Genomic DNA, 144,179 nt, shown 5'->3' with positions numbered 1-144,179 from the left:
TTCACTAAGTTCTTCAAGGGAAGTATGTGTTCAAGGGGAGCTACTCATTGTTTTATCTTTTGAGCTTGAAAAGACTTTTCCATTGATGTCAAAGGGGGAGTAGAGTAAGAGGGAGCATTTTAGGTAGGGGGAGATGTATGCTCCTATTGCATTGACAAATTATTTTTTTGCAAAGTTGTCATCAGTGACAATGGGGGAGATTGTTGGATTATTTTCATTCATGTTAGAGGGTAAGCCCAAAGATGTTTGAAGATTGAGTTATGCCAAATTTATGGCACCATGGTTGAGATACAATTGAACAAGGAGAGAGATAATTTAATTATTAAATTGGACAAGCAATTAATAATTGACATCCATGCTTGAAGGGGAGTTAAAAAATGTAAAAATAATATTTTATTTTGGGACAACCTCCTCGTAAGAGTTGCTCCTTATCAAGGGGAATTAAATTAATTTTTAATTAATTTATTTTTTGGGTCCTCAAGAGGGACAAATCACTTGGAGCTAGTACACACATTGGGCAAGACAATAAAAACAATAAAAAAAAATGTTATGCTCACTATGTTGGTCAACCTTGTTGGAGATGTTGGCAATTGACACTCATCTGGTGGATATCGATGCTTGATTAATGGTTTAGGGTTTTCATTGATGGAAAATCTCCTTGGAAATCCTATTTGGTAATTACAGATTTTGATATTCAGAAGTTATTGTGGTTCAGTAACTGGTAATCTGGCTCCAGTATTTCAAGATAAGCAGTGCAATTTTGGTCCAGAAGATTTCCGGTGATTGTGGTGGTGAGATTCGTGTATGGGGTGATAAGGTTGACTTGTGGAAGTCATTTTGACATCATTTGATGGATCTACATATGTTTTGATGATCCAGTTCAAGCCAACTCATGTCTACACATTACACTACAGGGCGACTTGATAATTGTTTATTTTATGATTGTGGATATATAAGGTCGATGTAGAAGATCTTTTTGGTGTATGATATGAAGTGATACGAGTGAGTTGTGTTCAAGAAATCCTTTTGGTGAAGTTTCACATGCACATTCTTGATACGGTAGTTGACTGAGACAAAAATCAGAGCAGAGTAGCAGAGGTGGTACATTTAGACTTTATGCACTTAACCGAACCTCATCCAAGCATTGTTTGATGCTATTTTGGAGTTCAATAATTGTAATTCATCATTGTAAAAGATTTGTAAGGTAGTGAGCCTTCTGGGGTTTCAGCCCTTATTGCAATTGTGATGTAAGCTCTAGGTAGTGTGTCTAAATGCTAGTGCATTCCCCTTTTATAATATTGTTTTGCTATTGGCCATAGTATAATAATATTGTGGGTTCAAATCCCACTGTGGTTTTTCCCATTTGGGTTTCCACATAAAAATCATGGTGTTATGATTTTGTGGTTGATTACCTTGTGTTTCTACATTTTACTTTATTGCATATGCTTCTGGTGGTTTGAGACTAAGTCAAAAAATTTGTTTGCTAGTAGATCATTGATTCACCCCCGCCCCCCTCAATGATCCTTGATTCCAATAGGAGAGGTGTAACTTTTGATAAGGGATGCATTTTGAAAGGTATAAATAGAAGACCTTTGGAAGTTTAAATTCAAGACATTCATTGAATATTATTTGGGCATTCAAAGAATATTTTGAGTAGGCCTTAGAGAAGATCTAAGGAGCATGTGCGAGCGGATATTATTGAAGATTGTTGCAGATCTATGGGCATATATTATTGAAGATTATTGTAGACCTATTGATAGGGAGATTGAGTGATAAGTTGCTCAATAGGCCTAAATTGGTTTAATCTATCAAGTGGACCCAAAGGATATGCCTTTTCTTTGTTTTCAATTAGCGTTTTCAATAACAAACTTCAACACCCACACCTCTTCTCAAACAACCACCCCATTGTGTGTTATACAACTTTGTTCTAGCTTGCTTCCTTAATGTTACTCAAGTCCTCCACCATAGGTCCACACCCCAAGTTGATGCCTTAACTGTCATTTTTTATTGAATTAGTCCATTTTGTGTATTTCAACTATCCATCAAGAGTTTGCAAAGGTTCTAACATCATATAGGCAATCGGATTCACTTTTTGTCAAAACAGGGCTAAAAGGCTACTAGCCCGTGGAGACCTACTTGGAGTGATTTCTACTTGTGTAGTGAAAGGATGGCTAAAAAAACCTTGGAACCTGATTTGGAAGGTGTCTAAAAGGTCCAAAATCAAATATTTTTGAGGTCTTAGCTCCTAAGAAGGTGGTTTAATGACTATCCACAATTTTAGACAAGAAAGGAGGGTTTTGATAGGGTTTTGAGAGGGTTTTGTTCATGCAACATAGGAAGTCTCTCTTACACCTTAAACCAAGCTTCCAAAATCTTGAATAAACTCCACCACATCATTTTGAACACTTCCCCAACTCTTCCCTGCATGACATTACATCAAACACTTGCTATGCAAACTGAAAAAATGACTGTTAAATGCATTGTCACTGTCAAATTCACTATTTTGCTGCACTTTGAAAGGGTTAGAACTTCAAGGAAAAATTCACCAAGGTTTTTTAAAAACTCAAAACACTTTTTCAACACTTTCCACAAGATTTCAAAGCATGAATATGTTCATTAATCAACTTTGGATGCAAAAGACATTAAATTCCCCAAAACTAGGTACTTGTTGCTAGCTATAACTCAACACACTTGCAAGGTGAAATAAACATTGTTTGGAGCTCCAAATACATCTAAAACTCCAAGGAAACTAGTGCAAACCTTTTCCTTAATTTTGTTCGCTCAATTGACCTTTGAGCACAAACTTGTTTGAGTCTTTGTTCACATTGCTAGCCAAATCCATCTCCAACTTGCCTAGCATGAACTCGAAAGCACTTCTTTTGCACAACCCTAGCCAAAACATGAATTATTTACATTGTACATGAGAAATAAAATTTTTCTAAGTCCATCCATGGGAGGCCAAACCTGGAATTAGACAAGTTGATGCATTTTGGAGGCCAAAACCTTGACAGGGCAGCCAAAGAGCAAAAATGAAACAATTTTACAAAACCAACTTCCAAATGCACAACCTGAAAATAAATTACATAAAGTGCATTTAATATACACCAATATCATTTTCCAAAAGGTATAGTACATAAATGATAAGCCTAGTATGGACTGCTGTACAAAATGAAGCTCAAAACATGAGAAAAAAATAGAAAATTGATGCCCTTTTGATTAATTATGATAGAAAGCACAAAATCCAACCCTATACCAAGAAGAGGGAGGCATATAAATAGAATATTTAGGTGGTTATCAATTCCTATACGGACATAAGGCATTTTTGTCTTCTTTTTACAAAAAAGTGTCCAAAATGACAACTTTTACAAGCAAAATGACAACTTTTGTTGCTCCAAGTGGCAATTTGAGCAACCCAACACAACCAACCTTCCAAAATAACCTAGGACTGATTAAAAACACTTTATAAACATGTTTCAATTTTTTTCAAAGCATGGCTAAGCCCATAAGGCAATTTTCCACTTTTTAGCCCTTTTGGCCTAGAAACACAAAATTGACAATTCAAGACCTAAGAAGCAAAACTTGATCTCTCAAGCACAAAATGAGATCAAACACTTATGAAATTACTAAACACAACCTATGACAACATTTTAAAACTAACAAGACACTTAATCATGAAAAATACAAAAAATGGAGAGTATAAGCAAAACTAGGTGCTCATGCACCACCTATGAGTACATATTATTGAAGATTATAAATTAGATTTAAAAGAAGCATTTAGAGAAAAAATTTGGAGGAGGGTAAGGTATTGTTTAAGAATAAGATCAAGTACTTACCAAAATATTATTTTAGAGGTTAGTGTCTTGTAATCAAGGAGATTGGTGTCTCTTGTGGGTTGTGCATATGTATCATCTAAAGGAGATTATTGTCTCCCATGGGTTAGTGCCTACAAATATTGGAAGGAATTTATAATTCAAAAGTAATATTCTGTTGTGGTTTTCTCTCATAAAGATTCCAACGTAAATCATGTGTTCTTAATTGCTTGATCTTGAATTTATTTTACTACCGTGGATGATTAAGTTTTGAAGTATTGCAATTGTGATTCATTGAATTTTGAAAAGTAAAGGGTTTTTGCTATGTTGATTCAATCCCCCTCTCAATATAAATAAGTGTTCTTCAATAGATGTACCACTTAAGTTGTACAAAGCACATTTGATGGAAAAAAAGTACTCCCAAGTAGAAGGAATTAAATTTGGTGATAATTTTTTTTTGATAACTAAGTTAACACCATTAAAATATTAATGTCCATAGTTGTTGCATGTGATATTGAATTAGAGAATATGGATGTATACAACATCTATGTATGGTGAGTCAAAGAAAGAGGTCTACACGAGATAACCTAAAGACTTTGAGGTAAGTGGTAAAAAGAATTTGGTTTGTAAGTTGAATACATATTTGCATGGGTTAAGATAGTCATCACGCATGTGGAATCATATATTTGATTCATATGCATTATAATTGGGTGCTTTGTTAGGAGTAATGTCGATCATTGTGTGTGTTACGAACATGTTAGCGATCAAATTTTAATTATTATTTTATATGCCAGCGATAAAATTTTTGTAATTCAATAATTAATTTTTTTTAGTAAGTTTGAGATGAAAATATTTAATACTGGTAGATTGTATACTAGATATGAAAATTTAGAAGGACAATATTAATAGAAAACTATGACTAAATCAAAGGAAATATCTTCAGACTATTTTATAATAATTTATAATACATCACAATAAACTAATAAGTACCCTTTACTAGTTAGTACAATGCCAGATTGAAACAATATCCTAAATACGTGGAGACTATGAAAGATATGGGCAATGTCCAAGGGGTTGAGCTTAAGTCATTAGAAACATTAGGTTCTCATTGTTGAGACCCAAATTTAATTTGCATAGGGGCATCTAAAGTGGAGTTCTAAGTTGTGACTCTTGGTCTTCCATAAGAGATGGTTTTTAAATAAAAGTGAAATTCTATGTAGTGACTGATGAGACCATAACTTATCTCATATTTAACCCATTAAAATCTTCTATTTCTTCTTAGTGTATTATTGTAAAAGTGGATTTGAGTAATAATTGAAAGTTCTTTAGCTTGTTTAAGGTAGAATATAAAGGAAATTACTGGTTTATTTTAGTTAAATAAATGTGATCTAAAATGCTTCTAATATGTCTCCATGAGTGTGCAAGATATTACAATGCAAGTGAATGAGTTATTAAATAACTCATAAGAAAAAAAAGCTTTAGAAATACTTGTTGCAGAATGCCAAAGGGAGAGATTGTTGGCAATTGACACTCATCTGGTGGATATCGATGCTTGATTGATGGTTTAGGGTTGTCATTGATGGCAACTCTCCTTGGAAATCCTATCCGGTAATCATGGATTTTGATATCTGAAAGTTATTGTGGTCTGGTAATCTGGCTCCAGTATTTCAGGATAAGCAGTACAATTTTGGTCTTGAAGCTTTCTGGTGATTGTGGTGGTGAGATTAATGTATGTGGTGATAGGGATGACTTGTGGAAGTCATTTTGACATCATTTTATGGATCTGCATATGTTTTGTTGATCCAGTTCAAGCCGACTCATGTCTAAACGTTATACTATAGGCCGACTTGATAATTGTTTATTTTGTGATTGCGAATATATAAGACTAGTGTAGAAGATCTTTTTGGTGTATGATATGAAGTGATATGAGCGAGTTGTGATCAAGAAATCCTTTTGGCGTAGTTTCATGTGCACATTCTTGATCTAGTAGTTTACTGAGATAGAAGCAGAGTAGCAGAGGTGGTACAATCAGACTTTATGCACTTAACCGAAACACATCCAGGCATTGTTTGATTCTATTTTAGAGTTCAATAATTGTAATTCATCATTGTAAAATATTTGTAAGGCAGTGAGCCTTCTAGGGTTGCAACCCTTATTGTAATTGAGATGTATGCTCTAGGTAGTGTGCCTGAATGCTAGTGCATTCCCTTTTTGTAATATTTTTTTGCTACTGGCCATAATAGAATAATATTGTGGGTTCAAATCCCACTGTGGTTTTTCCCATTTGGGTTTCCATGTAAAAATCATGGTGTTATGATTTTGTGGTTGATTATCTTGTGTTTCTGCATTTTACTTTCTTGCATATGCTTACGGTGGTTTGAGACTAAGTCAAAAAAATTGTTTACCATTAGATCATTGATTCACCCCCTCCCCTCTTAATGATCCTTGATTCCAACAATTGGTATCAGACCCTAGTTCCTCCAAGGAAGCCTAACTGCTTGAGGAAGGTCTAGGAGATTGAATCAATGGACTTCGATTTTCATAAACATCTTTGTGTGGCACTTGAGGATCTTGATGCAACAAGAAATGAGATAAGCTCCTTAAAGAGAAACTTGAATGTAGTTGAATACTTCATTAATGATTTGAAAGATCAAGTCAACACTTCAAGAGACAAGAGGAAAGAGTTGATGGACAAGATGAAGGAGAAAGAAGATCAAACCATGGAAAATCAAGACAAGGCTGATGAATGTGACAAGCTTGCTAGAGAGAATGTTGTATTGAAGAATGAAATGCAATCCATTCTGATGAAGCTGACTAAGGAGATTGAAAACCGGAAGAAGAATGAAGACAATTTGACTCAATCATTGAAGGATGAAGTAGATGAATGCTTCAAACTTAACTATGAGAATGACCAGTTGAAGCTTGAGCTGACACAATCAAGGAATAATGGTCAAGAACTTGAGAGAAATATTGTTTCCCTAAGAGATGAAATTTCTACTAAAAATGAATACAAAGACATTCAATGCTATCTCAGCAAGGCTTGATGAGATGCTGGAAAGTTAGAGACATGGAAAGGACATGCGAGGACTTAGATTTGAGAAAGGTGAATCCTCCGGATCTGGACAAGGCAATGCAAAACCTAATCATAAGAAGAGAAATAATCCTCCGGTAAGAAAACCTAATGCTCATAAATTCAATGGTAGATGCCTTACTTGCAATAAATTTGGTCATATGGTGAATCCATGCAGAAGTAGGATGAATAATATGAACAATGGTCCTACCTTTACCGGTCAGTGTTTCATATGCAATAATTTTGGTCACAAGTCAAACATGTGCAGAGCAGTAATGAATAATTTTCAAAATAAGAGATGTTATGCTTGTGGGATGTTTGGAAATATCTCTAACCAATGCAAGATGAGACCAAATCAGATTAATTTCAGACCTATGCAGAGAAATGTTGTTTGTCGTGCATGCAACAAAACCGGTCACATTACAAATTATTGCAGAAGCAAGAATAATGATCCACTAAACAAAGGAAAATTGGATGAGAAAGACGAAGAGAAAGTAGAAGAGATCAGAGACAAGCATGAGAAGTCATGGGTTAGAAAAGATGAATCCAAGACAGACAGTGGATTTGCACCTGAATCTGGTGTACGATCTTCATCTGGTAACTAAGACATTTGGCCTTAGGGGGTGGCATTTTCATGCAAAATCTTGAAGAACCCCCTGGAGAGATTTGTGATTGATCAAGGTTGATTGCAGATGATTGAAGATGATAATCCAAAATTCTTCATTTCAATCTTAGAATCTGGTTGAATGGATTATGCTGAATAGGGCATCCGATTGAACCTTATTAGAGCATTTATGTCAACTTAAAATTAGGGTTTGTGAGGTTGAAAAGGGATAATGTGAATCATTTCTCACATTGCAATAGAATATTTGAAGCAGAAGTGTGAGGCGAACCAGTTTTCTAGGCAACCAAAAGCTTTGAGGCAATCCGACAAAGGCTATTGTGCATTCGTCAGGAACAAAAGTGGTGAAGGAGCACCTAGTTTTGAGTAAATTTTCTAGTTTTTGGTGTGTTAGTATTTAGTTTGGTTTAGGTTTGTGAATAATGGAATAATAATAGGTCCACTTGTGTGTTTAATATGCATTTGGAGGATGAATGTCTATTAGCTCATGTATTTCCTCAATTTTGGCTTATGAGCCCTTGTAAGCCTAAAATGGCATAAACTTGCATTTTGGTGTCAAACGTCTTGAAAAGCCCCATTTGGCAGTGATACATGTCATGTTAGTGGTTGTAATTCATCCTAGATAATTTAGGATGAGTGACAAGGCATAAAAGGCAAAAATGCACTTTTTGGCAAAAGTTGTCATTGTTGCTCGACAACATTTTACAACTTTTGAGCAACTTTTTGAAAGTTTGAGCATATAGGTGGTTAGGAAACCAATGGAGAGTTTGTTAGAACTTTGATGGCATAGAAATTCTCTAAGAATGAATGTAAAGAGGTTGGTGAACGCCTTGAGCAAAATTGGAATACATTGCGAAGACCTTTTTCCAGATTTATCTTGTATTTTCTCAAATTTTGAGCAGCAGCTCGTACTTCATGGATTGATTTCATTGTTGTTCTTTTAAATTTGATTTGTACATGTTCTTTTAGTGCTCAAGAGGCATTTGAGTTAGTCTTTGTTGCAGGTTTGAATTGAGTTTTTTTATTTTATATTGCTATCGGCCCGAGCAAGGGTTTTAGAGCCCAAACATGGTTCCAACTTGAAGCCCTTTGAGTTTTCTCAATAACCCTTGGGACTCAAGCCATGGAACCTTTGTACAATGTATTTAAGATTTTTTTTTGGTTTGGAAGGCATTATAAGGCCATTGGACATCATTTCCTAGGCGAGCTCAATCATAGCCCAGTTAGGAAATGATTGAAAATTTGGAAGTGCTTGAAGGGATGATCGGTTTTGATGATGCCAAGTGTTTGGAATGAGTAAGTGGGGTGTGGTAGAGCCTATTTGGAAGTTTGGAGGTGTGGCAGACTGGGAAAAACATTAAACCCTTGGAAGAAGACCCAAAAACCCTTCAAAAATGCCATTTTCGGGTTCCGTACCTATACTGACAGACTCGGTTTCCTCACCTATTCAATCTAAAATTTCATCCAAAAGGGTACTCAAATCATAAATGAGTTTTCCTGGTTCTTTGAGACAATTTTGAGTAATTCCACAAAAACTGGTTAGGTAGGGCTAATTGGGGTTCTAGGGCTACTAGGCCTAGAAAATAGGTGAAAGAAGGAGCGACAGAGAAAGGAATGAAACCCAATCACAAAACCAGTTGATTGGCTTGGAAAAACCTTAAGGACAACTGCTACAATCCCTGCAAGCATATGTTAGTAGTTTGAGAGATTGAGGTTGGATTTACCCTTGTGAATCTCAATCGTGCCTGAGCAGTCAGTGAGCACATTTTGATTGGGAGTACTCTTAGAGAGTTTCAATGTTTTGATTGGTAGAAAGTCCAGTTTAGAGTGAAGGGAGCCCACTAAGACATCACTCAACTTCCTATTGGAAAAGGATTGACTCTCTTTGAGTACCCCTCCCATTCATAGTGGCATCAGAGCCACCAAGATTTGGGAAGAAGCCAGTACATGATAGACACTAATCAGTAGGAGAAAATAGTCTAAGGATGGTGACCAATGCAGAGTTAGCTAAGAAGGTAGAGGATCAAGAGGAAGATAATAGACTCCTTAGGGAAAGATTACTACAATCGGAGAGCAAACTAGACACATTTGAAGACAAGACTGAGAAAGTGACAATTAAGGTCAATGAAGGGAAGAGTAAAGAAATTGTAGAAGAGGATAGCACACCTGAAACAAATCCTATTCTACCTGAAGAACCTTTCCTTAGAGCCATCAAAGCCTTAGGAGGAAAATCCTTGGAAAGAGTGCCACTTTTTTGTGGAAAAATGGAACCAGACGTAGTCATGTAATGGATTGAAGGATTGGAGAATCATTTTGAATGTGATGGGATCAGTGAGGCACAAAAGGTGAAGGTAAACAAATCTAGATTAAGAGGAGCAACCTTGACTTCGTGGAAATTCATCCAAGAAGAGAGGCAAAAGGAGGGTGAGAACCCAATAGCCACTTGGAAAGGAATGTTAGCCAAGGTAAAAGAAGCATATATCCCTGAACATTATGAGGTCCAATTGCACAAAAGGAGAGAAAACTTGAGACAAAGAGACTTAGATGTGAGCAGCTACACTGAGGAATTTCAGAAGTTGTGTCTGAGATCCAAGGTAGTGGAAGATGAAAGCATCAAGGTAGCTAGACACTTGAATGGCTTGAGATGGAATATTCAAGAAGAATTGAGTTTGTTATGTCCTAGTACTGTTCATAAGTGCTATCAATTGGCACTGAAGGTGGAAGAAAAGAGCAAAAAGAAACAAGAGAAAAACAACAGAGGTAGTGGTAGGGGAAGAGATGGCATAGGTCAGAGAGGTAGCTTTGGTTGAAGAAGTGTAGACCAAAGATCCCAAGGGGAATCCAAGTTGGTTGAGAAAAGTGGGCATTCCAATAGCAAGAGCAGCTATAGAGGAAGGGGATCTAGCAACTCTAGTAGATGAAGGTCTAGTGGATCAGGAAGAGGGTTCTATTTCACCACAATGAAGTGCTATAATTGCCATCAACTTGGACACCCGACCTATAGATGTCCTGAGAAGTCTTCTTCATCCCAAGGAGGTGAGAGGAGAGTAAAGTATGCTCAAGAGGATGCAGCAAACATGAGGGCATCATAAGTGAGTTTGGATTTAGAGGTTGGAGAGAATCTTATGATAAGAAGAGTTTTGATTAAAGAACCAGTTAAGGAGGAACCTAGACAAAGGAGATCCTTGTTTAGGATAAAATGCAAGATCATGGGAAAGGTATGTAGAGTGGTGGTGGATTCAGGTTCCACAGATAACATAGTGTTAGAGGAAGCAGTGAGTAAGCTCAATTTACAAAGAATACCACATAGTGATCCTTATAGGGTTACATGGCTCAACAAGGGGCAACATGTTCTTGTGAATGAACAAACTTGGGTGGAGTTCACTATAGGAGGCTACAAGGACAAAATATTATGTGACATCTTGCCCATGGATGCTTGCCACCTACTCCTAGGCAGGCCATGGTAGTTTGACATAAAAGAAATACACCATGGAGAGAAGAATGCTTATACTTTTCAAAAGGATGGAATCACCTACAAAATTTAGTCCATAGGAGACCAAGAAGAGGGCAAATCAAAGGGTTCTAATGTGTTGCTAGTTGGTGAGAAAGAGTTCATCAACACACTCAAGGAAGGAGAAGGAGTGGGGTTTACCATTGTTGTAAAACCAAAAGAAGACAACAAACAGAAGAAAGTATGCATTCCCAAAGAAGTGCAGCAGGTCCTAAATCAGTTTAAGGAAATTATCAGTGATGGAACACCAACAACCTTGCCTCCTCAATGTGCCATAAGTCACCAAATTGACCTCATACCCAGAGCTTCATTGCCTAATAAGGCAACTTATAAAATGACACCAGATCAGAACAAGGAGGTAGCTAAGAAAATACAAGAACTCTTAGACAATGTACTAATAAGAAAGAGCATTAGCCCATGTACAGTACCCACCATTTTGGCCCATAAGAAGGGAGGTAATTTGAGACTTTGCACTGATTCTAGAGCCATAAATTGGATTACCATTAGGTATAGATTTCCAATTCCAAGAATTGAAGATTTGATGGATTGTTTAGGAGGTGTTGAATACTTCACCAAGATAGACCTCAAGAGTGGTTACCACCAAATCAGAATCAAGGAGGGTGATGAATGGAATACAACCTTCAAGACCACAGAAGGACTCTATGAATGGCTTGTTATGCCATTTGGACTCACAAATGCTCCTAGCACATCCATGAGACTCATGAATGAAGTACTCAAGGACTATATTGGTAAATTTGTTGTTGTTTACTTAGATGACATCTTAAGTTTTAGCAAGTTTAAATATGAACATCTCAAGCATATAGAGATTGTATTGAGGAAACTATGTGATGAGCAACTAACCATCAATTTGGAGAAATGTGAGTTTATGAAACATGAATTGATATATCTTGGGTTTGTCATCTCAAGAGGTGATTTGAAGATGGATACCTCTAAGGTGGAAGCCATAATCAGTTGGCCTACACCTAAGACAACAAGTGAAGTAAGAAGTTTTCATGGCTTGGCACAATTCTATAGAAAGTTCATCAAAGGATTTAGTGAGATATGTGCACCCATGCTTGATACAATCAAGGGAGGTATGAAAACCAAGTTTCCATGGACAAAGGAAGCACAAAGAGGATTTGATCTCTTGAAGACAAAGGTGGATATCACCCGGTACTCATTATTCCAAGCTTTGACAAGCTCGTCACCATTGAATGTGATGCAAGCAACATAGCGGTTGGAGCAGTTTTAAGCCAAGACAATAGACCAGTTGCATTTTTTAGTGAGAAGCTCAATGATGCAAAGAAAAGGTATTCCTCTTATGATTTGGAGTTGTATGCACTTGTTCAATCTCTTAGGAAATGGAGGCATTATTTCCTGCCTAAGGAATTTGTGGTTTATACTAATAATCAAGCTCTTAGCTTTCTCAATTCTCAAGAAAAGTTGAACCATAAGCATATTAAATGGGTAGAGTATTTGTGGTCATATACCTTTACCATTAAACACAAGAAAGGACAATGTAATAAAGTAGCTGATGCATTAAGTAGAAGGTTGCTAACAGTGCAAGAAGTGCAGCTAAAAGCATTGGAGTGGATAGTTTCAAGGATTTGTATCAAGATGATGAAGACTTTGCTACAGCCTATAAGGTTTGCCAAGAGTTTGGAAACCATTTTCATAGTGAATATGCAGATTACACCTTACAAGATGGACTTTTGTTTAAAGGAGGGTAGCTATGTGTACCTAAAGGGTCTATGAGAGAAAATTTGATGCAAGAAAAGAACAATGGATTCCTAAGTGGACATTTTGGTTTGAACAGGACTTTGGAACTTGTCCAAAGATTCTACTATTGGCCTAAGATGCAAAGAGATATCAGGAAATATATGGAACAATGTGTGGTTTTTCAAAGAGCTAAAGGTACCTCTTTTAATGCTAGTCTTTATCAGCCTTTACCTATCCCAAACCGATGATGGGAGTGTATAAGTATGGATTTTGTTATTAGTTTGCCTAAAACCAAATCAGGTTTTGATAGTATCTATGTTGTGGTAGATAGGTTTAGCAAGATAGCCAATTTTATTCCATGTAAGGTCACTCATGATGCTACTCACATTGCTCACTTATTTTTCAAGGAGGTTATTAGAATTCATGGTTTACCTATCAACATTGTATTAGATAGAGATGCAAAGTTTATTAGTCATTTTTGGAAGACTTTGTGGTAGAGATTGGGTACTAACTTGTCTCTCAGTTCAACCTATCATCCCCAAATGAATGGCCAAATAGAGGTGGTCAATAGAACACTTGGAAACCTTCTTAGATGCCTGACAAAGGAGTATGGACAAGCTTGGGATTAGATCATCCATCAAGCTGAGTTTGCCTACAATGACAGTGTGAATAGGTCAACCGGTAAAAGACCTTTTGAGATTGTGTATGGCCTTCATCCTAGAGGTGTATTGGAGCTCAGAGATGTTGGAAAGATGGGACCAGAGTGGACATGCTTTGGACATGGCTCAATCCACGCAAGAGGTTCATGAGCAGGTTAGGACATCCCTACTAGACACCACTCAAAGAATCAAAGAAAAAGTGGATGAGAAAAGAAAGGATATACAATTTGTAGTTGGGGACATGGTCATGGTTCACTTGAAGAAAGCAAGGCTTCAGAAAGGTGTCCCTAGTAAGCTTCAGATGAGGAGGATTGGTCCTTGCAAAATCTTGGCCAAGTATGGCAACGATGCTTACAAACTAGACCTACCCAGAGATATGGTTTTATCTCCCATCTTCAATGTTGCATATTTGGTGCAGTATAAGGGCACACTTCTAGAGGAAGGTAGTAGAGTCTCAGAGGTCTCTCAAGCACTTTCAAACCTTCCCTTACCACCTGCACCCATGCCACAAGCCGAGAAGGTGTTAGATTCTAGAGTTCTCAAGAAAACAAGGCATACCGTCTATATGGAGCACTTGATCGAATGGAAGCACCTTCCATAATCTGAGGCTACTTGGGTACCTGAGATAGACTTTTCTAAGCTTGGAGTTCCCCTTTCTTTTTTGCCTAAAGGAGTCACTTGACTTCTTTCTCATTGGGGGAGTATGGTGCAGGAGCACCTAGTTTTGAGTACATTTTCTAGTTTTTGGTGTGTTAGTCTTTAGTGTGGATTAGTTTTATGAATAATGGCCTACTCCTAGGTCCACTTGTGTGTTTAATATGCATTTGGAGGATAAATGTCTATTAGCTCATGTATTTCCTCAATTTTGGCTTATGAGCCCTTGTAAGCCTAAAATGGCATAAACTTGCATTTTGGTGTCGAATATCATGAAAAGCCTCATTTGGCATTAATACATGTCATGTTAGTGGTTGTAAGTCATCCTAGGTGGTTTAGGATGAGTGACAAGGCATAAAAGGCAAAAATGCACTTTTTGGCAAAAGTTGTCAATGTTGCTCGAAAACATTTTACAACTTTTGAGCAACTTTTTAAAAGTTTGAGCATATCGGTGGTTAGGAAACTGGTGGAGAGTTGGTTAGAACTTATATGGCATATAAATTCTCTAAGAATGAATGTAAATAGGCTGGTGAACGCCTTGAGCAAAATTGGAATACATTGTGAAGACCTTTTTTCAGATTTACCTTGTATTTTCTCAAATTTTGAGCAGCAGTCCATACTTCATGGATTGATTTCATTGCCATTATTTGATATTTTATTTGTACATGTTCTTGTAGTTCTCAATAGGCATTTGAGTTAGTCTTTGTTGCAGGTTTGAATTGAGTTTTTTATTTTATATTGCTGTCGGCCTGAGCAAGGGTTTTAGAGCGCAAACATGGTTCCAGCTTGAAGTCCTTTGATTTTGCTCAATAACCCTTGGGACTCAATCCATGGAACCTTTGTATAGTTTATATAAGCTTTGTTTTGGTTTGGAAGGCATTATAAGACCATTGAAAATCATTTCCTAGGCGAGCTTAGTCATAGCCCAGTTAGGAAATGATTGAAAATTTGCAAGTGCTTGCAAGGATGATCAGGTTTGAAGATGCCAAGTGTTTGGAATGAGTAAGTGGGGTGTGGTAGAGCCTATGTGAAAGTTTGGAGGTGTGGTAGACCAAGGAAAACATTAAACCCTTGGAAGAAGACCCAAAAGACCAAAAAACCCTTCAAAAATGCCATTTTTGGGTTTTGTACCTGTACGGACAGACCTGGTTTCCTCACCTACTGAATCTAAAAGTTCATCCAAAAGGGTACTCAGATCATAAATGAGTTTTCCTGGTTCTTTGAGACAATTTTGAGTAATTCCACAAAAACCTGTTAGGTAGGGCTAATTGGGGCTCTAGGGCTACTAGGCCTAGAAAATAGGTGAAAGAAGGAGAGATGGAGAAAGGAATGAAACCCAATCACAAAACCAGTTGATTGGCTTGGAAAAACCTTAAGGATACCTACTACAACCCCTACAAGCATATGTTAGTAATTTGAGAGATTGAGGTTGGATTTACCCTTGTGAATCTCAACCATGCCTGAGCAGTCAGTGAGCACATTTTGATTGGGAGCACTCTTAGAGAGTTTGAATGTTTTGATTGGTAGAAAGTCCAATGTAGAGTGAAGGGAGCCCACTAAGACAATAGTCAACTTCCTATTGGAAAAGGATTGTCTCTCTTTGAGTACCCCTCCCCATCAAAAAGTTATTTACAAAAGCATATTTTGAACCCTAAATTTCTCGAAATGACATCTTCTTCTATTAATACACCCTTGGTAGTTGAGGTTTCTGAAAGAGCAAGGCCACAATTCAAGAAACATCCATTTAAGTCAGTTGAGGATGATCCAAATGGTGCTTTCTCATCCGTACCATATGGAGTTCTTCATGTTGATGATGTAAGAGCTTATATTCACTGCAACATTGAGTAGACCATAAATGAGGTGATACTAGCACTTTATAATAGACACCTTCAGGATAGAGATGGAAATCTCAAACCAGAAGATGCTTTGTTGCAGAGGAAGGGTTTCACGCAATTTGTTCAATTTCTCATTGTTTGATGAAGATGACTGGGTGAGATACATTATGAGTCGTGCACGATGACTTTATCTAGCTAGACAACCCATAAAAAATAATCAAGAAAGCCATCCATGCAGTCACTTGCCTAAATCAAACTGGTGACAAACCTAATTTGAGGAAGGTAATGAACCCTATTGTCACTAAACTAACTGATGTGCAATTTGATAACAAATCTATGATAATTGATGATATTTTAGAACATGATGTGAGATTTGCATCCATGATCATCATATATTAAGTTTACCAGTCTAGTAGACTAAATTATGTCTTTAGGTACAACAATTTATGCAGCATATCAAATGGTGAAGGAGGACGTGCAATATGATCTATGCTCATTTCTTCTTGAAGAGCTTCTCAACAATTTAAAGAAGATTAAATCAGATAAGAAGATTTTTTTAAATTTGGTTCTCTAGTCATTTGTCTTGCACTTTAGTTCATGAATGAGATTTCTGGAATAGGCAAAGTCCAATGGGATTTTGACTTATCGGTGGCCACCCAAATCAAGCAAGGCATGCAAAGATTGGGAAATAGGGAGAATCAGTCTGCTGACCTGTGGAGCTTTTTTAAAATCTTCCAAGGCAAAATGAAGGATAGGGAAAGGATTCCTAAAGTGGTGGAGAAGTATGAAAACTCTATTTGTTTCATGGTTGACAATGACCAATGCCATATAGAGGTAGTGGAGCCCAGGTCTGTATGGATTTTGCCAATGGGATATGAGGTTGATGCGCAAACACTTGATGTTTGGATCCAAATGAACTAAGATTTGGTACCTTCAAAGAGAAAGATATGGAGCTTCATAAGAAGTTCACCCAACTGACAAGAAAAATAAAAGTATCCAAAATTACTAAAGAAGTGGCTGTGCATATGAGATTCACTAGAGAGGTAGCCAAGCAAGCAAGGGAAAAGGTGACACAAATAGAAGAATCAAAGAAGCCTAAGGTTGAATCGGTCCCTTCCAAGGCAAAGCCTAAGGAGACCAAGTCTGCCCCTACTCTGGTAAAGCCTTCTACAACACAAAGCTCATCTGAAAAAGGAGTTTTGAAGCAAAAGGAGAAACCAAAGAGGACCTATATAGTTTTATGTCCTGTTGCTTTTGAGATCGAATCAGATGAGGAAGCAAAGAAAGCAAAGAAGAAAGGTGAGTTTGTCAGAGTAATCAGGAAACTCCAGTCTGGTGGTGAGCAGAGCAAGAAGACTAAATCTGAATCTATTCTAACCAACAGGCCTAAGAGAGGAAGAAGGCTAAGAATAGAATTTGATCTGGCAAGGTAGAGGGTAAATATACCTTTATTCCTCCGTTGACTGTAAAAGAACTAATTGATGAAATTGTCAAGAATGGCAATCTTAAGAATATCAGTGTATAATATGATTATTTTGATGAAAATGAGCAAAGGGAAGTTGAGGAAGTTGTTGTGTTGCATCTGCATAACTTCAACAAGTCATTAATTGAGCTACAACGCAATATTCCCAAAGCTTTCTATAATATTCTTGATGCTAGGAGGCTAACAACAAGCAGATTAGATAAATAAATGAAAGAGCGAGAATTGATAAACATAAGTGCTTGCATATCTCAAGAAGAGGTTGATAGACTTATGGAGTTGGCCAATCAGAAGGAATTTAGAAGCAAAAATAGAGTGAACAGGCTTATGGTTAGCAGGGTTGAAGAAGTGAGAAAAGAAACAAAAGAACTATGGAGAAAGTTCCTAAAGAATAATCAAGTGCCAACCAATGAAGATGAATCTCAGAAGAATGAGACCTCTCATCCGACAGACCAGACCCATTCAACCCTTGATGCTACAGATAGTCAAAATCCTCCATACACAATGGAGATGAAAAGGTGAAGAGGCTCAAGAGACCCCTAAGGATGTTGTTGCACCATGTGGTGACACCAGTGCACAAGTAAAGGATAAAGAAGAAGTTCTCACTGAGCAGCAACCGGTTGCAGGAAAAGAAAAGGCAGAGAAGGATAAGGCGTAGGAGAAGGTAGAGTAGATAACTGTCAATGTCCTGATAGTCATGACAATTGACACTCCTAAGGACAAAGGGAAAATAATTCTTCTGCAAATCTCTATTAATTTTGATAAACCTATTGATATCAGATAGATGTCCTCGACAAAAAGGCTAATGGTAGCTACAATGGTCCAGGCTCAAGCTAGTCAGGACTTAGTAAATTCAGAGAATGAGAACAAGAAGTTAATTGAGATGTATGTAGGTATTCTGCAGAAGGTGGTACCAGAAGTACAACTAGATCCAAACTCCAACCCCTCTGATAAGCTTTCATAGTTGATCAACAACATCAGTACCAATCTTGAATTACTAGAGAAGTCTACAACCAAGTGGGTACTATATAGATTTAAGGAGGTTCGTATGTAGACATTCCAGAAGATGATAGAGGATGACAGTGTGAGATTAAACAAGGGTCTGCGAAAAATTTCGAAGGCACTGACTGAAGGTGGTAAGATACATAAGTCTTGTCTTATTTTTCCCAAATTCACAGGTTATATAGACAAGCATATTGGCATTTGTCAGGGTAAGCTAATTGGAATTTCATAGTCAGTTGACTCAAATGTAGCCCTAACCAGCAACATAGAAGGGCAAGTAATGGCTCTAAATGATCAAATCTAGAGCCTTAATGCAAACAAAGACAAAATTTTGAGGAGAGTTGGTGAACTCCGGAACCTAATTGCCTCCTGATTGGACACCATGTTAAGTAATAAAGTAGATTGTATGAAGGCTATGGCACAAGCTGTTCCGACTTAATTGAAGGATGTGGAGATTCATGCCTATGTTTTTAGTGCATTCATCATAGTTTTGGACAGCTTGAAGAATGGGTGGGATACTCACAAAGGATTTTTGAAGACCATTTTTGCTGACATCTTCAAGTATGTGTAAAGTATCTGGATATCTCTGTATATAAGTTTTGGTTAGCACCCCTACTTTTGCATTGCTATCAAAGGGGGAGAGTAAAGTGAAAAATGTACAAAAGGATGCAAGTTTTTGGGTTGATAGGTTGCTACAGGCTTTTGAGTTTTTGATCTAAGAGGGAGCCTTAGAAATTTTTATCTGGTGTACAGGTTTCAACACTTAGTCATTTTCATGAGTATTACCATCAATGTCAAAGGGGGAGATTGTTGGCAATTGACACTCATTCGGTGGATATCAATGCTTGATTAATGGTTTAGGGTTGTCATTGACTCTCTTTAGAAATCCTATCTGGTATTCACAAATTTTGATATATGGAAGTTATTGTGGTCCGGTAACTGGTAATCTAGCTCTGGTATTTCAGGATAAGTAGTGCAATTTTGGTCTGGAAGCTTTCTGGTGATTGTGGTGGTGAGATTTGTGTATGGGGTGATAGGGCTGACTTGTGGAAGTCATTTTGACATCATTTGATGGATCCGCATATGTTTTGATGATCCAGTTCAAGTCAACTCATGTCTACACGTTACACTACAGGCCGACTTGATAATTGTTTATTTTGTGATTGTGGATATATAAGACCGGTGTAGAAGATCTTTTTGGTGTATGATATGAAGTAATATGAGCAAGTTGTGATTGAGAAATCCTACTGGCATGGTTTCACGTGTGCATTCTTGAGCTAGTAGCTGACTGAGACATAAAACATAGCAGAGTAGTAGAGGTGGTACAGTCAGACTTTATGCACTTAACCGTAACTCATCCAGGAATTGTTTGATTCTATTTTGGAGTTTAATAATTGTAATTCATCATTGTAAAATATTTGTAAGGCAGTGAGCCTTTTGGGGTTGGAACCCTTATTGTAATTGAGTTGTAATCTCTGAGTAGTGTGCCTAAATGCTAGTGCATTCTCCTTTTGTAATATTGTTTTGCTACTGGCCATAGTAGAATAATATTGTGGGTTCAAATCCCACCGTGGTTTTTTCCATTTTCCACATAAAAATCATGGTGGTATGATTTTGTGGTTGATTATCTCATGTTTCTGCATTTTACTTTCTTGCATATGCTTCTGGTGGTTTGAGACTAAGTTAGAATTTTTTTTTGCCAGTAGATAACTAATTCACCCCCCCCACCTCTCAGTGATCCTTGATTCCAATAGGAGAGGTGTAACTTTTGATAAGGGGTGCATTTTGAAAGGTATAAATAGAAGACCTTTGGAAGTTAAAAGACAAGAAATTCATTGAATATTATTCGGGCATTCAAAGCATATTTTGAGTAGACCTTAGAGAAGATCTAATGATCTTATGTGAGCAGATATTATTGAAGATTGTTGTAGATCCATGGGCAAATATTATTGAAGACTATTGTAGACCTATGAGTAGATATTATTGAAGATCATAAATTAGACTTAAAAGAAGCATTTTGAGAAATTTTTTGGAGGAGGGTGTTGGGACTCATTAAATTTGAGTAATTTGAGAGGCCCATTTCAAAATTTTGCTATTTCATTTTCAGAAAGGCACCTAATCTCATTCAGGTGGCCTAGTTAGAGAGAGGGTAAAATGGAGCCAGTTGATTTTCAAAGGGTAAGGTTTGGGACATGTGTCCTACACCTTTCATTTGGCCTATGCAATGTGTTGCAACTTTCAGATTTCAATTTGGATCAGTTTATCAGGCACCCATTTCAAGGGGCGAGTTGAAAGTGCATGTTAGGTGCAAATGTAGATTTTATTAAAAAGCCTACTTTGAGCGCCTATAACTTTAGCCCAATTGGTCTTCATGATGAAATTCAAAGTGCATTGAATTCTATGCATAAATGTGAGTCAACATGCCAAGTTTCAAGTCTTTATAAATCCATTTGTTTGGTTTGGTAAGCTCAATCCATTTGTAGTTTGTATGGTTTGCACAAGTCCTTGTTTCAGCAGCTAGTCGGAGCCCTGCTTTGCACATGTGTAAAAGTTGCCCCGGTGAGTGTCATTTTTAGAATGTTTATTCCGGGCTATTTTTGATATAAAAGACAAGCTATGTTTCAAACTTCAAGCTCCTGCCAATCCATTTGATCAATTTTCAAAAGGGTTTCTTGAGCCACCTTGTTCAGTGTTTCGTACTTTCATTGCTACATCAGTTAATATGGCCATTTTCATGAGCTCACTATTCGCACCCAGTCAGCTTCTCGGTCAAACTGAGCATTCTAAGTTTTGATATGCACTTCAAGGTACCTATACCTCAGATTTGAGGGTCTACGAAGATCGTTTGATATTTTTAAGAAAGGCATCTTGAGTTGCCTGCGCATTGACTTTATCAGGTCCACAGTGCTGACAAAGCCAGTTGGTCATCTTTGACCATTAATATTTCTTCACTCGAGATTCGTCCTAAGAAACGACTTGGCAGAGTTTATGTTTGTATATCAGATTACACGCCTGTTAGTTTGCAAAGTCCAAAAAGGTGTTTTGACTAGTTTGAAAATTACATCTTTGCGATTAAATGCGAAAATGTGGCGTAGGCGCCTGAAAGTCGCAAAACTCAGTTTAATGATTCGAAAATGGTGTCGATTGATTCCAGAGGTATGTTTAAGGTTCGTGAGGCATTTCAAAGGTTAGTTGCATGAAAATGATTTTTTTTTAAGTCGGACCCACTTTGGGGCCCGACCTGGCTCATGCTCGTGCATTAATTTTATGGCAAAATGGTCTTAAATTCATGGTAATGTATATCAATGTCAGCTCGACTGCAATTCGCCAGTACGATGGTGAGAGGCGACTTCAGTTTACTTGTCATCTATGGATTGATGGATGTATATCTTGCATACTAGTTGTAAACCTCAAATAATTCACAGAGTTATCAAATTGACCAATATATTATTAAGTAAAAAATGGAAGCGAAAGTAGCACATTTTGGGCTTTCAAGGGAGGGGTCATCTAGTGAAGTAACTCATGTCGATGGATACATTTGGTTACCTTGATCCTTAAATATACCATAGCAAACAACTTGACAGAGAAAAGTGGTGTGGAATGGGTAAGGCCCATTGAAGTTTTCAGTGAATCCCATTGGGCAGGTGTATGAAAAATTCCCCTATTTTGGTGTGGCGTGGTGGAGGTTCAGAAAATCAAGCAAAGGCCATTGGTAGGTGAATTCCATACCTCCTCCCATGCAGCATGTTAGAAGACCATAGAATTTCAAACTAATGAAGTTGGCAGATGTAAATGCCAATCCACCGACTTCTGCTAGTCCCACTAGCGTGAGATGGAAAGAAATGGAAAATTTTGAAGCAAATGCACATGGGCAGGCTCCCAGCCAAATCCTCCCTCCACATGAAGTCTCCAAGGAAATTGTAATAGATATTTGGCCAAGCATTTCTCCCCTACATGGCATGTCAAAGGCATAGAGTCTTCAAAGCAAATGACATTGGCAGGTGCTACACCAAAGTCCTCGACCTTTGCCAATCTTTCTCCCCTGTTGTGCGTTGAGCTTGCATGGAGTTTGGAGAGCTAATGAAACTTTCTACAAATGTATATGGTAGGTTTGAATGCCAAGCACCCTCTCTTGCGCAATGGCCAAAAGGCATTCAGAAACTTTCAAGCATAATGCATTGGTAGGTGAAATCCAGCATCCTCTTTCCTGTGCGTGGTGGTTGGGTAAGAGGATTTTAAATGATTTCATGCCAATCCCTGCCGTGGTGGCTAGAAGGCTATTGAAATTGCAGTTTGTTAGCAGCGTGGTGTTTTTAGAGGAGGCCATTAAGACTTTAGGCCAATGAAAATGACAGGCATTAAACCAAATCTCCCCTATGTGGTGTGAGTTTGGCATGGTTGAGAGGGGTTTTATAACTTAAGCAAATGGAAAGCTCTCAGAAAACACTCAGGTAAAACCTTCAGAAAATGCATTTCTGGGCAAAACCATTTATCCCACATTGGTGATGAGAGGGAAATATTTGATATTTAAAAGTAAGGCTCCACACAAGTATAGTGTCAAAGCCTCAAGGGCTTTTGACGCATGGTGTCGGTTGGGCGCCCAGTGGACCCCACGCGCGCGAGCGCGAATCTTGAGGTGACCGAAGAGACAATTGGTGACTAGGTGGACCCCACATGTGCACAGTTCCTGAGGTAGGCAAATTTTGCAGAGGAAGGACGAATTAACAAGTGAGCAGGTTCACATCAGATCGACGACTAGCATTGTTTCACAAGCCAAAGATGCTCGAAAGATAGCTTTCGCGAAATGGTGAAATGGTAAAGATCGCGCAGGTTGAAGAAGATCGGATGGTCATCGTAGTTTCACAAGCTAAAGAAGCATGCCAGTTACCCTTCACAAAATGGCGAAAGATGAGGTGGCAGGTGAGTTGGTGGATCCTGTAGAGGTGGCGATGACGTGGCCGACAAATGGCAGTCCAATGGCAGTGACGAGGCGGACAAGTGGCAGATGAGTGAGGTGGCAAAAAGTGGACCCCATTTGTGAATCGCAGGTCACCACATGGCAAGGCTTAAGGAGTAAAAAAGGTGAAAAATCAAAGTTAATGACATAGTCCAGACTATTGAGAAAAATAAAAAAAATTAAATGATGGCCTACATTGAGTGATTAATTGGCACAGGGGTTATTTTTTGCCCAAAATATAATGTATTATATATCGCCGGAAAGCTCTCGGAACAAGGAATCTAGTCATGAAGTTTGTTTCAACAAATATGTGATATTTTGAGAGCAGTTTCCATGGAAAGGAGAAAGGAAAATATTCAGTTAGAGAAAGGGGACACTTGGCAATGTGTTATGCAGACCTAATATTTTTCCCTCCTCTTTTTATTCTCGTTTCTTCTCAATTGTAAGGGTTCAAGAAATTTGGAGAAATGCTCTAGATTTTCATGGTTTCCAGTTTTGAATCTCTTTTCAAAACCTTGTAAAATTCTATGGGTCTTTTCAGGGTATAGAGGTTACATTGCAGTATTGTAGATTGTTTTCTAGTTGCAGGTCTTACTTGTGTCAGGAATGAGTAAATTTCACACAATATTGTCTCTAGGTATGTATTTCATTGTTATAAATTGAATCCTCAAGGAGGATGGAATTTTTCAATTTCTAGGAGATTGTTGTGACTGTTTGTAGGTATCCTTCAATGAAGGTTTTAAATTCTGTAATCAGTCATAAATAATGGAATATGTATCTAAGATCTGATGATTTTGTGAAGGAATTGAGTAATGCATTAGTATAAGGTATTGATGCAGGAATATTTTGTAAGGAAAACAAATTTGTAGCTATGATTTGCATTTTGCAGTTTTGTGTGTGACTCCATGCCAAATGAACAAGGCACTGGTCTTTGAAATATTTGGGGATATTTTTAGATTCACAAATTTAAAGAAAATCCATTTCCCTTTGTGTTTAGGGGTTGTGTTCTTTTCATTCCAAGCCTTGTTTCATCTATTGTTTATACAGATTTAGCCAATCTGTAGTGTGTTTCTAATTGGTTGGGTTTGTGGAATGATATATCTGCTTATTGTTTGATGCTGCCATATGTCTATAACTATTGTATTTAATGCATCAAAAGGGTGTTCCCCCTAGGTCTAGCAGAACCTGAAGTGTAGGAGGATCAATTAGGGTTGTCCAAGCCCTAATGTGTTTCATAGACTAAAATTGGCCATTTTATAGAAGGATTTCAAGTGAACTTGGGTTAACCAGATTTGGTGAACAACAAAGGGTAAGGTCTTGTTTAAGAAGAAGATCAAGTACTTACCACATCATTCTTTTAGAGGTTGGTGCCTTGTAATCAAGGAGATTGGTGTCTCTTGTGGGTTGTGCATATGAACCATCTAAAGGAGATTAGTTTCTCCCATGGGTTAGTGCCTACAAATATTGGAAGGAGTTTCTAATGCAAAAGTAATATTTTGTTGTGGTTTTCTCTCACAAAGATTCTAACGTAAATCATGTGTTCTTCTTGTGTTCTTAATTGCTCGATCTTGCATTTATTTTCTATGGTGGATGATTAAGTTTTGAAGTATTGCAATTGTAATTCATTGAGTTTTGAAAAGTAAAGGGTTTTTGTTATGTTGATTCAATCCCCCTCTCAATATAAATAAGTGTTCTTCAATAGATGGACCACTTAAGTTGTACAAAGAACATTTGATGGAAAAAAAAGTACTTCCAAGTAGAAGGAATTGAATTTGGTGATAATTTTTTTTGATAACTAAGTTAACACCATTAAAATGTTGATGTCCGTAATTGTTGCATGTGATCTTGAATTAGAGAAGATGGATGTATACAACATTTATGTATGGCGAGTCAAAGAAAGAGGTCTACACAAGATGACCTAAAGACTTTGAGGTAAGTGGTAAAGATAATTTGGTTTGTAAGTCGAATAGGTATTTTCATGGGGTTAAGATAGTCATCACACGTGGAATCATATATTTGATTCATATGCATTAGAATTGGGTGCTTTGTTAGGAGTAACGTCGATCATTGTGTGTGTTACAAACATGTTAGTGATCAAATTTTAATTAATATTTTATATGTCAGTGATAAACATTGTAATTCAATAATTAAATATTTTTAGTAAGTTTGAGATGAAAATCTTTAATATTGGTAGATACATACTAGATATGAAAATTTAGAAATACAATATTAATAGAAAATTATGACCAAATCAAAGAAAATATCTTTAGACTATTTTATAATAATTTATAATACATCACAATAAACTAATAAGTACCCTCTACTGGTTAGTACAATGTTAGATTGAAACAATATCCTAAATATGTGGAGACTATGAAAGATATGGGCAATGTCCAAGGGATCGAGCTCAAGTCATTAGAAACATTAGGTTCTCATTGTTGAGACTCAAGTTCAATTTGCATAGGGACATCTAAAGTGGAGTTCTAAGTTGTGACTCTTGGTCTTCCATAAGAGACGGTTTCTAAATAAAAATGAAATTCTATGTAGTGACTGATGAGACCATTGAAGAGGGGAAAAAGATGGAAGAAGAATGAAGGGACAAAAGGAGGTTGAAATGCAAATAAATCCAACAATGACAAAACATAAGTGCAAACAACCAACTTTATACCTTGTCTTTCACCTCTCCCTCAGATTGAGCTTGATGAAGTGGAAGATGCGCCCTTGTGATGCTCCACTTGATGTGCTCCTTGCTTGATGTGGATGTGGATTGCTCTCCTTTGCTCAATAAGATTGAGATATGTATTTGAGTTTGGGATTATGATGGATTGAATAGATTTGAATTGATGGATTGAAGGATTATGAGGACATGATAAGCATATGATAGAAGAGAATAGAAGAGAGAATTGATAGCATCAGAATGCTATAGAGGAAGTGGATCCCTTTGTGATGAAATGATCCTCCAATTTATATATTGGAGGAGGCCAATGAAGTGACAAGATTGATTTGGTTATAGAAGGTTGAGATTGATTTGAAATGGTGGGCATGGGTCAAGGATGCCTTGGGAGAATAAACAAGAATATAAAATTCCTTGGGGAAAGGGAAGAGGAATTAAAAATTCCAAAATAAAGGATGCATGGAAGGATTCAAAGAAATTTGAATTTCTTTGAGAGACTCAATGTTGATGTGACATGAGTGGGAATTTAAAATTGGAGAAATAATGATAAGTGAGATTGAGAGAGATTCTAGAAGAATTAATTAGGTTGAGTGGGATTAGGAAAAGTGATTTGTAGGAATCACATGACTAGGTTAATTAATTAAAATTAATTAACTGAGTGGGTTTAGAGGAAATAATTATCGGAGGGACTTTAGAAGAATAGAGGAACAATTAATTTATTTGATAAATTAATTATTGGATAATAGTGACAGGATTAATTAAATTGAATTTAATTAACATTGAGAAGAATAAGGATAACACAATCAATTAATTATGTTGACAAGCTGAAATTAATTAAATATTAATTTTAGGTGTCTACAACCATAACTTGTCTCATATTTAACCCATTAAAATCATCTATTTCTTCTTAGTGTATTATTGTAAAAGTGGATTTGAGTAATATCGAAAGTTCTTTAGCTTGTTTAAGGTAGAATATAAAGTAGATATTTGGTTTATTTTAGTTAAATAAATGTGATCCAAAATTCTTCTAATATGTCTCTATGAGTGTGCAAGATATTACAATGCAGGTGAATGAGTTATTAAATAACTCATAAGAAGAAGAAGCTTTAGAAATACTTGTTGCAGAGAGCTCCAAACATCAACTCTAGACAACTCCAGACATTGTAGAAGGCTTTGAAGACATTAAGAGAAGACTCCCAACATAGTCCATCAATCATGCAAAATCATAGAGCATCATTCATTCCTAAATCAATGGGCAAAGTATTTGTTTCCTACAAGTTGCAGTTGCACATTACATTGTGTTATCTTTCTCCAACAAAGATAACTCATGTTACCAAAGCACTCCAATGTAATTGCATTATTGTAGAATATTCTTCATGATGATCTAAAATGATTTGGTCAACTAAATTGAAGAATAATTCCTTCATTCATGTTGAGAACTTGAGGCTTCCTAAAAATTAGGTGCCCAGAAAGTGTGAAAAACGCAATATTAGTAAAACGACCATATCTCCTTGATTTCTCAATGAAATTCAAAAATTTAAAATGATCTAGAAAGTAGACTTGAAGGGTTAAAACCCCTTTTGAGGGTTTGGTAAGATTCACAATAGTGAAGGAGCAGTTCACATCAAAAAATGATTGGGACAGATTGGCAGGATGGAGGACAACACTGTTAGTTTTCTCAAAGTTTTGTAAACGATCCCCCAAAAATAGGATCTTGGATCCACATTCTTAGTATATTGGTTGGGTAGATGTGAAATGATAATTATATAAATATATTGTAATCAATCAAGCAAAAGGGGGATTAGAAAGGCTTGTTTTAGCCTGAGGAAATAGGATAGACTAGTTTCATTTCCAGCAATGTATTTTCTAGATTTTCCTAGAGTAAATTCAATTTCAAGCAAGTTTTTCATTTCCAGCAAGTGTGAATTAGTTTAGCCTTTTCAATTCATGCAAGTGTGCCTTGGATTAGCTTTTCCTTTCATGCAAGTGTGCCTTAGATTAGCTTTCCTTTCCTGCAATTTAGAATAGACTGTCAAATGAGTTTTCTCAATTCTTTATTGCATACAACCATGGACATCGCCCTGGATTGATAAATTAAATAATGAGGATTACAACGACCTCATCAATGACTCTTGGTCTTTCATAAAAGATGGTTTCTAAATAAAAGTAGATTTCTAAGTAGTGTCTCGTGATCTTTCATAGATAATTTTAAATATTTTTTCTTACAAGAAACTTATATTAGTCTATTGTTGATACTCATATAAACAAAACATTTATAATTAATATTCAATTCAAAAAATATACATCTATGATAAAATGTCTCATGTATAAATAGATAAAAAGTATATATATGTTAATCGATGAGATGGGTTTTCTATATGAGGATGGAGAGAGAGAAAAATGCTCATTTGTATCCCTTTATATACTCTCTTGCTTTGTACCTATGGCTTTATGCCTCATTAAAAAGGCTATTGATACGATCCCCCAAATATTTACGCAATTTTAAAAATACACCATTCTCTATATATTGTCGAGAGGGCTCTCAATGGCATTGGGAACAATAAAATAATTTCCTCGCAGAGCGCAGTGCAGCTACAGCTGTAAATTTTTCAGTGCACACATTAAATCAGGTCATAAATTTCAAATTTAGTTTCACTAATGATAAATATGCGTCCGTAGAGTCCTTTTGTTTATCATGTGGCTGAATTTTTTCTTATTTAATCAGAGCAATGGAGGAGGAAATACTGCAAGAAATCGAGGCCGTAAAATCAGTTTATGGTCCAGATTGCAGCGTTTTAGAGGAATTCCCCCCTCACGTGAGAGTCAATTTGAAGCCTCGAACTGCAGAAGATTTATCACAGCAGGTCAGTTATGTAATTTAATTTGAAAAATTAATTAATTTTGTAATTTTGACCTTGGGGTCACTGAAATCAGAATTGCCAATGCCAATGTTTTAAATTTGTATCATAGACATGGTTTATCAAATGATTTAGATATACTAGTTTTGGCGAACCTGTTTATAGAGTCCAATCAAAATTTTTAACTTATAATTTAAAACTCATCGGACTATACATGTTATACATTCTTCCATTTTTTAAAATCGTTGGGCTATCTGCCACCACTTAGGGTTATCCCTTCCGTGGGGTGCATGGCACCAAATTAGTCGGATGCCGTATTTTCTCTAATTTCAAGACTATATCATGTATCCTGGGATTAGAAGCTGGGGTACCTCTATCAAACTCCTAATACTTTTATTACTTGAGCTCATCCGATCCTTTATCATGTATCCTGGATTGAAAAGATATGGGACATCCAAGGTTATGATGCCTTTTGTTGCTTCCTGGACTTCAAAAGCCTTTGACATGGTGCTTCAGGACAAACTTTGGAATAGGATTGAGAAACTCGGAGTTCTAGATGAGCTTAGAGCAATAGTTCGTAGGCTTTATGAACGGTCAATGCTAAAATTAGAACAAGCAATGGAATGTCTGAGTGCTTTGTTAGTGATATTGGTATCAAGCGGGGCTGGCAGCTCTCCCCAACTTTATTTGGATTATACATTGATAAGTTAGAGGAGTCGATAAATAAAACCGGGGATGAAGGAGTTTAACTTGCCAGATACATAATAAAGTTACTCTTATATGTGGATGATCTCATCCTAATTGCAAAAAAAATCATAGTTTGAAAGAGTGCTTGAGGGCTCTAGAACTCTTTTATTAGGAGGCCAAGATGCAAGCAAACACTAGCAAAATTAAAGTCACGATCTTTTCATTATGGAGAAAAAAGAAACAAACATTCACAACAAGCTTAGCTGTAAAAAATGTAGAGCAAAAATAATTCAAGGGGGTTGAGGAGCATTATCTTCGTTACAAATTAGATGTAAGATTGTAGAACTATGGGATTCGAAAACCAAGAAAATCATATTTAGTTTGCTTGTCACTCTAGTGGCATGGGTGTGAAATTTGGGGCAGCAGTATGTTAGATCGTAAATGGAGGCAGGTGGAAAGAATTTAAAAATAAACAAAATAATTATAAGCAGCCTCAAACTAAGACTTTAGTTCCCTACGATATTTTAATAGTTAAAATTGATACTTTTCCATTAGAAGCATTGGCAATTGTTTGCTTGTTAAGCTACCTAAAAAATGCTCAAAATATGGAGAATCGCCAGTGGTGTAGTCTGGTCATTGGGGAAGAGCTAGATAAAAGAAAGAACACATGAATGAAATAGAATGACAAGTGAATAAATAAATGGAACGCTAATTTGTAGGAATGTCAAAATACTAATGAATAAGTTAAAAAGTATGTCAAAGAAATATTCAGGATTGCCATGTTGACAAAGCAAATTGGTTGGGAAAAAAGCTTATTATATCAAAGAATTTAACCTTAAATGGCACCATGATGAAAAAGCTTACATAGGAGCTGATATTAAGTGGAAGGAAAAGTGTTGATAGCCCAATTAAGGACTAGCCTGCATCATCTTAGGTGTGAAACTGATGGATGGTTGATACCTAAGGAGGAGTGGGAAACAAGAACATGCCTACTTTGCATCAAAGGTTGGTGGAGATAGAATGACACTAATCATGGAGTGCTTAGCCAACAATGACATCTGTATCAACTACAAAGACTTACTGAGAGTAGACAATCTAAACACTTTCTTTGAGGAGGCAAGGTTCAATAAAGTTATGAAGTTTTTGATCTGAGAATCATCGGACTTGTGGTTTTTTCAATTTGGTAAAGTTTGTTCTCATTTTCTCCAACCGTTGACCTGATTGCAATAACCAAATTCATCCAATATTTGTAGCAGGCCTTGTGCGTTATAGTTTGGCACACCTAGAAAGTTGGATACTATGTATTTCAACACTTTCTCATGTTTTTGGATTTGAACGTAGGGCTCTAATAAGAAGGCTTCAATACTTCATTGCTTGAATTCATCATTTTTAAGGAATCATTGGGCTCAATTTTCTTTTGAAAAACATCAAGAACTTACAGGTTCAATTTCTATTTTTTTTTGGAAAAACCAGCAAAAATTACATCTAGTTAACAAAAAAATAAATTATAGCAACTCTCAAATTACCAACTAGTTCCATGTAATCTCCCAAAATAAATTTGAAATTTTCACAAGTATTTGATAAAATGCATTAATTCTACACTTTATGATCACCTAGATCTCTATGTGGGCAAGGTGCGAGTATATGGTGATTGGATTTTTACATTGTAGATGCAAACCTGAACACTTTTGGATCACCCAGATCTTGATGTGGGCAAGGTGAGAGCATACAGTGGTTAGGACGCTAATGTACTTCATGCAAAGCTAGAAATGAAATAGACTTTTGTTTAGTGGTTATGCCATCCAAACTTACAGTATGCCTGATCTAATTGGCGGTGAACCTTCCAGACTCCTACATATTATCAATAAACAAGAGTATGCGGCAGCAACAAAATCTTCCAAATATATAAGAGCAGAAATATTATATTGAAATCTGTAATGGCAGTTAAGGAGCAGATTAAATACTAGAATGGTGAATACACCGCATACCTCAAATTGTAAAGCTATAATAGGAAATGTATAGCAGCGGGTGATTATTGATTTCCTTTGAAACTGAACGGCTATCTCAAATAACAATAGATTTCAGACCTGAACAGGTGTGTCAGCAGTCACAAACATGAATATATTATTGTTGGAATGGTGTGATTGGTACGTAGTATGGTGTGACTTCCACAACATGGGATGTAGCAAGCAAAGATGATTGTGCAGCCATAAAAATCCAGTTAGAGACTTAAGTAAGAGCCCCCTTGAACAGTACAGCCTAATATTGGAACTGGTTCAGTTTCTTTTACATGGCACGAGCTTACAAAGGTTCCCACACAGATTGGCGCAGAAGTTGTTTTCTTGCTCCTAGAGAGTTATTCAAGTTGATTTTGCACTTTGTCCCGATAGATTCCCTTGTGTTACACTCCAATTTTTGATAAATTTTGCCTAAGTCCAGTTGAGTTTTATTAAGTTTCGAAGTTTCTAAGTGATTTTGAGTGGAAAAATCATCATTTTCCGGATGAAAATCCATATTCTAAGGGTTAAAAGGTCAAAATTCCATACTAGAGGTGCTTTTCCCCTCATATTCCTGACTACCCATGGTTTTCCCCTCTTAGAATCCAGAGTGGACATGGATTTCCCTTGAAATCCATACTTGCTCCGTTTTTCCACCACTGTGAATCCATAGTAGGGTCGTTTTTCCCCTGGAAGCATTAAATTTTGACTAAGTGTCAGGATTTGTCCTGACTAACCACGTTTTTCCACCAGGGAAGTATGGATAGGATTGTGGATGACATTCCACACCTGGGTCGATTTTCCACCAGGTCTTTCGTGACAAGTTTTGAGGATTTTTGTGCAGACTCTCAGTCCAGACTAAAGACGTTTTTCCACTGGGAGTATTTTTGATGATTTTAAGTCCGGATTTTCATCCAGACTGAGGTCGATTTTCCACCAAGGGGCAGTTTGATTAAATAAAGTGATTTTTAAGTCCGGATTTTCATTTTCATCCAGACTAAGGTCGATTTTCCCCTAGCCCCATTTTGTGTGCATTTTGATGGATTTTGTTGGGAAATTTTGTCCATACTAAGATCGATTTTCCCTCATGGGGAATATTTTGACATTTTAAATAATTTTGATGGGATTTTTTAATCCCTACCTGGATCGATTTTCCCAAGTGGCTCAAATTTTGATTTAAATTGCAATATTTTAATAAAGTGAGCCTTGTTTTAATTTTTTTCAATAAAGCAACGATTATTTAATAAATTTAAAAAACAATTAAATGATTTGCAATAAGTATTTAATGTTTTCAACCTTCTAGAAGCAAATCAGTTTTACCCAAGCAAGTATAAGTGCAAGTGTTTTATCCCACATTGCTTGTGTGGTGAGATTTGATGATGAAAGCAAGTTTAAAGAGAGGAGTCCAGCATTATTTTATTATTGAATTTGCCAGGTGTCTCCATGCAAGGGCGATTTTCCCTCTTATTGGCGATTTTTGATGAAGTGTTTTGAAAAGGTGTTTGATTGAAGACTTATATTTTTCCTCCATTTTTCCATCTTGGCAATCCACTTGATTGCTGCCATTGGAGTTTATTGACTCCATTGTTTGTAGATTTTCAATTTTGGAGACAGCGATTTTTTCCTAAGTGGCGACTTTCTACTATGGCGACTTTTGGTGATTTTAGAGGATTCTTATTGCAAGTTTCCCTCAAGTCCGCCATTCAACTTGCTGTTATCAGACCTGATTCAGATTGATTGGAGTGCATATTGAAGATCATTTGCCACGATTTTGGTGAAGTTTGCCATTTTTTTTGGTGAAGGGCGATTTGTGTAGAATTTGTACACTTCAAACTTTGAAGATTTTCCTTGATATCGCCTTGGTTATTTGCTGTTCTCAGACCTTCATTGTTGGCAGATTGCATACATATTGAAGACATGTTTCAGATTTGAAGGTGGCGCCATAGCTGGGAAAATACGATTTCTATTTGGCAAGTGTTCTGTGACATATTTTGGTGAATTCCATGCATGCTTGATATTCCCATTGCCCCTTACTTGCTGTCATTCCTCAGATCTGAACTTTGACGCCATTGTTGCAGCAGGGGTGGCCTCCATTGTTAGCTGCCCATCTATTTTTAGACTTAAACTTTCATTGTCAGCCAACTCTAAACTTAATGATTTGCCTTTGGGAGAGTTTTCAAGTCATTTTCAGTCAATCACTTGACCATTTGAGGCCTGTTACAGGTCTGCAACTTCACCATGGCTGCTTGTCCTCAGAAAATTTACCTTTTATCAGCCATACCATTTTTCCTGGATTTGATTTGCTTTCATTATCTAAGTTGTTTTCCATCAAATTTATGCACATTTAAGTGATTGCAACTTGTTTTGAAAGGTTAGTTTGTATAGTTGCAGGTTGTCTTCAGACTTTGTTGACCTCCATTGTTGACTTCGGAAGGTGTCCTCAGACATATTTTTGTGTGAAAACACAATCTTTCACGCCTTTCCTTAGTCACTCTTGATCCGGTATACTCCTTTGCACTATAATTTGCACAAAATTTCTAAGTATAAGGAGGTGTTGATTTCATGAGGGTTTCATACCCTAATCTTGTCACATTTTGTATTTAAATTGTTAAGATCTACGTAGAGTGTGGACTATTTTCTTGATTTCATACGTGTTGTGACCTTTCCACACATCGCCCCATTGCTAACGGGGACCCCCTCTCTTTTCCTGCTTTCCTGTGTTGTTAGGTTAGGGTTTTGGCTGCTTAGTGGGCAATTTTGCGTTTCCTGTGTTCGAGTCTTGGAGTTTTGATCATGCCTAGTGCCGTTTAGGGTTTTTGAGGTTATAGGATCAAGCGCATAAAATTGAGATTTTAATGATTCTAGTTTTGTCTAAGTGTTTACCCTTTTGGAGCGTTAACGTGTTTTTAAATGTCCTCATCGGTGATTTTAAGTGCTAAGGTGTTTTTAGACCTTTTGGAGTTGTTTTCTTGCTCCTAGAGAATTATTCAAGTTGATTTCACACTTTGTTCCGATGGATTTTCTTGTGTTACGCTCCAATTTTGATGAATTTGTCTAAGTCCAGTTGAGTTTTATTAAGTTTCGAAGTTTCTAAGTGATTATGAGTGGAAAAATCATCATTTCTAGAGTAAAATCCATATTCTAAGGGTTAAAAGGTCAAAATTCCATACTAGAGGTGCTTTTCCCCTCATATTCCTGACTATCCATGGTTTTCTCCTCTCAGAATCTAGACTGGACATGGATTTCCCGTGAAATCCATACTTGCCTCATTTTTCCACCACTGTGAATTCATACTAGGGTCGTTTTTCCCCTGGAAGCATTGAAATTTGACTAAGTGTTAGGATTTATCCTGACTACCCATGATTTTCCACCAGGGAGGTATGGATAAGGTTGCGGATGACGTTTGCATTCATTCCACACTTGGGTTGATTTTCCACCAGGTCTTTGTGACAAGTTTTTGAGGATTTTTGTTCAGATTTTCATCCACTCATATCGATTTTCCACTGAGAATGCATTTTGATGATTTTGAGTCCGGATTTTCATCCAGACTGAGGTCGATTTTCCACCAGAGGGGTATTTTTGGGTGATGACTTAATTTTAAGTGGAGTTTTTTCACTCCACACTCATCTCAATTTTCCCCTAACCCCATTTTGTGCACATTTGATGATTTTTGAGTCCGGATTTTCATCCAGACTGGGATCGATTTTCCCCTAAGGGGATATTTGATGATTTTTAAAGTGATTTTGTGAGGATTTTTTAATCCTTACTAGGATCAATTTTCCCCGATTGGCCCGTTTTGATTTAAATTGAAATATTTTAATAAATGAGCCTCATTTTAATTGTTTTTTAATAAAAGGCAATGATTATTTAAAAGATGAAAGCAATTAATAAATGATTTGCAATGAGCAATTAATGTTTTCAACCTTCTAGAAGCAAATTAGTTTCACCCAAGCAAGTATAAGAACAAGTGTTTTATCCCACATTGCTTTTGTGGTGAAAATTGGTGATGAAAGTAAGTTTAAAGGGAAGAGTCCAACATTATTTTATTATTAAGTATGCCAAGTGGATTCCATGCAAGGGTGATTTTCTCCATAGTTGGTGATTTTGGAGCAAGTGTTCAAGTGAAGTGTTAGATTGAAGACTTATTTCTTCCTCCATTCCAGCTAGCTGGACAATCCACTCCATTGCTACCATTGAAGCTTATTGACTCCATTGCTTCAGATTTTCTATTTTTTGGGAGTTAGTGATTTTTTTCTTTTTGGCAACTTTGATCATTTTAGAGGGCTCCTACCTCTAAGTTGGCGATTTTCTCTGGGGCTGCCATTTTTACTGCTGTTATCAGACTGGTTTGCTGCCATTGAGACCCCCCCATGCCACGATTTTGGTGAAGTTCGCCATTTTTGGTGAAAATTGCGATTTTGGTGTAAGGCGATTTTTTGTGTTTGGGGTCAAACAAAGGTAATTTTCCTTGATATCGCCTGGTTGGTTTTTGTTCTCAGACCAATTTTAGACCATTGTTGGCAGATTGATGTACATTGAAGATCATTTTCAGATTTGTGGAGGATGGCGCCATAGCTGGGAAAGTTCGATTTTTATTTGGCAAGTGTTTGGAGCATATTTTGGTGGATTCCATGCATGTTCGATGCCGCCATTGTTCCTTCCCTACTTGCTGTCATTTGCCTCAGATCTGAGTTTTAACTCCATTGCTTCAGGTTTTGACCTCCATTGTTGGTTGTACATTCATTTTTCAGACTTAAAACTTTTATTGCCCAGCCAGCTGCCACTTTAGCGATTTGCATTTGGAGGCATTTTGGGATCATTTTCAGACCATTGGAGGGCTGTCTCAGGTCTGCAACTGTGTTATTGGCTGCTTGTCCTTAGAAATTTATGTCCTTAGAAATTTATCTTTTACCAGCCATACCTATATTCCCAAGATTGATTATTTTCACCATCAAGACTGATTTTTATCAAGTTTGTGCATATTTTTGAATGATTGCAACATGTTTTGAGAGGTTAATTCATATAGTTGCAGGTTGTTTTCAGATTTGTGACCTCCATTGTTGATTGCGGAAGGTGTCTTCAGACATAAATTCTGTGAAAACACAACCTTTCACACCTTTCCCTAGTCACTCTTGATCCGGTATATTCCTTTGCACTATGATTTACACGAAATTTCTAAGTATAAGGAGGTGTTGATTTCATGAGTGTTTCATACCCTAGTCCTGTCACATTTTATGTTTAACTTGTTAAGATCTACCTAGAGTGTGGACTATTTTCCTGACTTCATGCTCTAATTAGCCTAAATCATTAGGAAGTCAGGAATTCTATTAGAATATTATATTTTTCCTAAAGTTCTAACTTCAAGCTTCGTACAGGAGCGATGTCAAAGTCCGGATTTAAGGAAAGAAGAGAACAACGGAAGATATTGGAGATTGGATTTTATCTAGACTCTAAGATGTCATCCAGATGGAAGGAGATTATGGATACAAACATGCATTTCCTGAGCTTGAACTTGTTGCGACAACAGATGTTTGGAGTCGGAAATCAGATTCCTTCCCTAGCGTATGTAAACATTATGAAGAGTGGTATTTTTCAAGCCGCTGGATTTCCACAGTCCATACAATGCAGTGAACTTATCCTGGAGTGTGCACAATGTTATGATCCTTGCTCGCGAATGATCAAAACTCCTAAGGGCGTTGTCATTGCCTACCTTGTTGAGGATGCGATTGCTGAGGTGTTTGGAATCCCACGTGGAGCAGATATGAAGAATGCAACTAAGGATGAATATGAAGATCAATACACGAAGATGGATGCGTGTAAGAGTATAATAAACAAAGAGTGGATGATCGAGCCTAGGCTTCATCATTCCAACGCTCCCAAGACTCTTATGTGCACAAACTTCAAAGAGGAATATAGAGACTTAGTATTCCTGCTTAACAGAGTAATGGGGACGCCGCAGGGTGCAATATTTGATGGATGGATGTTCTACTTCATCCAGGATTGTCTTAGAGGGACATTGATAAATTGGTCTAGAATCATAAGTGACAATCTGGACTTTCAGCTGAGGAATGTAGAGCAGTCCAAGTCATTCGCCATGACTTCTTACTTGGTATACCTGCTTGCACAGTTTGTTTCATACAAAGGACTGATATGCAGAGGTGAAGTCGGGAATGGGCAAGGACAATTCAAGAGTCATGAGTGCTATCCCCAACTAAACATGTATAGAATTGAAGACTATAAGAGAGTGAATGATGTATTCACAATGTACATCATGCAGATGCTGCAAGGTGGAATCCACAGGAGGTTGTCCAAGGAGGCAACAATGCTAATAGAGAAATATGGATCGTGGTATATTCAGTTTCCCACTTTCACGTACCTTAGGATTCATGGGTTTCAATCTGTACCCTACAGGCTTCCTAGGTATCCTTCCAACATAATGATCTTGTTGGAAGTGGTGAGACAATTTTTAGAGTTTGATTCCATTTAGAGAGAGAAACATAGGGTAGGCATGACATTCCCTATTTCAGTTGGGAAGACGTTGGAGGTTTGCCAGTTTGCCTTAGCCGCCAGCACTGCGAGTGAGGAGCTTGCATTCTATCGATTTGTAACCTTCAAGAAAATAGAAAGATTTGATCCAGATAAGAAAGTTGGAAGGATCAGGGGAGAGAAGTTCATCCACAAGACAGACATAGAAGATTATTGGGCCAACCTGATGGACGAGCAGGCAGTGAAGAGACGAATGTGGTCTAGAATGTCAGTGGATTTCATGAGGAAGTGTGGACTTTTCCTCATTCCTGATAAGGTGTTAGATGACAGGGATCATACGCATCCACAATATGAAAATGAAATGAAGAAGGCAATCTTATTGCCTAATTGGTCAGAATTAGAAGAGATAGATATAAAGATATTGATGAGAGAGGTCTTTAGTTTCTCACGTACGTGGGTGGATATTCAGATGAATAAGTTAGTTCACATGGGCGTTTCCTTCACTTATGAAAAGATGAAACCAGAAGAATCTACTTCCGAAGATGATCAGAGGACTATCAGTGATGTCAGGATTCATGCAGACGAAGAGAGTCAAGCTCCCAAGAGAAGGAAAAACATGCTAGGAGGAGTCAAGGCCAGAGGGAAGAAGATTGAGCAGGTCAAGAAGAAGAAACAAAAGACTATCATTCCTTCACCACCTCTCAGTGTTTCATCAATCAAGGAAATTGAAATAACATAACAGAATAAGGAGACCCAACAATGTTCTAACACAGTGATACTACCAGAGAATATTCAGGATTTACATGCCACAGTGACATCTGCTCCACCAAATGAGAATGATGATCTGTCGGGATCCCCTCCTGTCCTTTTGGAGGTAAGTTTGGGAAATGAGATTTATGATTTGATCAGGAGTAAACCTGATGATGATGATGATGATGATGATGATGATGTTATCTCGGCATTGAGAGGGCTTGATTGAGATATGTGTCTCGATGATGGTATGGAGATGGCCGCTATTCCTGATTGGCTAATGAAAAGTATGGAAAAGAGTAAGAAGATGATAGAGGTACAGTCTATTGATAACATTGACGACTACTTAGCTAGGAGCAATAAGGAGAAAGAACCCAAGAGAGTTGAGATTTTGTTGCACATAGCTAGAGATGAGACAAGAATGCGGATTGCTGTTCCTATTGGAGGTGTGATGGTAGACATTGCTCTCCTATGGATTTCCAGATTACTTTAGTTGCCCTTAGCTATACTACAAGAGAGCAAGAGTTTCAGGAGGTTGGTGATAACCTTAGGGCGATCAACTCAAGGTTGGATAGAGAAATTGAAGAGAAGGAGAAGTACAGAGAAGAGAATATCAGACTTAGAGAGTATATTGCAGGGATAAGGCGTGAGAATCCCACCCTTATTTCCCCTATTGCGGTTGATCATGGACTACATTCACACTATGAGGCAGCGAGAGATACACTCTTGGAGGTGGAGAAGTGGATTGAGAGTGCAAGAAAACAGGCGGATGATTTCCTTACTCAGTTTGTCCAGGCATATGATAGGACAACAGGGATCATATTTAGAATCCAGTATTTGGAGGGAGTTTGGGAAGAATTCCGGCCTATTTAGGAGAAGACTATTCCACACCTCAGAGCTTTGAAGAAGATTCCTAAGTGCACGTTGATCAGCGAGAGCATTGTGCACAGTGAAGACAAGTACGATTTCCATGGTTGGTATTGTTCATTGGCCATGAAGAAATCAACTTATGAGAATGCCTAGTTGAGTTGTACAAAGATGGAAGGGTTGATTAAGAATATTTAGATGAAGATCCTTGCCTCAATTGAGAAATTATTGGGTGTTGATGTTAATGATGTTAGTGGTTTACACTTAGCTGAATTAAGAGACAAGATGAAACTTATGTATTTTTATTAGTTGGACTCTTTGAAGAAGCGTCAGATGGATGATTTGGTCTCTTTGTTGATTCATGTTCATAGTTCGCAGAAGCTCATGCCAGATTGGGAGAACACTTTGGACGCTTGCTCGGATTCATTGGTCATGATTGATTTGCAGCAATATACCCTACCTAGCATTTCCATTGAGTTAGATTCTGTATTGGCTAGATTCTTGGAGAATGCTAGGAGAGAGAGAGATGCAGTGAGGAATCTTCTAGAAGATTCTCTATTTGATGACTAGGTATCTTTTTATTGGGCCATATGTTGGTGGCACCATTTTTGATGTAAACCCTAATTAGGGCAATTCTAGGGTTTTGTTGGCATGATCTTGGCCCTTGATTTAGTTTTAATCTTGGCCATCCATTTTGTATGAGACTCTATATATACCTCCTTGTCTCTCATTTGTAAGAGAGAGTTGTTGTAGAATTGTTGGTATATGCTGCAGCTATTTGAATCTAAATCATTGTTCAATTAGTTGGTGATTTTGCTCTTCAAATGTTGTCTTTGCATTCATGGTTCTCAATTCCTCCAAGTTAGATTGGAATTTGTTTTCATGTTTATTAGATTGAGTGAAAGATTTGTTGAATATATTTGTGTGTAATCCTTGATCCATACCACTAGCCTCTTGCCGCTGGTAAGTGCACCTTGTGTGGTCGAATGGAAATTTGAGTAAGCTTAACTTCAACTATTACGCGTCCCTTGACAAGCATCAACTTGGATGGTGTCAACGTTTGATGGTGATAGTTTGAAAATCCTTGAGTATACCTTAGATGATTGCACTAAGCTTGTGTCAATACTTGTTTGTGAGGCCTTGCCTAGTTTGATTCCACTAAACTTGTTCATCATTTCCTACATTCCTAGGCCTAGAATAGATTTCCTGAACTCTATTCCTTTTGCCCATTTTTTAGTAAGAATTAAGTCCAGAACCACATTGCTAAATCCTAAGTTGTCAGCATACGTATTCCGCATATTTCATGATCAAAGAAGATAATCCTAACATTTGTGTAAGTCCCCAAGTGAACACAACAATTCACATCGACCATTGTGTTACCCACTCGTCAAGACATGACATGTAGAAACCTTGGAATCATTTTAGTTGATCTTACCCTTAGCATCCGAGGTGATTTTGTTCAAGAGAGGGTAAATTACTTTGGTATTTTATTCTGAAATGTTATGTGCATAAAACCCACATCAATAGGTCCCAAAAGCCCAATCCTTTTATGCTCCAGTTGATGCCACCCAAGAAGCTCGATCATTTTTGGTCAATACCCATTCAAAAGTCTGATCTACCTTATGCTATAGTTGTTGCCCTTGCAAAAACCTGAACTTCTTGTACTGGCCAAAATCTACGGTGGAAGAAAGACATATTTGATTGCTGGTGATTGAGGAGTGGCCCGCCAAGGAAAGTAGAAGTTATTCAAAATTTAAAAGCAAAACAAGTCGACTAGGAAAGACCAAGGTGATGCGAATTTGATTACAAGAAAAAAACTTTTTATCAAGATTGTAAAGTCGGCTGAAAGAAAGATACAAGGGTGCGATGGTTGATTACAAGCCATATAAGATGGAGAGGATAGAGCATTTCACTTCAAATTAAATCCAAATTCATATCTGCTCAAATAGAATTTGCACCACCAAGGAAAGACATTGTAAAATTTGCATTATGTACAGAAAAGAAAGACTCAGTGAATCACAACATAAAGAATTGTTTTTGAATCGTAGCAAGGAAAAAGTGAACAAATTCTCATACAAAGGGAAGAAGATAGATCACCATTGACATAAAAGAAAAAATTCAGCATTGAAAGGGCAAATTTTAGGAATGAAATCGTTACAAGCAAAGAGTCACATGGGCTGGTCCTTGACCAAAGCCCTTATTGCTTTCAAGTTCTGATTTCTGAATAGTAATCAGCTAAGTTACTGATTTGGGTACGGGTGCGGATATGGAATCGGGTACAGAATCATGGAATCGGCCGAATTTTTTTTTCCTTGGGTATGGATACAGGTACGTCCGTGTATATATATATTAATTGTTTATATATATAGTTATACATATATTATATATATGTTCAAACATCAAAATTATAAAATATAATTATATAAACTATCACTACCATTATTGATTTTACAATGATACAATCCATACAAATATACAATGTAACTTTCTTATACATAAATAATAAATGATAAATCCATAATTGCCAATAAATATTCATATATCGTAAATGTAATATCATTTTATTGTTATCAGCTTCCTTACTGTTGGTGTCTGTTTTATCATCTACCAAATATTAGGATAGGATACCTTCCTATCCTCTCCTGAAAAATCACTACTGATTCCAAGGTCTATATGTGCGAACAAGCAACTTTAGTGGAATAGCTTCTTGGGTAGTGTATGCTGAAATTTCAAGGGGGACTTACGTTTAACAAGTATCTTGAACTGCTAGGCTCTTCTTCTTTTTTTTGGGGAATTTTCTGGGATTTGGACTTTCAAAAGAAAGGGAAAAAGAGATAGGGTTTGAGAAGGCTAATCTAATCCTACGAATTCTGGAGACGGTATCAACTGGGTGCTCTCGAGAAACCAAACCTTGCTTCGCCACACTAGGGACAACTACACAAAGCCGGTGCAATCTTCAATGGGTTGTGCTTATGATCGAGATGTTGGGATGCACAGGGGACGGGCTCAGACTAACTTTTTATGGTAGAATGGAAATCATCCATTTACCAAAAGTATGAGCGGAGATACACCATCAATGGACACTTATCAAATCCTTCATTCAAATTAACAACAATGAAAGCAAAATCTAGATTAATTTTAACTAAGTGTTGAGGTAATTGAAACCATGCAAATCATTAAAATATTATCTGGAAATGACCTTTAAGCAACAATACATCAAAAACCTCACCCTCTCCAAATGAGAGGAGGTAGCCTTATATAGTTCTCAAAAATAAATGAATGGCCGAGATCAAACAACGATCAAGGGCCAAGATTGAAAGTCCTAAACCCTAATTAGGGTTTCTTGAAATACTATCAGTTCAAACAAATGAAAGAGTGACAAGTGGCGGAGCAGCTAATTTCACTGGGGTGAGTGGCCACTTTCTTCTTTCAGAGATTCAACGTATCTGGACACAATGAGCTTGACCTCCTCCATGGTGACACTTGGCAAACCGCCAATTTGGAAGTCGATGAGGTCCACATCGTCGATGCATGTGGCAAGGATGCCTTCCCACTCCACTGCTTGGGTTAGGAAGTTGTCATCGATGGAAAGGAAGTTTGCAATCTTTGAAAGATCGCCTTTGTCAATCATCCCTGAATCTCGGAAGAAGCTTGCTTGAATCCTGGCTCTCAGGTTCTCTGCTTGTAAATGCTTCTCCCTTAGGCTTTCCTTCTTCCAGATCTTTGATGCCACACAAAATACCTTGCCCAGGATCTCTCTAACACTTGCCTCTGTCTCAAAACACTTGGTCTCGGATTTCTTCAGAACCTCAATCCGAGTGACCAGAGTATAGTACCACGTGCCGAAGTCGTACTTGTCTCCTGTCTGTATGATGCCTGCATCCATTAAGCTCCTCTTTGACATGCCTCGGATAACCTTCAGATGAGGGAGTATTTCATTCTGAATTTCATCCACTTCTTCCCAATTGGATGCTAGATCTTGGATACGATCAATCAACAAAGAGGTTGCCTCATGTGTCGATACTAAGTTTTCCACGAGGGTGTCAGCACGCACCGAAGCGTCTGAAATCCATTCCTTTTCTTGAGTGTACGAACCCTTCATATCGTCATAGTTTTTCATTGATCCCTGTTGAAGAGGCTGTGGTGGAGTAGCCGTGACTTCATGGTTGAGCGGGCTGGTAAGATGGAGAACATACTTCTTCCACTGTTGGTTCTCTTCTTCCACTTTCTTCCTCTTTTCCTTTTCATGAGCTAGCCTTGCCCTTAGAACGTTGCAGGAGTCATCAAAGTATTGGACCTCTTGGTCCTGGGTGGGCTTACCCAGCTCTATGGTGGTAACCTTGTAATCATCTGCGGTGACATTGTCCCTAGTCTTCCCTTCTTTGGGCACCGCTATCTGGACTGTTCTGAATCCGACACTGTCTTTCTGAATCAGGGAAAAATTCCTGGCGGGTTTGGGCGGTTTAGCTATAGCGGGTTCATTCACCTTCTCTAGGAATGCTGCGGTGACCTCCTCGGTTGAGTGGGCCTCCTTGGGAACCTTGGCCTTTATCCTTGCTCTCAGCCAATCCGGAATGGTTGATTGTTCTACAGTGTTCCGCTCAAACTCATCATCTGCCTTTCCTGGGTTCGCTGGTATGCCATCCAAGAAGATTGTAGGTGCTTCAATTTGCCCCCTGTCTGGACTTCGGAAGACCTTTTCCACTACTTCCTCAACTGGCTGGGAAAGCACTCTTACTTCATCATCAATCACACAGATGTTCATCTCTTGCTCCCCAATTGCACTCTGATCAGGCGCAATGGAAGCAACACCTAGGATGGAGTGACTTCCGCTGGATTCTCTTCTCTCACCTACAACCCTTTTCCTTGTGACCTTTGTGGAGCTTCCACCCAACTCCTTCCTCTATCGAGACCCAACACTTTCTGGATTTCGAGCATCACCGGCGGAGGTACAAAGGTCGACGGACAGAGTATCATCTACTCCCATTAATTCATAAGTCAAAGTCACACCTTTGGCCTTCAATTGTTTTGCCTTTTTAAACGCCCACCACCTTGAGTACTCAACCACCAACCTCATGAGGTCTGCTAGATCCAATTTCTCTCCCTCTGTCCAATCTATTAAGACTAAGGGTTCATTCTTCATCTTTTCAAAGCCCGGCTGCTGAAGTTTTAGGCTTTCTTCTACTTGATCAGCAACTCTGAATACTTCCGTTGCTCTCACCATACTCAAAGGAATTCTTGACCAGAACCTCTTCTGGATCTCGAAACTATCGGCTGCATTAGCCCAGTAGTCTTCTAGATCCAGTCTGTGCTCAAACGTTGTCCCTTCGATCTTCTTTATCCTATGGAATGGATCGAAATCTTTTCTTGCCTTGTACTGATAGAAGGGATACCAGGCCAGCTCCTTCTCCGCGGTTGCAGCAGCTTGTGATGATGAACATGTTTCCAGCCCATTACCAATTGTGAGTGAGGACGTTCCTGCCTTCTTCTGCTTATCCCTTTGAATCACTATATACTCCTCCAATTGTCTCACAACCTCGAGCAACACCACTCGGTTGGTAGGGTAAGCCGAAAGCTTGTATGGAGGCCCGGAGAATCCCTGGATGCGGAGGTAAGTGAATTTTGGATATTGTATGTACCAACACCCGAACCGACCGATGAAGTCCATAGACTCCTGAGAGAGCCTCTGGTGCAAGCCACCTTGAAGTGTCCGGGTGATGTGCATCAGGAAGGTATCATTCACTCTTTTAAAATGGAATTTCTCCTCCATGTGGAGCCGGGGATAACAATCGTACACTGGAAACTGGTTCTCCTTGTTCCCAACTTCTCCTCTGCAAGTGAGACCTCTGTATCTATAGGTCCTGGCCAACGAATAAAACAAGTAAGAACTCATGAAGAAAGTCCTATTCGTCTCCAGGTTCCTCAGCTGGCTGTTTAGGTTGTCGCTGATCATCCGGGCCCAGTCTATCATCCTTACTCCATTGATTATTTCATTAATGAAATAATACATCCAGGGTTCGAATGGAGCTCCCTGAGGATTTCCTATTATTCTATTGAGCAGGACAATCATGTCCCTAATGTCCTCCTTGAAGTACGCTCACACTAGGCTCTTTCTTTGGAGTTTGGAGGCGCCCTTCCTCGGCTTGTCTAGCCAGGAATGGTTGACTATGGCATCATATTCCTCTAGGTGTTCCTGGTACAGACTGTCAGCTTCGTCTTTTGTCATATACACTGTGTTGTGGTACTCTGGAATCCTGAAGGCCTCTCTGATGGCCTCATCGCTGACATTCGCCAACACTCTTCCATCAGGTGCAACAATGTCCTTACTGACGGGGTTGTAGTGTTTGGCACATTCAACTACTAGTTCATTGCACTGCATGGTGGGGAGGAAGCCAACAGCATGCACGATACCACTCTTCATCATCTTTCGCGCAATGGTGGTAGGCACAAGGTTGTCCAGACCAAACATTCGCTTCTTAAACTCCCTTAGATTGATGTGTCCGAGGTTGGTGTCGCTGATGTTCTTCCACTTTGAAGTCATCCTCGACTTTGGAGGAGCATCTTTGTCTACCTGGAATTTCATAATGTCTAGGGCCTGCAGGCAAACAATGGAAATTTTAAAGTTAGAAAATGATTTGCAAAGTTTTGAAAATAACGGGGCTGCGAAATGGCTAAGTGTTGGAAAATTTTCCATTTTTTATTCTCATACTTAGCCATAAAAATCGAATTTTCACCTTAAAACCCTTAGTCTTAAGGCTGGTTGTGGTTACCACCAAGTGTCAAAACTTTCAAAAAAATTTCATACTTAGCCAAAAAAAAATGATCTTCTTTCAAAATTTTCGAAAAAAAAAAATCATTTATTAAATTCTGGAAAATACTCAGAAAATTCACGATTTTAATTTCACCTCTGACTTGGATAGAAGCAAGGCTAGAATTTTCTCCAAAATATTCAGAAAATTCAGAAAAGTTTGGATGATTCTTCCTCATACTAGTTGTCTTTCTCCAGAAATCTGTAAACCTTTTGCCAAAAATATTATCCAACTTCCAACAATATCTAGAATTTTCTCCAGATGATCTTCAAACTGACATACTTTACTAAGCTCTCCTTAGTAACTTTGAACTTCTTGGTGTAATAAAGAAGTTGATAATGAAGTATTTGTAGACAAGGTTAAATCTTCAAGTAAAACCCCTAAAATCATCCAACTCATACTTCTAATTTAAAAAAAAAAATTTCCATTTTGATTTAAGTTTGAAGATATTCATAAATTCTCCAATATTCCCTTTCAAAAAAAACTTTCCATTTTGAATTAATATCTCAATAATTTTCCAATATTCCTTCAATATTCTCTTTTTCCAAGAAAAAAACCTTCCATTTTGGATTTATTTTGAGGATTTTTAGATATTTTCTTCATTTTTGATTTAATTTTGAAATCCCAGTGGATTTTGTGACATCCCTGGCATCTTGTTGATTTTGTTTGACTTTCCAAGGTATGGCAGACTTTGGAGACCTCTCCTCATGGCTCTCTTCAAGGCGAAATTTTGGCTAAGGCATGGCAGACTTTAGCGTTTGCTCCTCCATGGCCTCATAACCTTTGGCGGACTTTGGTGTGTTGGTCTTCATGGCTTAGGCATATGGCGGACTTTAGACTTGGGCGGACTTTGAAGAGTGCTCCTACATGCTTGGGCGGACTTTGAAGAGTGCTCCCACCTTGGGCGGACTTTGATCACTCCTCCTCCTTAGCCTCCCAACCTTGGCGGACTTAGGAGGGCTTTCTACCTTGGTCCAATTTTGGAGGGCTCGCCACCTTAGCCTAGGCGGACTTCAAACCCATCTCCTAAGCGGACTTCAAGCAACATCCCCTTGGGCGGACTTTGGAGGGTCCTCTTCCATGACTTAGCATCCTGGGTGGACTTCTAGCAAGGTTTCTACATGACTATGGCAGACTTTGGTGGCTTCTCCACCTTGGGCGGACTTCTAGCACCTCTCCACATGGCCTCCTAACCTTGGCGGACTTTGGAGAGTGCTCCACCTTGGGCGGACTTTGGGCTAGGCTCCCACCTTGGCGGACTTTGAACCCATCCCCTAAGCAGACTTCAAGCAACATCCTTCTTGGGTGGACTTTGGTGTTAGCTCCCCCATGACCCTTCTAACCTTGGCGGACTTTGGCCTTTGCTCCTACATGGCCTCCTTCTTGGCGAAAATTTGGCTAAGGCATGGGGCGGACTTTGGAGGTCCCTCCTCATGACTCTCCTAAGGCATGGCGGACTTTGGTGAGTGCTCCACCTTGGCCTCCCAACCTTGGGTGGACTTTGGAGAGTGCTCCCACATGGCCTCTCAACCTTGGGCGGACTTTGGTGGTGCCTCCTACATGACCTCCAATGCATACACGACGGACTTTGATGGTTGCTCTATGCAAGGCGGTCTTCAACACATCCCCTCATGGGCGGACTTTAGAGTGTTGGCCATCATGGCCTCTTCAACACATGGCGGACTTTTGGATAGCCTCATTTGTACCTGCAAAAACCCTTCGTTAGCCATACTTAGAAGATTTTTGGAAAAATTTCAAAATTTCACAGCTTAATCAAATTTAACTGGATTAACTTGAAATTTGAAATCCATGCTTAGGTGGATTGTGTGAAGCAGCCGAAAAAGCAAAAGCCTAAAATCTAGGGATTTAGCTTTTTTAGGTCAAAACTTGGAATTTTCGAGTTTTGGTCGAAGCTGGTCAGTGGTGCAAGTGTAAACCCTAAGTTTGTATCCCGAAAAAGCAAAAAGCCTAAAATCTAGGGATTTAGCTTTTTTAGGTCGGAACTTGGAATTTTCGAGTTCCGGTCGAAGCTGGTCAGTGGTGCAAGTGTAAACCCTAGGTTTGCATCCCGAAAAAGCAAAAAGCCTAAAATCTAGGGATTTAGCTTTTTTAGGTCGGAACTTGGAATTTTCGAGTTTCGGTCGAAGCTGGTTAGTGGTGCAAGTGTAAACCCTAGGTTTGCATCCCGAAAAAGCAAAAAGCCCAAAATCTAGGGATTTAGTTTTTTTAGGTCAAAACTTGGAATTTTCGAGTTCCGGTCGAAGCAGGTCAGTGGTGCAAGTGTAAACCCCAGGTTTGCATCCCAAAAAAGCAAAAAGCCGACATCCCTAAAAAATAGGAAAAACTTTCTGAAAATAGCCATACCGGGGATCGGGCTGAAAATGCCCAAAACAAAACTTCCTAAAAAATAGGAAAAAGCAAAAAAGCAAACTTTCTAAAAATAGAAAGTTGTCCAAATTCGTCCAAATCGATTGCGATCTTCATCCTTTGGCCTTTCTAAGCACTCTGGTGGTGTTCACACTTCGGAATCACATAACTTGCAAAAACTAACTTTCAATCGTCAGGGCCTGAAATGCTCTGAACTGGACAAGGCTTGGTGAAACTGCAGCAAAAGGTCATAGGACACTAACAAAACCCTAGAAAGCAGGAAAATCAGAGGGTCCCCATTTGCAATGGGGCGATGTGTGAAAAAGGTCACAACACTTACCTCTAGTTTATCTCTAATTTTCCAATTGTTCCAGCTGTCCCACCTACTTTTAATTAATTCTGATTTAACCTTTATAGTTGTTTCAGCTGTCTTACCTAATTCTAATTCTTTTCTATCTACACATTACATACTTAATCTTGAATTTTTCCTATGAGCTTTTTATAGCTGTTTGAGCTGCCCACCTACTTTATTCATCTAAACTTTTGCAGATGAATATGACAAATAACAATAGTTAAATTCTTAGTTACTGATTCCTCCCTGGGTTCACCCGGGTCCTCCTTAGGTTCACCCCGAGTTCCACCCAGGTGGCTAGGTCCTTTGTGGGTCCCGCGAATCAAGACCCACAGAGGACCCAGCCGCTTGGGTGGAACCTAGGGGAAATCCACGGAGGACCAGGCTCGAACTAGGACCAAAAGCGAACCAGGACCCGAATCCAAGCCTGCCCAAGAGAATCCGGTATCTTAGGTAATCAGACCTCATTCACTCTTGATTCAAAAACAAAAAATCGAAGAATTCAATCATTCATTCTTAAAATTTTTGATATGGAAGGCAATTTCCAATTTTTTGGTGGATTAATATTTTCTAGTTTGAATCATAATCAGACATAAGTGAAACTTATAAAGGATTATTTCACACTCAGAGATGTGATTACTGTTTATGATGTTTTGATTCAAATTACGTCTCTTTGCAGGTATGATTGCAATCAAATGAGTGGAGCACAAGGATGTGAGATAAGAGTATCAAAATCACCAGCTTAAAGATGTCTAAGTTCTTTACATATGAAAGGAAACTTGCAGTCGTCTTTATGACAATTTTCACATAACCCGTTAAGATCTTAATCAAATCAACACATAGAATCCACATGCAAAGAATAGACAACATACCCATGAAAATGTGACACAAGATATATCTTGGGAAAACCCTCATGAGGGAAAAACCCAGCCTCCAAAAACATCATCCACCAGGTATTATCAGCAATGTGTCCATTACAATACAACTATGGAAAGCTTATGAAACCCAGCCATAACAAGCCATCAACAAGCACTCCATGTGAAAGCATGAATCCATACATCCCATGCCATGCTTCTAACATCCATAAATGCTAACCTGATTAACTGACCAACCCAAACAACTATCCTTGTGGTTGCTTTTATAAACATAAGCTCCCACAAAACCATCAAGTGGTATTACATCAAAACCATGTGACAATAAAATATAATATTTTTCCTACCTACCTTTGAACCCACATTTAATATTGGGTACTTCATCACAATTACATTCCCCAATATTAAATAAATACAATATAATAATACCAATGTGTCAATACAACTCATTAAGTGGTTACAAGAATATTCCAAAGGAATCTTCACATGTTGCATGTCCATCTAGGTGCTCCTAGGTGCAACTATACAATATGATATTACAATATAATTCCATGTCCACCTCACACAATAATTAAATAATACAACAATAAAACATTATTATGCAAAGTGTACACCACCATTTTCCCAACATTCTCCCACTTGTTGTATACATTGCATAAGGGCCATGAAGTAATCTGTCACACGAACAAGACACTGATCTCTCCATGCACATATACCATCATAGAATCCAAGTGCTCCATGTGCTCCATCAAGATACTTGCAACAAGAAACAAAGTGACCACCATCTCATACATGAATGCTCCCACCCACCATCATGCCACTGCCATTGGACATGAAAAGGCCATCCAAAGAGAAAGCCACACAATCTGTCGCAACAAATGATAAGTCCTGCACCAACTGATATCCAAACACAAACACTAATCCAAAGGTATCCAATGCAAAGGTAGTTGTTTACATTGCTGAAATAACACCCATAGCAAGTGCTAACCCATCAACTATACATGCCTCCAAGGCATACAAACCAAGTGAATAACATCTCATCAACATATTCAACTTGTAACATGCAACCACAAGCCCCAAGTGCAATACCTGCCACATATGTACACCAAGGAACTCCCATTGCATAGGTAATGTCAATATCAGAAATGAATCCACTAAGAACATATCATAGAAGTGTAACCATGTGGTATCAAGAACATCCACATCAATATGAACATCATGTAAACCGATAACCTACAAGTACCACTCTCACACCATGTCTCAAACATTCTCCCATGTTCTCCACACCAACAAAAGAAAGAGATAAAGGAACCACCACGTCATCTCCCACATGACAAAACATGAATACAAACTAATCAGCACATAGCTCCAAACAACCTCAAATCCAATGTAATGTGAATACAAACATCCAAGAAGATAACCGAAACAAAGAGAGAAACACTACAAATCAAATCCTGTAGTATGTCCTTCTACACACACCTCTAAATGCTAACTTTGTCAAGTATGATCTCCTCCATAAAACCCCACATGAAAAGCATAACAACACCCAAACACCGTTCAGTTCCTTGGACTAAACCAACATATATAACATTTAATCAACATGGATGTAAGCGCCTCATAACCAAGAAGATCGAACTAAATATCCATTCCCAATCCCAAGGGAATACACCCGATAAACCATCTCCCAAACTAATATCAATGACTGCCACCATCATAATAATAAATCAAATGCACATGGAGATAAACAATGCTATACATCTCTCAAAATAGATTCTCCAAAACTAACAAACTCCATGTAGCTCAATATCCATATCCATGAAAGATAAGCATAAACATAATGCACCTGAAAGGAAACAATGGGCAATACCTCTCAAGTAGTAAACTGCCGAGTAGACCAAGAGTGGGAATGAGAATGTTCCTCCAAGATATCCAAGTCATCATGACTCATCTAAGAACAATCTCCTCTCAAGTCCATAAACTAGGTGAATGCTCCTCGGTCTTTCTGCTGAAACAATAACCATCTCAACACATATCTCTAATCACAAGAGAATACCAACATCACCTACATCTCAATGTATCCATGAGCACCTATAACCGATCAATCCATGCCAAACTCCAAATGCAACATAGTATCATCATGAAGTATCAAGCAAATGATCATACACTCAATACAAAGAGAACTACCAAGATCAATGTCAAAGCTCCAATAGCTGAATCAAGAACATAAACATGACAACATGATCTAACCATCTCAAAGAGATAACATGCCTCATATGAACATATCAAGTAACCATATCATACCAAAACTCCAAGCATACAACCAAGAGTGTACCATGACATAATATTATCCATCCAAACAAGAAGGATAAACATGTCAAATGAAAGCATAAAACCACATCTATACCAAGAACTTCGTGAGTCCTCAAGATGCAAACATCCTCAAATAACATGAAGATAACCATCTCCTAACAGTGTACCCACAAATGCAAGAGAACCCTTCTGCAGCAACAGGATCTAAGGCATCCTCCAACATCTGCACACTAAGAAGATCATCCACCAACCAACATGGTGAATACACATCACTGCTACAAGCTCCCACTGAACCGTGATACCAAGCTCTCCATAGCATCGTGATAAACCATCTCCTAAATGAAGCACATCCAGGTCTACACACATCAACTAAAATGTCAATAATAACAAGTAAACCATGAACTCCATATCAAGAAGATACAACCACCACCAACAAACCACCAATCAGGAATCAATCCTACACCATCAACTCATCACTATAAAAAGCTCTCATTGAAAGTGTAATCAAATAAATAACAAAGCTATCATGACATCGTGCAAGGTCAACTAACAAGTATGCACCACAATGAATCAAACTTGGTGGATATAGATAGTCCACATCCGAGTCATCCCACTGCAATCAATAGGCTGCGCATCCTACCAATCACATAACTTGTAGATCCAATCACTGAATATGCAAACTTATTATCACATTAGTAAACTGCAAACTGAGATATCAAAGAGAATAATCCTGTAGACAACATGACTCAAATACCAAATCAACATCTGATCTGATTTGCCAAACATGTCCACAACCAAGTACCATAGTTAAGGAACCAAATACGCATCAAGGAGATAATAACAACCTTCTAACATCAAACCAAATCACCACCAAATCACCACAAACATGACTATGTCGTGTCAATGCAAAACATGTACCTGCATACCCATGACACCATAATCATAACCATCGCTGCACCTGCACTCAACTATCATCCACATGAAACTCCAAGTCTCAAATCATGTCCAAACCATGTCCAAACCATGTCCTCAAACCGAGAACAACTTGTGTACCTGTCACCATCAAAGTCCAACTCTGAAAAACACCTGTAAACCTGTATCAAGGAGCACCAAATCTGATAATCAGTTGTAGCATCATAAATATCTCATAAAAAACATGTACTCCCTCAAGGTTACGCCTCATGATTCGTCCGGATGCACTCACACTTACACCCCGAATCTCAAGCACCTACAAGTGATCAAACAAGTACACCATTCTCCATACTCATCAAACTGATAAAATAGCAACACCACACTGTAGTAGACTGAACATGCTCTCCAGTGCCTATTCGAAATCCAAAATTCGATTCCATATGCAAAAGTTATGACCAAAACCGTGTAGAGGATCATGCTTCCAGGCTCCAAAAACATGTCAAAATGGCAAAATCGGGGAACCAAACCAGTACCAAACTGTAGTGCTTAGAAATCAGCTTTCCAACGAGTATAAGAAGTCGAAAAACAGACTCCCTGGGTGAAAGTTATTCGTTGAATAAAAACAACCAATTTCCTTATATGGCAATAATTTGCGGATTTTAAAATTTTCCTTCTCAAAAGCCTTAGCCATTTTTTTCAAAAAAAATTTCATTGTTTCAAAATTGAAATATTTTGGACCCGAAATCATATTCATTTTGGTTTAATTAAAAATTGGGCGGATTTTATATAATATTGTCAAAGCATTTTAAAACATTGAAATCCATTTAATAAATTATTTGGTGGTTTAATTTTTGTTTAATGCCCAAGGGGCGAGGCGAAGGTGTGGGAGTTACCACCGCACGGTGGCGGGGCCACCATGGTGGTACCTCGACCACCACCGGGTAGAGCCCACGGCACTGTAGTGCCTGCAGGCCCTGTAGTACCTGCCGCGTAGGGTGGACCTGTGGGGGGGTGGCCCATGTCCCCCCCCCCACATAAAACATTAAATATTTTTATTTATTTTTCTTTCGCTTTTCAAAAGCGCCACCCGACATTATTATTATTATTTTTTTCATTTATTTGCAGGTACAACAATTTTACTGACAAGACAATTTTTTTTTAATAGTTTCCTACAGATTCGACTGTCACAAAATTGATGGCTGTCGAGGCCGTGATACTAAATTTTTTTTTGCTATAGTTTCTCGGCGAGTTGCAAAAACTCGCCGAGTAAGTATAAGTGACATGTCCTTGTATCTTTCTTCTTTCTTATACTTTAAGTTATATTCCATATATACTATCAGGATGTTTGAGAGTGGTTTCGGACCTCCAGGAGTTATAATGCAAAATCTAGTTTTTGGAGGATTCTTCAATTTTCCAAGCTTAGTCAAATTTCAGGATCCTTCGGTGATGCCCCTTGACCCCAACCTGGGGGTGCTGCCCCCAAACCCCCGTCGAAAAATATAGGGGGAAACTGTGCTGATGGAAGTAGGGAAAATTTAACCTCCGAGTCTAATTAGGCTCCATATAACAACATAATTAGCATTGAAGAAATCCTGGTATTATACATTTTAGAGTTGACAGTTTGAAACTATGAGTATGAATGATGAAATTTCAAATATGATGAAAGTTTGAAACTAGTTTTGGCTAGAGCTGGGAAGAGGAAGTTGTATTTACTTTTGGTTTTACAAAAACTATTTACTATTTTGCTTCCAGCCATCAACATTTCTCATGAGGATGCGATTTTGTAAACGCTTTTTATTTAAATATATCTAGGAATCAGTTTGTTTCTTTTGTGTTATCATTTATTGACTCATTGGATGCATCTTCTCATTAAATTTTGCAAAAAAAATGCATTTTTTATTAAAATTAAGCGTGTTTTTACGTTGCCGAGTTTTTCAGAGTTTTTCTCGAGTTTTCGCCGAGTTTTTTTCTCAGGGGCTTGGCGAGTCGAGCCAAGTCGCGAGTAGTTCAACTATGGTTTCAACTGTCACAAAATAGAGCAAACTATATATCAATTTTTGTCTCCCGGCCAACCTGAATCCATCCATGAGGTCCGTTTTGTCCCATGGGTCCATTTATGAAATCTCACCCCCAAAACCCTCATTCAAAGCATTTTTCAAGGATGCCCTAGATTGACCAAAATCCTTCCAACTCCAAATCTACAAACAACCCATCAAAACAACAAACCCAAATAACATAGATCTGCAATAACAACCTGCAAAACCATATATCTTGCCTTATCTTTTCATTCTTTCATGCATTCATGGATTCCAACTAGGGTTATAAACACCATTAAACCAATAGCTTTGATACCACTTGAAAGGAAACTTGCAGCCATCTTTATGACAATTTCCACATAACCTATTAAGATCTTAATCAAATCAACACATAGAATCCACATGCAAAGAATAGACAACATACCCATGAAAATGTGACACAAGATATATCCTGGGAAAACCCTCATGAGGGAAAAACCTAGCCTCCAAAAGCATCATCCACTATGTATTATCAGCAATGCGTCCATTACAATACAACTATGGAATGAAACCTAGCCATAACAAGCCATCAACAAGCACTCCATGTGAACAAACATTAATCCACACATCCCATGCCATGCTTCTAGCATCCACAAATGCTAATCTAGCTAATTGACCAACTCAAACAACTACCCTTGTGGTTGCTTTTATAAACACAAGCTTCCATAAAACCACCAAGTGGTATTACATCAAAACCATGTGCCCAAAACCATGTGACAATAAAATATAATAGTTTTCCTACCTACCCTTGACCCACATTTAATATTGGGTACTTCATGACAATTACATTCCCCAATATTAAATAAATACAATATAATAATACCAAAGTGTCAATACAACTTATCAAGTGGTTACAAGAATATTCCAAAGGAATCTCTACTTGTTGCACGTCCATCTAGGTGCTCCTAGGTGCAACAATACAATATAATTCCATGTCCACCTCACACAAAAATAAAATAATACAACAATAAAACGTTATTATGCAAAGTGTACAACACCATTTTCCCAACAACATAACCTGAAAGGCATGCGAGGGGATGCAAGATAAATCAACAAGGATTCAAGCATCATAATGAGGCAGGTGTAAAGATCAAGTATTCAAGGAAGAAATTTTGCAAATATCTTGAATTTCCTTTGGAAATCCAAGAATCATTGCCGGTATAGCAAGGCCAAGAATAATCAGAGATGGAAGCTCTAGGGCGAGGGTGATCAAATCAAGAAGATGATACAATTTGGGAGTATCTCCCACCATCATCCCATTCTTCACTGCAGGCGCTTGGAAATGTTGAGTATCAAGAGATATGCCTCAATCACCTACATTTGTGATGAGTTACAAGAAGTAGCCAGATGAGGTGGCGCCTAGCCATCACTTATCCAATCGCATCACCTCAAGATAAGGCGTCCAAATTCAATGCACCTGACTCATTTATCAAGGAAGATAACTATCACATGTGGGCACAAAGTTTGATGCGCCTAACCTCGTCATTCATTGGTCGAAACTCAAAAAAGGACATGTGTCCATTTTATTGTAAATCTATCATTAGTCAAGCATTAAATGCTTTGTAACAGGTGTAACAAACCCTAATTAGGGTTTCTATCTTTCAATCTTGGCCATTGATGAGGATTTAATCCTGTCCCTTCATTGTAATGAGAGCTCTATATAAGGCTCCACTCTTTCATTTGTAAAGTTTAATAGTTCAAGAATAGTCAATAGCAGGTAGATAGCAAGCAAAGATTGTTGCCAAGACTTTGTTGTAAGCAGCATATTAATTTCATTGAAGATATGGTGAACTTTATGTGTTGATTCAACAATTTGCATGGTCTCTACTTCTCATTTAATTTTCATGTTGTTTAGATGAATAGAACAACTTTGTGCATGATCAATAGTGAAATTCGTACATCCATACTACTAACACCTTGCTGAATGTGAAGTGTCTTGCGTAATCAACTGGATCCATCTTAGCCAAGCTTAACTTCAATTTCTACTTCTTCATTGATATGCATCATCATGATGGTGTCCATGTTGTTGGTAGTGATTTGAACATCATACGCTTACCTTAGGAGATTGCACTAAACTTTGTGGAGTTGTTGCTTTGCATGGCAAAGCAAAGTCTAGTTGAGTTTTACCTTTGATTGCCCATTGCTCTTACATTCTTAGGATTAGAATAGCTTTCTAAACCCTTTATCCTTTTTTTTTCATTCAAGTTAATTTCCACGTTCCAGCAACATTCTAGCATTCAAATTCAACGTAAGTCCTCTTGTGATTCCAACAATATCACATCAAATACACTAAGTCTATCCAAGAGCACGTCAAGACTTGACATTCGGAACCTTGGAGTTATCCCATTTGATCACGCAATTTTCACTTGGGAAATCTTTGTTCAAGAGAGGATAGAATACTTAATATTTTATTCTATGTTGCATAGTGCATCAAAACACCATCAACTGTATCCACAACATAATATGGTATATATAGGAGTTATAGGTTAGTTATTATCATCATGTTGAGTATTGAGTTCTTTTGGAAGACTATTGGAGGTATCCCCCTCAAAGTGGCATATTATTATCAATTATTTTCAGCATATTTCCTATTATATTAATCTTATGCAAGTTATTTCATTACATTCTTCATGTGATGTAGTTGGCTTCTGAAATAATTACGAGTTGAAGAGTTTGAATTAGGGAATTCCTCTATATCTATCTCAACAAGTGAAACATTTATAATTTCATTGAAATCTAAAAAAAATGGAAACCATTTCTATTTTCAACTTGGAAATTAGTTTCTTGTTTAAAACCTTCTTCATGCTGGCCCGATTATGTGCAATTGTCCTTTGAAGCGATTATTTCTGGTTCCCATCCAGTTGTGACATCTTCAAGTTGCTCTGAGAACTCTTCTTGTTGATTCCTAACTCCTTGCAAAATTATCTTATTCATGCGAATCTCAGTTCTTACAACTTCTATCTTTCCTGGATCTGAGATCAAACTGTATCCTTTCTATTCCATGCCAAAGTGTTTTTCATGATGACCAAAGCTTAAGCATTTTTTTAAAGAAGTATGCGCATCATCATTTGTTAATTTATATTGGAAAATGTTTAATGACGGATCATGAAGATGCAAATACAAGAAGTCACCAGTATTTTCTTTCCCTTTGAAGTTACTAAGAAGTCCTTTCCTTGAAGTGATATTATTTCAATATGAATAGAACCCATTACACATGAAATACATCATGCAATGCTAGGAACTGAAAAACAAGATAAGGAAATTGCTGCTGCCTTATTAAGTTTGCTATTAATTCCACATAGAAGATAACCACATGCATTTGCAAATGTGATCATAGCTTGGACATTTTCACTCTCTATCCATACATTAGATTTGAAACCAACTAGCATGCTAAAAATTTGCGTACTTGGTTTCTGAACTGCACCATTACCATACTATAAGCTGCAACCCCTGAACCCTGTTATCATTCACAACATTTTTTAAAAACTTAGCTATGGTCAATTTGGACTTTCTTGTTGTCTAATTGTATGGGATGAAGTAATTATAACTAATGATGTTTTTGAACTTATTGAAACTCCACCCTTGTGCATCTTGAAATATCACTTAGTATCACTTAGATCCCATACTCTCATGTATAAACCTATTTGAACATTTTAACTCTCCTAATAATGTTTTCTATGATGACAACAAATTTGTATTGATATGGTATGAAGTATCAAATCTCTGCTAGTATCATTACTTTGATGCCTTGAACAATATTCACAAAGATAATCAAACTGCGTACCATCAATTGCCGATTTGAAAATTTCGGTGAGCTCAAAACTAGCATTCTTCTTAAGTGCATGCTTCTCAATAGAGTCTTTCTGAAAATCATTCTTTTCAATTTCTAATTTGAAATCATAGGGATGGTCCAAGTGTCGTTCTTCTGTTGTTGTTCTAGATGTTCTAGAGTGACTTGCATTAATACCACCATCCTTGGGACTCACAATTTCATAATCAATTAAGACATTCTCTAATAATGTAGGTTTATCAATATGGTTATTCTGAGGATTGATACGTAGTTCTTGGATTTGAACATCTTTCCTATTTTGGATTCTTTGCATTTACAATTAAAGTCTGTTTCTCCTTGACTTCATTAAGACAGACATTTTGTTGGCAAATAGTATTAGAAGTCAATAAAATGTCTTTTTCTGATAAAGATTCTTACCTTCAATTTGCATTATGGAATTCTTTGTAGTCTGTTGGACTTTTGTTTCCATTCTCTCTTCTTTTTCCAAACACTTTTTTTTTGGCCCTCACCATACCTCGAAATTTTTGTTTATTTACATCTAGCATTTGTTTTATCAAATTCATGAGGAGGTTTTATAGAATTTCTGTTCTGATTTCTTGCTGTGAAGCAAAAGTTGACAAGATCATTATTGTAATGTCTCTAAATAACAATTTTGAGATTTTCATAACTATTTGATGAAATGCATCAATCCTCACACTTTTTAATCACCAATATTCTGATTTGGGCAATGTGAGAACTTATGGTAATTGGATTCTTAGATTGCAGATGCAAACCCTTGCACTTTCTGATCACGTGGATCTTGATGTAGGTAAGGTGAGCACATACGGGTGGTTGGGACTTGGGACATTAATGTACTGCATACAAACCTGGAAATGAAATAGACTATCATTAACTTTCAATATATCTAATCTAGCTTCAAAAGAAGACCACTTCAAGATAGAATACGAAGTCACAAGTTGGGCAATACTCTCTAGGTGGACCTATTTGACCTTAGAAGGTGAAAAGGTAGGTGAAGGGTCGCACTTGGGTGGTCTTGGGGGATGTGAATCCATGGTTTTGGATTCTTGTTTGTAGATACCATCTGTAGTCTCATGCAAAGTTTTAAAACTTGGACTTGCCACGGACTCGGCAAACCAAAAATTTGGACTCGGACTCGGACTCGTGAAAGACTCGGCAAAAAAAAAACCATAGTTTTACAAAAAAACATAAAGAAATTAATGCATTTAGAGAACATAAGAGCCATAATTGAAACATTACACATGTCATATGATCTACAAACACGCAATATTTGAAATTTCATCATTCATACTCATAGTTTCAACTTTCATCTCTAAAATGTATAATAGCAGCATAAGTTTATAAATGTTTACAAAATTACATATAATGATATGTACAACTCCAAATGTGAAAAACAACAATGAACAAACTAAAGAGAAGACTACATCTTCCACTTTGTATTTCTCCTCCTTCACACCCTACAAACCTGTCATAACCAAGCAAGAATGCCAAATGAGGACAAAAAAATAAAAAAGACTCACTTTTAAAGCTTGCATGGCGTTTTTTCTGGGTCACACGAGTCAATCTGAAAGACTCGCGAGTCCGTGGTGAGTCCACGAGTCTTAAAACACTGGTCTCATGTACCTTGCAACTCTGTAAATAAATTATAAGAGGCGTGGGGTAGTGGTTTCAAATAGGTTGCTTTTGGAGTGAGGAGATGCTGCCAAAAATCTGCTAGAGCTGGAGGATAAAGTGGAGACACCTAATTCAGCTTTCTTATTGTATCTTATTTTAATTGTACTATAGTGAGTGGTAGTGATTTGATGCTGGGTTTTTTTCTTCAAAAGGACTTGCCAAGGTAAATTTAGTTTTATGTGAATTGTGAACTCCATATATGATTGTTTCTATGTCCATTTTTGTTGATTTACAAATATATTTAAGATTTGTGCTGATTATAAGTCTGATAGCAAACAGCATATTAACTCCTAAATCAAATTATCCATTCATTTTTCTCAATGGAGATATAAACAAAAAAAATACATTAATCAAGACTAGAAAACAACTCTCCTAGTCATTTAAAAATGCAAACAAAACAAGCCAGCTTCTCTGCCCAAGTAGAGCTCTTCATCAACCACAAAGATTGACCCCTTAAAACGTTTTCTCAAGAAGGCTGCTGCTGTGTTCCTTTGCTAAATATCTTGATTAAATCACTATTGTCTACAATGTTAATCCTTTCTTTTTTATTATTCTCTGTTGGTACTAGTTTCAAACTGACCTGTATTGTACTATGTACTAGTTTTTTCTGTTTGTATTGGTCAATGAAAATTTGTGCATATATCTATGCAGTCCTTGTTTTTGATCATGGTGCTTCCCCAAACCTTATGGCTAGACCCTAGGTTTGGTCTTTGTGTACCTTTCATTAATATAACATTTGATTCTTTCAAACAAACAGTGCAAGCACAATAAAAGAACATTTTAAAATCCTTTCACAAATGGGACAAAAATTAAAAAATTTAAACCCACTGCAAGTGCTGAAAAAAGTAAAATAAAACAACACATATAGGTCAAGTGCAAAAACTAAAAACAGCAATTCATTCTTATTTAAAACCTCAACAAATTTTTGTAGGTATTCAATTCATTATCCACTAATTCAGTGTGTTGAATAAGATTTGTTCAATCATCAATCACAGTGTGAATGTGTTGATGTTGAACAATCTTGAATCTTGAACAATTTTCAAACATGCCTTCGTCCTCTTGATCGGATCCTTGATCGCTTTCAATGACTATCTCCGTCGATTCCATGACCTCCTGCTGGGTATTTTCACCTTGTATATCTTGTATCATCAAGATCTCCTCCACTTTTGGCTTGTATGTTCCTAGGTCGGACTCTAAAAATAGGACTTCATTGTCTTCCCCATATTGAGTTATCATCAACCTCAACCTTGGGGTGCTATCAATTTTAATCTGGTTCGGGACTCCTCTCCATGGTAGCCACATGTGTGCAAAATCGGTCGACACATATCCATTCAACTTTCGGGACCAATCTCGACTCAGGAGCATTCCATATGAGTCTGGAATATCCACTACTGATATATCTATAAAATTCTGGACCCTTGGGTCTGCGGCCAATTGCATATGAATGTTGTTCAATTCTCCCATGACTGGAACTTCTGTCTTGTCAAGCTGAGTGACTTTTCTCTTAGTAGGTGCGGGAGTTATTCCAAGTCTTTGGCAAACGGCTAAAGGCATCACGTTGCTTGAGGCTCCGGAATCATAAAGGCAATTGTGTAATAGCTTTCCAAATATTCTGACTGATAACAGGAACGGGGCCGGTTCGTCCTTTCCTTGAGAAGGCCCTGAATTTTCTTCACTTGATTCTTGATGTTTAACTTGATTAATCTTTGAATGATCTTCCTTTGCTGGGCTCTCCTCTTTCGAGTGACTGGTTTTGTTTGTAGATTTATCCCTCTTAACAATATCTTTCTTGATTGCGACTTCCTTTTCGGGAAGAACCAAGTTAGTAGTGAGGTTTTCTTTGACTATAGGCTGAGCTTTCTTTGTTTCGCCTCTTTTGAGTAATACTTTTCCTTCCAACATATCTTCCTTTTTAGCTGGAAAGGTTATAGTTTGAACCATGCACTCATTTTGTTCGAGTTGTTCTTGAGAATCGGCCTCCTCTTGAGTCACATTGATAGTGGCTTGAACATTTGACCTTGTTGCACTAGATTCACTTAAACTGTTGATCACCGCCTCTTTAATTTCAGACACTTTGAGCAACTCGTAGAGTGGAAGGCTTATCTTGACTTTCTTAAGTTCATCTAACACCAAGGTGGCCAATCTTTTCATTTCATTGCCAGCGGGAGGTGAAATATTTCTTTGTCTGTATTCTTGAGTGTTTTGCGGGTACTCTGGAACGTTACTAGCTTGGGGATCCGGCGGAGTTGAAAAATTGTTTGGGGGAATTGATGTTGTTAAAGGTTCGGGATTCCTCTGATTCCTGTGATAAACTCTTTGGTTTGCACCTCCTGACGATTGGTGGAACACTTCCTTTATTCCCTCTACTAAGACACTGTCGTTCAATGGTGGGAAATAGTATTCTGGATCCTCTACAGGTCCATTTGCAGATGCTGGCGGAAACTGAGACCCTGGTGGTACCATTGGTCCATTGGTCGATTCTGGAGGAAATCTCCCATTTTGCACTTGACTAATTTCTTCTTGTGAATATCTGCAGGTTTCAACGATCATGGCTTGACCATACTGCGTGGTTGGAACAATTTCGTACCCTGTGGTGGGAGGATTTTCAGGTGGATTGGTAGTACGCATCTCTTGTTGGAAAATGTCGGCCGCAATTTTGAACTCAGGACACTGCAGCTCGGAATGCTGGTTCGTGTTGTGGAGTCTGCACCAACTGGACAAGGCTGCTTCGGCTAAAAACACTTTGCTTGAAGAGGGGTTCTCTTGACTTTGCGCATTCGGTGGATTGTCCAAAGGCGTCACTACATTTCCATTGTTTGGAGCTGTATTCCATGGTCTTCTTTGGAAACCTTGATTATTATTTCCTTGATAATTGTTTCTAAATCCTTGATTATTATTCCCTTGGAAATTCTGATTGTTCGTGTGTTGGCCATGGTTGGCCCTCTGCATGCTCTGGAGTTGATTATTCTGGTTCCTCAAGTGAGTTACCTCGGTCGATAGCCTCTTGACTTGTTCAATCAGCTCTTTCATTTCATCTTTCTCTTCTTGTGTCCTTGACGAATTTGTAGCATTTTGCAGGTACACAGGTTGAGTGGGTGGGGCTTGAGAAATTGGAGCTCCTGGGTGAAGGACCAACTGATTCGCCGGCTGTACGCTTGGATAGGTCGCTTGCGGAATTGGATTCATGACTGGAGTTTGGTTGGCCAAGGCTGTGCCAACTGCTTGCATCTGGTTAGGTGCTGCGACGGGTCCCATATGTAGTAGTGGTCCAGTGATGTTTTGTCCCATGTGCTTACTCACTTCAATGGCTCTTGTATAGGCCGCATTTAGATCATTCGGAGTTGGATGTGTCCTTACGAACATGGCTGTGAGATGATCTAAGGCTCCATAGTAAATTTCCCTTGGATCTGCAATAAGATAAGGAGGACGTAACATTGTGTATGCTCGGTGAAATCTGTCGTTAAAGGAAGTAATAGGTTCATGCTCTCTCCTTCGAACCTCAACAAACTGTCTGTATAACTCTGCTGGTGTAATTGGGATGCCAAATTTAGCAATGAATGCGTCCTTCATAGCGTCCCAAGTCCTGATGGATCCTGTAGGCAAGTGAATAAACCAAAAGTATGCCTCTTCTCCCAATGAGTAAGGAAAAAGCCTACATGCCACATCTCCATATTCAATTTGTCTGTTACGAAGAAGGTCCTCGAACATTTTGATGTGATCTTCTGCCGTGCGATGGAAATCACTGACATTGAACTTGGAGCAAAAGTGTTCGGGATTCTTCGGCATATCATGGTAAACTGCAAATTCCAACGGTGATGGATTGTTGACTAGCCACGTCGCACCATTAAGTACATGAGGAGGAGGAGGTGGAGGTGGAGCACGATGAGCCATTGTATTCCTTGAAACTGAACTTGATGAACTAGCTTGGCTCTTTGTTTGTGAGATTGCCTGGATACTAGATTGGATTGCCGCTTGGACTTGTTCTTGAAGAACTTGTGATGACTCAGGAGATCCTTCCAATCTTAGTTCGAACTCTTTGGGAGTGTCCTCTCTTTTAACTCGCTTTGCTTTGGAAGTAAACTGAAGTTCGCTTAGATCTTTGATGCCTGGTGTGGACCTCAACAACCTTTGATGTTTCTCGGGCGAGAAAGAACCAATGCGATCCAGCGTGAAGTCTTGCAAGGATTATTGTGGGTTCCTTTGGTTGTGAAGATCTCTAGCTATGACCCTTTGATGTTCTTCGGCTCTATCTTCCTCTTGCTCTAGGATGATTCTAACTCTGTTATATTCGACTTGACTTCTCCTTGCGTTCCAAGCTACTTGATTCAATTCGGAAATGATGTCCTCTTGGGTATTGCCTACTTGCAAGTTGGGTTGCACTACTTGATTCAGTCCTTCATTCGGCAATCACCATCGTACTTCATGATCATGTTTGCAATGTTTTTCCTCTTTTCAAAATCTTCGGACTTCGAACTTTGAAACTAAAGAGCCCTCCTTCTAGCGCCAATTCTGTTGACGTGTATTTTGTACACAATCATACACAGAATAAAATACCAATAGGTATCTTATCCTCTCTTGAGAAAATAGTCTCTAACTGCTGAAGATTCGTGTAAAGGATCAGTTAGGTAGACTCCAAGGTTCTTTGATGTAGGGTCTCTACGTGTGGACAAGCTCCAGTGGTATGATGTGATTTGCTGGAATCACAAGGCGTCTTACGGATTCAAAAGCTCGAAGATTTTACTAATCTAAAGGGAACTTTCAAAAAAATGGAAAAAGGACAGGGTTTAAGGAAGTCTAATCTAGCCTAACCCTATGAACGACTTAGCATGAATGAGATTTGGCAAGACTCAACCAACTTCAATTTTGCCATAAGATAACAACTCAATTGAAATTAGTGCGATCTTCTAAGGTAATAATGGTGTTCAATGCATCAAAGACCAAGGACACTACTACGAAGGTACATATCCTAGATGTGAAAATGCTTGAAGGTTAAGGACTCAAAATGTTTTCCAGTCGACCACGCAAGGCGTTCCTACAATCAGCAAGAGGCTAGTGGTTTGGATAGCGAATCCTACCAAATATCGAATCTCACACTTAGTTTTTCAAATTAACAAACTGCTTTGATTGAGCGTGATTCAAGTACATCCAACAACCATGAAGATAACTTAAGAAATTTGCAACAAAACACCATAACTTCAATATTTTATTGATTTCCAAGTCACCATATACAACAATTGCTTGAATTTCTCTCTTCAAGACTCAATCTTGCTACAAAATAAAAATTGCTTCTAACTCTAATCTCTCTATTACATCAACTATTATCTCTCACACTTATTCACTATTAACTATTACCAAATGAAATGAAAAATGGGGGTATAAATAGCATCCCCAGTTACAATGAAAGGTCCAGATTGAAAGTAAATCAATGGACAAGATCATGACACCTAAACCCTAATTAGGGTTTGTTACAAATGACCTCCTTTTTTACTGAACAACATTAAATACATAGCCAAATATTAAATTTGGCACAAAAATCTAGGAGGTATCAACCAATGAGAAATAAGATGTCATGTCATCTGTAACAACCTTTCATCTAGAATCTTATTCCCTTTCCAATTCTCTTTCTTAGCATATGCAATGAATTTTGTCACGATTCCTTCGATTTCTGTGCTTGGAATCTCGGGAAGATTCTTGATACTCTCTTCTAAGTGGATAACCTGATCAAATGCATCTAGAAGAGCTGTGTCCCAAGTAGGTTCAAGTTCCTTTGTTCTATCAATCAGGAGCATGGTGGCATACATCTGATCATACTGCTCATCTGTAACATCTGCGTCCTTGCGAAAGATGATCTTGATTCTATCCTCAAATTCTTGTAAATCCACATCTGTCTCGACCTCGATCCTTCTGCCAAGAATGGTACGAAGTACCTCAAATACTCTGTCCTGGATCGGATTGATCACCTCCTCAACTTGGCCACATCTAACACTGATGTCCTCGAAGAGAACACTCTTTATATGGAGTAAGGTTGACCACTGAAACAAACTGTGAGAATCACCTTCTAAGATCCTCTCTTGTGCTAAAATTCTTCTGGATGTGTGTCTTATAACTTTCAGGACAGGGATGACAACGTCCTTGGTATGGGTAAACGCAGCTACTGTTGCCATCAATCTGTGAATAATCTCAAGAACTTGGATAGCCTGGTGGGTGATCTTCGACATCCTTGTAACAAACTCTATGGCCACCGTGTGAGATCTATCCATCCAACCACATGTACGCTGGACCAGGTTTCTGAATCTTTCTGCTTCATTAATTGATTGAAGGGGCAATGCCTGCAATGGTGATCTAACTGGATCCTGACGTCCCAAAGGTTCATTGATGTGACTGAAATATGTCCTCCACGCACCTCTCTCTCTCTCAAGCTTTCTATTCTTTTCTACTTCTTCTCTAAGCTTGTCCTTCAATGCCTCAAACGTGTCGGTGGCATCATCTAAAGTCTGCTCTGCTGTGGAAGGTCCTAACTCAATAGTCTGTATATGATAGTCCTCTGCTAAGATCTCACCCTCATATTTGTCTGCTGCCGGTGTAGCTATCTGCAGTTTTCTAGATCCAGTCTCATCTCGAATCATCTTGGACATCTTTGTAGCCTTCTTCTTCTCTGTTGTCATATGTGAACGTCCAACAAGGCTCTCTAAATCAATTGCACTGTCCTCGTCCTCAATTACGATCACCTTAGTCAATCTTTCCTTCAACCAATCTGGGATATTCGATCTTGTCTCTTGAACTTGAATCTCTTTATGTACTATTTCTTCTTGTCTGGGAGGAGATGTTACTTCATTATCATTATCTAAATCATAGTCTTGGAGAGATCCATCGGATGAAGCATGCTGTGCCTGTCCTTCCTCCTGTCTATCATTCTGTACCATCGATTCCATGGATTCTTCCACTCGAACTGTTCTATCTTCTGGTCTGGAAGAAGTACCTGGTGTTTGATCTTTGTTGGCACCTTGCTTTTTCTTGGAAGACTCTTTCTTTTCTGATCTTTCCTTTCTCTTCGAACCTCTCGAATGGAGATTGCCCTCACTGGCACATCGAAGGTTACCTTCACCTGAATTTCTAGGATTAGGATTGCCTTCACTAACACTGGCTCCACCTTCGGCTGGCTTTTCTTCCAAAGTAAAAGACATAGCTATGCCTTGTTCCCTCAACTTCTGATGCTGAACGTCTACCCATCTGCGAGTACAAGACAAGACTGGTGCCATCAAATCATCTAAATCCACGGCCTCGGGCTCATTCCAATTCAAACTTATTGTTTTGCTTTCTCTATCATATGAAGATTGGATGTGCCTGCCGTTGTCCTGAGCTTGGTCGGCTACTCTGTAAATCTTACATTTCCTGATGAAATCCAAAGGCAATCTAGAATGTATCTTTCGTTTCACTTCGAGATCATCTAGGAGATTCATCATAAAATCTTCAATTTGGTATTCATGTCTAAATCTTCTACCGACCGTCTCCTCTAAATGTCCATGGGGATCAAAACTGTTCCTCCAAGCAAAAGATGAAAAAGGATACAAGGCTAATTCCTTCTCTGCGTCATCCATGGCTAAGACATTAGGACATACCTCAACTGAATTACCCAAAATAATAGGTACCTGAACTCCATTCTGATGTCTGTGTCTGAATGCCTTCACATATGCTGCCAACTGCCTTGTTACTTCAAGTAACACAATTCTATCTGTCGGGTACCTCGGCAACATGTATGGAGGTAAAGGACATCCATGCACTCTAATGTAAGTGAACTTGGGAAACTGAATGAACCAAGCACCGTACCTCTTGATGAACTCCTGGGCATCCTGAGATAATCTGTTGTGAATCCCTCCTTGCAACGTCCTTGTAATGTTCATCGTGAAAGTATCATTGATTAACTTGTAGTTCTTCCCTGGTGGATGATGCAAGTAGGTATAGGATTCACAAACTCTGACCTCGCCGGGTCCTCTTCCAATCACTCCTCTGTGAGGTAGTCCTGCGTACTCAACGCTCCTGATTAAGGCATAGATGACGTATGAACTCATGTGGAAGGACTTAGTAGCCCTGAGTCTTCTCAACTGTACGTCTAAGCAATGGCTAATTATCCTAGCCCAATGTATTGTACCCTTTCCTTGAACAATCACCTGGATGAAATAAAACATCCATTTCTCAAAATAGAAGGCATGAGGTGCTCCTGTAACTCTGTTGAGCATGGTAATCAAATCTCTGTACTCCTCCTGGAAATCAATCCTGTGTGGTGTGTTCGGTACTTTGCTCAGACGGGGACGACTCTTGAGTAGCCAGTTCTTGTTGATTATGCTTAGGCAAGCATCTGGATCATCATCGTACACTGATCTGGCTCCTTCAATGCTCTTGTATATCATGTCCCTGTGCTCTGGAAGATGGAAGGCTTCACTTATGGCTTCCTCTGAAAGGTACGCCAAAGTGTTTCCCTCATTGGACACAATTGTCCTGGACTGTGGATTGTAATGACGGGCACACTCGATCATCAACTCGTGGCACTGAATGGCTGGAGGAAAACCGGCCGCCTTAATGATGCCACTCTCTATTATTCTCCGGGCGACAGGTGATGGCTTGCCGATGTAAGGGACCTCTCGGAACTTCTTTGTGCTAAAGTTCCCCAAGTTGGTATCTCCAATGTTGCTCCACTTGGACACGATCTTGGTCTCCACTTCTTCGGTCTTCTGATCTTCTTTCATGAGAGCCGAGCGACTGGTGGATGCTCCCGCCTTTGGGGTCGTCATACCTACACAACATTTCATTATAAGAAATAGATTTTGCAATAAATAACGTAAATAAGAGAGATAAATTTTAGGAAACCTCATGATAAGTCTCTAGAGTCATCATTTCCTAAAACACAACGATTGAGCTAAGAGATATTCAAGAATCAAAATTTCAAAATTTGAAATATGACGATGAATGAATAAAACAATAATAATTAAATCGCCATACCTCGCTAGAGAGCTAACTCTAGAATGCAAAAACAAAATTTGCCTAGGCAAAATTGAGGTATAAGATAATCTTCAATATGATCTCCTCAAAATTGACTTCACCACCTCTAGAGAGAATATGATCTTCAATTATCGCCTTGGTGTGGTCTTCAAATAGATCTTCAAATTCGCCTTGGTGTGGTCTTCAAATTCGCACCACCCTTGGTCTTCAACGTAATTCGCACTCTATACTTGATGATATTAGCGCCACCTTTGGTTTGAAATCGCACCACCTTTTGATAACTAAGCGCGCCACCCTTGGATGAATAAAACTCGCACTATATTCGCCTCTTCTCAATTCGCATGAAGGAAGGTAAAATAATGATGTAGAAAATGATAATTCCACTCCCCTTATATAGCGCGTTCATCCTTCCCCCCTTAGGCCGACTTGATAAAAATAAAACCATTTTTTAAATGATTTGCAATGAAATGACAAGGCCGACTTGCCTAATTGAGTGCTCAAATCGATTTTTTATTAATTAAATAATTAATTATTAATGCCTTGCGTTTTTTTAATTTGCAAATTTCGATTCTAATAAAGGCAAAATAATTAATAAATGTTTAACGCCATATTAAATGCCAATTTAAATAGGATTTTCAATTTTTAAATCGATTTAGCATTTAAGGAAATTTGAATTGTTTAATTTGGCGCCAAAAATATGAAAATAAAGGGACGTACCTCATCGCTCTGGTCCCTTGGAGAGGGACAGGAGCGATCCATGATTTTGGTCTTGATTCTTGCGTTTTCAACGTTCAACTCCTTCATTTCCACGTCCCAAATCGATCATATGGTGGTCCTTCGAATTTGAATTTCTTCCTTGTGTGAGCAAGTGCATCTTATGACCATTATCGCCCTGGTCCCTTGGAGAGGGACAGGAGTGATCCTAAGGTTTTTGCTTGAAATTCTTCATTTTGATACGATCCTTTCCTTGTATCATCTTCCAGATGCCATTTAAAACCTTGTGCGTCCTTGTCTTAACGTGATTTTCAAAGAATATCATGTGTTTTGCCTTACATCGCCCTTGTCCCTTGGAGAGGGACAGGAGCGATCTCCATGTCTTCACGTTCACCTTGTATCTTTGACCTTCGAACTTCCATTGTAAGGCGAATAATGTCTATGCTCATTCCTTTCGCGTTTATTCCATTTGTCTTCATTATGTGTTTGGACGTATTAAAGGGACCATCGCCCTTGTCCCTTGGAGAGGGACAGGAGCGATCTTACGTTTTCTCCTTGACCTTGGCAACTTTACACTTTGATCTCCTTTGCGATGTCCTTCAAACGTCGTCCTTCGCACTTCCTAACCTTGCTTTGCTTTGATCTTTGAAGGAACGTGAGTGTTTTTGATAGTATCGCCTTGGTCCTTGTCCAAAGGACAGGAGCGATATGGGGCTTTTACATTATTTGGCGATGTTTGGACGTTCCAACCCTTGCGAATTATCTTCAAACGATGCCTTGGACCATATGCTATCTTAAGACGTCTTGACTTAGCTTGATCTTGAAGCAAAACAAGGAATCCAAAGCAAATCGCCCTGGTCCCTTGGAGAGGGACAGGAGCGATATGGTCCCTAGGTCCATTTTGGTGATTATTTAACGTTTGAAATCTTCATGCATCACCTTTCTACCTTTCCGTGGACCCTCTAAGACCTTGCAAAATCTTGTCCTTACGTAAATCTTGCATGAATTGATCAAATATATCAATATCGCTCTGGTCCCTTCCTGAGGGACAGGAGCGAAGTTCAACATTGTGAGCTTGTTCTTGTTTATTTCAACTTACAATTATCTTCAACGCGTGTAATGACGTCCATTCGATCCTCTTGGTAACTTAACATTTGCTTGTCTTTTGAAATCGATGCCTTAATGGAAATATCGCTCTGGTCCCTTCCCATGGGACAGGAGCGATCTGGGGTCTTAGAGCGCAAATCCTTCCAACGTGACGACCTTGATGCTTGTGTTTGATTGAAAATGCCTTGAAACGTCCCTCGCCACCTTGTCTTGACTTGTGTCGACCTCGAACTTTGGAGGAACGACCTTGAACTTGCGTAGGAAGTATCATCACCATTGTATCGCCCTGGTCCCTTGGAGAGGGACAGGAGCGATCCTCCCCTTGTGGCCACTAACTCACTTTGCCAGGTTCCAAGTTTATATTCAACGGACTCGTCCTTCTTCACTCTATTCGTCCATGCCTTGACATCATTTGTAACTTTGCAAGAAAAGCAATTATATCAAAAATCGCTCTGGTCCCTTCCTGAGGGACAGGAGCGAACTAGGCATTTAACACTGTTATGGACGTCCCAAAAATCTTCAATTTATATTCAACGCATTTATCTCATGTTCTCCTTTGTTTTTGAACGTAAACTTGCCTTGACCTTTGTCTGGATTTTGCAAAATGAAAGAAATCGCTCTGGTCCCTGGGAGAGGGACGAGAGCTACAAGGTATCTCGCCCTGGTCCCTTGGAGAGGGACAGGAGCGATTTGGTCAATATAGGTCATTCTCCTTCGTTTTTGCATCTCAAATTATATTCATTTGGCAAAGCATCTTCCTTCGGACCCTTTCAAATTGTTAAGTTTTCAAAATCTTGCAAGGACAAGACGAAATTTGAATTGTAGCTCCGGTCCTTCACTGAGGGACAGGAGCGATTTTCCTCCTGGAGGCATTTCTGTGCTCATAAAAAATCTTCAATTTATATTCAATAGAAAGATCTCGTCGTTCTCCATCACTTCAAACGTAAAATTTGTCTGGACTCTGCAGGGATGATGAGATATTTGAAAATGAGCTCCCATCCTTCACTGAGGGACAGGAGCGATTTTGCTCCTACAGGCCAAAATAACAAGATTTTTCACATTTTAACACTTCACGAGGCGAAAACAAATCAATTCCAATGCCCAGGATCAAAATTCAAAAAAGTCAAAATTTGGTCAAAATATTCAATCAGACAAAAATTCGCATTTCATCTTCAACACTTAGACAAATTTAAGCTCTGCATCAACATTCCAATTGAAAATTAGACCATTATGGCGAATTCATTGCATTCAAAATTTGCATTCTAGAAAAGAAGCCCAAAAGCTCTCAAAAAACAACTGGATTTTGGCTTGAAAAGGCAAAATTTAAAACCCTAAGGCTTGGCCCTAAATCCAGACGACTAACTAACTAACAAAACCCTCAAAACGAAAGTGAAAACGAGCGAAAAACAAACAAAAGAGGGGGTCCCCATTTGCGATGGGGCGATGTGTGAAATGGTCACAACACTACCATAACTGCTTCGAAATCTATGATTGGGTCTTGAGACCAATCAATGCCTGGCAAGAGGTGTCTTACTGCCTCGAATTCTCGGACCTGAAGGCAATTTCCTGAGTCCGTGAGCTGATCTGGGACCTGACGGTATTCAAAGAGTCGCATCTGCTGCACACTCAACCTAGAATATTCCCGTCGCCTGACTTCATAGTCATCGGAGCAGTTTTTCCAATAGTCTTCAACTGACTCCTTTGCTCTGTATCTTCGACCATAGGCCCTTTTTGCCAGATTATCATGATCGAAGTATTTTCTTGGGAAATGGTCTTGGAGGCCATAAGAGGCTAACTCTGCAAGGGACTCCTCTGCTAGGGTGGGGGTTCTCAATTGGACATCATGGTTGCCTATGATCATAGGAAATGTGAATCCAGCCTGCTTGCTCTCTCGAAGTAAGATGCCGGCGGGGCGTGATTGCCTTGCCACCTCCATAAGAATTACTTTGTCGGTTGGATACCGTGGAAGTTGAAGGGGGGCACCATCGAAGCCAGCTATTCGGATGTAGGAAAACCTTGGGAACTGGATGAACCTGGCTCCGTACCTCTGTACTAAAGTAGTAGCTTGCTCCGAGAGCCTGATGTGCAACCCGCCCTGCATTAGCCTAACCAAGCGCATTGTGAAGGCGTCATTGACGCGTTCATATTGACCAACCGCGTAAGCCGGGCTGTTCTTTTCCCTTTGAGCTATATCCTGGTAGTGCAGCTGCGGGTAGCAATCATAGACTTTCACCTGACCGGGCCCATTCTCGATCTCACCTTTCATTATCAATCCTGGCAGTGGCTGGTTCTTTGCGAACATATAGACCAAGTAGGAGGTCATGGTGAAGTACTTTTTTGCTTCGAGCTCAATCAGCTGAGTGTGGATGTTATCACTTATGATCTGGGCCCAGTCAAACTTAGACTTTCTGGCGAAGACCTGCTCTGTAAAATAGAACATCCACTCTTCAAAGTAGTTGGACTTAGGAAGTCCCATGACTCGGCTGAGTAAGGTGACCATATCCCCATGTTCATTATGAAAATCACTTCTGGGGGTCTTTTTCACAATCCTGGTGTTCGAAGGCCTTTTCTCTTTGAACCATTCTTCGTTAATCAGTGCCCTGCATTGGGCCGGATTCATATCATATGCCCCTTGTGCTTCGTCTATGGTTGTAGTTGTGGGATTATTTGGAAAGGGGATATCAAATGCATCACCGATAGCCTCAGGGGAGAAGTCGGCGATAGTCATATTTTCCATAAGCACTAATTTGGACTTTGGTTCGTAATGCCGAGCAGCCTCTACTACTAATTCATAGTTCTGGATTGCTGGAGGAAAACCTGCTGCTTGGGCGATGCCACTCTCCACCATCTGCCTAGGCCTACCATATGCGTTGGGTGAAAAGACTCGATTCCTGAAGTCCTGAATATCAATATGGCCAAGGTCGGTGTCACCAATGTTGTCCCAGACCCTCTGAACCTTCAACTCCCTTAATCCTCCCCTTTGATACTGGTACTTCATCCTTTCAACCTTACACGGGATGTTTGATTTGGATGCTCGTGAGGTTTCGGCTGCAGCGGGCGTTTTTGATGATTCCACCGCCGATTTAGGCATCTATCCTGCACAGCCGGACGCGGATTACAAGGTGATACAAGAACGGTAATGCGGGTTAGATAACAAAAGAAGTGCTCCAGCAGGCCGGGATTAATTTAGAGTTTAGTCCGGACATGGAGCAATATCATTTTAGCTAACAACTTGATTAACTTTAACCGCAGCATATTCTTGAAGATTTGTGACTATGCATTTATACTTATCACTTTGGACTTTGGATTAACTCTCAACAGAGGCAAAGCATGGAAACTTTCTTGAGTTTGAGAAGAGATGCAATTTCTGGCTAAACCTTGGGAGTGAATTCTAAATTTCGAATGCTTTGAACAATGTTTTATGAAAAAGAGATGCAGACTTCAAGAATTCAAGCATTGCGATCAAATTTCACGCATTTGTCTACTTGATTTAAGCATTTTCAAATGATCATATGCGATAAAGCGTACTTACTTGATGGGAGCGGATGGCAAGAGATTACCCGATCTCGTCGCGTGAAATGAACGGACGATCCTGCAAAGTTTGAATCCCAACGGTTATCCCTTTGATTTAAATTTTCGCGGTTTGGTGGACGAAAGAGAATTTATCAATTTTAAATGGCTTCACCTTTGGCAATCTGAATTTAAATGATCGAGAGGGGTTGATGCAGCGTCTTACCTTCCTATTTTCGGACCTTAAAGAGTTTTCAAATTTTGAATTGCATTCTCTCTCCAACTTTGGATTTTTGACGAATTTGGAGGTTTCGAAATTTAAACTTGGTTCTATCTAGCCTGCATGAACTTCGGAGCTTTGAACGTTATTTGCAAACCTGGAGATTCTCAACCCGTTGGCGAATTTCGGAAGTCCTCGGGGTTTTAGGCGAGCTGGAGACTTTCGGAGCTTGACGCACTTTCGCGACTCTTCAAAACTTCGGACCTGAGCGCCCCTTTTTTTTTTTTGCATGCTCTCGCAACTTTCAAACTTCGGAGCTGGAACGCGTTTGGCAAACTTCGGCAATTTGGGAAAAACTTCGGAGGACTCGCTGCTTATGTTGGATGCTTTCAAAACCTCGGAGTGTTTGAATGAATCCGCAAGCTTCGCCAAACTCCTAACTATGCCATCCTTCGCGATTTTCGCGACTTCTGTAGTCACGACGCTCTTTTCGCAAAAAACCTCGGAGGACTTCAAGATTTCAGATGATTTTCGGACCTAATGCGTCCCTTTCGCGATTTTCGCATCTCGCCTTTTGGAGCTAGGGTCCGAAAATTGGCTTAAGTTCTCTTCGGAGCTTGAAGTGCTTTAAAACATTTCGCGATTTCATTTTAAACTTCGCGTTTTCGGACCTAATGCGTCCCTTTTCAACTTCGCGTTTTTAAAACTTTTTCCCAGGGGTCCGAAAATGGACTTAAGTGATTTTGGAGTTGAAACGCGCTTTCTTCTTTTTCGCGTTTTCGGACCATGGAGAGCTTTTTAAAACTTTTTAAACTTCGCGTTTCACTTTATCCCAGGGGTCCGAAAATCGGCTTAAGTGATTTCGAAGCTGGAGGCGTTTTAAACTTTATTTTCTTCTCAGGGGTCCGAAAAGAACATTTCGGGTTTTCGGACCTAGTGTGTCCGTTTTAAAACATTTCGCTTTCTAAACTTTTATCCCCAGGGGTCCGAAAATAACATTTTGGGTTTTCGGACCTCAAACGCGCTTTTCTAATTTTCCTTTTGACGCCTCTTACCCCAGGGTCCGAATTTGGGGTCTTTCGCGTGATTTACGAGCTTCTATCCGAAGTTTCGGACCTTGAAACACTTTGCCATATTAAGAAGACCTCGGACCATTTGGCGTTTTTGGCGAAATCGATGCACTTCCAAATTTCGGAGCAGGGGTCCGAAAATAACATTTTAAGTGATTTTCTGGGTTGGAAGCGCTATCTTTGCAACATTTTAAAAGAACTTTGCATTGCTTTCGAACCAAGTAGGGAGCCTCTGTCTTGAAATTTTCGCTCCAGGGCCCTAAACCTGCCCCTTAGACAATTTTGGAAACTTGCACGGAATGACGAACCTCCTACTAGCTTTGCCAGGTTCCACAAATCTGGATTTGGGAGGCATCAGAATACTAAGGCACTTGGCCGGGCAATTCGATCTTTCATCAGCAGGCGAAAATCATCTCTCGCCCAAACCTTGCAAAGGTCGGGTGACAAACTTTATGTAATCGGCCTCACAGCTCTGGCTTGGCGGGGATCCGTCAATTCCTACCATCTTACGCCTATCTAAGGCGATTTTCAAAACTTTGAACAAAGCTCTTGGCGTTTACGCCCGAGAGCTAGACTAGTCAGGAGGACTCATCGGTTCATTACTTCAATGCCAATCAGTTTACGGATCGGTCACGAACTCGCTCGAAGAGACACGAGAAGCTCTGCTCGGAACCTCAGGACAACGATCGAAAGCTCAAAAACAGGAAAGAGGACCCTGTCGGCGACAGGGAGCGTGTGCAACGCACAACACTTTGGTGGGATTCCTTCCATTGTTGTTAAAATTTAAAATAAAAATTCTTTTAAGTTTTTGGGCTTTTTTATGCAGGCATCAGGAGAGACCCTACAATCCTCAATATGATCAAGGGATGTCTTGTTTTTTGTCTTTTTTTAATATATCATAAAGGAAATGACGAAGGGACACAATGATAGGACAGTGACAAACATTGCCCTTCCATCCAAGGGTCCTTGTTTTCTAGAGTGGATGTCCTTGAGCATCCTTGTTAAATGGAGATGTTCCTATGCATTGCTATTGCATAGGCATGTTCCTGTGTCATTGTCAAGGAGCATGTCCCCTATTTTTTGTCATTTTAGGGGTGCGCCTAGTATGATTGCTTGTGTCCCTTGGATGTATTGGGGATTTTCTCAACATACCCAAAAATGGGTGATGTCCTTTGGGACAACCTCATTAAAACAAATCGGAGACATAGGAGGGTGTGATGGAATGTTTCATCATTATCCTTCCAACCTTGGGACATTTGGGAAGTCGACTAGGCTCTTGATGACATTTCCTTGTGGAACACATAAAAAATTAGGAGCACTCTAGTTTTAGATGTGCAATCTATATGAGATTTGAGGGAACTATTATAGTTTGAACTTTGTACAAGCAAGATGTCGATCAATCGTATTGGGGATGAGGACAAGGGCTTCTACTAGCGTGCCAGAAAATAGATGATGTCCTCAAGGACATTCCCCAGTTTGAAAAAATTGGGGATGCCCAAAGAGAACTGTTTTCTCCTTGTTTGCCATCTTTGGGATATTTAGGATGTAACTTAGATCTTTGGGGATGTGTGCCCTTGGAATAGTGTAAAAAGGAGGAGCACTCTAATTTGAAATGTCCTCTTTACTATGAGATTTAGTGGAAATATTATATTTGTACAAAGATTCAACAATCTGTTTAGCCACCACCTTTAGTTATCTTGACCAAAGTTGCTTGGCCCTTTGGCTTTGGGAGGTTTGCACTTTTCAATAAAAAGCATTGGAGAGGACTTATAGGGCTACTAGATTGATTATATTCTTTTAGCCCAAGTTGCCGGCCCTGGTTTGGAATTGGATTTCGGTTCAAGATTTAGGTTCGCAAATTCGTTCATTTTTGTTTTTTGGGGTGGGTTCGCTTTGGATTCGTCCATACAAAAACATATAAAAATAAAAAAATTAAAATATTTACATATATGCAGCAACAAATAAAGACTTTGTCCCATTGCTCATGAACACTCTTCATTTTCAGCATCTGTATTTAATGAAAAAGAAAAACAATACTACCTTATATATTCATAGAGTAATGACAACCATCTATATTATACTTGTGAACTAGTATGACCAGTCACGCTTAGGCTTAGGCATCCATAGGAGCATTTGTCCATAAACGGGATGACAAGCAGCCTGATTTCCTCCCTCTCCATCAGACAAATAATGGCAGAGTGCTGTAGTATTCCTCGTTACCTTTTCGTTATCCTGCACAACCTCCAACCCTAACCCGCTGACCAGATCCTACAATAGATGAATTAGCAAACAGGTCCACATCAGATCCCAAAAGAGACACCACGAATTCCACCGTGCCCTCAAGGGAGGTGCTGCACCTCTTCACTTCTCCTTCTACCCAGCTTCCCTTGCACATCTTCAATGTATCCACTATGCTGTGGGACATATTTGACTGGCTCAGGATATTCAACAAATTTAGAATTTGAGAAACATTTGCAAAAGAGAATGGCGGCATCATCTTGCTAACTCGGTGGGCAGAAATGAGATCAAATATTTGGAAGGGCTAAGATCCGGTAATATCATTTCCCCCGACCCCCGCAACTCTTTCTTGTGGAAGAAGACGTTCTCATTTCTACCACATTTTTATGGCATATCAAACCAGCTAACCGGCAAAATTTGTTGGCATCGAAAGAAGTAGCATTCATCTTCGTCAGCCTCGTCGTGAAATTCACCCAAAAACGGCAAAATTCTGCTCGGGTTCTGCTGAGCGAATATGCAAGGTGGAAAGCGAACCCTGGCCGAATTTCCAGCGAATTTGCAACAAACCAGAATCGCTAGCGAACTGAACCAGGACCCAGCCAATTCTCAGAAGAATCTGGCAACTTAGCTTTTAGCTTATCTAGTATGTTGGGGAAACCAAGTGCCCCCTGGATGCAATTGGTCTAAAAGAAATGGTGTCATATTTATGGGAGGGCTTCTTTCATGTGCTACTACCAAGACATCTAAATCCTTTGGCCCACATACCATGCACATATTAGCTACTCCTTAATCTTAAGTACCATCTAGTTCTCTTTGCCAATGATATGGGGCATGGGAACAATACCAATTTTCTCCTTGCCTCGTGGAATTCATCCATCTTGGCTGTTAAGAGAGGTTCTAGGGAAAATGCTTTGCTCCCTTCTAGGATCACCAATCATGATACCCCTCAGCCTAGTAATGTATTTAATGGATATCATCAGATTTCGTGTTGGCTATATTTGAATACAATGGTATTCGGTAAAAACAGATTTGATTAAATGAATGATCAACAGATCATTTATAGAATACAAAGACGATGTTTCTAATATGAAACAATCATAAGAATTAGAAAGAATCTAAAACTACAAATTATACAATATTGACCATTAAACAAAATAGAAAGATATTATACAAAGATATTATGCTAATACCCTCCCTTAATGGTCAATCTATCTACTACACCAAGTAGCCCCCTGAACTTAACAAACTTATCCGGATGTAGAGACTTGGTGAGGATATTTGCAATTTGGTCCTCAATAGGAACATACCACAAATCCACGGATCCATCTTCAACCAGCTTGCGGATGAAGTGACAATGAAGCTCAACATGCTTGGTCCGCTCATGGAAGACTGGATTTTTTGCGAGTTTCAACACCCCTTGATTGTCACAGAAGAGGGGTGTAGGACCTGCTTGAGACAGGTGAAGGTCGAAAAGTATCCTTCGAAGCCAAATTGCCTCACAAGTTGCTTTGATTGTTCCTCGATATTCAGCTTCAGTCGAGGAAAGAGCTACGGCCTACGAATCACTTTGCTTAGCCTGTGCAGCCAAGCATTTACGACACTCAAGCTTCATGTGACCAAACTTATGGCAGTAATTGCACTGAACATTTTTCTTCTTCGAGCTTTCTGATGACGGAACAGAGGATTTTTGTTGAGAAGACTGAGAAGAATGTGATTTGCCTTTATCCTTCTGAAAGGATTTAGCTGCAAATGCTTGTTCTGAAGAGGATGAGCTTGTACTGTTGCGGAACTATTGCTTCCACCGATCCCGCTGCAGAAGTTTAGTGCAGAGATCAGTGAACTTCAGATCAACACCAGTAGAAGTGATGTTGAGTGTTTCGACAAAATGCTCGTAGGACTTTGGTAAGCTCTTAAGAGTAATCACAACCATGTCCTCCATTTGCCGGCCGATGGCATCTAACTGGTCACGGATATCCTTGATCTGATTTAGACGCGTCTGAAGAGATGTTCGCTAATCCATGACAATAGAGAAGAGCATATTTTTCAGAAAGAAGGCTCTACTCTTATCAGATGTCTCATGCAGAGTCTTGAGATGCTCCCATATCTCGACAACTGTTTTGCCAGAAGGTATCTGAGGAAGCTGATTGTCGGTCATTGAGAGCTTGATGAGCATGACTGCTTCACAATTTTATTCATCAAACTTTGTCTGTTCAGGATCGACTGCAGTGGGACGGGTGGCCTTTCCAAGAACCAATTGATCAATAACGCGATACTCAAAAATTGTGAGCATCCGCTGTTACTAGGTGTTATAATTTCTACCATTGAATTTCTGGCTTCCCTCGAGCAGAATATTTGTCAAAGATGCCGTCGCTGAAAACTGAGGTCAAAGCTGATTGATTGAATAATGGCACAAATATCGAGGTAGAAGACGTGTGAAATCACGTGCAAGAAAATAGAGGCAAAAAACAGACATTGATTTTGAGGTAAATTTGATTTTTTTTGGGCACGGATCCCAATGTATGGATTTTTGGAGGACCCAAAAAATTATGACAAGTACCTAGATGAATTTTCAAAAAATCTAGAAAAACCCAGGTAATAGATTTTTAAAAATGATCTTGTAGAAAACCCTAGCTGCAAAAAAAAGTACAGAGGGTTCATGAGAAACCCTAGGTGGCTTGAAACAAAATTGCAAAAGGAGCTGACGACAAAAAAACATGGGCAGAAGACACAGGCACGGGTCAAAGATGGTGCATAAAAACTGAGGATGAAATCACGAGCAGAATAATCGTGTTACTGAGGAAAATTGCGGACTAAAAAACATGATATCTGCAGAGAGAAGACGGAAAAAGGGAAAAGAGAGATTCTGACGCCACCCAACACGAACAAGATTGCAAAGAAGAAATTGCGCAGGGCAAAAATGACGTCGCACGTAGAGAATACAAATTGCGTGGGCTCCAAAAACGAACATGATTTTTGTTGTGAATTAGACGAAAATAACCGAGGGCCACAGGCAAAAACAAATGCGAAAAAAAATCGCGTGATGTCGAAAAATATAGAGTGATTCGTGTGGCAGAGTAGAACAAGCGCGAAGAAAAAATCGCGCGCGTCAGAGACCCTCCCACGATCACACACAGGCACAGGAATTGGTGACGAAAAACCCTAGACGGGTTTTTGAAAAAAAAAATTTGAATTTTTTTTTAATGCCTAAAGCTCTGATACCATAATACAATGGTATTCGGTAAAAACAGATTTGATTAAATGAATGATCAACAGATCATTTATAGAATACAAAGACGATGTTTCTAAAATGAAACAATCGTAAGCATTAGAAAGAATCTAAAACTACAAAATATACAATATTGACCATTAAACAAAATAGAAAGATATTATACTAAGATATTATGCTAATATATTTTGGTGGTGGATGATGGTGTAGACTATTGATGGAGTCATGTGATAGTGTGGCCTAAAACCTTTTAATCTTCACTTTTGGCCTTCATTTTCTATTTGTTTCTCCTGACAAGTCCCATCTTCGTAGCTGTTTGTATTTGTAATTTAAAATGTTGTTAGGATTTAATTGTGTTGGGCTACTTTAGTTAGGTTTTCATTTTTTTGGTTGCTAGAGACATGTATAGCTCCAAGAATTTGTTGTATCTTTCTATTGTATCTTGATTTACTTTTGAGTGTCATTGATGTACTTTAATCATTCATGAACATAAATATACTTTCTTTCTCATGCCCTAAATGTTGTGGTTGAATCACCTTGGGACCTTAGCGTATGAAGTATTAAGTGAACTCAAATACTTTTTCAATATGCAGAGTCTTGACAACAAAATCAACTCAAAAAATGCATCGAGGAACCATTTATTTACAAACATGCTGGAGCAACATAACTTGTAAACTCTTTAAGTTTGATCAATCAACAAACACTGAAATATTGTGGAAAAGTGAATAGTTTGTGAAAAAATGCGGGAAAAGAATTCCAAAGGAAAATATGAGCAACAAAACGATACATAGATTCCTGTGACATGGTAGAGTAACAATATGAATCGTCCTCAATCAAATAATCAGTGAAAACTTTTTATTTTGGTTCATATATTAGATCATAAAACCCATCCAATTTATTTGTCTAGATTACGAAACCACCAACATAAGCTAGCACTTCCTTTCACAGGGTTTAGGAAGGAATTATTTTTGCATACTTATATTTAGATATTATTTCTTTTGTATCAATATGTATGCTTGCAATTTCTTTTCTAGCTTGTTTGAGCCTGGCAGAGATTTAAATATCATTTAATTTAGATTTACATTTAGAAGACAGAAAAAAGCAATTAGCATTCATCAATGAGATATTGCTATATCATACCTAAGAAAACCTTTATTGAGAATGAATCACTTTAATTTTTGCTTCCCCCTCACAATCATATTTGGCTTAATTTCAACCATATTTCCTTAGATGGAGATGTTTCAGTTGGTGATTTGAAAGACTAAGAAGAACTTGGTTTAAACACATAATTATGAGCTTTCTTTATATCTAGCAATTCACTCTGTCATTGTTTATTTCTTTTGACGCAGTTTGTGGAAGCTGTTCTTGTTATCAAGGCAAATTCACAGGTAATAAAATTGCCAAGTAGTTCTTTGTTGGACTATGGAGGTGCTCACTACTATTTTCTTTTTCAGAGTATTCTTGGTTTGGTATCATATGTACTGTTTATTGACATTTTTATCTTGCTGATTACAATGAGCAAGCTTATTCGTTGTACTTAAAATTGTCATATAAATTTCTTCTTAGTTACAGTGTGAAAAGGAATCTTATGGTATATGGCCATTCTCACTGAAATTTTTTCCATGGATGGTAAGGAGGAATACATTGAAAATGGGTCAGATATTCATAAACATTAAACAGGATAGAAATGAATTTGCACTCATTAATGGATATGAACTGTGATTCTTATAAAAGTCTATGTAAATAGTAGCTGTGATGTTTGGGACAAATGGGATATCTGAAAATATGATGTGAAAAAGTACGGAGATATTACAAAGAACTTAAGGGACAATCATATAAATGTGGATAAAAGGAGTCCCAAGTGAACATTGCACAGTAATTATCAGAAACATTTGTCTCGAGTTAATGTTTAGGATGATCAATAAATTTGCAATAACAAAAATATCATATAGCAATACAACGATAAATTGAACAAGTTAAGAAGGATGCAAAAGGTAATGGCATACTTCTTTACAAATTAGAGGATTAATATATTTGTTTATTTATTTTGGAATAAAGATTCTACATTCATTATTCTTAAGTCATCTAGTATGTGGCTCTATGACAAAATAGACATGGCAAGTATGAAGCATGCCCCTGGCAACGGTCCTAGAGCAGCAGGCCAAGGGCAGCACAAAAACATAAATACTAGACATTTTCTGAGCATGAAGTATGCCACGTCCCTGGCAACTGTCCTAGAGCACAAGGTCAAATGACTGTAACCGCACGAGGTCATTGGGCCTCCCAGGACAGAAGTTACAACTGATGCAGAAACAACTCTGACCCAGAACTGTCTGGATCTTCTAACTGGTTTCTGCCAAAAATATACCCAAAAAGCTGATGTTCTGGTGGTAGATAACCATTTATTTTAATATGCAATGTAGGAGGAAGCACAAACAATCAGTTTTTACTTTATCTTCATGTTGTTAGATCTTGGAGGACAATGATGCTATGTAATGTCCCCTTTTTGTGACTGCCCTAATTTAGCCTTAAATTACAATTCCCAAATGAGCAAGAGCAGGGTTAGAGATATCTTTCACCTTATTGAGGCCTTGCAAAACAGGTTAGAAACCATTTACAACAATAAATTCGTAAAGCAGATCTTCTTAGTTAGGATCGTTAAAGCACACAGCAGAAATATCAATCTAAGATAAGATATCTTAAATATGTTTGAGGAAGCTCAACCATAGGAGAGCTAGGATAAGGTGACTTGATAGGGTGTCATAGAGATCCTCTACCCTAGGACCAAGAGTGGATATACCATCCCTCTTGGCCTCATGTGGCCCGTGCCATCCATATGAGCTAGTGTACCTAGTGAGGTCTCCTATACCCATTCCTCCTCATCTTGCCATTCATTTCCCAGTTCCTATGATTGGACTTCTTGGTGTATTAATCCACCATGATAGAGGGATGAGGTGTATTCAGTATTCACAATAGGGTGCCCTGGAAGCCCATCTCTTCTAAACTCAAAGATCTTGCAGCCATGTTCATGGCTAAGATTTGCTTGTCTCCACCTTTTGACTTTTATTGATAGTTTAATTAAGTTTTGATTTAGAGTTTCAAAGAAGGCTGTCTGATTTCTTAAGTATATTTGAATGTTTGGCTTAAGTTTTTTGTCGTATCTCCAATCAAGAGTTAAACCATATTTTTCAGTTTTGTCTAAACCCTGGGCAATGGTTTTACATGTTGCCAATTGGAACAAACTGTTAGACTGGATTTGGTGAAAACATCTACAATGGGATTGTGGGTTGAGAGCACTAAATTGTTTTGTTTCCTCGTCGTCAATTTCAAGTCAACAAGTTGGATTGGTGTGGTTGTCAATGGCTTGGTAGTTAGGGTCTCAGTATTCATTAGATCTATCAGGTTTTAGTGTGAAAAGTTATTTTAGAATGTTAGAGGGTATTCATGTGTTAAATTACTATTTTTTAGCAACAACTATATTGGCTGTTGTAGTTTCCAGAAGTTCCATTTCTAGACAGATGGTTAACGCCCATATTTGGGTTGCTTTTGTTAGCTTTTTAATTATTTGTTTTCTTTAAAGTTTTTTCTTCCCTTTTTTTTTGGAAAATTTAAGCATTTGTGCTTTAAAACACTGATTTTTAGGATAAAATAATGATTATTCATGAATCCCAAAATTGGGCATTTTTTAACCTATTAATAATTTTTTGAGCACATAAGGTCTTAAATTCTTAATGATAGTTGATACTATGTTAATGTTACTGAAATATCGTTTTGTGTGTTATCTATGTTTGATTTACTGTGTATATAGTTTCATGAATTGAATTGAAAGGAGATTGTAGCCTCAAGCTTTGTATTGGTTACATCTATCTTGCTAGGTTGTAACTTTGTATGCAAACTAGCTATTGAGTTCTTGAAAGCGTGTGCTGTTGATCCTAGTTATTCCTTTCAGAATTGTGTTTGCATCTGATTATTGGTTTTTCCTTTGGCCACTAAGAAGTTGCCTTGTTTGTGCTTAGAGTTAGTTGCTTTTGGTTTAAATCTGAAAATCTTGTTTGTGATACTTGAATTGTTGCCAATCTTGTGCTCATACCTGAGGAAAATAGGTAGGCGGATAGTTATTTTCATTATAACAAATCCCTAGAGAAGTATTCTCTAGTGTGAATAACTGTATAATTTGAAGAAAAGTTACCCCACATATTGTTCTGGTTTGAGTCGTCCTGAAAGAAAAATTAAAGTGCTCACACACCCTAGTTGGATGGATACTTTATTTATCATTTAGCTTGAAGTCTTTTGTCTCTTTTAACTTTTAAGGTTGGAGTTCCTTTTGGGCTATGACATGCTAGTGCTACTGATTGTACTTCTGAGCCCTAGTGATCTGTTTTGGTCAATCGTGGACATCAGTATAATTTCTTTTTTTCTTTCCTGCCAACTACGTGATTTGATATTATTATAACTTAACATGTAGTGATCAAATTTCTTCCAGCACCCATCTATTGGGTAATAGGGGATTTTTCTATAATTACATGCAACATACCTATCTCAGACTAAAGTTACTTATTTTAGTGCTCAATCATTTTTAGAAACATTGAATTTCTATTTTGTAAACAACTCAAGGCAATGGCAATAAATTAAAAAAAGGGTATTTTACATACATGAACATGCTCTAATTTTCTTCCTATTTAAAATAATGATGGATCAGAAGTATTTGATTTGTCAAAAAGCATATTTTCTGAAAAATTTCAAAACCTTTCAGGGTTAAGTATTGCAGAATGTATCAAATCATCTAACACAGTGGTTTTCTTGTGACAGTATCCAGTGGTGCCTCCCGAACTAGAGTTGATAGATTCAAAAGGACTTGATGATAAACGTCATTCAGATCTTCTGTTAGAAATACAACATGAGGCTGAAATGCTGGCATCATCTCCCATGCTTGTAGCATTGTGCGAGGTATGATAACTAAGAAGGTTAGTTTAAAATATTGATGAGTGATAACAAAGTTTCCAAATGATTCTTTGGGCTTAAGTGATTGACTTACATGTAAATCCAATTTAGCTTTCAGGTTCATGATCCTTTAACAACTTATGCTTTTCTTGTTGAACTCCAAAGTAAATATTCAAGGCACTGTCTGCTCTAAGCTTTGTAACAAGTGGGAGACTTGTTAAAATTATTCTAACTAGCTTCATTTGTCAAGTCTGAATGTTATGCAGGGATAATGTACTGATCTATCATTCACAATAGGTAGGTTTCACAAGGTCAATAGCTTTATCTTCCCACCAACAAGTTTAAGCAGTTGTGGTTAGCCATTTACAAGACTCCTGCTGTTCCTTACTCACTGCTCATGCACTAGGAATTTCCAATTTGAGGTGATTAATGGATTGGGTATCCAGGTTACCTCTGATGAAACTTCCTTTCTATGATGCTAGCCAACCTTGGGAAAAAGGGGAAAATTACACAACAAAAAAGACAGGGTAGATAAATCTTAGAAAATAAAAATGTTAAAAATAATATATATAGAAAATCACAAACCAAACATTTTAATGCTATTTATTATTGAATTCTAGCCTGTTGATATGTACTGGATTCATCCTATACAAGATGAGAAGCATGGTTTGTTGTAACGACACTAAATTTAATATTCATTATGGATAAAAATTTAAAAATGAATTGACTCTAAAGGCAAATTGAAAGCATCTTTAGGTCAAAATTCAGTGGGAAAGAAAGACAGAAAGGACTAATGATGCCAGGTTGAGTAATACAAGTGCCTCTCTACCATAGTTCGTGACTCCACATTATGATTTTTGTTTTCGATGGCATGGATGTCATACATAATCTATAAGTTTTGAACACCAAAAACATTCGAGAATATATAACCATATATTTAAACTTGATGTTTCCTTCAAGTCAAATCTGCTTTTGGACTTATTTGGTCAATATATACTTGTGTCCATAGTAAAAGCTTTAAATCCTTCAGAAAACCTCTATATTTCATGGTTTTTGAATATGCCAAGTCTTTGTTGAGCCTAATTTTGAGTAAAAAATCAGCTTATCTGAGTCCAAGTCATGTAACTATGATCCTTTGCTAGAATTTTTTATTAAAAAGAAAACTCGTTTTCCACCCTGATATATGGTTGATACCTTAATTTTATCCATATTGCATCTCATTTGGCTTCATTAAATTTTTTCAGAAGTGGACGCAGTTAACATTTTCTCTTCCATGCAATCTGCGTGTGCCACAAAAAATCTGAACTGCATTCATGATGTTAAACTAATTTGTCAAAAGGTAATTTGTTAAAGAAGGATCTGTTCCATGATGGCTTTCTCCATTTTCTGACTGTTGATTTGGAGCGTTACTTGACACATGTTTGACAGGTGCTGCATCAATCAGAGGTTATGTTACTAAAACTTCAAGGACTGTAATTGAAATCATAGCACAGAAGTTAACTTCACCTGTTGGTACTGTTTGTGAATGGTTTATTGCATAAAGAAAGAATATTGTCATTTATTTACCTTGGAATCTAATAGGAGAAACATATCATTGCATGGGGTTTTTCTTTGGTATCAAACAGCATGGACAGCGCATTTAAAATTTTACAAAGTATTCCATGGGCCATAAGGTCCGAAGTTTCAATAGAACCATAGTTGTGCATGCTGACTTTCAACATATTTGATATTAAGTAGTATTTATGCTAGACCAGTGGTTTAACTAACTGAACTTGTTACTCAGGCAGCAATAGATAAACTCTCCAACATGAATCATCCAGAAGGGAATTGTTCATTCTGCTTGTTTCCATTGGTTATGGAGGATACTCAGAGTGCATTGAGGCCTTTCATGAAGCTGATGTCTTGCTTTCATTGCTTTCACAGGTTTCTAGCTTCAGCATACAGTGCTCTAATTTATTGGGATCTAGATGCCTACATATATTGATTGGTTTGGAGTATTTTTGACTTCTTATTACTGATTACATTTTTTTTGTAGTGATTGCTTTGGGAGGTGGTGGAGATGGCTTCAAGAGCAGAACCAACATGAACAATGTAAATCAGCTGATACAACTCTATCAGGACTAACAGAGAATGCAGATGAAATTTATTCTCGTTTACCTTATAGGTAATTAGTAAGCATGTAAGGATATCATTATAATTGCTAAAACTGCAGATATTTATAGTAATATATAGTTATACTATATCACATGGAACAGCAGTTTGTTTCTGTGATGACATGAGCTGTATGAAATTTCAAATTTGCTCTTTCTTCATAATTATTTGATTAATTTATCATTACTTCCACCTGCATCTGTGAGGATGCCAATCTTTTCATTTCAAGTTGTAATTGTTTGATAGACTAGATGTTGTTTGGTTACCAGATCTTATCAGTAAACACTTTTTGGCTCTGTGTGTTGGCTATACTGCTTGCTAAGTCATATAAATTTATTATGCATGACCCTGCCTAGGTTCTATACTTTCTCAACCCATGGTTTTCTTCTTAGCAGCCATATCATTTATGAAGACTATGGCTTATCCATCAACCGAAGAGCTTGAGCTCATTTGTTGTAACTTTTCTGGATGAGAGGACTGGTTACTACAAGAGTATCTCTAGGAAAAGTCTTTCAGACTTTCTAAATACTCTGACAGAATGCACTATCAACCGTGTAGTGATGAGCTCCAACAACAATAGATCAAAGCTTTAAATCACTGCCTAAATAATCGAGGATAAATTTATACTTAATTTTTGAAATTAGATTTTACATATGTAAACCTTATATAAGGAATTAGTATCATGGTAAATGTTCTAAAGGTTTGATGGGTTTTAGAACATGAAAGTTTGCCAAAGATTGGGATTTTAAAAGGGCTTGGGAAGATACAAAGGCACAGAACATACAAATTTATGTATGACGTGAGAATGATGTAAAAGAAATATTTCAATGCCCAATGTTCATTTTAAAATCTGTAGATACAATCTTTAAAGAATGGCACTTGCTCTCATGTCTCCATAGTAGAGCTTCTATGCTCTGCAATGACAATTTAAACATAATATGAACTTTTTCTCATGATCTAAGTCATGATCACTGATACATTTAGTGCCAATATCCCAAGTGAATGCATCTGCACTACCACCATAATATTTAGTATGTTCATCATAGTTTTTAAAGTACATGAGATGGAGGAAAAACATAATGTGATAAAATAAGGGATTTTGGTCAATGTGATTGACCTGACAAAAAAAAGTTTGGTCAAATAGGTTTGGAAGAGGTTTAAAAACTTAGTGATGGTTCAAAAGGTCACTTTGAACATTGTTTTCAGTTGATTATCTATTGGTATGCTCAAACTCAGATATTACACATTATAATTTTTATATAGAAAAATGTCATGGTTTATCTTTGCAACAAATGTTTCTCTGTTGCTTGTCAAGATAAAAAAAATTTGGATAGCAATTTGTTCTGTAGAATGCAATTGTTAAGGCACCATGATTGGGGAATTGTTATATGGCAGTTGCACATCCCAAAGAAAATACAGTAATTCTCCAAACATAGATGCCATCTATCAAAACAAGTATTACATTCAAGGAAATGATTACAAACTCAGTTCTATTGTTCTGGGAATGGAGGAAAGCATCTCAAAATGTTAATATTTTTCTTAGAGGCAAGGTCAACTGTTCAGGTTTACAGCTCCAAAATTTGGAAACAAGCTGTACATTGTCAATTTCCCAAGTGAAGAGGATTATGATAACTATTGTAGAAGGTAAGGGGAGTGCTGTTCAGATCTAGATGTGAAACTGATGTACCTTGATATTGAGGAGCCAGACAATTGAGCAAAATATCTTGGAGTAGGAACCCAAGAATTTCTTGCATATTAAAATCCGAATCAAGATAACCAAGGAAAATACTTGTTCTATTTCAGTCTCTTAGAAGAACTTGATTTCTTAGGCAACAGTGTAGAATCTTGGGCTCAAGACCTCAGTGAATCCAAATCCACACCTGTTGGGTTTGTTCTACAAAATTCAAATACACTGTGACACAAATCACTAGACAATCCAATTTGAAGTGTAGTGCAACATAAAGCCATTTGACATATGTGAATTCATTTTAGGCAGTCACTATATATAGTACAGATATGCCATATATTTCTAAAGGGAGTACAAATATAGGTTGATTATGGATTGGAAGCCTTTTCTCATTGATTCCTATAAAGGCAATGAAAATATCTTTACCATATTTGCCAATTGGGCTAAAAGGTTGTTCAAACTTAATTCTACGATGAATGTCATTATGCTGATAGGCATGGTTAAAACTGAAGGTCAATATAGAAGCTGAGTCTTCCACTGTAAGCTGCAAGAGAGAGCAAAGGAAGCAAGCATCTGGAATTCTTTCTGAATGAAAAGGTTTTCCTTTAGTCTGATAAACAGTATATGGGGCTGTATAGGCAACCAATGTTGGATTTGGTACTCTGCCTTGGGCCATTTTCAATCTCATTTAGTCCACTTTGGGGAAACTGTGCTGGATGAGAGGGAATTAACTTGCTCATCCACTTGGTTAGCTCAGTATTGACTTTGGGGGAATTGGAATTGCAGAGATTCTATTGGTCACTCTACTTATTTTGGAGCAAGTCTTTTTTTCAAGATTAATCATCTTTTACTTATTCAGTGCTTGACTAGTTTTTTTTTTCACTTATTCAGTGCTTGACTAGTTAGTCCATCAATAGAGGAATTGTGAGATTTTGCCAAGATCTAGAGGCAATGGAAAGCACAAATAAGAGAGAACAAAATAGATGATAGACATAAATTGTATTCTATCTAGATGCAAAATATGATCAACTGGATCATTACAAGATGTTGATTGATTGCCCGTACAAACAATGTAGATGAGCCTGCTTATATAGGCAAGGCTAGGGATATGTGAGCACACAAACATGACATGTGGCTCAATAAGAAACAATGGTAGGTAGGAAATAGGTGTGGGTAGGTAGGAGAAACAATATGATATTCCACATGAGGTGGAATGTAACAACAAGATCACACCATAAAAGGTGGAAATTCTCCTACACACACTATCCCAATGTGGTGCAAACACCCAAGTGTCTCATACCCAAACTACTGTTAAATGCATGTACCTAAGTAAACTTAAGTAAAATCTAATAATATCCATGATGAATATTTATTTACACCAACACCCCCCCTTAAGTGCAACTTAGGGGAATGCACTAAAGTCTTCAATGCAACTAAGCAATGCAAGATGGGTCCCGGCTACATGGCCATGTTAGGTACCCATGTACAAATGCAAATGCAATCTCCCATAAACGGAGAAAGAGAGAAAAACCCAATGGGAAAAAACTCCCCCCCAAAAGAGAGATGATGAAAACACACAATGCTCTCAATGATGAATGAGAAGAACAAAACCTCATGTGAGGAAAAAGTCCCCCCCATAAGAGAGAAGAGACCATGAAGCCCCCCTCAATGTCGAATCTCCTGCAAGGATGGTCCAATGATGTTGACCAAAATACCTCCCCATAATGAAAGAAAGAGAGCCAATGCTGCACCAATAATGTCAAAGTGTGACAAAACCAGGTAAAATGTTGATGACGATGAATCACTCGCTGCAACAAAATGAAGATCAAGCATGGAGACAACCTGCTTTGAGCATCATCTGGATACTTGTAAATGGCAGAAATACTCGTACAATCTAAGGCTCATGGGAGCCATGCACAAATGTGTACAATCTAAGTCTCAACTGGAGCCATGCACCAAGTCTCACAAGATATTCTTAATCTACGTGTACAAGAGGATTGCATCAAATAGTCAACAATAACAAGATACAAAGAGGTGTGGCACTTTATGATAGTGCGAGTACAACATTGCTCAAGCAAGAGCATACATCATGATAAAATATTCAAATGTGGAAACATGAAAATGATGCCACCAACAAAGAAGCCTTGTAGAATACTGCAGATGAAGATGCCTTTGAATGAAATTTCACCAAGAGATATAAATGAACAACTGACCACCCATAAAAAGATCATGTTGGCACTTGCAAATAATGGCAAAGTGGACTTCTAATTTCAATGATTACAACTTCTCAAAATGAGATATAAGAGACTTCAACAAATACTGCTAGCGATCTAAACTGAGATCCAAGCAATATACAAGTACCAAAGAGGCCAAAAAATGATCAAATATTGAAAGTACAATTTTTATTCAAAATCACTGCAAACTAATGGCAGATTATGAAAGTAGACAAAAAATTATGCACTTTCAAAAAAACGGCACCTGAAAAGGAGTCCATATAAAGCCCAAATGAAGCCTCCAAAGTCGTAAAAATCGGGATTTCATAATTTCCAAAAAACCTGTATCCGAAAAATAGAAAACTCTTGGACCACTGTATAGATCACGAAATTCTACCCCAAAACAAAAAAAATTGCTCGAAAAAAGGAGTCCGGATGAGTGAGATATCACTATTTGAAAATTGCCTGCAAACTTATAATTTTTGGAAAATTTCCGTCGCAGCTTCAAACTTCAAATGCCTCTAGATTTGGCCTCCAAAGTCCGATTTGGATGAAACAAAAGGCAAAACTGACTTTCTTGGACCTCCTCAATCCAATGATAACCTCAGATTTGACCCATCAAGCTTCAATAATAACCTGCAATAGAAAGCTCCAAAATACACAACCCCAAATAGCATCAAATTTCTCTCAATTTAGCAAACCAATGATACTCTAATGGCTCTGATACCATGTGAGATTTTGCCAAGATCTAGTGGCAATGGAAATCACAAATAAGAGAGAACAAAATAGATGATAGGCATAAACTGTATTCTATCAAGATGCAAAATATGATCAATTGGATCATTACAAGATGTTGATTGATTGCCTGTACAAACAATGTAGATGAGCCTGCTTATATAGGCAAGGCTAGGGATACGTGAGCACACAAACATGACATGTGGCTCAATAAGAAACAAGGGTAGGTAGGAAATAGGTGTGGGTAGGTAGGAGAAACAATATAATATTCCACATGAGGTGGAATGTAACAACAAGATCACACCATAAAAGGTGGAAATTCTTCTACACACACGATCCCAATGTGGCACAAACACCCAAGTGTCTCATACCCAAACTACTATTAAATGCATGTACCTAAGTAAACTTAAGTAAAGTGTAATAATATCCATGATGAATATTTATTTACACCAACATGAATCATAAAGTTGTTAGGCGTAATAGGAACAGGGTCTTCAACCATAGACATAATCATAATCTCTTTTTGGCTCACTTTCCTTTCTATGTTAGGGTTTAGGGATGGAATTACAAAAGCATTTTGGTTCTCTTCCTTGCTACTTAGTTTAACCACCAAATTGACATTAGTCTTCTCATTGACGACATACTTCCTAGCTCTCAGTACCAACGAAGTACCATTTTCCTGAGATGCCTCTTGAATTAGCAGTAAAAGCAAATATCCAAGCCACCCAGAGCATTAACTGGAAAATTATATTTGGAACCATTGAATTCAGTTTAATAACCTAAGGACTGGGTAGAAAAGGGTCAAGTGCTACCAAAAATTTAGCATGCATCTGTGAAAAGGGAAATCTTATTTTCTCCAGTCTTAATTCTTCACCCATAGCTTTTAGGAAAAAGGGTAAAAACCTTGATAAATGGAAAGGAACATTTAAGATCTGAAGTCACCTAGGAGTGGCTTTAACAAATATTGTTTCAAGATCACACTCAGGGGACTAGGTAATTACTTAAGCAAAGAATGGTCTACATTCCAACATTCTTTGTTAACAACATTCTTTGCTAGTTAGTCTTCTAGTCATGGGAAGCATTTTTTAAAACTTCATAAAGATGCCTTTTTCAACCATTCTAAAAAAACTTGTGTGGATGCTCATTTTCTATCCCTTTCAGGTATTCAATATGCTTCAATCAAGCCTGTAGGTGCGTCCTTCTCTCTCAAGTCTGATTTTCATTTGCTCCTTCTTCATTTAGACCTGCAAGACAAGCCAGTATTACATAAAAGAGACATGAATTAAATGAAAATAGCATCAACACTGTCCTTTAGAATGCTAATAAATTCGTCTTTAATGCCCACTCATAAAAGTGTCTCAAGGTTTGCAACTCTGAGAAAATGCTGTAAGAATCCTCTGATTTGCTTAGTTTGCTCCGCTCCTTGCTTTTGTGTTTTAAATTGAATTGGAGTGGTGCTGAATGACAAAATTTCCATAAGGTCATGTTCTGTACTTTCCATTTTGGATTTCTTGCTTCCATTTGTCGTAGAATGTGATGCATCAAGATTTATGCAAAAGGGACATCTAATCGCCTTTGAAATCCAACAGTTAAAGGACATTGAAAGGAGTTATTCAATTTATGATAACGAAATCTTATCTATAATGCATGCCCTAGACAAGTTTAGACAATATCTAGTCTGTGGTCAAAACAAACCACAATAGTTTGAAGTTTTTTTAAAAGCAAAGAGACCTGAACAACAAGCAACATAAATAGGTAAGAAGCTTCAAGCTTATGACTTTGACATTGAATATGTCATAGGTAAGAAAAATGTGATAGCTTATGCTCTATTAAGAAGGCCTTACATTCATTATAAAAAATTTGTCTTCATTGGAAAGCTAATAGAATAATAGAATAAGGGAAAAAGACATTTGCTATGAACATTTTGGAAGAGAAGATCCATGATGAAAGATATAAGGTTGTAGATGACCTTACTCTATATAAAGACAAAATTTAGCTTAGCCCAGGATCAAAGATCAAGAATAAAATTTTAAAAGCTGCACATGGCATACCCTTGGCAGGACATCAAGGTTACTTTAAGACCTATCAACAAATCAGGGAGAGATTTTCATGGAAGGGCCTCAAAGGAGATGTATTTAAGTATGTTAGGGAGTGCCTTATCTACTACTAGAATAAAATAAAATGTCTTTTTCATAAGGTTATTACAACCATCACTAATTGCAAACCAGAAATAGGAAAGTATATTTATGGATTTCATTATGGGACTCGCTAAGTCACATGGTAAAGATTGTATGTATGTGAGGGTTGATAGGCGTACGGGTTGATAAGCATACTAAGTGTGGGATTATTACAACCATTACTAATTGCAAACCAGAAATAGGAAAGTATATTTGATTTCTTAATGGGATTCTCTAAGTCGCATGGTAAAGATTGTATATATATGAGGGTTGATAGGTATACTAAGTATGGCTTTCTCTTTTCCATTTCTACAAAGTTTTAGGCACCTCAAGTGGCCAAATTATTTTTCAAAGAAGTTTTTAGATTACATGGTGTTGTGATCTTTTCACACATTGCCCCATTGCAAAAGGGGAACCCCAGTTTCTGCTTTTTAGGGTTCTTAGTCGCCAATCTTTGAGAGTTTGGGGCTAGAAGTCAATCAAGGAGTCAATCATCAGAACAGTGTTAAGACACCATCAAAGTGCTTAGAGGGCTCGAGGGATGAAAAATGCAACTGCTTAGGGTCAATTCTGACAACTTCCTATTTTTGTGGGATTCCGTTTTTTTGCTTTTTGCTTTTTCATTTTTGGCATTTTGGGACTAATCTGGGAAGCAACTTTTTCACCTGCGTTTTGCTTTTTGCTTTTTTTCAGCTTTTTTGAAAGTTGACCTAGGATTGGGTCACTCAGGTCATGGCACAGGGTTCCTGTATTCAAAATGATTTTTTTTAATATCCAAGTATGAAAAGCAATGGAAAATCATATGGGCTAGGCGTTGATCCAGATTTTCCAGACAAACATGAAGTGTTGAGCAAGAAAATTCATTGAGTGTTTATGGCCAAGAAAATTTTCTAAATGGAGAAGGCAACGTCTTGTGCAAAGCTCAAGTCCGCCATCATGGAGATGGCAATGTCTTGTGCCATAGCAAATTCCCCCAAGGCAAATATGAAAACGTCTCAACCACACATGAGTTCCCCCCAAGGCAAAGATGAAAATGTATTAACCGCACATGAGTTACTTGCCCCCCCTAAGGTTGAAAGATTGGCTTGCCAAGTGCTAAAGTCCTCCAAGAAGAGGTAAAGTTTGGCATGAGAAAGCATGAAGTCCACCCCCCCCAAAGAGGGAAATGTCTTGATCAATGGTCAAGTCTGCCTAGGAAAAGCATTAAGATGTCATGAAAACACTTCAACTCCGCCCAAATATATAAAGAAACCACAAAACACATGGCCAACTCTGCCCAAGGCATGATTGGAAATATCTTGGCAAATGATGAAGTCCGCTTGGGAAAAGCACAAAACGTCCTAACAATACATGAAGTCCGCCCAACACTTAGCATGAAAATGTCTCAAGCCATGGCTAAGTCCACCCAAATCATAATGGAAATGTCCCAAAGAATGGTCAACTCCACCTTACATAAGAGCATGACAACTCTGCCTTGCATACAAGCACATCGAGTCCGCCAAAGGTTGAAGTAAAGAATGGCATGACATAAGCCAAAGTTCGCCTTGACACTTAGAAAATTGGCATGGCAAAGGGTAAAGTCCACCCAACAAAGGATAAACATGGTGTGAGGACACTTAAAGTCCGCCCAAGTTACCAAGAGAATGGCATAACATATGCCAAAGTCCTCCAAAGCAAAGAGAAAGAATGGTCTAAGGCCACATGAAGTCCACCATCTTGAAGTTGGAAATGGCATGACACCACACAAACTTCGCCAAGGACATGAAAGAAATGTTTTAACACATGGCAAAGTCTGCCATAGATCAAGAGTTGACCAAGTTTGGAAAGTCAAGGAAATTTGCCCAACACTTGGGATATTTTTCAGAAAATTTGCCCAACACCTAGAGAAATTTCTCGAAACACATGAAGAATCTAGAAGATTCCTTGCCAACACATGGACAAGATGAAGATAAGGTGTGAAGTGGCACCAAGAGTAAAAAAAATAGAAACTTTCTTTTGAAATCTTTTGAAGGGATTAAGTTGCCATTTTGAGGAAGGTGAGAAGAGGACTAGGTTCAATGAATCCATAAAAGAATGTAAAGATGCTAAAAAGATTGAATTTTTCAATCTTATATCAATTTCAACTTGTCATTTTCATTCTCATCCTTTCTCAAGTTCAAGGAAGGAAGATTTTTGAAGGCAACAAGTGAATTTTTTGAAGCAAAGAAGGAATTACTCAAGAATTTTCTGAAGTGAAGGTATTTTTTCATCAAAGTATTCAGTCAAAAGTATAATTTCAAAGTTCAAAATCTGAGTTATTGACTGATTTATTTCATTCTTTTTTGTCTCGAACACTTATTTTCATAAATTTTACAAGTGTTGAGCAGATTTCTGCCATTTTATGGTATGATTTTTCACAGAATTTGTATCTTATGACAGGCTGGAGGTCCAAATTTAAGACAAAAGAATTCAAAACCAAGTTTAAAATTTTAAAGTTTGTTGGAAGTAATATTTAATTTTCCATGTTTCTTGCAAGTAGTAGATGACCACTCAGGGAGGGCTTTCGAGAAAGGTCCAAATGAAATTTGCAAACAAAGGAGTACAACCTGAGTCCAAAATCACTTCAAAGTGGAAAAAGGTTGGAGACACCAACCTTGGTCGTGTGGATTTCAAGGAATTCAAAAGAAGAATGTACGGGCAAGATGAATATTTATCCACACCAATTGCTCGACAAATGATGAGGAATGGCATAATCCAGGCAGCTGGATTTCCACTAGCCGTGGAATGCAGTGAGCTGATTGTTGAATGTGCAATACATTATAACGTCCAAGAAAGATAGATCATTGCACCTGATGGGACGGTATTGGCTTACCTTGGAGAATTGGCTATCTAGGAGGCATTTGAGATTCCAAACTACAACCGAACCTCATTCAAAACCAAGGAAGAAACCACAAAAATTTATGAAGACCAGCTTGAACCTTGTGCGACAATTGTCAATAAGCTATGCTTGGAGAAACCAAGGGCCACCTATAAAAAGATGCCAAAGAAGCTTCTTCGCACTTATTTCAAGGAGGATTATGGGGACATTATTTTGCTATTGAATAGAGTAATGGGCAGCCCTCAAGGTGTGCCATTTGAAACTTGGATGTATTATTTTATTGATGAGATTACTTCAGGGGTCAAAATGTTCAATTGGGCTAGGATAATCAGCAATAACCTAGACGAACAACTAAGAAATTTGGAAAGGACAAGGTCCTTCTACATGAGTTCCTACATTATTTACCTACTAGCTGGAAATTATAGATACACGGGATTGATTTGCAAGGGTGTAGTAGGTAATGGAGAGATTGAATTCAAGGCATATGACTGTTATCCACAACTGCAACTTCATTAAAAATCCCATTTCAAACGAGTGAATGATGCATTTTTAATGTACATCACTAGGAAAATGCGGGGAGGAACTCATCAGAGGCTCACTCAGGAAGCCAAGGACTTGGTAAGCAAATTTGGATCCTAGTTAATTCAGTATCCAAGATTCACATATTTGAGAGTTTAGGGATTTACTGGACGTCCTTACAGACTTCCAATTCATCCCACCAATAGAATGATATTGCTTGAAATTCATAGGCAATTGGAAACATATGAGTGCTTCCAAAGAGCAAAGAACAAGACTGCAATTTCCTTTCCATTTTTTATTGGAAATATGTTGGAATCTTGTTCAACGACACAAGCAGTTGAAGATGCAATGGTATCCATTCATCTTCTACCGATCCAAAGCAAGCTAATTTTGATCCCCACAATCACATTGGATTGGTAAATGGAGAGAAATACAGGCATAGGGTGGAACTTGAAGACTTTTGGGCGAATGCTATAGATGAATTTGATATCAAGAAAAGGCTATGGTCAAGATTGCTTGTAAATTTGATCAGAACAACCAAGCTTTTTCGTATGCTTGACCAACTGGAGGATGATGGAGAATGCACTTAGCCACGCTATGATGAGAATAGGCCTCTTTCTCTAGTGAGATGGTCGAAACCAGTACTTGCAGATTCAGCCCTTTGCTGCGGCCAGTTGTCAAATATACACAATGGTGGGTTGATTAGCGAGTGCAAGAGCTAGAATGAAGAAGTATGACTCTCACAAATCATATTCTTCTAATGAAGGAGCATCTCGAAATGTTGGGCCACTTGAAAGTATTAATTCAAGAAAAAGAAAAGAAACAGTTGAAGGTTCTATGAGATCCAAAGGGAAGAAAGTTATAAATGAGGGGGCTGCTGAAAAGAAACAGAGGTCGGAGCCATCCTGTTCCGCCAGCATCCAGAAATTTGAACGATGTATTAATTCTTGAAGATGAACCAATGGCTGAGGTGAAGATTCCTTCTCCAATTCATGAAGGAAATATAGAATCAATCCAGCAAGAGGATCAAGAACCCCCATCTCCTTCAAATATGGAGATAATCGAGTTAGAAAATGAGATGGATATCCTAGACGAAGGATTCCAAGAAGGAATTATTTCCGCTCTTCGAGGGGTCGAGGATAATCCGTGTGAAGAAAGTAATCATGAAGAGCAAGGTATTGAACAACCCACAATTCTTGATTGGTTAAAAGAAAGGATGAAAGTAAAGGCACCTATGGAAGATCAAGAAGAAGATGACACAGCTGATTTCTTGGCTAGGTTGGGAAAGGTGGCAGTAAGGAAGACAACCAAAAGGTTTTCCATGATTAAAAGGGATGAAATAGGTTGTCGTTTGGTTCAGATTGTTGTGCCAAAAGTTGATAAGGCAAAAAAAGACATTACTCCTCGAGCATGAAATTACAACTATCAACTTAGGCCGAGCCACCAAAGGACAAGAAGTTGAGGACTTGGATAATAGGGTCATTTCCATCAAGGCAAGATTGGAAAAGGAAATAGGAAAGAAAAGGGAGTACAAAAAAGAAGTTGAGCAGTTAAAGAAGTATATCCAACACTTGACCAAACCTATTGATCAAGGGGATGCACCAGTTCCTCCACTCTTGACTCTTCCACAAGAAACCATTGAAGATTTTGAAGAAAGAAAAGTGACAGCTAGAGAAGCTAAGGAATGGATAGTAGATAACAATGATGAGGTTGTCACATTCGTGGAAAAGTTGATGTTAGCATATGGACAAACTTCTTTGCTTTCCAGAATTGCAAACATGGCAGAAACATGGGAAGATTTTCAAGATATTCAAGATAGAATAATCCCGAGTTACCGGGTTTCACACTCATAAGCCCAAATACTGGTCTTGGTTCGAGTTCGGTTCGTGTTTGGTTCGGTTCGAAATAGCAGTCAGTAAAGTCAAAACACCTGTTGCAGTTGCCGTCGTTGAAAACACTTGTTTGCAGGTTGCCGTCGATGAAAACACTTGTTTGTAGATTGCCATCGATGAAATCACCCATTTGCAGTTGCCGTTGATGGAGGAATACAGTTGTCGACACTTATTTGCAAATGATGTCAATGGAGGGAGAGATACAGTTGCCGTCGATGGAGGGATACATGCCATCGATGAAGGAAGGGCTACGAATAGCGAAGCCTTCGATAATTCATTGGCTTTCCGTTTATTAATTTTACACCTAAAAAGCTATTCTATAAATTCATAATTCACTGATTTATAATTTTATACACATGTTAATAATATATTTTATTATATTTAATATATTATATTATATAATAATATATATTATTATATATATTATAACTATCAATATTATATAATTTTTCTATTGCTTTTGTACTAACGACCCCAAATCCCTTTTCAAAATTTTGCCATACCGGCATACTGGTTCTTCGAACCCGAACCAGTGCCCGAACCTGAACCGGCAACCTAGGAATAATCCCATGCCTAAGGGTTTTGAACAGGATCCCCAAACAAGAATTGATAGATGGACACGTGATTGCAGGTGGAGATGTATATGATTTCAACACGTGGTATTGGGCATTAATTGCCCAAAATGAAGTTCTGGAAAAGGTAAAGGTTGATAGCATTAGAGTTGAAGAGTAGATTAAAGAAATTCAAAACAAGATTTTCCTTGTGGTTGCTGATATACTTGGGAAAGAAACAATCCGGGAAAATGAAATGCAAATGGAAAATCTAAAGCTCAAAACTTAGGAGAATTTCTTTGCTATCACAGGGCCAATCTTGAAACATAATCGAACTAATGCATCAAGTTTCTTGTCCATCATGGATGCCTTCCAAAAACAAGATTTGGAATGGGAAAATGCTTTTGCTACATATGCTGATGACTTGGACGTAATGGAATTCAAGATAACATGCTGCCACATGTCACGATGGAAGAGGTCAATCCTCTTGTGTCCAGGTTCATCGAACATGCTGCTGTGGAAAGAGGATAAGGATGCATCCTTCTAGAAGAAAGCGTTTTGTGCCACTTGTCTTTACTTTATTTGTTCTTATTGGATAACTATTGGAAACCTTATTCAAGGTGTATGTGTTTTAATCTCGGCCGTTGATCTTTGTTTGATCTGGGCTTTTCATTTGTTTTCGAATCTCTATATAAGCCCCTCTTCTCTCATTTTATTTTGTGGAGAGATTTATGAAATTGTTGCTAAGAGCTATTTTGATAATAAAAGTTCATTTGCATTTGCTTTGAATCCTTATTGTTATCATGCGGTTGCATGGTATCATGTTTTTTTCAATTTAGAATAGATTTTCTTTACAAAGTTGTTAGATGAATGAAATATTTGATAGTATAGATTGGTGAAATTGTTGCTCATACTTTTTTTGAACAAATGATTTTTGTTCATTGTGTAAAGTTAGCTTGAGCTTATTTTGTGGATGCTTTAACTTCTACTTTGGATAAATATTGTTCATTTGATGGTATTATTCACAGTATGAAAATCTTTAGCACAACCCTTGAAGAGTGCACCTACTTTGTGTAGTCCGTAGTGTGGTGAAGCAAAGCGTGGTTATTGGTTTCACCTAATCTTTACCGTCTCTTAAATTCTTAGGAATAGTATAGAATTCCTAAATCCCTTTTCCTTTTATCTTTTTTAAAGTCTAAATTGAGAAAATCCCAAAAATATAAAGCTGAAAGTCTTCATTGTCATTGAAATTCACAAGGCCCCCTTGGATTACCAGCATACATGACCAAACGAGCTATATTCAACATTAAAGTCTCTAGTGTGCAGTATAAACCATAGAAGCAATAGTCTGCAAAAAATTGCGATTACACCCGATTAATCCTGAATCCTGGAGCTAGTCGATTTATTCCTTGAAAAAATCCCGATTCATGAAAAAATCGTTGATCAATTGTTGACCCAAATTTCAATATTTTTTGCATTTAAATCACGTTAAAATCATGTTAAAAAGGTGAAAAAATGGCAAAAAAACTGAAAAAACCATTGTAAAAACTTGCAAAGTCCTACAAAAACTCGTGAAATTACTAAATTGCTTAGAAATAGGGTTGATTTGAGACGGAATCAGAGTCAATGTGGAATCAACGTTGAAAAGGTTTGTTATTTTGTCCATTTTTGTGGGGTTCATCATTCACCACACTTCACTTGTTCAAACTCACTAGCTCAACAACCCAACAAAAGTAGAAAGCCCGTGAGCTCAATGGTCCAATAGGGGTTTGAACCTTGGTGGCTGCCTCACCAATGGAGTGTTTCTACCACAACATTAAATGTCTGAAGGCATATATAATATATATAGATACAGATATATGAAATTTAATTTATAATTGATATAGTTAATTTTTGCTCAAACAAAGACATACATTTCATTATGTGACCAATATATTCAAAGTGCTCCACGAAATAAATCTGAATGACAACAAACAAGCTTACATAGTTGTAATAAAAGAGTCTCCAACACACAATCATTAAAATTTGTCTCTACCTAAAATAGTAGTTGCAAGCTAGGTATTGCCAAAACCTGTGGCTTGCTAATCTTTTACTTCAGCTAAACAAATGACTTTTGTTGAATTCTACCCCATATAAAAGACTTACCAATTGTCATCAGGGAATATAAAGCATTACAACTGTGGAATTTGATTTGATAAGCTTTCTCAAATATTAAACTACCCCTAAGAAAAATCCTTGCCTCAATCACAGTGAAAGTCTTAGATCACTTCAAAATGGCTTCCACTTTTACTAAATTCCTAACAATAGCTGGATCTCTATCTAATAAATTTTGACCTCAGCTACTTCATAGACTTAGCTAATCTTGGATCTCAGACTTAGATAACTATTTGGTGACTGCCCTTTTAAAAATTTAAATGAATATTTGCCTATGTAATCAGCAATATGAATATAAACAACAAAAAATCTATTTTCTACAATCATGGGTTAAACTCTATTTTATTTACTCTATATCTCTATGCTATGGAAATGCCCTTAATTTAAAAAAAAAGTAGTGTGTCTATTTTTCTACAATTTTTTACGAATCTTTTAAATCCAATTTTTTACCCACTTTTTCAAAAAATCTTGTACTTTTGGTTTGCTAATTTTTTCCCCAAACAATTTTTGTTGCTATGATATAAAGCATAGCAATTGTGGAATATGATTTGATAAGCTTTCTAAAATATTGAATTACCCTACAAAACTCCTTACCTCAATCACAATGAAATTCTTGGATCACTTCAAAATGGCTTACACTTTTACTATTTGTCTGTTAACTCTTGATCTCAGTTACTTCATAGACTTGGCTAACATTTGATCTCAGACTTAAGACAACTATTTGGTGTATTTAGTGATGCCCTTTTTAAAATTTTAACTGAATATTTGTGTGTGTAATCAGCAATATGAATGTAAACAACAAAAAAATTATTTTCTACAATTCATGTGTTAAACTCTATTTTATTTGCTCTTTATATCTTATGCTATGGAAATGCCCTTAGTTTCTAAGAAAAATAGTTTCTCTTTTTCTACTATTTTTTTTTTTTTTTTTTTATCCAAAATTTTCCCCATTTTTTCAAAAAAGCTTATACTTTTGGTTTGCCAATTTTTCCCCCAAACGATTTTTGCTACTATGGTATAAACATTGGAATCGGCATATGATCTTCTTTGCAATCTTAGCATATGCGGTAATTTTATCCAAGAGAGAATAGAGTGTTTTTTGGGCATCTTTATTTTGTGTTCGGTGTGTCATAAAACACGCACCAACACATGGGTTGCCAAAAACATAGTAAGTGATAGAGTTAGTCGGTTTCTCCATTTGTTTTGGAAAGTGCCAATTACCATCCTCAAATTGATGGGCAAACTAAAATAGTCAACAAGTGGAATGAAGGCTATTTGTGAAATTACCTAGCCCAATATCAGACAATCTAGCCAAAATGGCTCTATTTAGTGGAGTATTGTAACAATACCACATACCATATGTCCTTTGGGTTGACACCTTTTAAAGCCTTACATGGTTACGATGCCATATCATTTTTTGATTTGATTATCACAGATAGTAAACTACCATGGGCAAAAAATCTAGTTAAGCAAAGCCAAGAAATTCTAGAATCACTCAAAGAGAACTTACAAAGAGCACAAAATCAGCAAAAAATATATGCAGATCAACATCAAACCAAGAGAACATTCAAAGTAAGGGTTATGGTTTTATTGAAGCTACAATCTTATAGGAAATCTTTACTAAAAGGGAGTAAAGTAGAGAAATTGAAATCAAGATTCTATGGCCCTTATAGAATCAAATGACAAGTTGGAGAAGTTGCATACAAATTGGAATTACTAGAAAATAGTAAGACTCGCAATGTATTTCATGTCTCTTGTTTAAAAAAAGCTTTAGGAAGTCAAAACATGCCTTTGTTAGAGCTACCTCCATTGGATGATGAAGGGAAGTTGATCTTAATTCCTAAGGCCATTATAAATTTTAGAGAAAGGAAACCAAGAAATAAAATGATGATGAATATCTAGTTCAATGGAAAAATCTTCTTGAAGAAGATGCTACATGGAAAAGTGAGGAACTTCTTCAACATCCTAATTTACAACTGCTTGAGGACAAGCAACTTTGGCTAGGGCAGTTTGTAATGCCTCATTCCTGATTTTATATTAAGGAGGTGGCCTTTTCTCTGCAGAGTGTTGGGTTTCTTATTTCCTACAAGTTGCTTTCCTAAGACCGCCACCATTCATTAAGATGTTATATAAAAACAGTTTAAACCAAATCATGGACAGCACTTATTTTTAAGAGAGACATAAGTTTATTAAAAATTAATTTGTTGCTAAAAGACAATTGAAGGGTGGTATCGATTGGAAGAGAAGAATATAAAAGAAGTCAAGCAAGGAGAATGGAAGGCATCATTGAAGACAATTTTATATATTTGATATTATTTCCTATGGAGCAGAGATCGTGTTCTAACAGCCTGAGGACAAAACCCTTCTAGGCTTGAAAATTAAAGGACGAAAATCCTTCTCTTTTCCTTGCAGATTTTATTAAAATTATTTTGTAATGTTTCTATAGTGGTCATTTAGTTAGTTTAGGATCTTTTTCTTTTTCGTAGTTAATTCTTGTTTTCTCTTGTTTCTGTTTTAGAAACTTTTCTTGTGATTGCTTATTTAATGAGCCTTCGTCCTTTTTGTTAAAACAACATCAAATTATCATTTCATGTTATCAGAGCTTAGGTTTTTTTTGACGAATTTTTTTAATAAATTTTTTTATGGGTTTTCTGATTTTTTTCCACAAAAATCAAGGAGTTTTTATTTTTGTTTACTACTTGTGATGGCCGCGACTAAATTTTTTGAATAGACTGGGGAATTTTGTACAATTTTCTCAAAAATCGTGAGTGGGTTTTTTGATTTTTCTCCACAAAAAATTATGGAGGGTTTTGCACGATTTTCTCTTCAAAAATTATAGTTTCTTTGTTTGTTTTTTGCATGATTTTTCACACAAAAATCGCGGGTTCTTTCTCTGCTAGAGGGTTTTCTGGTTTTTTTCACAAAAAATCATGAAGGGTGTTGCTATTATCTAGGTTTTTTGTTTTTTTCACAAAAAATCTTGAAGGGTGTTGCTGTTTTTTTGGGGAAAAAAATCATGATGGGTTTTTTCACATTATTTTTTCATATGAAAATTGTGGGTTTTGAGAAGTCGATCTTGATGTCTCTAGATAAAGGGAGGGACAACTTTGTTACCCAACATCAGGTTGGAAGGATTGTGGTCGACAGATTGTGGTAAACTTGGTTGCATCTAGAAGTTCTGCAGAATCAGGGAGGGTCTTAGCAGGCTCATATCGCAAAGCATTCTGACGAGGAGTCAGCCTTCCATGCCTTCATGGCCAAATGACCTGCAGATTATGTCAAATCTTTTGTAGGGTAGTTAGGAGAATGACCATTAAGGAAGGGTATTAAAATTATTTTGTAATGTTTCTATAATGGTCATCCAGTTAGTTAGTTTAGGATCTTTCCTTTTTGTAGTTAGTTCTTATTTATAATGTTTCTTTTCAGTCTTTCATTTCTTTTTTAAAAAGTTTGCTTGTAATTGCTTATTTAAGAAGCCTTCCTCTCCTTTGTTAAAACAATATCAAATTATCATTTCAGATTTAGTGGACAAAAACCCCTTACTCAAGCAGATTGGAAGTTATTTTTCGAAGTCATTTCAATCTGTTAAATTGTTGCAGACTTGAAGTAATTCTATAATTCAATAAGAGCAAATATTTGACATAAATCTAAACTGATTTCTGAATTTTCCAACCAATAGAAGTCAAATTTAGCAGCAACCATTAAGTTAGTGATAAAATCAGAAGATTCCTATTGACAATTGACTATGGAAGTTTTACTGTGAGTCAGATTTTGTTATATTTAGGGAAAAATAAGAAAAAATAAGAAAAGGACATTACATGTTGCACATATCTTGAGTTTTCTTGTATTTGGAAGATTTGCATAGTGGAAATTTTCATAGTTCTTTCACAGTTATTCTGCTTTCTCACTAATATTGTAAACAATAAGTACTTTCTGCCCCTTCTTATTCTGTTTGATCAATGTAATCTTTCATTGATTATAATAAAGGATCGTTGAATTGGATATTTTTAGCAGTGTACACATTAAGATCTACTCAAGAAAGATTAGACAAATTCTATGAAAGAAAAAAGATACATGTACATTATTCCCTTTAGACCATTTTATTGAATTTTTATTTGGGATTAATTTTTAATTGAAGAGTTATAACTTTGTGTAATAAATTTGTTTGCAGTTCTGAGGCTAGCAAATTTGAGGAGTGTCAGTTAGTAAACTGTCCAGTATGCCGAAAGGTGATTCATGCTAAAGATGTTGATCATTTACGGCAGTTTTTGACATCTGGTTTAGATCTTCAGGAGGTAGCTATCCATTTCCCTGTAATTTGAGTGGACATTATGTACTCTGATTGAGAGTTTTAATTTTTGTTTTCTTTGTTGGTAGAACTGTGTATTTTTAATGTTCATTCTAGAATCTGTTTTTGACCGTTTCTTTGTCAGTAGTTTGTCTGGATGGTACAGATTTGCCATATTTGTAGGAGAGCTTTTTGTTGCATGTGGCAATCCTTTCGGAGAAACTTTGATGAATGTTATGTATTTACATCAACCTTAGATAAACCTCACATGACTGTTGAATTTGGTCATCTCTATTAAACCTGTTTAAGTAGATATCTCTATAGAACTGCACGGAGGAAGTTTTTTTCTTAGTTTGGTCCTTGTAATAGTTTTTACTCTCGTCAGTTTCACTATTTCTTATTTTTTGGCAGGATCTTCTTTTTAAGTTACTTAAGATTCCTTCTTATTATCATAAAAAATATTATATTTATCACTATTATATTAGTTCATGGTGAGGATCAACATATTTTTCTATAAACACCTAAAATTGTCCTCTCATAATTAAATAAATATTTTATTTATTTAATTATTTTATCCTAAGCCTTTTATTAATTAAATAATTATTTATTTATTTAATTAATTCACTTATCCTCTTCTAGCCCTTTTCCTATTTAAATTTTTATTTATTTAAATTATCTTTTCCCTAAATTAATCATATATTTTATTTATTTAATTGTCCCTATTTCCTCTAATTAATTCATTACCTTTTTCCTTCAATGACACATGTCATTTATCTTACCTACCCTCTTTATATTTTATTATTTCCTCTACCTACTCTTTAATTCTAGCCAACCATTTATCTTTTTACCTCTTAATCTTATCCTTCCATTTCTAAGGTGTCTTCTATATAAGAGAATTCTTTCATCTTTATCAATCCTAATAAGCAATCTAGCAATCTGACAATCTAGCATTGGAGTGTACTTTTTGCGTTCTAGCATTCTTATTTTGCATCCATCATATTTCAAATCTGCATTCACCATAGCTTCTTGTGTGTGTCCTTCTGAGAGCAGCATTTTTAACACAAGATCTTGACTGATAGAAGTGCAATGTAGCTTTAGAGCATGCATGTGTGTTTTTAGTTTAGATTTTGGTTTGCATTGTGTGCATTTTGCAAGTACTCTATTGAGGATGATGAAATAAATCTGGATCTTGTCCCATAAGATTCCAGATACATTTTTTTCCATCCACATTTTCATTACTGGTGTGGCTAGAATATCATGCCATGCCCAAAACTTAAAATGGTGAAATATCTGAAGTATAATATACACATTTGCATCAATGTTTCAGATTGCATTTTATGATCCTTCATCAAGATGAAAGCAAAAGATGTCAGTGAAGACATGAAGTCCAATGAAGAAAAAAGAGCAGAAAGGAAAATATGAAGTAGACATAAATCAGACAGAAGGGAGAGTAGTAAATTATTCCTAAACATAGTACAATATAATACAAGAAATTATAACTAGCTAATGCCCTAAATAATCAGGATATTAAATCATTGGAATAAAAGAAAAATATATTTAGTTTTCAGATTTAGTACAACATAAAAAGTTGAGATGCCAATGAGGACATGAAGACCGATGAAGAAAGGAGGTCTTTGTTTCCTCTTCTTTCTTCATTAGTCTTCATGTCCTCATTGGCATCTCTTGGCTCTTTACATTCAGCTACATGTGAAATCTAATCATCTTTTGCTTTTATCCGGATGATTTGAATTCTGACTATACAGTGCATTAACTTGTTATAATTTATCCTATGTTACCCTGAGTTTCTGGGACAAGGACGGCAGGGGGACGACAAAGGGGATGGCTATATAAAATATAGGGAAAATTTAAAATATATAGTAAAATTTTAAATGTTCATATGAAAAATAGATAAAGCATGTATATATACATTATATTCATACAAAAACATGGATAAAGCAAGTATATGTACATTATAGAACCTTAACATACCACATTTGTGTTCAGAATTCATTGTCAATACTCAATATGCATTCATAATTGAAAAGACATTGTCAATATGCCAACACTTGTTTGCACGTAGTTCATTGTTTATTTCTGGTTGAAGGATATTTTGAGAGTCTTCCATTTCTATTATGAACTACAACCGCTTCTTTATGCACTACAAAGTTTTGGATGTTTGTGAAATTCTATACCAAGCTGTTATTCATATTTTTGAGTGCTTTTGGCTATGATTCAGACCTGTTTACCTTTCATAATTGTGAAAAGTCCAATATTGCAGACCTACAACCACTTTTTTATGCACTACCGCGTTCTAAGTGTTTGTGAAATTTATTACCAGGCTGCTGCTCATTATTTCTAAGTGCTTTTGGAAGTGATTCAAACATGTTTACCCATCATATTAATGAAAATCCAATTTTATAGACCTATAATAAAATAAAAAAATGTTTTTTTTTGAGCATTTGAGTCTTTTTTTTGTTTTTTAAATGTGCTGGGAAAAGGGGGACGGCTGGCCATCCCCGGGACGGTTAGGGGACGGGGGGACGTCCCCTTTGAGAGTCACTGCCGTCCCCAAGTTTCCGGGACGTTTCCCACAAAGTTTGCAATTTTGGGGACGGCGGGGGGACGTCCCCTAGTCATCCCCAAGTCCCCGAAACGTCCCCGATATGGGGACGGTGGATTATAACCCGGGGACGCGTCCCCGGGTTACGTAGAATTTATCATATTATATTTTTAGTATGTTTTTAGGAACAATTCAACAAAATCCCTCTTGAGTCTTGTTGAGGTGTTTTTTATGACAGCGTCGAACACAGAATAAAGTTACCAACAGTCACCTTACTCTCTCTTGATCAAAGTGTGATTGCATGCTAAGATTGCAGGAAGTTCAAACAATCTACTCCAAGGTTCTTTTATGCTACAGACATGACTCAATTGGTTGATGTGATTGTTGGTAATTCAAGGGGCCTTCTGTTTGGATCGTTCTTTCACTTCTTTGCTGTGGCTGGAACTCCATCGGATATGGCAATTTTGCGATGATTCTGCTTCGAACAAACTAAAATGAACTGAAAATAAAGGGGAAAGGGCTTAGAAGGATCTAAATCTACTCCTAAGAGCAGTGATATCAATAGATAGTGCTCTGGTGGACGAACTCCAAATAAACCAAGCTCTGCTTCGCTAAGATTAACTACAACTCTGCAAGAACCGGTGCAATCTTCTGAGGATGTTGAAGGATTTTCACTTTTAGAAAGTGCATTTGAATACCCAGCACAACGCAATCCAAACGACTATTCACAATCGAACTTAGCATAAATTTGGGGGTTTAGGCTAACTTTGCACTGCATCTTATAACCAACAAGACGCAAAAAGTATGAACCATGGAAATTCATCAAACACCATTACATTCTTCATTGAAACCATGCAAGTTTCGAAAAAATAACTCAAGTGGACACCATCAGAGAACAATGTTTCACTGTTATTATCTCAAAAAACGTATTGCAACAATTTCATACAAATCTCCCTCCCCCACAAATGAGGGGGGTCACCCCTTTATATAGACTTGATGCCTTGGCTACATGTAAAACCCTAATTAGGGTTCCCCCCAAAAGATTCCCCACTCAAGATGCAACAAGGTGGGAATCAACAATTAATACCCATAAAGCCCATATACAATAAATTCAAATGTGCCCCAAAATGGCATCCATTGTACATTAAATGCACCACTTCTTTCAAATTCGTCCAATGTGTAATAAATCCTCCATTATCTCCTAAATACGATAGTTACATGCGAAAGATGCTCCACCATTGCATTAAGTACGACGACTGCCATGCAATGAATTAGCTGCCACCATGGTCAAATATTCCAGCAATGAATGCGCCACTTTGCCTTCACGCGACGCCTGCATTCAAAAAGATGCTCCATTGACTCAACATGCGTTGACTTGACTAACACTTGGCGAGAAACCCCTGCAGAGAGAAAACTTTAGGAGAGAAAAATTTTATCTGGGAAGATTTTTCCTGAGATTTTGAATCTTCCTTGCCTTGGAGAAGATTTTTCATCAATTCTGCACATTTCCTATTTTTTAGGAAGATTTTCAAATTAGGGTTTCGGGGTCCAAGAGAGAAACTTCTCTCACGGATCTAAATCTCTCACGGATGCTCGAAAATGGATTTTTCAAAAAAAAATTCAGGGGGAAATTACTTGTTCAATTCATCATTGAGTCCTTCGTTGCCTTAGAAATTTTATCTTCAATTCATCCTTGGGTGTGATTTCTTCCTTGCTTGGAATTTTGTCTTGAAGGAAGGAATTTCCAAGATTTAGTCAAATTTTCATCTTTCCTGGAATTCTGCCCTAAAGGAAGGAATTTTGAACACTTAGCCAAATTTTCACCTTTTCCAAGAATTTTGTCGTGAAGGAAGTAATTTCCATCACTTAATCAATTTTTCACCTTTCTTGGAGTTCTTCTTGGGCACAATTCTTCCCCGAGGAGGGATTTTTTTAAAATTTTGAACCTTTCTTCCTGAACCTTGATTTTTACGTCTTGCTTCCAACCTTGGGCACATTTTGGAACCGGAGAAGAAATTCTGGAAATTTGTTCCTTGAGGAAGGAATTTTTGTGCTCTTTGAATTCATCATGTCTGTCGGGAGCTTTTTGATCAATTTTTCACATCTCCTATTTTTTAGGAACTTTCCTAAAATTTAGGACCTGAGTCCAGAAGAGAGATAATTACCTCGTGAATCCAAATCTGCAAAAAAATTGAAATTCCGATGTGATTTGATGCCTAAAAATGGATTTTCTAAAATTTATCTCAAGGGGATTTTCTGCTTTTGTATCCATTCCCGACCCTCATTTTACCCTTTGCCTTGGAAAACTTTCTTCATTCTTGACATGGGCGTGGATTTCACTTGGTGGTGTAATTTCATCATTTCCATGCCTTAACCATTTAATAAACCATTTAATACCTTTTCCTTGTGCATGGGCGCCATTTCTTCCTCTTGGAGGAGGAATTCATCAACTTTGGAGTTTTCCATGACCCCTCTCCTTCAGCGCCCTAACTCACCACTAGGCAAGGAATTTCACTTCACATTTTTTATTTTCCATGCCATGGGCATTTTGGCGCCCTACTCCATCCTTGGGCGGAATTTTGCATGTGTCAAGGAATTCTTGATTTCCACCTTTTTCCATGATGACCTTCATTTGGCACCATGATCATGTCTTGGGCGCAATTTTGACTCTGTCAAGGAATTTCATCACCTTCATTTCTTCCTTGCCTTGACCACTTTGGCGCCTTTCTTCATCATTTGGGCGCATTTTTGCTTGTGTGAAGGAATTTGGAATTTTGGAGTTTTCCATGACGGCTCCATTTTAGCGCCCAACTCTGCTCATGGGTGCTGAATGCCTAGGGGGAAGGAATTTCATATTTGTTGGATTTGCCATGGGTACCCTATTCCAGTGCCCTATCTCCTTCCTTACGCCATTTTCACTTGATGGTGGATTTTCACATTACTTTTCCAAACTTAGCCAATTTTGATTGCTTCCAGATCCAAGATGCCAATTAAGTGATTTTCCAGACTTAGAAGACTTTTCATCAACGTTTCCACTTCTAGAATGGATACCTCATACTTAGCCATTTTTTGATCACTCTGCCTGCTCTTTGACTTTTCTGGATTTAGAAATGATCATGAACGCTCAGTCTATAGTGTCCGCCTGCGAAGAACCTATCACAAATAGACTTTCCAAAAATAGAAAGTGCTTCAAATGTCAGAGTTGGAGCCAAAACAGGATGCAGGGTGACTTACTATAAATAGAAACTTACTAAAAATAGTAAGTTTGATTTTTGGTGAAATGAAGACATTCTGGGAGGTAGCGAAATCCCTAAAAAATAGCAACTTTCTAAAAATAGAAAGTTGCTCAGAATTTGCTTAAATTTCACGTGTAGGCTCCTTAAAGGGCCTTGATTCCAATGCAACATTCAGTTTTTCCAAAACCCTAAAGGAGAGGCCTCAAACTCAAGTCTGAAGGTCGAAACTCTAAAACAGACAGAACATGCTCCAGACTTGATCAAACTGACCCCCAAACATTTGCAAACTCAGAGGACTGACGAGACTGCTGCGAAAAGACTCAAAAACAAAGCCAAAAGACCGAGAGGACCTAAAAAGTAGGGGGTCCCCATTTGCAATTGGGCGATGTGTGAAAATGTCACAACAAGTCCCTCGTCTGTTTGATTTCATTTTAATGTGTAATTTATATTTTGCTTTCCTTTTTGTTTATCAATTTCTGTGACCTCATTGGCACATCTTCGCTCTTTATGTTGTGCTACATCTGAAATCTAATTATCTCTCAGCTCTACTGTTAATTAATGCTCAACTGTCCACTCTCTAGTGATGAGTCTTGCATCTGCCTAGATTACTATTGTTCCCCTTGCCTTGATAGAGTACAATAAACAGTGAGCTGCCAAATCTGAACTGACAAGTTACTCTCAATTTAATGCAATGTACCCTCATCTTTGAACCCTGTTAAACATAAGTTTAGTTAAGTTTACTTGTTGAATAGGTGTAGATATCTAAAGATCTACGACCATAATTTCTAAAACCTTAAAAAATGACTACTTTTTGAATTAATTTTCCCAGTTTGTGTAGCATTTGGTTTCTACTTGAAATATTTACTGAAGTGACGTGATGCATAATTATGGCAAAGACAACAAATTTTGCTGTTCCATTTTAATGGACCAATTCATAGTCGATTTTGATAATGATTTTTTTTGTAATTTCTTACGTATTAGTTGTAATTTTTTTGTTTGTTTTCAGAATGATGAAGGAAGCATAATTGACAATATTCTTTCAACGGAAGCGGAGAATAAGAGGAGAGAACAATTTGAACAAATGTTCAACGTACAGAAACAGTGTGGAGGGATTATTGAGCCTAAAAAGCTTGTCATTTTACCTGGCATGTTTCTACCTGGTTCTGCTCTTGCATCAGTTGAATCGATTGATAGTGACAATGAAGAAATTGTCCCTGTTCAAGATATAAATATGGGGCGTGGTTCAGCTGAAACAGCAACTGGTTGTTCTGACCTACCTAGCTCAAGTACAAGTCCCACGTCTTACGTTGAGACAGAAGAGGCAAGCCATGTTATGGCTGGTAAACACTTAGATGCTAATTCCAAGAGACCGAATTTTGGGAAGAGGGGGCAAAATAACTTAAGAAGATCTGATAATCAGCAAAATTCACACAGACAGAAACAGCATTCAAGGCGACAAACAGGTGCCTTACCATCAACGACTTGTTGGATCAAGAAAGAATAGACGCTATCAATTGACTATTGCAATGTGTATAATTGTCTGCACCATTGATGGGAACTGCCACAATGCGTCATACATCTGAATTCATGTAAAGTTCCAAACCCTCGTTAGTTTAAGGTTTGTCTTTTGTTGAATTGGTTGTGAATATATATAAACGTTTGCTGGAATTTCTTTTGCAGAATTTTTTTGCGAGTGCACAGGTCTCAAAGAAGATTGAGTTTGTTCATAACAGATTTTTTTAAGCTCTCTATAACGTTTTGCAATATATAGTAGCACATTTTTTAGATGATTACCAAGAAAACAGCATACTCGGTTTTATAAACATCTGTAACTCTGTATAATTTCAGAGGTAAAGTTGGAGAGGAACTCCATTTGTCCTTATATAGTAAATATTAAAATAATAAACGTGATAAAAAAAAAAGCTTGGATTGTGATTTCCCAACAGCCAGTTGCATCTTTTATTTTTATGTTTCAACGGGAATGAATCAATAGCGGGTTCATGAATGGTGGTTTTGGATTGATCTGTTCCATTACATAGTTTATCTCCTAAGAATCCTTAATTCCAGTGCTGCTTCGAGTTTTTGGGACGCGTTGATGCGAGCGAAAGGGAACACAATTTCGGGGACATTGGGAATGGGAGAGGATTACTAGTATTAAAATATAACTGAAGTTTTATACTATAAAATTGACTAAAAACATAAAAAAATAATTAAAACAAATTAAAAGATCTATCCGATAATCCTAATATGATGTCCATTTCATCAATCAAAGTTTTAAACTCATAATTAATAAATATTTATAGTCTTTTAGGATGGACCTTAGTAGTTCCCTATTTTAGATTTTAGGTATTTTTCTAAAAAAATTAGCTTCTAAAAACAAAATTTATACACTCAATGGTGTAGATCATAAAATTTCTCTAACATTTCTTGGATAGTCAATGTCCTAATGTTTCCTTAGTTATCTTAGGGACATTAGGGTGTCCCAAGACATCTTTAAAAAATGGGAAATAACACATTTTTGGGGACATTGTAGGGATGCCCTAGAATTTGTTGATTGGCATTTTGACAAATTCGACAAGTTAGATGAAATGCTAGAGCATCTCATCTCTTTTGAAAGGAAATCAAGTTATAGGATGAAAAATGACTATCCCAATGTTCATGATGCCTAGATCTTAGCATGCAAGAAAATTCAATTGATCATTGTGTTTTGTTAGTACACACAAAGGTACTTACACTATTGCTAGAATTTTGAAAAGAGAGTTAGATCGAAAGTTAAACACATTCACAATGTTTATAACCCTAACTTTATTGTTTGTTGATCTTCTATTGCTAGTTTGTTAATATGATACATGATATTGAACAACCCTCCTAGCACTAATCTAAATATGGTATTAGTGTTGGAAACAATCTTGTTCATCAAATATTCAATATGGTGATATAAGTCCTAAACTAACTAGAGGTTGAAAAAAAAAAAAAAAGAAAGTGGGAGAAGAGAGAAGTGTTAGAGAACCCTAAGTTTGAACTTCCATTGCAACATTTGAATGCAAAGTAGACAAATCCCAAAGTAACTATGTCTTACTCAACTTGGTTGCTCACAATATCATAAGAGAAGCACAATCTTCAAGGAAAACTTAGATTATTAAATACAAGTCATTACACACCTAATTTTTGCATAGTCTAACACATTACTTCACAAAATGGAAGGAAATGGGCTCAAACTAACCCCACAAAGTAAACTTATAGTTTGCAAGTAGCTAGTGTTATGAACATGAGATTCATCAAATGCAACTAGACAACACGAAATAAAACATAATATATTCAATTGTAAGAATGATTCTTAAGCTCAACAAATTCCAATTATCTAGAAGAAAAATATTAAATGAAATGATACATAAGCTACAGTTTGTTGGCGCTTCTTTGTTTCAACAAATTCCATCTATTGTTTTGCAACAAAACTTGGCCACAACATGAAAATCTTCTAACAATAGTTTTGGAAAGACATTTCTACTTTACGAGATTTGATAGCCCATATCAATTTTCATGGTAAAAAACATAGATTTGTCAAGGCAACGTGCGTGACATGGGATAATCCTATGAAATCTATGTTGAGGGCCTAGAGTTGCACAAAAATTCATTTGGTGTTTGAAATACTTTGTTGCATTAATGGTAAAATGGGTTTCCTCTTCATTCTAGTGTGAGCACAAAATCTATGTTTTGGGATGCAAGAATGACTTTTGTAGTCGGGAAAACTCTTTTTGTAGTTGCAAGGGTCAAATTTGACGATAAATGTATTTTGGATCTCTTTGGGATGATTTTGCAATCACCACATTAATAGTGTCCTAATATGCTATAGACAATCTTATCTTGCTCAAATCTTGTGAAATCTACAAGGAATCCATTAGATTCAATCTATAATAAATAAATTATAGTTTTCATGCATTTAAAATCATTCATGAGAATTTGCAGAAGATCTATATATTTTTAGGTAATATATTAGGGAAATAAACTTCTAATACCTTGTAAGGGATACTGGTTTTCAAGGGAAAATGACAACCTTTGATACCTTGTCAACGATATTAGGGGTCAAAGGAAATGGACAACCTTTGATACCTTGTCATGAGTATTGAGCAATAGAGGAAAGCGATGACTTTTAATGCCTTTGTCAGGCCATTGGGAGGGATGGTGATCTCATACATGAAGTACCCAAATAACAATCACCCAAAACTTTGGCTCTAAAAGACTTAGTGAAGAAAGGATGGATGATCACAAAAAACTCTTAATAGGCACTCAAATAGTGATTGGCTTGAAACTTCGGTCACAAAGAGATAAAATGGTTAAGTGCCTAGATGAGAAACCCCCAAACCTTGAAATTTGAGAATTCTCAAAGACAAAAGGCCTAAAATGTTAGATTTTGCAAGAAGCAAGCCAAGATCTAATGTTGGTTGTAGATCACATGTAACTCCACTTGACAGGTAATCAAAGTTGCAAAATAGGAAATGGAGATAGAAGAAGAGAGAGAAAATAGAGACAAAGCAATAGAAATTGCATAATACTCTTGATCCTCTCACCAAGCTATCACTGAACTAGTGAGGTGACAAGAGAGTGTTATATACATCCAAGAGGTGGATTAACTCCTACCTCCCATAAAAGGTGGGAGGTTTTACCTACTTGGTAAATGCCAAAACATGTGGCATAACCTCCTTAAGTGAAAACAAACAAGGAGTTAAGAAAGGTGGCACATAAAGAAGAGGGCAAGAAACCCAACTAGCCCATAACCTACCTAGGTAAGGACGAAATAGTGGCTATGAGAGGTGGTACAACAAGCTAAAAGAGAGTGTAACTCAACTATCGATGTGTGGGAGAGAGTAACACATGTACCATAAGTATTTTGCCACGTGTCCTCATATTAGCCACTCCTAACAGACCTAAGCAAGCTTAAATGATCATACCAGAGGTTTTAAGGAAAATATTAGCCATTTATTAGTCTCAAATCTCTCAAAATATATTAGAAAATACGATGTGTAATACTAGACAAAATTACTCTAATTCTATTTTAGATTTTGCAAGAAGTGAGACAAGATTTGAGGTTGGTCGTTGATCACATGCAACTTCACTTGACAAATGAATGAAGATCAAATGGTGGAATGGAGATAGGATATAAAAAGAAAAACTAGAGATAAAGCGAGAGAAATTGTAGAATACTTTCACTGAGCTATCATTGAATTAGTGAAGGTGAGATGAGAGTTATATATAGAGCAAAATAAGGGCATATACATACAAGAGATGCATTAACTCCTTCCCATAAAAGGTTGGAGTTTTAATTTCTTGGTAAATGCCAAAACATGTGGCATAACGTCCTTAAGAAAAGACAAATTTTTTTTTTATGGAAGGTGGCACATAAAGCCAAAAGAGGGTGAGAAATCGAACTACCCCATAACCTACTTAGGTAAGGACATGCTGATTGCAGTATTAGCACGACCATGACAAGAGCTTCAAAATGAAACTCCTCTTTTGAAAAACGCACAAATGCATGCTCCAAGGTTTTGGAAGGCTAGGTCTTAGCCATGCGGGATAATTCAATGTGAACAAATGTGTTATAACAAAGGGGCTTGTTGGTTTTACTATTGGGAATATAACAACCTTTCTCACAAATGCAATTTTTTTTTTTGTTTTTTAAGATATATGAATGAAATGCAAATATGAAAAACTAAAATCTATGGTAATTGTACTACACTACTGAAGATTGTACATAAAATTGCAAAAGATATGGGTTTAGAGTGATTACTTTCATAAACAAAAATCTAACAGACAGTGCTAAATCATGAGCAATTCAAAGCATGGAAGGTAAAACTACAATGATGAACCATATATGCATAAACCATATTATCACAATTTATGAGAATACAATGCAATCATCCAAAGGAACAAACAATATCATAATTATTTTCATAACCCAACACATTGCACAACCACTATAAATGCACATATGCAAGACACAATTCCTAATATGCTTCTTTAAAATTCGTTGCAACTAATCTATACCTTGCTTTTGAATCATTCAATGATCACCAATTCCATTTAATATGTTGTTTGGACAATTAAGCACACAAACTGAAATATTGAAACATGAACAAAATTCATCGACATTTCACAAGATTTGACAAAAGTATCATACCAAAGTTGTATTAATATCTTAATAGAATGTCTATGCAAAATATCCAACCCCTTATTGCAAGCAAAAGAGGGGTTTATATAGAGTTTGAAATTGGAAATTAACAAACCTAAAACTAGGGTTTCTGGGCGAAATTACAACCCAAAATTAAATGAAACTAGCTGAAAAATTGCAGAAAAACAAGTCTAAGCTAAAGCTCGACTCCCCTAAACTCTACCCAAAAGATAAACAACTGATTTGGGTGGCCAAATCCATGCAGAAGAATAGCTAGACCCACTACTTCGAATTGCCAGTGGCCAACTATCTTTTACTCGCGAGAACGCACAAAAACATGCCTCCTTTTCTTTTATCAACTTTGTGTGGTTAACTTCATCTTGATGTGAGAAACAAAGAAGAAAGACCCCCTTTTATCATCAAAATTTGGCACCATCAAAACTGGGAGTTTTCTGCCAAAAAAATAAATTGAAATTTGAATTTATTTCCTTTCTTATTGACTTTTGACCTCTATTTTTAAAAGTTTTATTCTCAGAACATGCTACTATCCAAATTTAGTCATCAGTGGGAAAATGATGTTTGAAACTTTCCATCACCACCTGTAACTCATCCACATCCGAAGTCTTCATATATTTCAGCTTTATTACCAAGTTCTTTACAAAAAACCTGGACTTCTTATTTGCATCCATTAGCTGGGGAAGTTTTGCTTGCATTATTTCTAGATGTTTCTTTGTTGACATCATCTCTTCTATTACCTGTGGAGAGCAATTTTTATACATTTCCTCCTTGAAAGACTGAATTACAATTGCAGCGGCTTCCTTATTCGGCTGCTCGTTTGGAATGGTTCCATGCAAGCTCTCAATGAATTTTTCTATATGAGACAACAAAGAATGAATTGAATTTATTTGTTTAATAACTTTATCCTTAGCCTTAGTATATTCCTTTATTGCCATCTTTGTGGCCCTTATCCATTCCACCATTGTGTCTATGTTGGCATCTTCCTCTAAAACTGCCTTTTTGTGCAACAAATTTAAATCAATCTTCTTTATTTTTCTGAGTGCTGGGAGATAATCTTCCCACAAAAGAATTGAATCTTGAATGTTTATTCCCTCTTTCCGGCTCCCTTATGAGAGATCATTTAATGCAATTATTTGAGTCTGCAATTGGTCATAATTACTCAAAACTTGATGCATTGCATCCTCTCCCAATTTCTCAATTTCAGATCTCTAGCTTAATGTCTCAGAATGAAATGATCTCTAACCGTACTAGCTCCAAACAATCCTTGTGTGAGAGTAGCCTGGATACTTGAAGAAGGAGCAGTTGAATCAATTGGCCTTAAGAGCTGGTTGATATACTTTTTTAGTTTAGAATTTTGAGCCTTCAACTCTTCTTTTGTTTGCTCATCTTTGCACATTCATTGGCAAAAAGTTATCCACTACCTATCTTAGAGTGTCTCTATCCTTCTTTGTTTTGTTTTCCCAAATCCAATTCTTGAATTTGGTTAATTCGTCGTCGTCATCTCTGCTTCTAACTTATCCACCCGTGGGACAATAATTTGGGCCTTTTGGTGCCCAAATTCATCTATTGTTACTACGACCAACCTTCTCGCCTGCTTCTTACTTTCAAGAGTTTTGAAAGTCTTCTCTAATATAGAGAAATATGCTTATGTGACCTCTTTGTACGTTCTTTGTCTTTGAGTAATTGATCGTGCGAGCCAGGTGGGAGTGGGACTAGTACTCACACTTCCCACTTGTAAAACATTTTCTACGTCTTGGTGCAGTTGTTCTTGTTCGGCTTCCTGCCTCCTCTCTTCATCATCCTTTGCTATCTCTTCAATATAGATGTGCTACTGTGAAGGTTCTTCTTATACATTTTCTTGCGTTTGTTCATTTACAACGCCTTGTTCCCCTTGTGTTTGGACTTGATCTACCTGTTGTTGTAATTCAGGGGAAAGCATATCCTTAGTAGCCTTCTCAAAAATCTCCGTAGCAGGAGGAGCATTATGAGGCACCTGTTGCTTTTGGACTGCAGGGATCTCAATATTTACTTGTTGCACTTCGAGGGCTAGTTCGTCAATATCAAGCTTTCCCTCTTGTGTCTCCATGAATTTGTTGCTATGTATCTTTCTCCTTGGCAGGCTCTGCCTCAGTATCTATTTCTATTTGGGTTGTATCATGAGGTAGCTCTTGAGAGGAAGGCTCTGTGGATGAGGGCAATGGACCTTCTTCTTGGTGAGTCGAGACTTGTGAGATATCAAGAGTATGCAAAGAAGGGTTAGATTGATGTTGTGAAGGTTCTACCTTTGCTCTCTTCCTCCTTATCAGTTGTGGGCCTAAATCTTCTTCTTCCTCTTCTTTTGACCAATTCCTTATGATGTTGATCACGAGGACTCCTTTGTGCTTTCTCAATCTCTTGAATACCTTTGTACCTTCAGTTGAAGGAGCTCTAACCTCTTCTTTTTCTTTTGCCTTAATAGTTGCAAACTTGGTTCTTCAATGAATTGAGGAGTGGATAGGGACCATAGGAATACTAGGTTGTTGCTTCCTCTTTCTAGATTGAGGAGGATTGTAGGAGGAAGGTGCAACTTGTTTCATGCTCCTTTGCTTCATCTTATTATGCACCTTCGAGGGAAGTTGTTCCACATAAGGCCTTGCATGACCTGTTGGATTCTGAGGGGGGAACGTTTCCTTGAGGAAGAGGCACCCAAAGTTCTCTTTCCTTTAGAAGCTGCAAGTGTCTTCTCTTGTGATGGGGTTTCTACAGAAGGGACTGGATGCATAGAAGGATTTTCCATCCATTGTTTAGTCTAGAACAATACATCCTTAGCCTTTAGTTTAATATCCTCCCGTTCTAGCAAACGAGGATCGACATTATGAATTGGGATGTCATATATTTTCTTATTTTCATACAAGGGATATAGTACATTCCCATCATCAGTTGCTCTGATCTGTTCAGAAACCCACAGATTTGTTGCATCACATGCCAAATCTAAGTTTGATCTACAATAGTCCCTGATTTGGAATTCATGGTCATCTATGCAGTTGGCCCAATGATCTTCAAGTTGCAACACGTGTGGGATGGGAACCCATGACGTTGATGAATGTGCCTATTGAATCAAATTTGTCTCCATCTATCCATAGTAGGTCCAAAGAAAATTCAAGCAGTTCAACTTCTAAATTCTTTTCCACCTTCATGTCTGAACATGAATGTGCTCCTACATTGATTGGGAGTTGGAAGCATGGCTTATATTTTCTCTTTATCAAATTGTGGCCATTTGCTACTTGTCTGCATAGTTCTAGTACAATTAACCTATCGCAAGGATATCGGGGCAACTTATAAGGAGGCACAGTGCAACCAACAACCCTTATGTACAAAAAATATTTGAATTGAGTGAATTAGCCGCCAAAACGTTTGATCTCCTTATCGGCTTCAGGGGACAAACTCTTATTGAAGTTTCCCTCGATTGAACTGATCACTGCAAACACGAAGAAATCATTGACAATGCGGTGATCCTTCCTACTCTTATCCAATTAGAGCTAAGGATAGTGATGATATATAGGAGTATTTGGAAAGGAACCTTCTCTTCTTAACCCAGGGTAAGTGGCCTGAGTTGCAAGTAGATATACCACATATGAGGTCATGTAAAACCTTGGGTCTGTCTTGACTCATTGTAGCTACTCATTCAAATAGTCACTAATCATCTTACCCCAATCAATATACTTTGTCCTAGCTAGGATAGTCTTGATGAAAAGTAGCATCCAAGGGTGGTATTCTTTTGCATTTGGTAGTCTTGCTACCCTACTGAGGAGAGTGACATAGTCCTCGACATCCATGTGGAAGTAAGCCCGATAAAAAATCTTTATTTGTTCAAGTTGGCTAGGTTTCTTAGTTTTTTCCATCAAATTATCATTAATCTAGCTCATAGGATCTCTCTCCTCTTGATAATATTTCTCTTTGTGGATGACGGTAACATGTGCGTATGAATCCTACTTGTGGATGTGAAAAGCATCCTCAATAGCATTAGGGGAGATATCCATAACCATATTATCAAGCGGGCCATAGACCCTTCTTTCATATGAATTGTACTTGTAAGCACAAGCCATTATCAAGTCAGGAGATTGCAAAGCTATCAGGAATCCAGCTGCCTGAATTAGCCCTAAGTGCACTAATAAAGTGGCCCAAGTGGTCCTCCCATTTGACCTAGTCATCCTCTACATAAATTCATTCGGGTCCATGTGGTCGATGTCTATGTCATTGATATCTCGGTCTGAAGAATATAACTTCGTAGGTAGAAGGTAGGAATCAAATTTGTACTTCATTGCGATTACCCTTGATCTAGACATTAGTAATTTTGCACCCAAAAAAGGTCTTAGGAGTCTTATTACTGAAATTAAACAAAGCACACAACAACTAAAACAATTGGTGAAAAACACCTTATTATATTTCCTACCCATATAAGAGCTCTGCAAACAATCGAGGGTTGGGAGTGGGAATGTCCCCAATCCCTATCTTAAAACAATCGAGATCTTTGGGGGTCAAGGAAACCATCATACCCGATCCTCGATCACCATCCATAATGGACATGGCGGGGGTTGGGGATGTTTCCTTCCCCGATCCCATACTCTAAGATATTGAGGGTCAGGGATGATGGCATCCTCGATCCCTGAGTATTAAGCTTAGCTCTATCGGGGGTCAAGGAAACTCAATCCCACGACCTCGATAATGAGAATCAAGGATTGAGCATACCCAATCGCTAAAAAGGGATTAAGAAAACGAAATAAATAAATAAAGAAAACCCTAGTTTAGGGATTGGCTTTCATTGATCTCGAACCAAGTTTGAGAAGCGACAAACACCACAAAGAGAAAACAAGGGGCAAAAAGAAAAAGCAAAAACAAAGGGCAACAAAAAAACAAAAACAAAGCGCAATCAAAAACCCCAATCGATCCTAAGAAAGGAAAATAAAACAAAAAACAAAGAGAAAATGAAACAGACCAACCTCAAATAGGAGAACACTTGGAAAAAATCACCACACTCGCCAAGCAGTATCCCTGCATACAAGCTGGAAACTTGACATAGAAAAGAACAAAAGAACACAAAAAAAGCCAAGGATTAAAAGCTCAATTGAGTAAAAATGAGGTGAAAATACCTATTTATACGCATGAAGGAGACATTAAATGCAGGCTCGAGAGGTAGGGCCCATCAGGGGTCGGTGGTCGAGGATCCCCGAAATGGGAATCGAGGGTTGGGGATGAAGACATCCTTGATCCTTGAAAGAGAACAACAAAAACATACACAAACAAAGTGGGGTCGGGGATTGGGGCTTCCCCAATCCTCGAAAGGAAAGGAGTGAAAGGGAAATCTCGATCACCAATCCCAGAAAAACAAAAAGGAAAATGAAAGAAAGAAAAATAAGAAAAGAAAAAGAAGGAAGGACACTAGAAAAAGAACAAGGGGGGAGGAAACAAAGGAGACAACAAAGGAAAACATGCAAAAAGAAAAAAAAGGGGTGTGAGTTGTGGAGGCATAACAAATAGCCCTGAACAAACATAAGGTGTCATAATCATGCTCTATATTGAAAACTACCCAGATCATCATCACTTGAGGAAATAAGAATGCAACACCAGTCTTCGATTACTGTTCATTACGAGAATCTAAATTCCATCCCAACATATTGAGGCTAGGTGTGTGCACGGTCTGTTTATCTATCCCAGAACCCTGGAAAGACTACCTCAAAGAGGACCCAAGTCAAAATAATATTTTGGCACGTTGTGTTTCTCAAAATTCCTAGGCATCGGTCTATTGCCAACTAGGCATCAATGGCCCTAACATAGATACCTTTGATTTTCTCATAGCATAGATCCATTGCCAGTCATGCATCTATACCCTAGTTTAGATGATAGAGTCACTTTATTGTGCACAACATATACATTTTTTCCTTTTTTTTTGCACAATCTTTTATCTTGTTCTTTTGATCACATTATTTTGCATCACATATTTTGAAAATCTTGGAACACGTATGAAGCTCTATATTAGTGTTGAAACTACAAATGAAATTTCAAGAAAACACATACAAATTATAGTCTTCTGATCACAGCCTACCCTCGGGAAAAACTTCAAGAATCTGGTATTTAAGTGTATATATAAAATATAGGTCCAAAATGTCTGAGGGGATGACAAGTTACACATTATTGAATATCCAATTAAGCGCGAGGTACTTAGAAACTCACTCTCTCAAACAAAGAGGAATCATAAACAAGTTTTAGACACAAACAAACTTATAGAATCAAACACCACAGTCAATAGGACACAATAGTGGCTATGAGAGGTGGCACAACAAGCCAAAAGAGAGTGTGTAACTCGACTACCCATGTGTGGGAGAGAGTAACACATGTAGGTGAAGTTTTTTGCACGTCTTCATATTAGCCACTCAGAATAAACCTGAGCAAACTTAAACGATGTGTAGGAAAAATGAAATACCTCCTAGCATAAGGAGAATAAAAAACCTACACTAACAACCCCCTCCCACCCTTAAGCATAGCTTGGGTAGCTTAAAGATGGGTCTTGACAAATGAAGCCATATTGGGTACCCATGTACATAGAGATACCCCCCAAAAGAAGAATCCCCCCTTAACAGGAATAGTCCCCCTAAATAGAGAGAAAATGCACCCCCAAAGTACAGAGAGAAAATGCACCCCCAAAGTACAGAGAGAAAATGGACTAAGAAGCCCTTCCTGAAGTGGACACCTATTGTACCCCCAGCAAATCTCATATATGAAGGAACTTGCTTTCTCTGAAGGGTATGGTGAAGATATCCATAGTCTACTCCGATATAGAACAATACTTAAGATCAATAATGTCTTCTTGAATTATCTCCTAAATTTAGTGCATGCGAATCTCAATGTGTTTCATCCTCTAGTGATGACTGGATTCCTTGAGATTCGTATTGCACTTTGATTATCACAAAAAATGACTATAGTCTTTTATAATTGAATGTCAAACTTAGTGAGAATATTTTGAAGCAAAATAGACTTAGCGGTGACATTGACTACCCCTAGATACTTAACCTTAGTTGATTAAAGAGCAATTACAGACTGCTTCTTGCTTGACAAACAAACTGGACTGGAAGCAAGTGAGAAGTAATACCTTGAAGTAGACTTGTGATCTTGAGAATGACCTACACAATCTGAGTCTGTGTCCCACCAAGTCAATATCCACATCTACTGCATACTGAATTCCATAATTATGAGTACCCGGAATGAAGTGGAGGATCCTCTTAGCTACTTTCCAATGTAATTCATGTGGCTTCTACATGAATCAAGAGACCATGCTCATGACATATGAAATGTTGTGTCTCATATGAGTCAAGTAGATGAGACTCCCAACAAGCTGCCAATACAGTGCCATCAACAAAGGGAGATGAACACTTATCCTCAATTTTGACCCCTGACTAAATGGAGTCGATGGAGGCCTAGAGTTAGCCATGCAAAATCTAAATTATCAACGTAGAGAGCCAAAAATGTGAGTGTCATCCTGTTGTAGATGTAGCGTCGTAAATTGTACGCACTTGCTAGGGTGGTACAATTTCACACCTAGTTTAGCACCCGCCTTGGCGCATTTTGCATTTTGCATTACATTTCCCCTTTAGCACTTAATTAATTAAATTAATTAGGTCTAAGGTTCTATTTTATCATCTCCCATATCATAAAGTTGGGCCCTTTCATTAAAGTGTGCCCTTTTCATTTTATCCCTCCTATACATCATTTAATCAAAAACCCTAATTAGGTCCTATTTTGAACTTGGGGGCTTGATTTCGGGGGTCAAAACATCTCGAAATCACCTGTAACTTCGGGATTCTCTCTAAAATCATCATATCCGACAGTCCTGAAAATTTGGTGAAAAGTTGTCGGGACCATGGCGCCTGGAGTGCAACATGGTCCCGGACATTTTTCCCGAAATTTTAGGAGCGCGATCCAATCATAAAATAAAGCTTAACCCCAAGAAATTGGCGGGAAATTCAATCTCTAAGTTGGCCTAAAGTTGAAATTAAGACCTAGGGTTTCATATATAAGAGCTCTCTTTCTTCATTTGAAGGGATCCGATTTTTGTTTTCAGGAACTTCATATGCAGCGAAAGAGAAGATCTTTGAAGACTTCAAGAACATTCAACATCCCTCTATCAAGCATTCATCAATTTCATTCATTCATTTAGGGCTTGGAAGACATTGAAGAACAATAGGAGATTACCGACTGAAGATTGGCTTGTACCCCTCCTTTGAGGGTTGGGTATGATTTCATGTTGTTTTCATGTCTTTGCATAAGCTTCAATATATCATTTATCCATGCTTTAGATCACTTTGCATCTTGATTTAAAGCATTTACATTATCATTTACAAGCAATTAGGGTTTACTTTCTAGGTTGCTCTAGTTTGCTTTCTTGCATTTAAGGACCTTGCACACACACTAGGTCTGCACACACAATACATTTTACAATACAACTTGGCTATTCGTGGAGGTGGAAATCACCGAAGCGGGGGTTTGACTAAGGCAAAACCCTATATAGCCGCCCAAAACACCTTTTCAGATCTAAGTGCAAGTTTCGGGACTCAGACGACACCGCAGGGTACAGATCCGGGAAGAGCAGACTGAGACAGAACTCCACACCAAATTGCAGAGCAGAAACCCAGGACAGGGGCGTGGGGCGCCCTGGTCCTGCCAGGACAGGGGCGCTGGGCACCCTGGTCCTCCTGACAGACAGCATTTTCAGCATTTTTGACAGCTTTTCCAGAGTGCAAAACAGTAGTTTTCGGAGCAGTTTCAGGGGCAGAATCAGGACAGTGGCGCCCACGCCCCCATCCCGAACATTTTCAGTCAGATTTTAACTCCGGGTACGCATTTGGATTCTTGTCTTATCCTTGTATTTACAGCTTTCCATTGTTTAAGTTCAATTCTGCAATCTTGTCATTAGTTCATACTTGCATTTTGGGGTTAGGAATTGAACTTGCATCATTTCATCTTTCAATTGCAACAAAGGAATAGAAATCCTAATAGGTAGCCCATGGCTCTCTCTTCCACAAGAAGAAGTAGCCAATTGTGTGATACCTCTAGGCTCTTTCGTATTCCACAAGTGTGTGGTTGAAAGTGAGATTAGGGCATGCTTGCTTAGTGTCACTTTTTCTCCCACACATTTTGGTGAACCCGACGTGAACTCCAATCTTCTCTAATTCTGATTTATGTTTTCAAATTTGAGTGTTTTCAAATTCAAATTTGTATTTAAAAGTTTTAATTTCTTGCAAGATTCAAAAATTTAGAGGAAATTTTTTGCTAAAACCCTAATTTTTCAATTCAAAGTTGAACTTGTGGATAGCTTAATTGGGATCAATAATTTCAAATCTGATTTAGGAACTCATTTGAATCATAAATTTCATTTTCTAAATCTACATTCTAAGTGCTTGCATTGGTTAAAATTGAACATTTTCTTCTATTTTGCATGTGTTATCATTTGAAAGAAGAAAATTGTTGTCATGATGCATTCATTCCATAGATGTGATAATGGGTTAGCTTCCCTTGTTTCAATTTTTCCTTCTTCTAAAGAACCTCCCCCCATCTGTAACAACATTTTAGTGCCTAAAAGAGTTGCTACCGATCCCTTTGAGACTCTCCCATGCTCTAAGGATGAAGACTTTAAGAGTGATCTTGACAATTCTCCTAAAATGTGCCCTTCCTATTTAGCTATCCTAGAGGAAGAGAATGATATCATAAACACCTTTCTTAATGTTACTTCACCTTCCCTACATGATGCCTCTCTAAGTGAAAATGCATTGATGGACATTGACTTATTTTCTCCTAAAGTTGGTCCTTCCAATGGGGGCATGTTAGTGCAACAAGAGGTTATGAACACTTCTTTCAAAGATCTCCTTCCTAAGCATGAATCTTTGGAGAAATATGTTCATATTCCTCCTAAAAAACACTCCCTTCATGAGGATCCTTTTGTGCAAGAAGATGACATTATCCCTACATTTCCTAGTGATGGCATTTCCTTTTCCAACAAAATTCCCACTAGAGATGATGAATTAATGATAAATGCTTACCCTTCTCCTAAAGTTTGTCTTACCCATAAGCATCCCTTAGAGAGAGAAGATGAAATAATAAGCAATTTCCTTAATTTTCTCTCCCCTAAAGATCATATTGAACATATTTTGAGGAAAGAGGATGAGTTTAACACATCTATTGATGCTCTCCCTCCTAAGGAAGAGGAATTAATAAACAATGTTATCTCCTCTCCCGAAATTGACAATGCTTCAAACATTCCTTTCAACAACTTCACTATTTGGGATGAACCATTAGAAGAAGGTGTTGATTATTCTCTACCCTGTGAGAGAACCCTAGCCAAAGGGGATGAAGTCAAGATTGGAAACTCCCTTGATAGTTTCTCCCCTTCCTTGAATCTCAATTATTCTCCCTCTAAAAATAAAGCATCTCCCTCTCCTCAACTTGGTTCTACTCATAAGGAAACCCTAGTTCAAAGCAAGATGGTTAACATCTCTTTCAAAGATCTCCCTCTCAAAAGTGAGACTTTAGAGAGTAATGTTGATCCTTCTCCTAGAGAGTTTATTCCCCATGTAGATCCTTTGATAGAGGATGATATGACTTTTCCTAGTATTACCCTTCCTACTAGAACATCAATGCCTATCCCTTGTCTCTCTCCTAAAATTGATTTAATCTGTGATAAGATTTTAGTGCAAGAGAAGACTATCAATAATTCTTCCAACACTTTTGTTCATTCCTCTAAACCATCCTCAATCAATTTGATACATGTGAATGAGACACCTAACAAACCTCTCTTCATTGTCCAAGGTGCTTGTCCTTCTCAAAATTCTCAACCTTTAAATAAGCCTATCTTAGTGGTTCAAGGCGGTTATGCTAATGATTCTTTTTGCACTCCTAAGAAACCTATTATTACTGTGCAAGGAGGTTATTCTACTAAGAGCCCTTATGATTATGCTAAGCAACTGACTAGAGAGAGTTATCATGCGGTTGCCCATACCTATAACACAAGAAACAATAGGCAACCTAATCCTCCTCCAGTTATCCCAACTTCACTTCCTCCTTCTCAACCAATTCTTCCGCAAGCTCCACGTATTTCACAAGTTCTTGGTAAAGAATATGATCTGATAGAACAACTTAAAGCTACCCCTGCTAAGATATCCCTTTGGGATTTGATCCAAACTTCTTCCGCTCATCATGGAATGTTACAAGATGCCTTGAAAGATTTGAATGTTCCTCCACCGAATACATCTAGTAATATAGCATCTTTAGTTAACTCTGTGATGAATCCTAAAGCTCAAATTGTGTTTACTCAAGATGAGTTGCCTACTAGTGAAATTCAACATCAATATGATCCCTTGATGATTGTGGTTATCATAAATGACACGGCTATAAGACGAACACTAGTAGATAATGGCTCTGGCCTTAATGTATGTAGCATTAATCTATTGCATAAGATGAATGTGGATACATCCCTTATTGAGCCTGACTCTCGTCCCATTCGAGGCTTTGATAATGTGGCTAAGTCTTCATTAGGTATTATCACCTTACCAATCACAGTGGGACCTGTTACCTTGCCTACTCCTATCCATGTTATGTCGGGAAATCTAACATACAACTTGTTATTAGGGAGACCTTGGATTCACAGTATTCAAGCTGTCCCCTCTACATTGCATAGACAAGTTAAATTTATTTATAACAATAAGACATATACCTTGATAGGTGATACTAATCTTCAGGCTTGTTTGCAAACATCTACTTCCAAAGGGAGTTCTTCTAAGCCTTCCTCTTCTAGTGATGACTCGTTAAACAAGATACCTATGGATGAATCATCACCCTCTAATAATCAAAATTCTTTGGATGAGTCTAAAGCTCCTGAAGAAGATCCTTCTCGACTCGAGTTTACACATGAAAAGGCTTTTGATCCTGAGAAGGTTCTCGCAGAAGACGATTGGGGATCCCTTGACTTTAATCCCACCTTTGTAGGTGAGTATAGGGTTCCTCCTAGAGATCTTAAAGGTAAAAAGAAGGAAGAAACTAGAAATCAATCGATCTTACCTGAACCTATGAGCAATAATTTTGTGGCCGCTTCTCAAACTTCTTCTCCTCACACCTCTAATTATGAAGAGTTTGATTCTTTGTCTTATGAAAAACCACCTTCTCTTCCTGAAATGGCTGATCGTTATGGTCGTGGTTTTCGCATTTTTGCTAAGCATGGGTATCATGGAAATGGTTGTGGTGCTCATGAACAAGGGATAAAAATTCCTCTAGAGACTAATTTTCACAATTATGCATTTGGACTTGGCTATAATCCCTGCAAACGTACCAAAGCATCTAAAAGACCATCTCTCAATGTGAATGCTATATTTAGTAGTGATGATGATCTCACTTCAACTAAATCATCTTCTACTTCTATCAACTCTCATTCCCCTCATGAGGAAATCTTGGCAATGAACAAATCTCTTTATGAATCCCCTCAAATTTCTAAATCCACTTATGAATCTTTATCTCCTATTCATCATAAAGTCCTTTCCTCTAGGGATAAGGCTCTAATAAATTACACTCATCCCTCTTCTAAGATTTCATGTGACTTTTCTTCTTCAATCTTTATCATTTTATACATGTTCTTGATCTCACTTATAGTTGAGCATTTAGCATGTCATATTCAAATACCTCATTCAATCCATCATGTCTTTAAATAACATTAATGGCTATTATGTTGCTTATCATTATGTGACATTGGTAGCTCATTTACTGGGGGCTCATTGTCATTCATGATGGTACAATTTCAAGTGCAATCATATTTTTGAAGCAACATAATAGCCTAATTTTCTATGTTATCTCTTGTTCCTATGGGGACAAGAGTGATTTCATACATCTCTTCTTTCTCTTATGTCCAAATCTCTCCCTAGAAGATTGTGTAAATCCTTCTTATTGAGGCAATGATCTTTTCTTATTTTTATCTAAGGATCCACCTTTTTCCTATTTTGTGGATGGTGTGGACTTTATTACTTGATGTTATGCCTTGTACGCATTTGTTGTTGTTTGTTCAAGGATTCTCTCTTACAAGAGGTGTAAGTCCTTGACTACAACCTCTTTTGCACTTGGTAAAATACATCCATAATGAATTCACTCTCCTAATTGGGTTAAAAAGAGCGTCATCCTTCATTAAGAATCACTTTCACCTCGCAAAAGAAGGAAGTATTGCATTCTTATTCTCTGCTTTGTCTTATTCTAGGAGATGTTATATTTGTCTAAGACAATTCCTCTCGGGGATAGGTGGCTTTTGTACAAAGATCTCTTCTCCTCTAAGGATCTCCTTTACACATACTACATGATATCCCTTTTCAACTATCTTATCCTTGCTTAAGGAGTGCAGAACTCTCTTGCTAGGATCTATGACATTGTTGCATTTTTGGGGTATCTTCTTGTGTGATGAAGGTAGGTATCCTTGTTCTACTTTTCTTATGACATAAAACTTACACTTTTTTGAGCAATGGGTCATTCTCGGAACCAGAGCACGGACTCTTAGAGCGAGATGTCATGCTTTTGTACTATACATATATAGGTTGTAGCATACTCGGGCATAGACTCCTATGAGATGCTTCTAACCTCCCTTACACACGCATGCACGAGGTTGAGTGGAACTAGTGGCATAAGGCTAGACTTTCTCACTCTCCTCCCTTACATGGATCACCTAGACAGACTCTAGGGGCTAGTTTTCCATGTCCTTTTTCCCATGGATCACCTGGACAAGATCTAGGGGCGAGAAGTCCGTGTTTTTCTCTCTCACTATTCTTCTCATGGATCACCAATGTGTGTATTCATGCTTTTTTCCTTTCTTTTCTTCTCTTTGCATTTTGTTTCCATTTACATCCTTCATCTTGTGTTAGAGAACTCTCAAATCCTCACACTCTTTGTTGTGTTGGAATTGAGATTTAGTCCTCTTTCTTAACAAATGATTCTCCATTAGTTTTTGATCTCATATCAAATCTTCTTGTGAGCATTTGTCATCAATATTCTTTAACAATTCGAAGTGGTAAACATGATACCCTGTTTCAACTCACTAAAATTAGCAAGCCGAAACAGGGGGGGGCATATAGCTACCCTCGAATTTTCATCACCTTCCTTAGTAAGCATTAGGTGATTTTGTGATCTAACGTGTGTTTTGTAGGGTGCGGTTCCTAACTGTGTACTGCAGATACCGCTGGGGGCTTCGTTCGACAGACTTATGGATATATCCTTTTTCAAATAATGTTTACTTTTCTGTACTTTAGCTTGCATATGCACGTAGTGTTCATATGACCGCTAAAGTGGGGGCTAAATGTAGCGTCGTAAATTGTACGCACTTGCTAGGGTGGTACAATTTCACACCTAGTTTAGCACCCGCCTTGGCGCATTTTGCATTTTGCATTACATTTCCCCTTTAGCACTTAATTAATTAAATTAATTAGGTCTAAGGTTCTATTTTATCATCTCCCATATCATAAAGTTGGGCCCTTTCATTAAAGTGTGCCCTTTTCATTTTATCCCTCCTATACATCATTTAATCAAAAACCCTAATTAGGTCCTATTTTGAACTTGGGGGCTTGATTTCGGGGGTCAAAACATCTCGAAATCACCTGTAACTTCGAGATTCTCTCTAAAATCATCATATCCGACAGTCCTGAAAGTTTGGTGAAAAGTTGTCGGGACCATGGCGCCCGGAGTGCAACATGGTCCCGGACATTTTTCCCGAAATTTTAGGAGCACGATCCAATCATAAAATAAAGCTTAACCCCAAGAAATTGGCCGGAAATTCAATCTCTAAGTCGGCCTAAAGTTGAAATTAAGACCTAGGGTTTCATATATAAGAGCTCTCTTTCTTCATTTGAAGGGATCCGATTTTTGTTTTCAGGAACTTCATATGCAGCGAAAGAGAAGATCTTTGAAGACTTCAAGAACATTCAACATCCCTCTATCAATCATTCATCAATTTCATTCATTCATTTAGGGCTTGGAAGACATTGAAGAACAATAGGAGATTACTGACTGAAGATTGGCTTGTACCCCTCCTTTGAGGGTTGGGTATGATTTCATGTTGTTTTCATGTCTTTGCATAAGCTTCAATATATCATTTATCCATGCTTTAGATCACTTTGCATCTTGATTTAAAGCATTTACATTATCATTTACAAGCAATTAGGGTTTACTTTCTAGGTTGCTCTAGTTTGCTTTCTTGCATTTAAGGACCTTGCACACACACTAGGTCTGCACACACAATACATTTTACAATACAACTTGGCTATTCGTGGAGGTGGAAATCACCGAAGCGGGGGTTTGACTAAGGCAAAACCCTATATAGCCGCCCAAAACACCTTTTCAGATATAAGTGCAGGTTTCGGGACTCGGACGACGCCGCAGGGTACAGATCCGGGAAGAGAAGATTGAGACAGAACTCCACACCAAATTGCAGAGCAGAAACCCAGGACAGGGGCGTGGGGCACCCTGGTCCTACCAGGACAGGGGCGTTGGGCGCCCTAGTCCCTGGGACAGGGGCGCTGGGCGCCCTGGTCCTCCTGACAGACAGCATTTTTCAGCATTTTTGACAGCTTTTCCAGAGTGCAAAACAGCAGTTTTCGGAGCAGTTTCAGGGGCAGAATCAGGACAGTGGCGCCCACGCCCCCGTCCCGAACATTTTCAGTCAGATTTTAACTCCGGGTACGCATTTGCATTCTTGTCTTATCCTTGTATTTACAGCTTTCCATTGTTTAAGTTCAATTCTGCAATCTTGTCATTAGTTCATACTTGCATTTTGGGGTTAGGAATTGAACTTGCATCATTTCATCTTTCAATTGCAACAAAGGAATAGAAATCCTAATAGGTAGCCCGTGGCTCTCTCTTCCACAAGAAGAAGTAGCCAATTGTGTGATACCTCTAGGCTCTTTCGTATTCCACAAGTGTGTGGTTGAAAGTGAGATTAGGGCATGCTTGCTTAGTGTCACTTTTTCTCCCACACAGTAGAATACAGACGTTTGGATCAGAATGACATTGAGTGAAACCAACTGTCAGAAGGAAGTAGTCCATCTTGGCATACCAAGCCTAAGGAGCCTATTTGAGACCATAAAAAGACTTTAGAAGTTGACACACAAGTGAAGGATCCTGATGTGACTATCTATCTATTACAATTCAGATATTTAGGATATTCCAGATGATATACAATATTACAAGCTCCCTTTTATAGAAAAAGTGCAAAATATGTTGACTTAGGACCAAATAACAACTCTTTACAATATTTTAACTTTTCAATTACAAAACATATTTGGAAATCTGTACCCATTACAATATTTGATTTAGTATTTAAAATATATCTATTAGTGTGAATAGGGTACTTTATCTAACTAGTTCATATAGTTATCCACTTAGGTGCTTTTCACATCTTATTACTTAAGTTTACTTAGGGTCCACAGGAGATATTTACCACTTTTGTCTCATTTAATAATATTAAGACACTTGTCACAAACTTATGACATTGATCTATTTTATGTCACATTTCAAAATATTAAGACACTTGTCACAATCTTATGATACTTGTCTACTTCATGTCTCATATCATGAGATTGAGACACTTGTCATAATCTTATGATATCTTATATCTTCCCTTGACCTATATAACCAGTGGGTTCCCTTTGTATTCTCACTTCTCAAGCTCATTGTAAGCTTGCATTCTCTTGAGTAGAATACAGTTTATTCTTGTTCATTCTTTATTTCTTTATTTGTTTTCATTCATTCATTGACATATTGGGTAGGATATTAAGCCAAATCTTACATGGTATTAGAGAAATTGTGAGTTGTCGGTTAGCAATTTTTTAGGAAATCTGAGAATGTAGAGATGTTATTTTTCAAAATACATGAGTACGATCTTCTCTTGCATCCTTGTATGACTTGGAGAATCAAAAAATTGTGGAGAAAATACTAGTTTGTAAGGGGAGTTCATTATTTGACTTGTCAATTATAGGTCATTTGAAGCTTCGTGGAGAAATTTTGAGCTCACCATTGAGTTCAGAGTAGTTGAGAAAGTTAGATTTGCCCTTTATTTCACTTACTTCAGATATTGGAGGTCAGATCTGCAAAGGTTTGAAGTGGGAGGTTCATTGCCAGATCCAACAAGGAGTCATCATTTCAGAACATTTTGTGTCAAATTTGAATCTACCATTGACTTAGAAGACTCTAATACTTTAAAATCAACTTGCAAATTTTTTATTTTTGACAAATTTACCAAGTGAAGCAATTTTTTTTCTTAAAAAAGGCATTTCACTTTTTCATGATTTAAAAAAAAGTTAAGACTTCAGCTTTTTTTCATAAAAAAAAAAGAAAAAAGAGTTAAGGCTTTACCTTTTTAAAATCATAAAAATAGAAAAGAAAAAGGGAGTATTAAATTCAACACTTCTATGAGATAAAGTGTTCAAATTTAACTCATCACATGGAAACATATTTAATTTCAAGATAAAGTTTTTATGACAAAATTTTAAAAGTGGAGCTGTAAACTCAAAAAGATTATATGATACTCTCTTTTCAAACTACGAGTCAAAACTCTTAAGATGGACAATATGCAAAACATAATGATTTGCAAGTGTAAACACACTATTTGAGGAACATGTTAATTATGTGCTCATTTAACCACGGGCAATGATTTGCCCTCCCAACCATAGACAATGCACGATTGTCTCTCCCGAGCACTTGAATATTCAATTTGCTAGAAGATGTGAATTGCAATGTAATTTCTATGATATGTTGTTATGTTAAAATGGAAGGTAAATATTCTTCCTTTATACCTCTGCAAATGCACCTCTTTATTGAAACAATGTGACCTCTCCCAAGGGTGGCGGACTTGCACAAGTCGGCCCAATACATAATAAAATATAATTTATATTTTATATTTATACTTAATTAAGTCGGCCCAAACAAGGGTCCAATCTTAGCTACAACATCAACACTCCTTCTTAGCTAGGGAGGACTCCTTGTTCATATATGTGTCATCGAATGACATCCACCATGGCTACTTCAAGAGGGTGGAACATCCATCATGGTAACTCCCATGCATGGAGATGAATATGAACACAAGTGCCCATCAAGGAGTCACACAATTTGATGTTGTCATCTCATCGTGACGGTCACCATAGCTACTCCCAGAGAGTGGGACCATCCATGTATGGAAATACAAATGAACACAACCACCATGGCTACTCCCAGAGGGTGGGTCCATCATGGCTACTCCCATGAGTGGAAATGCAAATGAACACAAGTGTCCATCACAAAATCCTCAACGTTATGTGGTCATCTCATCGTGACGTTCACTATGGCTACTCCCAGAGGGTGAATAAGCACAAGTGTTAAGTCATGGAGTCTCTCACATGACATCCACCATGGCTACTCCCAGAGGGTGGAACAAGGGATTTCACATCAAACTTCTCTCGCAGAGAAGAATGCTAACAAGGGCTTTCACCTCAAACTTCTCTCGCAAAGAAGAATGCACTAACAAGGTCTTTCACCTCAAACTTCTCTTGCAGAGAAGAATGCATTAAGAATATCTTCATGATGATGTGGCTCCCTCTAAAACAGATATCATCCTTCTGACCTCTTCATTAAAAGGTTGCTTCTGATGAAGTGTCAGACTCCCTCTGAATCTGATATCAACCTTTTGACCTTCTTGTCCAAGGTTGCCTCTGATGGATTGTCAGACTTCCTCTGAATGTTGATTCCTCCTCTTCGAAGAAACGTCTTCAGCCACCAACTCAACCTCATGGTAGCAAGCATCAAGTTCTTTCTTCCTTGAATGCAATCTCTTATGCTTCTTAGTCCGTCCTGGAAGAATTTCGAAGAGATTAATAATAGTTCATCTAATTAAGCATACATGATTCATTATCAAAGTTATAGCATGAAATACTTATGTCATTTAAATTAGAATCTCTTCAAGTGTTGCATTTAAGCACTTTTTAGGTCTGCACCAGACCCAACGAACCTTCACTAGAGATGAATTGAAATGCTCGATACAACATGAGCCAAGTCCCCGACTATGGTGAATGAGAGTTGACATTGTAATTGCATAATTACTATCGCTTCCCCTTTGTCCATGGTCCTGTTGGCAAAATGGTCAGCGCTCCCCTCAGGATTTGTGACAAGGGACTAAGCGCCTCTTGTGCAATCCAGATCTCTACAGTTTGTATCGGGCATTGATAGATCGGTCTTTTGACACAATGACAAACTGGGCCAACAAATGGTATCAGAGCATTGGGTCATGGGTTTGAATTCCCTTGGGTAATGCTGAGGGGGAGATTGTTGGGAAAATGGTCAACGCTCCCGTCGAGATTCGTGACAAGGGACTAACCGCCTCCCGTGCGATCAATATCTCTATAGTTTGTATCGGGCGTTGATAGATCGGTCTTTTGACACAATAACAAACTGGGCCAACAGGGTCCTCTTAAGATCTCCTTGCTCTTTTGTGGTTGTTCAATGTTTCACTGCAGTTGTTACCTTCCAAAGCATGCATTAGCTCAAGAGCTTACAACAACATGCCCAGAATTAACAATATCGACTAGCACAATGGAGTCACTCAATTCCAAATATATTTAAATCTCTGTCAATGAGATAACATCGGATCATTCATGCATAATCTCTTGACAATCAATACCAAGCATCAACTCTTCTTTCTGTCTTCACAGGCTTCATAGAATGATATATCTCTTAATGTCACACTAACAATATGTCTATCCGATCAATATAGTCTCACACCAAAGAAGATAATCGCTGCTGCAAGCTATTGTCCTTCAATGCGATAGGAAACAGGGCCACAAAGCATTCAAAAATCACTTTCTCCAAGAGCCCATAACACGCACAGGGAAACGTGTGGATACCAAGAACCACTACTATGTTTCCAGATGTATTCCATGCTAAAGTGATATTAAGCTCCATTGATAATCTTATTTTTGCATACTACTCTTGATGAAAGCTAGGGCACAAATAAAATAATCGACTCAAAACATAAGACTCCCTTTAATAATGATACAAAAGATATTCTTAATTCATCTCTTCTGCAGATGCCTTATATGCTCGCAATTGTTAGGGGTGTTCTAAGATTGGTACGATTCCCTTAGGCTCCCGATAGTGTGCGCCTACGGTATTTTCCCACTCGGAATGATCCCGATTGGATAAGAAATCGAGATATTTACTTTCACAATATTCTCTTTTGCTAATCCATGCTCGAACATGAATCTAATCTTTTCGATCAATATGCAATGGCTCTGTATAACACAATGCCCATGATACTGAGTGATGGCCATTTCTCTCTATCCTCTTCAATCGGGGCTCTATATACTCATCCATAATGAACATGAATGATTCTGATTAGTTCAATGAGATCTCCATGTGAATAATAGTGATTTGCTTTCGAAATGGATGCTTGTTGGGATTATCTGGTGTATTATGGTAATTCCATGCTCTCGTCAAAGATCCAATACTGAAAATGTGTCTATCGTATAAGGTTGATATTGCTCTGACTTATGCGATTTAATATTCTAATGGTATTTGGCGATATGTAGCTGAATATAATCTAGGATCAGAACCTTCACTCTGATACCATGTTAATTATGTGCTCGTTTAACCACGAGAAATGATTTGCCCTCCCAACCATAGACAATGCACGATTGTCTCCCCAGAGCACTTGAATATTCGATCTGCTAGAAGATGTGAATTGCAGTGTAATTTATATGAATTGCTGCTATGTTAAAATGGAAGGTAAATAATCATCCTTTATACCTATGCAAAGGCACCTCTTTATTGAAACAATGTGACCTCTCCCAAGGGTGGTGGACTTGCACAAGTTGGCCCAATACATAATAAAATATAATTTATATTTTATATTTATACTTAACTAAGGCGACCCAAACAAGGGTCTGGCCTTAGCTACAACATCAATAGAACAAACCTTAGAACATTTCATATTCCCTTTCTAAATCACCTCTAACACTAGTGATAGATACAAGATGATACAACAAACATTATGCAACATATATCATCAACATGACATATAATAGTGTTTTTGTATCCTTCAAGAACTTAAATGTATAACCATAAACAAGACATAATTATACTTTTCTGGATACCTTAACATCAATGATAGAACTGACCAACACCTTTGACATCAATGACAACCTTTTTCCAACAATCTCCTTGTTTGTCAGTGATGACAAACCAACAAACAAAATGCTCCCCCTAAGAATGCTACTCCTTGAACGAGTTTTGTCGTTCGACATTTTAGCTTTCTCTCTTTGTCTTTGACATCAATGGAAAAAAGGAAACTAGAATCTTTCTGATGTGAATTACTCTACCAATATTTGAGATAATCTATGCAATGAAACATTATGCTCTTCACCACAAGACCACCAAGCCTTCTTGTGGAAGGGATTCAATGCTCCCCCTAAACCTGTGCTCTATTTAGAACATCAAATAGGAGAGATCTCTCTGTCATCTTTTGCTTGAAGAACTCAGAAGTATTGTCATATTCTTCCTTTTTATACCAAGACCATTTTTCATCCTTCTTTTGTAACAAGCATTTTATTTCCTTGGTCTCAATGATGTCATCACTTTCTATGCTACAACTGTCCACAACAGGTTCACCAAAACTTCTATCTATAGTTTAACATTCTTCCACACTTGATGCAACATTGTAGCCTTTATCTTTGGATCTATCACACATTTCAGATTGGTGATAAAATATATTATGTAAAATTATTGACGCTTCAAGATATTGTTCCTCTTTCTTCCTTTTCCACACTTTTCTACTTATTCCTCTTATTAGTAGAGTTGTTTTCCTTTCTACCTAGTTTATAATCTTCTCAAAATTACTTCTATAATACCTTGCAATATGTCCAAAATTGTTGCATTTGTAGCATACGACATTGAAATAAACCAAAGGTGCAAATTCATTTCTACTCACAATGTCATTCTTCATTGTAGGAAACCTTCTACAATCCACTGCCTTATGTCCATAATGTTTGCAGTTAAAACAATAACAAAAAAAAGATTGAACCTTGTATTGTATGCTTGCCTTTACAAATTTGTCTTGTGGACCTTTTCTTTCATCTGTGAACCAAAATAAAATCATCATCTTCCCTTTTGCCATCTTCTATAACATTGATTTGTTTTGATCTTGAACTTTCAGAACCATTCTCTTTTAGAACCTTCACAACCATCTTCATGGAGTCCATGATAACCTTAGTGACTTGATTTTCATTAAATTCAATGTCGGTTTTGATATGCGTTGCACTCTAATTGAAAATGATCTCATCTAGGATCTCAATACTTTTTCCAAATTTTTAATATTAGCTGACTACTTTTTTTCTCCATATTCTTTCTCAATGATACCACTTCTTCTTCAATCTTTTCATAATACTTGTCTCTTATAACATCTTCAATCATCTTTTCTTCTACCACTTGTACCTTCAACTCAATGACCAACTTCTTTAATCTCTTAATTTCTTTGTTGATAGAATGTAGTTCTTCCACAAGATCTTCATCTTCATTTCTGAATTTTATTTGTCCTGCGTCACCTTTAGTAGTCTCGATAGACATAAATAGATTCTTTTTATTTCCACTTGGTGAGGTGTCATCATCATACTCCTCAAATGAGTATTCTTCTTCCTCAACATACCAACCAATCCTGTTCATGTTGTCATTTCTCAATTTGCACTTTGAAGCAATGTTTCCAATTCTATCTCAATTGAAACATATAAAAGGCAACTTGCATTTACACTTGTTGGAACCTCTTTTTAGTCTTCTCACAAAATTTGTTTCTTCCAAATCAAAATCTTCAATACAATATAAATCCTCATTTATCATAGTTGCCTTAAATGGTACCTCCTTCCTTAAAAAAATGTCATTATCAAAACGCATTTCATAAGCAATCAAAGACCCATGTAGCGCATGTTGGCATTTGGCATAAATGATGCAGATAAGGTGTTGAAGATTGATGACTGCACCGGTAAATGGTAGAAGTCTATTTGTGATGAAGAGATTGAGATTTTGTGATTAGATGACATGATCAGTCATTTGTGTTGTCATTGATGGCAATTGATGTCAAATGGTGATTACTGATGTTACTGATGTTTTGTTTTGTCATCTATGTGATTTGGTTTACCGGAAGACAAGGTTTACCGACAAAGAACTGAAGTCTGTGAAATAGGACTTTAACCGATAAAGCAGAGATGTTTTGGTTGAATCGGATGATCGCCAATGATTGGTGATTTGTGGTTTAGATTGTGAACTTGTATCATTGAAAGGAGTATCTGACCGGAACCAGAACTTGTGAAGATTACCGAAAGGCATGTTTCAAATTTCTGATGAATTTTTGCTAAGGTTTTAGTAGGGTTTAAGACTAGTGAAGATATCATCAAACTGGTAATGATTTTTGTTATGACGGTGATCGGTGGCGAGTCTACATGAAGTTGGTAGCATGACACAACCCGCATGAAAATATTTAATTGTTGTGTTGGTGCGATTCAAGGAAGAATTTCTTGGTAATCAACGAAATGTTTAGTAGAGTGTCTTAAGGTTTTGACTTTGGTACAGATCGGATTTTTGCGATGGGTTACGATCAACCAACGGTTGATATTGCATTGTGATTTGTTGTAATGATCTGTATATCAATCTGAGATGATCTCTTATGATTTGTATTGTAAATTCAAGATGTAATTAGGGTTTAGTGGCCGACCTAGTTGAGATGGCTATTTAGGATGACACAGTTGATGTTTATCGTGTTGGTGATCTTAGAGAATGTGTTGAGCCATCCAAGTGAAGTGTGAGATCTTCTTGAGAGTTGCAAAGTGTTGAGCATAACTGGATCTAATCAAGCAAGCAGAGAAGTGCAAGTAACAGATCATTGTCTTACTGATGTTCCCTAACAGTTGCAATAGGTTAAATCCCTTAACCAGGTAGGTCCTAATAGGCCTTAAACATTGAAGTCCCCTAACAGGGCAACTCTCAAAAGAGTGTTAAATCCTCTCACAAGGTTGATCCTATCAGATCATCAAGCTCCTAACTGGGCTGCTAGGCAAATCCCTTAACCGGGTGACTC

At 37.7% G+C, this 144,179-nt stretch overlaps 1 protein-coding gene across 3 annotated transcripts; it reads left to right on the top strand.

Moving 5' to 3' along the window:
• The first annotated feature begins 28,448 nt into the window (after positions 1 to 28,448).
• On the top strand, positions 28,449 to 115,802 carry LOC131069982 (uncharacterized). 3 transcript variants are annotated; one of them, XR_009112255.2, is made up of 9 exons: positions 28,449 to 28,622; positions 28,718 to 28,856; positions 83,248 to 83,286; positions 86,708 to 86,845; positions 88,623 to 88,762; positions 88,875 to 89,003; positions 107,947 to 108,070; positions 114,866 to 115,448; positions 115,540 to 115,802. XR_009112255.2 is itself a non-coding variant. In XM_058005530.2 (8 exons), exons 2-8 carry the CDS (start codon positions 28,722 to 28,724, stop codon positions 115,361 to 115,363), a joined length of 1,203 nt encoding a protein of 400 aa, XP_057861513.2. In that variant the 5' UTR covers positions 28,449 to 28,622; positions 28,718 to 28,721; the 3' UTR covers positions 115,364 to 115,527. The 3 variants fall into 3 exon arrangements, 1 of the variants encoding a protein (XP_057861513.2); XR_009112256.2 differs by lacking the exon at positions 83,248 to 83,286; XM_058005530.2 differs by lacking the exon at positions 115,540 to 115,802 and having other exon boundaries at positions 114,866 to 115,527.
• The last annotated feature ends 28,377 nt before the right edge of the window (positions 115,803 to 144,179 follow it).

Source organism: Cryptomeria japonica, chromosome 6 (genome assembly GCF_030272615.1).
Source record: "Cryptomeria japonica chromosome 6, Sugi_1.0, whole genome shotgun sequence".
Lineage (NCBI taxonomy): Eukaryota > Viridiplantae > Streptophyta > Pinopsida > Cupressales > Cupressaceae > Cryptomeria > Cryptomeria japonica.
This window is presented reverse-complemented; position numbering and strand designations above follow the sequence as displayed.

Excerpts from the sequence above, each read along its gene's own strand:
- LOC131069982 (XM_058005530.2), top strand. The coding sequence starts at position 28,722 with ATGGAGGAGGAAATACTGCAAGAAATCGAGGCCGTAAAATCAGTTTAT. Across the intron at positions 83,287-86,707 it reads TTATCAAGGCAAATTCACAG|TATCCAGTGGTGCCTCCCGA; the intron begins GTAATAAAATTG and ends TTCTTGTGACAG. Across the intron at positions 86,846-88,622 it reads TGCTTGTAGCATTGTGCGAG|GCAGCAATAGATAAACTCTC; the intron begins GTATGATAACTA and ends CTTGTTACTCAG.